This window comes from Castanea sativa, chromosome 3 (genome assembly GCF_040712315.1).
Source record: "Castanea sativa cultivar Marrone di Chiusa Pesio chromosome 3, ASM4071231v1".
Taxonomy (NCBI): Eukaryota; Viridiplantae; Streptophyta; class Magnoliopsida; order Fagales; family Fagaceae; genus Castanea; species Castanea sativa.
Genome location: NC_134015.1, coordinates 11,296,737 through 11,440,915, shown reverse-complemented (window position 1 = coordinate 11,440,915; position 144,179 = coordinate 11,296,737). Strand labels below are relative to the sequence as shown.

At 33.8% G+C, this 144,179-nt stretch overlaps 3 protein-coding genes, 1 long non-coding RNA gene and 3 pseudogenes across 4 annotated transcripts; all 7 read left to right on the top strand.

Annotated features, from left to right (window-relative positions):
• Positions 1 to 19,884: 19,884 nt before the first annotated feature.
• LOC142628510 (eukaryotic peptide chain release factor subunit 1-2-like) lies at positions 19,885 to 20,310 on the top strand. The gene has a single exon (XM_075802592.1). The coding sequence runs from the start codon at positions 19,885 to 19,887 to the stop codon at positions 20,308 to 20,310; it is 426 nt and encodes a 141-aa protein (XP_075658707.1).
• Positions 20,311 to 49,043: 28,733 nt separating this feature from the next.
• On the top strand, positions 49,044 to 70,154 carry LOC142628509 (uncharacterized; annotated as a pseudogene).
• On the top strand, positions 56,033 to 56,706 carry LOC142627523 (sugar transporter ERD6-like 5). Its single transcript, XM_075801399.1, has 3 exons — positions 56,033 to 56,138; positions 56,238 to 56,352; positions 56,453 to 56,706. Exons 1-3 carry the CDS (start codon positions 56,130 to 56,132, stop codon positions 56,581 to 56,583), a joined length of 255 nt encoding a protein of 84 aa, XP_075657514.1. The 5' UTR covers positions 56,033 to 56,129; the 3' UTR covers positions 56,584 to 56,706.
• A 2,508-nt stretch (positions 70,155 to 72,662) lies between the features above and the next one.
• LOC142628507 (F-box/LRR-repeat protein At2g42730-like) lies at positions 72,663 to 76,064 on the top strand (annotated as a pseudogene).
• A 116-nt stretch (positions 76,065 to 76,180) lies between these two features.
• Positions 76,181 to 85,601, top strand: LOC142629934 (uncharacterized). The gene is made up of 3 exons (XR_012843157.1): positions 76,181 to 76,349; positions 85,075 to 85,223; positions 85,378 to 85,601. It is a non-coding gene; the product is annotated as an uncharacterized LOC142629934 (long non-coding RNA).
• Positions 85,602 to 108,833: 23,232 nt separating this feature from the next.
• Positions 108,834 to 118,655, top strand: LOC142628506 (F-box/FBD/LRR-repeat protein At5g53840-like; annotated as a pseudogene).
• Positions 118,656 to 141,476: 22,821 nt separating this feature from the next.
• Positions 141,477 to 142,970, top strand: LOC142628505 (uncharacterized). Its single transcript, XM_075802591.1, has 2 exons — positions 141,477 to 142,387; positions 142,715 to 142,970. The coding sequence occupies exons 1-2, from the start codon at positions 141,477 to 141,479 to the stop codon at positions 142,968 to 142,970; spliced, it is 1,167 nt and encodes a 388-aa protein (XP_075658706.1).
• The last annotated feature ends 1,209 nt before the right edge of the window (positions 142,971 to 144,179 follow it).

Here is a 144,179-nt window from a genome sequence, read left to right as displayed (position 1 = left end):
TAATCTTAGTGTAAAGAATTCGACATAAGGACCCTAATAAAATCTCATTCATTTTGTAATCTAAAGAATTACTTATACAAAGCACATATTAAATATTCATTTTATCTTTTATTAATAATCTTAGTTGGAAATTTTTTTCATAATTCTTTTTAATACTCATTTTAAAGAACTTTTATCTATCTCAATATTTAAAACTTTTCAACATTGTCTTCCACACTTTACATTGGTTTAGAACTTTTAGATGGACCACCCACATTTTGAGGCCCAAATTCACCCTACTAAGCAAGTCGTAAACTCAAAATAGATAGTGTTCTAGAATCTAGATCCTCACACCTCTAATCTCACAAGCTGACATTAGAAATTGGATTTCCAAATCAAATTTGAGCAAGCTCAGCCAACGAGAGCATTAGCATCTAAGCTTAGTGGAGAAGTGCGAGATTGTCTATTTGGTATTGGTCTCTACTCTTTATACAAAACTTTACTAATTATTCCATGTGAGTCTGTGACTTGATGATAATTAGTCAGAAAACAAATGCTACCAGACTTCAATCAAGCATCTCATGTGCTTCTCTCTTTCTCAGTTTGTTTTGCATTGTCATTATTTTCTAACCAAGTTTGATGTTGTCCAGACGATGGAGCTTCAACATTGGTGGCATTGGTAGCATCCGTTGGTCTTTAACGAAGATAAAAGAAGTGGACGACCTTGTAATGGGTGCTCCGAACTAGTATTTGGTCCTAGCTACCGTTGTAAAGAACGCAGAGGGCGGTACATTCATCATAAATCATGTGTAGAACTTCCCTTTGGGTTGCACCATCCCTCACACCCAGATCATCCTCTTATTCTTTTCGGCATTTATAAATATTATAGCAACAAAGAAGAATATAGTAGATTTAGCAAATGCAACGTCTGTAGAGAAAAGAGTTTTGAATACAGTAATTGTTGTTACTGTTGCAACTTCAACATTCACATAAGATGTTCTTCTTTTCCACTCACCATCGAAACTAAATTCCATGACCACCAATTGACCCGCATTTGGTATCTGACGAAGTTCACTTGCGACTTCTGTGGCAAAGAAGGCAATCTGCCCTATTTTTGTGTCCAATGCGATTTCGTTATACATTCACGTTATTCTGCTTGCCCATGCATACTGAAAGCTTTCCGTCACAACCACCCTCTCGACCTCACTCCTTCCCTTGAAGTCCATCAATCCGACTCTCCAATTTGCCTACTCTGTGTTCGAAAAGAGGAAACACACTGGCTTTACTATTGCTCAAGATGCGATTTTTTTGCCCACCTCTATTGTGCTATGCTCCCCTTTAACAGGGAGTACATAAATTTGCAGGAACTTAAAGAGGAGAAGTCCACCGATTCAAAATCTGAAGTAGGGGTGTTTCGGTTCGGTTTCGGTCGGTTTTTATGGGTATGGCCAACCGAAACTGAATATTTCGGTTTGTGAAATTCTCAACCGAAACCGACCGAAATGGCTGGAATCCGAACGGTTTCGGTGTATTTCGGTTTCGGTCGGTTTTCAGTTTTTCAAAGAAAGGGTTATTGAGATTTTCAAAACCCTAACTTTAATCACATATAAAAAACAAATAAATAGAGCAACAGAGAGGGAGCTATTGAACAAATCAGAACGACAAAGAAAGAAAAATTTCCAACAATATTTGTTCAACAATTTACACATAGATTGAAACAAAAAATTGAACTTTACCACACCATAGCAAGAGCCTACCACCATGCTTGAGCCTACCATTGATTTTTCGTTCTCTGTATAGAGATGTGACTCAGAGAGAAGAGAAAGGCATGGCCATGGTCCATGGGACTCATAGAGAACAAAAAGAAATGAAAAAAATGGGGAGGCTGAGGTAGACGTGAGAAGGGCTGATGAAAAGAAAAGAGAAGAAGAAAATAGGGAGGATAGGGGCGGCTGGAAAAAAAGAAAAGAGAAGAAGAAATTAAGGAGGATAGGGGCGGCTGGAAAAAAAGAAAAGAGAAGAAGAAATTAAGAAGGATAGGGGCGGCTGGAAAAAAAGAAAAGAGAAGAAGAAATTAGGGGTAGGGGCGGCTGGAAAGAAATGAAAGAGAAGAAGAAAGTAGGGTTATTTATATCATGCTATAGTTCTAGGGTTTTAAAAAATTAAATAGCAAAAAATCACTCACGCCCACGCGAAGACTCGATCTCTAGAACTGCTAGCCAAAACTTAAGGAGCATACCACTAAGCCACTGAAGAGTTATGTTTTAAAGTTACGTAAATAAATATATATATATATATCGGTTCGGTTCGGTTGGTTTCGGGGTAAAAAATCCAGCACCGAAACCAAAACCGAAAATTTCGGTTTTTAAAAAATGAAACTGAAACCGAACCGCACCGAAACCAAACCGAAATTTTGGCAATGGTTCGGTCGGTTTCAATCGGTTTGTTCGGTTCCTCGGTTTTTTGCACACCCCTAATCTGAAGACCTGAAGCTCCATTAATCATTTGACCCAAAAATTTGCAAAGTCATAAAAACCACTGTTGGGGAGGACAGAACTGAAATAGCCATAGAAATCAAACACTTTAGCCACCAACATGATTTGAAGCTTACTGAAGAGATTTCGAATGACACAAAATGCAACGGGTGCGTACAATCCATTCTCTCTCCATTTTACAGTTGTACCCTGTGTAGCTTTTTTCTTCATAAATCTTGTTCTAAATTACCCAAAATAAAACCGCACCCACTTGATAGACACCCTCTCACCCTCAATTATCCACAAGCTTCTTTTTTCTGTAATGTCTGCCACCAACGGTGCAATGGCTTAAAGTACAACTGTCAGTTATGCAACTATAATTTCAATGTTCTATGTATTTTATTATCAGACACCCTTACTCATGCATGTCATGAGCATTGTCTTTACCTCTCCTTGAGAAATTATGAGCAAAATTGGTGTAGTTGTAATTCTGAAATGTTTGGAGCATTTCATTGTGCTACTTGTGAATTTGTTCTTAACTTCAAATGCGCTGCACTAACACAAACCACATGGTACAACCAACATGAACATCCCTTCACTCGTTGTTATTCTCTTGAAGATGACTCTGGTGAATATTACTATGATATCTGTGAAATAGAACGAGATTCTAAGCAATGGTTTTACTACTGTAAGGATTACGGTTTCCCTGCTCATTGCGGCTGTATTCTAGGGAACATACCAAATGTCAAGTAACATATATAACGGCCACTTGTTGGGAGATACTACACATTAATTTGACTTTCAATGTGCCCAATGTAATTTCAACATTCACAATAATTGTTTATAGAAATACCAATGTTGTTTTAATTTCTATTTGTATATTTTTCATTTGGGTTGAGCCTTTAGTTCTTTATTGTTGAATTTATTGCGTTATTATGGTTGTCTATTGGTGTAATTTTGGGGAACTTTTTTTAGAAAAAAGCTTATTAGGCTGTTTATTGGTTTGTGGCTAATTTGTGTGTAATTTGAGTTGATTGTGGGTGTGCATGTGTAATTTGAGTTGGTTGTTTTCATTGTAGATTGGAAAAGATGTTGCCACACAATACATTCACGATTGGGGGTTGGACGGCTCCTATAATGTGACTTTGTTACCTTTGGATCTTATTATTATTATTACTTTTTGGCCATAATGATATTGGTTCCTTATATATATATAAAAAACAACTAAGTTTTTCCTGGAAGAACAAAATATAAAAATGAAATACAGTGGATTTATTAAATATAGCTAATATTTTGTCTTTCAAAAATCTAAGCATTTTCCATTATTTAGATCTCATAAGTGGATATCATATTCAAGACAAGTTTCCATTTCTAATTTACTTGTGACGCTTGATCTTTGTAATTATTGTTAATAGTTTTTGGCATATCTCTTGTGTACTTCCCATGTACATGGGTTCCATACCCTTGCTTTTTAATGAAGTATTTACTTTAAAAAAAAAAAAGGGATTTGAACAGGAAAATCACATGATGTCCACAGACATTCACTGCACGGTGCTATGCCAGTTAAGGCTGTCTTATTAGATAGAAAGCTTAGCTGTAATGTTGCTTGTAAACTCAGACTTCATAACAGGAGGTCGGCCCATCAAGGCTTGACAAATTATTTTAATCCCTGGTGGAATTTGGAAGAGAGATACCAAATGGAGTGGCACGCTTTTGTTGCAAAGTCTAGAGAAGGAAGAAGACTCTTTGTTGGATGTTTTAACATCACATGCTTCAACAGGAAGGCGGCTAGATATAATATTGCATGAAAAGCAAATTTTCAAAACTCAAATATGGCACTAGATTTACAAATAATGACTCTTGATATCAGGTCCATTACTAGATGATTTGGATAGTGGCTCTCAAAAAAGATTGAGGGTTTAATTTGGGAATTAATTCTCTATAATTTCTGCACGTATTTATACCACTCCTTTCTCTAATAGCATGTTTGAGGTTAAAGTGTTCTTAGAATCTGTGTTAAAACTATGGGGCATCTCATGTTCTGTAAACTTATTTGTGAGTTTGGTATGTTAATTATTACAACATTTAGCTTGGTAGTTTGAAAGATATTATGATTTCCTGTCCTGATCCCTATAGATTGTGTCTTTCAAGTTTCAAGTGTGATGCATCTTCTAAATTAATTTTGATTATTTTTACTCTCTGTTTGATACTCAGTTAGTCACCATATAATGTACTTGTTTAGAGGTATTTTCTTCTTCTTATGCTTCTTTAGTTCTATTCTTATTGTTAATTTGTTATTTATCATTTCTTGGTATGTAATTTAATTAATTTCAAAATGGGAATGGAGCTTTAGAACGTTCTTTTTTTTCTACCTTTCTCTTTATTAGTTGTTCAATATGCTTCACTTAGTTTTAGTAATGCATCTACAAGTGTGTTTAATTTTCTCAAGACTGATCAAGTTAATGCCTCGTATTCTACACCACCTATCTTTACCAAGGCAAAAAAATGCAGCAAATGGATTATGGTCAGTAAAAATTGAAGATTATTTCCCGTAAGCTTTACTGTTTTTCCTTCTAATTATAGTTGACTAAGCAAAATTTATTGAAATTTACTTCCATTAATAAGCTTGTCCAATGCTTGCTAGAAGGTATGCAGACAGGGCAAATGCTTATTGGACTGGCTTTTTCACTAGTCACCTAGTCTTGAAGCAATATGTCCGAATTCTGAGTGGATATTATTTGGTATGACATTAGTGTCACTCTGGCTTGGTGGTTAAGTTGAATCAGAATAGATAGGGAATAGATATAGATAGGTAATATATTCTTGGTATTTGGTTACAAAAGTTATCTGCTTTATATTCCAAGAATTCTACAAGGAACACAAAGATGTGTTCTATGTAGAGAGAGGATGATGTTTTCCGGTCATCAATAGGGTGGAGTTTTCTCATCATTTATTTGGGTAATAAACATAAATGAAGGAAATTTCCTTATGTTAAAAATGTGCAGCATAGCAGCTTTAATATTTGGCTGGAAATAGATCCAATGGTGCCAACCCTGTCAACCTGAAAGATGCTTTAGGGATTGCACAACACCATGATGCCATCATTGGCAATGCTAAACAACATACAACCAATGACTACGCAAAACACATGGCTTTTGGAGCCTCTGAGGCAGGTAGCTAACTTCATTTGAATTTGACATTCTGAGTCTTGTTTTATATTCTTTGCACCATTGTTATTGTATGATACAACTCTGTAAGCTATCCTTTAAAATGCAACAAATTTTGATAGGCAGAAGCTGTTGTAAATGCTGCCTTGTCATGCTTCACTAATAAGAACTCAAGAGATCAGTATGGTTCTATGAACCTATTATTTTCTTGTGTAAACTATCCTTGTAAGCTATCCTTGCAAAGTTAGCTTCATATGGTTCGATGAACCTATATGGTCTTGTGTAAACAATGGGGAAAGTAAATGAACTTATCTTCTTTCCTGTTATTTTTTTGTTCTTGCTATTCTTCAGTGCTTAGTACCAAAAACAAAATCAAAAAAATCTGAGAGATAAATAAAAATAATAATTAGGTGGGAAGTAGGCATCCCAACTTCTCACTTTTTGTGCAATACAGCTAATCAAATCATTTGCATGATTTTTTATATTGTACAACTAAGCATTTGAAAGCCTCCAAATTGCGCATACAAATAGAACAACTTCAATTTGGGTTTCTTTTTTCTTTTCTTTTTTTTTTCGTGATTCTTAAATACCCTAAGATATTATCACTCAAATCGTGCAGAATTAATCCAAAGAAGAATTTAATGCAAGTTACACCACGTTAAAGCTCTTGCTGAAATGATGATTTCTGATTTCAGGGTTATTAAAAAACATAAATCACTAGTAGACTTCAGAACATGGACACTTTTCCTCAAATGAAAAACAATTTGATCACTAAAATGAAGTTCCACTAGCTGACTAGCCTTGTTGCAAAATTTGTAGACTAAGATGAATGTTCTCCAGCATAATGAATCCAAAAACTCACATAAAGAAATAAGGCTAAAAACAACCAAGCAATCAATCTAGCATGTATATCAAGTGAGAAAGCATGGTAGTTGCTTTAAGAATAAAACCAAGAAAAACATGGTGGCAGTTAGAAACACTACAACTTCATGCCATTATCTTCGCAGACTTAACATAGAGGCTATCCACAACCTTGCTGATATTTGTAATGGTTTCCAGTGTTGCCGAGTATATTGCATCTATCAAGCATCGGTTGACATGCTTAAATGATGAATTTCGTTTTTTGCAAGCAAAGATTGGTCGAGAGAAAGGGTGTGAAGCTGCTCTATAAAACCTTAAGAGGGGAGATTGCAGATATCTCTCAAGAAGCTGTTGAGATTAGAGAAAAGTTTTGACTTCAGATGTCAATGAGAAATCTCTTTGTTTCCATTTTAAGTAGCAAAATTTAAACATAGTCTTGAATTTTTCCCAACATTTTTTATTAGAAACAAATATTGACATGTTTTTTGAATAATTTTACAATAGTACACAAAAACCCTTCAATGGCTTTCTGGAGCTAGTATTCTCGACTTATTCCAATAGATTTACGCTCATTCTCTCATTGAAATCTTTCTATGCTAATCTTTGCAGCATGTTTCATGTGTGCAACTTATTTGATCTTTTGTGGCTGTTAGAGATATATTAGCCTATTAGTATAAGCCCAAGCCTAATTTTATTTTGTGTGCAAGCCAAGTCTCCTACTTGTACTAGAAGTTTATTAGTCTAGGGGTTTAGTCTATTATTATGGTTCATTGTAACACAGGATTTGTACTACACTCTAATATATTATTGACGTAGCCCTTTAGGATTTCCTCCGTGGATGTAGGCCGTTAGCCTAAACCACGTAATCTTTGTGTGTTTCATGTGTGCAAATATTGACATGTTTTTTGAATAATTTTACAATAGTACACAAAAACCCTTCAATGGCTTTCTGGAGCTAGTATTCTCGACTTATTCCAATAGATTTACGCTCATTCTCTCATTGAAATCTTTCTATGCTAATCTTTGCAGCATGTTTCATGTGTGCAACTTATTTGATCTTTTGTGGCTGTTAGAGATATATTAGCCTATTAGTATAAGCCCAAGCCTAATTTTATTTTGTGTGCAAGCCAAGTCTCCTACTTGTACTAGAAGTTTATTAGTCTAGGGGTTTAGTCTATTATTATGGTTCATTGTAACACAGGATTGTACTGCACTCTAATATATTATTGACGTAGCCCTTTAGGATTTCCTCCGTGGATGTAGGCCGTTAGCCTAAACCACGTAATCTTTATGTGTTATTGTGTTCTATACTTTATGCTTTCGCTTCTGCATCCATACTAGCATATTCAACATGGTGTATTAATACTAATATTTAACAGTGGCTAACATGAAGGTGGGTTAGGTAGGAGTGGCCTGATGGTACTACAACAAGTTGGTGGGGTCAATAGCATTGCATTTTATGCAACTATATTCATATTAGCTGGTAGAAAAATACTTTCTTTCCTTTTTTTGTTCCTTTTTAATTCAACCTACAATTGACAAGGAATTTGGAAGTTGAATAGAGAAATACTTTGTCTATGACAGGGTTTTCGAGTAGTGTTGAGACCATGGCAATGGTTGCGGTTCAGGTTCTTGACTCTTTTCGTGAAATTCCAACCTTCAGTTCTGCTTAATGCTTTTTAAGTAATTTCGATGATGTTGTACAGATTCCAATGACAGCATTAGGGGTAACTTTTATGGATAAATCTGGACAACAACTACTTCTATTGGTAAGAAGGATGAGAAATCTGTACAATGTAATGGAGTTGAATAAAAATAATTTTGAATCCCATTCATAGGTTTCTGCAGCAGGAACATGCTTAGGCTACTTTCTTGTGGGATTGTCATTGTTCTTGCTGGTTTTTTCTAGAGAAAATCTATTTCTCTTGAATTGTATCTTCATTGTTTTAGTTGAATATTTCTTAAAAGGATGAAGCTTCAATTATGCAGGATCTTCAAACATGGACCAAGATCACTCCAATTTTAGTGCTTGTTGGTGTACTAGTATTTCAATCATCCCAAGGACAATTTTTTCATCTTTATACTATATACCAAAGGAAAAAAAGAAAGTGGAAAAAAAGATTCTTTTTGCTTTCATCTCCTATTTTCATATTTTTGTTCATGGTCTTCCTATTACAACGAGTGTGGAAGTCCTATGAAGTTTAATGCTCATTAAATCGAAGCCCATTTACTACCATTACCTGTGGTTGTATTCAACCCGTTAGAAGCAATTCATAAATATTGAGATTTTGTCAAGTTATAAATTTCGAAAGATTTGGTGATTTGGTCAAGTTTTCAAAAAAGAAACCAACCCCAAACCCGGAAACCTGACCCAGAAATTTCAGCAACCTTTCGGGTAGGTCAAAAATCCATTCAAGTGCGTGTGTTTTATTGGGTCGGGTTGCGGGTGACTCCAAACCCGACCCGCATTTTGCTCACCCTACTCTATTACCTTGATGCTGAACCAAAGGGGTTAAGTTTTTCAATATTGTCGACTAGTACTATTTTACAAAGAACAATGTTAACTCTGGACTTTCTCTTATTAAGAGGGTATACTCGAAGCTTAAATAAAGGAATAGAAATGGCCATAAACTTTAAAAAAAGAAGAAGAAGTTCATGGTCCTTGTGTTGTACGGATTTAGTTTTGAGTTTACAGAATATATAATTTTATTGGGAAAGAATGAATTAGGTTGAATATCAATGATACAAGTGGTAATTAGGTATAATATCCGGTTAACACAATTTTCATGTGCTTTAAAGCTATTTCGGGTTTAAAGATGAATTTGGGAAAATTAAAATTGGTATAAGTTGAACTGGAGTCGAACATAGAGGCTTTGTCGTTTATATTTATTGGGGGTGTAAACCATCTCGGTAAGCAATGAATTAAATTGAGTGAATATAAGTGGTACTCAAGTAACAAGATATATAACTTGCTTTCTTTTCTATTATTTTCTTTTTGAATGTTAGTTGCATGGTTTCATACAAATTATTCTCTCTCTGAGGTTGTGGCATGGGATAATCTCTACACTTTGGTTTGAACCATAAATGAAATAGTTGTATTTTTCTAACTTTTCTGTAGTTGCCATGGGCTAATACCTTGTGTGAGTTGTCCCTATCAAAGCCTGAGTTGTTAGTTTCCACTTATGAAATTGCCACATTTTGTTCAACTAGATGTAGATATAAATTTGTGAGTTGAACAAATTTAGGATAGCTTGTAAATCATGCAAAGGTGCAATGAAATTGTTTTCCTGCTTGAGAATTATTTTTCCTTACTTGTTTGTAAACTTGTAAAATAAATTATTTCTTGTTTCTTTTTTATAGGAAAAGATGAAACCCTACTTCTTTATGATTAATTTGTTTCATTTTGCGTTTAAAAAAATTAAAATTTTATTATGCACCAAATAATCCACAAACAAGCTATGATTTTGGGGATCGGATCCCAATTGAAATCTTCAGAACTGTTGAATTCTTACAACTTCATTTTGTCTAACTGTGCCTAGGGGCTTAGCCTTCCCATTTTTGTACTTATAGAATATAGTGACGTGGTGCTCTCTTTTTACATTTATGGTGAAGTCCACACATTAAATTCATTGTAAGGTCCACCATAAATGTGATAAGAAGGAACACCATTTTGTCGTATTTTGAGAGTACCTAAATAATTTCCCCCCACTTTCGTTTTTTTCCTTAATTAAGGGGTTATGTATTCTTATACAAATAACTGATGTATGACTTGTGAAGAAAATAAGACTATAATTTGTTTTTAAAAATTATGTTTGTGTTAGCATGCAATGTATACATGCAATAACATAATTGGTTTCTTTCCCTTGATATGGTGGCAGTATGTTGGCCATCAAATTTCTCAATTGAACCCTTATATCTATATATATATATATATATATATATATATATATATATATATATATATATATATATTAATTCAATAGTTGGTGTAAGGACCAAAAACTTATAAAATCAACTTAAAAACGTTAATGCTGCTTTATTCACTTAAGAGTCCTCATACAATACATTTGGTAGAGAGGGTTCAACAACAAAAAAACTCCTCCTACACGTAGTGTCCTGACTCTTACTTATATCATTTGTTCCTTTCATCGTGGCCCTACACCTCACAATATACTTTGCTTGTCCCTCTGACATCTGTCTGTCGGCAATGGTGCAAAGCTCTAACTTCGCGTTCAGCACTGTTCAGGTCATATCCTCATTAATGCAACGGATTGAATTGGTATCCTTCAATTAATGCGGCCAGCATGGTTGTTGCCGGGCATTTAATGCAACCCTCTAAATTAGCCTGCCACCTTCGGATATTTGTAACCCTTATGTCAGCGGTGCCCAGGCCACATCATCTTCGGGCATCTCCAGGTAATTTCCCTTACTCCTTTATTTTATTTTGCTTAACGCATGTCGGCCATCCTTTCCTCGGGTCTTCGGGTTCTTGGGTCCTCGGAACCTCACAGTTGGGATTGTAGATTTGAACTCTGAATGTTTCTATTAAAAATACCAAAACGTATCTACCAATTAAGCTACCATTCATGTTAGCTATTGTACTTTAAGACATAGGGGCTTTGTTGGAAGTAAATATTTGAGAAGACATGATGAGTACTTATGCTAGTTTTTCCCTTCATTTTTTGGGACAAGCTCCTCTCCAGTTTTAATATCTCCTCTCCAGTTTTTATACGGATGACTGGCACTTGGCAAGTAAAACATCCAAGGGCTTAAAAAACCATATCTCTTTCTTCCTCCAGCATCCGTTTCCAGTTTCCACAGAAATTTTAGATTTTCTCTCCATTTGTCTTTTTTTTTTCCTCTCTCCAACATCATTACAACCACCTGATCAACAAAGGCATCAAGACCATGGCTTTCTGGAGAAGAATGGAAAAAAGGAAGATCTAATCTTGAGAAAAAAAAAATCAAGAAAATGCTTTCCTTCACATTTTTTCACTAGAGACTGTTTTATGTCGGGTTGGATTTCTTCAACTCATTTTCTTGTGTGCCTAGTGATTTCTTTGCAAAAGAGGGGCTGTACAAGACTATATATGAATTAAAAAGTTGCAGAACCCAAATTTTGATAAAACCCATCAACTGCCATTAACATGATGAGCACCCAAAACCAAATCTTTTCCGTCATGAGAATCAAAGCAACATCAAAATCCTTTAAATCCTTGAAGACTCATCATGAATGAGACTTGCCCAAACCACACTCTCATCTCCATTAGAACCAAAATCCCTTAAAACCCAGCCCATCCACAAAAACAAAAGCAAAAAGTAATGACAAATCTGAAGCGATAGGGACTGTAATTTTGTAGAGAAAAAGGGAACTGAGAGAAAGGCTCAAGCAATAGTTTTAATGATAGAGAGAGAAGGGCGAGGGATAACGAAGAGAAGAATGAGATGTGAGAGAGAGAGAGACAAATGGATAGAAAATCTGAAATTGCCGTGAAAAGAGATGTTGGAGGAAGAAAGAGATGAATTCTTTTTAGCCCTTGAATCTTTTACTTGCCAAGTGTCAGTCATCCGTATAAAAACAGGAGACAACAGGAGATATTAAAACTGGAGAGGAGCCTGTCCCTCTTTTTTTTTTTTCTCTTTTTTTTTTTTTTTGCGTCCCTTATCCATTTTCCTTCTTTTTGGAAAACTTAAATGTTAGATTGGGGTAGAGAAAAAAAAAATGAAAGGGAATTACTTTCATTATAATGATGTTGTTTCATAAAATTATAAGACCACGATTATTTATGTATTTAGAAACACTAAAAAAATAAAAGGCAAAAGGAAAAAAGAAAAAAGAATTTATAGTCTATAAAAAAATCTTACAAAATCTTCATATTCTTTTGTAAAAACCAAGTAAATAAGAAACAATATCAAGACACAGATATTTTCAAGAAAAGCTCCTCTATTTTTTTTTAAATAGGTAGAATCTACCGAATCAAATTTAGATGATTCAGTATATTTTGTTTGTTTAAATAAGTATATTGTAAAATAAATATTAAAAAAAAAGTATATTGTTTTTTATTTTGTAAGAGGGTTTTCATAATTCTAATGCCAAGCAAAGTAAAAAGATTTTCAATGTCCTTTTTGTAAAAAAGAAAAACAAAAACAAAAAGCTGTTGTACTTATTAGGGAAAACAATATGTTATAATACACTGGTTCCCATAATATATCCGTTGAAACTAGAAACACAAAAGAATCAGTTTAATTGCTTGATGATAACGATGTGTCTCAAAACGCGGTCATTTTATGTCATTTTATCACCTAACTGGAATCAAAACGACACAGTTTTACAGGTTTTCTATTCTAATTTCTAATTGTACGTACAAAGTGTAGAGAGAGATGTACATGCACACGTAATGATCGGCTTCGAGTACCGAAATTAAAGAAATGATTGTTCATTGTAGATCAAATCAGATTAGTTTTTGAAGTGATTTTGCAGGTAAATCCACGTTTCCATGTTCTTTGACTTGATTTTGGATTTTCTATAATGTAATTTTAAAACTTTTGCTCTGCTCTTCTCTTTGTAGCATTTTTCATTTGTGCGAACTTGATTTTAATAAATCTATTTCTCTTGAATTCTATCTTCATTGTTTTACTTGAATATTTCTTGAAAGGATGAAGCTTCAATTATGCAAGATCTTCAATACGGCATTTTTATATTAATAACAAATATAATTTCACTTCACTAACTCTCATGCAGAGATTAGTCAAAACAGAGACGTGAGTCATGTTTGTTATGGACATAAAGCGTTAGGTGTGGAAAATTCAGAAAGTCTTTCCATTCAAATCAAGTGTAGAGATTTAAGATTATCCATGTACCACTACTTGTTATAGAAAAGGTCAAAATGAAGATAAAAGAGAGGATGTGCTTTCTAATTTCTCACTTTTTATTGTAACCCAACTCCCTGTGCCAAATTTGGAATTGAATCTGGGGGGGGGGGGGGGGGGGGGGAAGCCAACTTGGACCATAAGTAAAGCCCATGGTACTTATGACCGTAAAGTTACAAACAATAAACAGGTTAAGCCCGGCCAAAGAATAGTGTTAAGGCCCATTTGGGTTTTCCATAGGGAGAAGCCCAAAAACTCAATTAAGGACTCCAGACTTCGTAACAATGCCACGGTCTGCTTAATGGCGTATGACTGATGACATAGGCAATATGGTTAAGGGATTGGTCACCATCCGATGAGATTTGTCCGATGAAGTAGAGGAGATAGCGCTTGCTTTTGGCAAAGGTTACCTTCACATTAAATGAATGTTATACCCATCTAATGAAGCTATATTTATGATTGAATGACAAGCCTGAACGGTGTTATTTATCCAACAACCCACTTACCTTTGTCAATTAAGCGTGTGAATTTTGGGTTCTAGAATTTGATTATTGACTCTAAGATATTAAAAACTTGATTTTTGAAGGGAATAAATAGATTAATTAACCCTAAACATGATTTAAAGTTAGAATTTTATAAAAATAACTGTGTATTTAGATTCTCGGAAATGCAAGTGTTAACTTTATTTGGTTAGTAAGTTTCAAAATAAAAAATAAAAACTTGTTTTGGTTAGTAAAATGATGTAGAAAAAAAAAATTAGAAATTAAGGGACTGTTTGGTAGACAAACTCTAACACATGTTTTCGGTTTTTAAATAACATTACAAGCATTTTCACACATTTTTTCACCCACACATATTTCCATACATGTTTTCAAACAAAAAAACACATGTTTTCAAATATATGTACCAAACATCCCTAAAGGGTCTTAGAAAAGCCTATTAGCAGGCCACATAATTAGGTCTGTTAAATGCCTATTATCACCTATTCATTCTGCAAAGATTAGTGCACCCCACATTGGGTCAAAAGCAAATTACTCAATTAGTGCGGAATTTGTGTGGTATCAACCTAAGCTTTTTTAATACTTGAAGTGAGTAAGGCTAGGTGTTTATATAGGTATCTTTCATGTACACTCCTTACATAATTTCTTTGAGGAAGAGGCAAAACAGAATCTCCCTTGTCATCAGGTCACTATCTTTCTTGACCTTTTGGTTAGAACTTGACCTGATTTTATGTGCCGTCCATTGTGGCTTAGTTACGTAGTCATGACTACTTTACAAGGTCAATCTCCATCTGACCCGAAAAAACCTTTGCACATCCAACCCCTAATCACAACGTCCCAATTGTGAGTCTTATAATCAATTAGGCTATGCCTTTCCATACAAGGTTGCTGTTCCTATATCCATATCTACTTCTCAATTGGATGGTAGTACCTTATCCAACGTGCCTGGTCCGCAGAGCCTCATCCAACAGATGAGGAATATTGGAAAAGTGGTGCCATCAATATTATTTCAATCACAACTTCTTATTGTAATAAATTGTAAAAGAAGCGGTAAGAAAATAGTATCCCAACTTTTGCTCAAATCCATTCCTCCTCTTGAAAGAAAAATGTACATTCACATGCAGCTCCATATGTCACATGCTAAAAATAAAATAAAAAACTCAAATTCTGATCCCACATGGGTGATGGGTGTACGTTAAAATAATAACAATAACCCTACTATTATCCATCAACTCAAAAAAAAAAAAAAAACCCACTATTTAACTATTGTCATTAATTTTAAGATTAAGAAGATTGACCCTTGACAGATAGTTACTCACTACTGGATCAAATCACACTTACAAAATATGGTACACAACTACAAATACAGCAACCACGATATTGTTAGGTATAATGTTCCTCTTCCTCCTTCTCAGTCTCTACTTTACTTGCCCTATAGAAAGTCTCTATGTTCATTGGCCGTTTTCTTGGTCCTTTTCCTCAATTTCTGTTTGTTTTCCAAGAAAAAAATATATATATGGAGAGAAAAAATAGAGAAGATGAGCACATTGCAAGTTCTTTGCTTGTTAGAGAAGACCATAACAATAATCATTTTAGTGGTGGCAGGTACACTGCGGCAAATAGTGGCAGTGCTGCCACAGCTGTGGTGGTTTTCGCCACCTTGATTGCTGTTTGTGGGTCCTTTGTTTTTGGAGCTGCTGCGAGTATTATTATTATTTTGATAATTTGATAGTTAGGAAAGTTTGAACTATAAGAATGTGAGAATGTCTCGATTGGAAACATATGCGCTGGTGCTTGGTTATTATTGGTGCTAATTATGTTATTATTTGTGACTATCAATAATTTGGGCCTGATTATGGGCTGGTGGTAGCATCAATCCAGGCCCAAATGATGAATAGTTTGGCCCTTGTAGAATTATTATTATTTTAAAGCCTCAAGTAAAAAGGACAAAAAATGGGAAAAAAAAAAATTCAAGTCATTTTTATTTTTTATTTTTTTTATGAACAAGTCATGTTTTGATCTTCATCTTTTCCAAATGAATTTTTTAGGATTATCTTAAGTAATGACACACAAACATAGCTACATGACATCAATTTAATCTCTAGGATTATTTGGGGTTTACTTGAACTTCCCCGCATGGATCAAGTAGGGGCTCTAAATATATGAAATACCAGTCATGAGCTAATAAGATAGTTTTTTTTTTTTTTTTTTTTTGGGATAATCTAATTAATATAGGTTTTTTTGGTATATGGTCAAAGTTCTATTCCTTGTAAACGATAGACATTATATTTCTCATAAAAATATATGTATATATATGTGTGTGTGTATATATATATATTTGAATTGGGTTCAGGGAAGTTTATGAGTCAAGTGAAAATGAAAAAGAAAATCCTAAATAAAAGTGGGCAAAATTGAACTTAACTGAACCTACACATAATTTAGCAAAATTCAGTTAACTTATTTGGATTGAATACTACATTACATTTTTTTTTTCATATTTTAAAATAATTTACATTTTTTTACATTCAATGGCATAATGACATTTTATAAGAACACATATAGAGAACCAAATCAGGGGCGGAGGCACACATAAGCTTAGGGGGGGGCATGGCCCCCCCCAAAGCTTTTGAAACCCCTATATAATACCATATAAAACAAGCTGGCCCCTGCATATGTATTAATTGGCCCCTCCAAAAAAATTCACACACCTAGTCTAATGTTAGTTTTAGTGGTTTCCCCTTTGAAATATGTTGTGGTTGTATGATCGATCAAAGGGCTAAGGAAATTATCTCTCAAAACTACATAGAATGACATACTAGCACGAGTGATAAAAATATTTGATACCATAAGTATGTCTCAATCTTATTGGTTGATGATTGGACATATCTAGAGCATGGAACTATTTGGATTAAGGAAAGTATATGGAAGTAATGAAAATAATTAGATAAGTGGGGCTGTCTAGCAAATTATGGCATATAAAATGACTAAAACGAAATAAAAGTATTAGTTACCCTTCAGTTATTAGCCTTTAGTTCAGAAAGTAACTGGAGCAATTGTCATATACTTTATTTTGTAGTGGGTCTTATGCATCATACAATGTTAATTTCTTTATGGCATTCTTTTTGAAAAATGACCATTTTTACAATTACAATATTCTACTTTCTTAAGTGGACTTCACCCAACAAAACTCACGTTTACTAAAACCAAAAAAAAAATATATATATATATATATTTATACAAAGTTGTCAAGATGCTATTTTTTTTTTTTTTAAGCAAACAAAACTGCACTATGTTTGTGCATGTTCAAATGTGAAAGTCGCTAAAAGTTTATTGTTTTGCTTAAACTATTGATTTTTTTGGTGGCATTCTTAGTCATTAAGCTTCATTTCTTTATTTCTTTTAACTCTATCTCACACATATGTACACATTAATATATGATTTATGACTAATGTACAAACATATAATTTGGCCTCCAAATTAAAAATCCTGGCTACGCCCCTGAACCAAATGATTCAGCAAAAAAAATATAGAGAACCGAATGTACCTTAAGTTCATCAGGCCTATAAAATCACTGATATGGGTATATTTAAATTAACCGCAAGAGATGTTACTACCTTTCTTGTAGATAGGATATTCGTCACCTACTGAGTCTACAATTATGGAAGACTCGGGACTCTCTTTGGCAGAGGTAGGTATTGGACACTGAATATTAGCAGACTATTGCATGAAAAAAAAACTAATGATGATTTTACTTTTGTAACATCTTTGTGTTTTCTTTCTACAAAAAAAAAAAAAAAAAAACTTGAGGGGTGTTTTCTTATTGTCAGTACAAGACCTATTAGTAACCATACCATTGGACTCTTTGTACAACTCTGTTTGACAGTTTGAATTGTATAACACAGCTTAAGATGGTAGTAGTGCTTGTTGTGCAAACAATATCCATGTATTATCATACATTAACTTTCTCTTCTTTGGTTGGATTTCAAAAGTTGAGTTTCCTTTGGATTCATGTTTGGGGAATGACATTTTAGTGTGACATTCAAGTTTGTTCATGGTCTTTTAATTTTTTAGCAAACTAGAGGCTTGACATATAATGAAGGCTTTAATTTATAGGTTGTTGAAGATAATGTCTTCTCTGTCCATGTTTATAATACTGCAATATGAATAGATACTCTAAATTCTAAAGCATACAATTTTGTTTCATAATGTTATGAATAAAATTAATTGAGGTAGTGCTCTTTGAAAGAAATGCCATTGCTGACTCCTTAAATTTTAAGATGCACTTTTTAGTGCTTTACGGCAATAAATAGCCTTGATTCATCACGTTGAAGTCAAAAGCTGTATGGTACAAACTGCATTATTGATCCCTGAAGTTTACACTATGTGCGTAATTGGTCCCTTAAGTTTGAAGCGAGCACAATTAGTCCCTTAAGTTTTAAAATTGAGTTGAATTGGTCATTTTACTAACTACTGTTAACGGTGTTACTTACGTGGCTAACGAAACAATGACTTGACATTTTTTTAATGACGTGGCATGTTTTTAATTAAAAAATTTTAAAAAAATAATTTCCACGTTAGATGAAATAAAATTAAAAAACCTTTGACCTGATTAAAAACAAAAACAAAGCTGATATTTGTCGCACGACGGAAAGAGAGAAGGGGAAGAGAGAGATGATAGCCACAAGCCTAGCCGTCGGTGGAGACCAAATCCATCCTGTCTGTATATATCTATACCTATTTATATATGAATGAATTTAAATCTCGGCGGTCACAGCTCTTGTAGTAGTCTGCGTTTTTATGGAGGATGTGGGGTTTGAATTTGATGGTGCTAGCAGGGCTTCTCATTTTGTAGCCTGTTGGCTCGTGTGCACCATTTCCGGAGCTCTTACCGGCCTTTTCGCTCTTGTTATGTAATTTTGATTTTGGAATGAAATTTACTTGATTTGGCGTGGATTTCAGCTATTTACAATTCTGGGTCTTGTTCAATTTCTAAGTGTGCATGTGGGTTTAATTGCTGAGGTACCTTGTCATAGATTCATGATAAACACAAGTCATAGCTTTAATGTTACTCCGTTTTCTCAATATATGTGTGATATTATTCTTATTTATACACTTTTGGAGCAATAACATTACTAAATTATAATTAGGAACACAGAAAATGATTTGACACCTCCTATTTATGTCTTACCCAATGTATTAAAGCATTTTGGCTGGTAAGCACTTTTGAAATTCTATTTTAGTATTACAAGTGGAGAATTGACAATTAAGTTTAATGTTAAAATAGTTTGGCATTGAAAGAATATTATATCAAGTGGGATTATATTTTATTCTCAAGTACAGGTCAGTAAGATTTTGTTTTCGGAATCCATGTGGTGTTATATGTCTATATGTAAGCATGTATAGTATTTTCAAGTAGACTCAGCTGGTGTCAATTTAACTGGAACATTGCATATGTGAGGAAAATGATTATGGGTGTTCTCCCCCCTTTTTTATTTAAATATTTGGCACTATGTTTTTGTTACCTGTTGCGTTGTATTAATTAACCTCATGATAAGTCATAAGAGTGCTATGTTTTTTTCACTCCATGTTTCATAATAATATGTAATGAGAAGATACTGTCTCATTTTGGCCAGTAGTGTGGCTGGAGATACACATTCTTTTGTATCATGTTATTAGTTCTTGTTGGAAGGTTGAAACTTCGCTTGAAACAGGTATTCTGGATAGTGTCACCTTGATAATGGTTGTTTTGTATTGATAATAATGTTTTGGAGTTGCTAGACATAACATATGATTGGTTCTGATGATACCTTTTCCAATTTACCAATTAATACATAGCCTTTGTGAGTTACATCACCTGTGTCAGTGCATGTGTGACCCTTTTTTTTTTTGGTATCTTATCTTTCACTTTTTTCTTTATTGTAGATTTTTGGAGTCCTAGCATTTTTGCTGGTCTCCTTTTTGTTCTGAAATGTGTAATTTGATTAATGCTGTCTTTGATGGTAATCAACTACTTTTTCTGTATCTACTATCACAATGGCAGATCAGGAAGCTGATAAGAATATTGAGATATGGAAGATCAAGAAATTGATCAAAGCTCTAGAAGCAGCTAGAGGCAATGGCACAAGCATAATTTCTCTAATCATGCCTCCAAGAGATCAAATATCCCGTGTTACCAAGATGTTGGGTGATGAATTTGGTACTGCCTCCAACATTAAAAGTAGGGTGAATCGCCAGTCTGTGCTTGGGGCAATTACATCTGCGCAGCAAAGACCTAAACTTTACAACAAAGTTCCTCCCAATGGGCTTGTGCTCTACACAGGAACAATTGTAACTGATGATGGGAAGGAAAAGAAGGTCACATTTGATTTTGAGCCATTTAGGCCAATGAATGTATCAACTTTGAAGACTATCTTATTGTATAAGAATGCGATGGGATTCAATTTTGGCCTTACAAAATAGTGATATAACTAGTCACGAATTGTATTTTGTATTACTTTTTGTGAATATATATTAAAAAAATTACCTAACTAAAAGAATACATGGCTTTATGCCTTCTCTTTTGTTTTTATTTATTAATTTGGTGTTTCTTGGTTGTGCGTGTGTGCATGAGAGAGAGCCTACCTACTTGTACGTTTGCAAGTCATGCTTTTTATGAAGATTTGAAACCAGCAAAACCTTTTGGAAGCTCAACGTTTTAACTAAACTCATTTATGCAATTGGGTAGTTTTCTCTTGTACTTCATGCTCAATTCTAAAGTTTTTTGAAGCTATTATTATTATTATTTTTTTTTTTTTTGGGGGAAGAATCTTATTCACATTTCCCTCAAAACAACCATAGCCCTAAGAAAACAAAAATAAGAACACTGAAACTGAAACTAACCTGCAGTTTTCAATTTCTCCTCATAATTTTTCTTGGCAACCAACCAGAGGATAAGTAAAATATTATTAAATAAATCATAAGAATTGAGGAATCAAACTGAAGGCTTTATCCATCTTGGATCTAAAATGTGCAAAATCACATAAATGTTTCAATCCAAAAGTAAAATTCAATTGTTCCCTGGATAATTTTTTGACATTATACCAAGGCACTAATTAAAGTTTGTCTATGAAGTATGATCAAAACATCCATATATTTTTCTTACTTTTCTCTCCCAATAAAAATCTACACTTAAACACTTGAATGACCCATAGACAAACATCTGAAATCACAAAGCTATCCCATCCCAAGAGCTAATTGAAGTTTCTTCTAAGCACTTTCTCTTACCATAAGATGAATAAGTGCTTTGCACATTAAAAACATGGTTTTCCTTTTTCCCCTCAGATGAAAGAGAAACAAAACAAGAATAATAAACTTACAAGACAGGATACAAAGCCACTAAGTGTTAAAATGAAAGGTAATTAAATATATATCATTTGGACCAGGCCGAGAAATGTTTTTTTTTTCATTTAACTTAAAAACTCAGATTAGTCAAAATTGGAGAGCTACAAAAATCATTTGCCCAGCTTATGAGAGCTTAAGGGAATGAACTGCAATTCCATTATGAGCAGATTTGATACATCCCCACCTTCCCAAACGAGGTTCCTGTTACAGAGAATTATCATGTTAAAATGTGAACAGTAGACACCAAGTGAAGCATAACATAAGAGAATTTTATGAATGGAAAAAACTGACTTGCAGTTTAACAGTACCATGGCTTTCTGCCTTACTAAATGTCAAAAATTAAATCCAGAAATTTATTTCCATACTTTTAATTCCACAATTTTATCACCTAAGTTATAAACATGGCCATGCTCCCAGTACAGGGAAAAAACCAATGCAACTTTTAACAAAAAATTCAAAACATGTGCTTTTTGGCATACTGCCTCCTAAAAGATGAATCCATATCTAAGTGTTCTATCCACTTCAAAATACACATTTATCTCCGCAAACACCTTCACTTCTGCACATTTAACCACAAGAAATGTCGTTCACTTTTGCCCATGTGCATTCTTATAAAATTTTGTAATTCTTCTTGATGTCTCACTTGCAGCAGCCATTGTCTCTGCTGACACTCCAAAACTATAATTTCTTGTAACTTCGATGGGTCCAACCTGGACAGGTGCACAAGGATATTAATCTACTAGAAACAACATAGGTAATTTTGTTGAAACATATAAATGTAATAATAATAACCACCTGAGATGCTGGTTGGCTTCGATGTACTCCTTCACATTGGGGTGTCGGCTGACTTTGTGATGTGACATTTATTTTCCTAACCTGAAAATGCATTATAGTTTTATTTCAATACATTAACTATAAATCTGTGATTTTTTTCATATGAGACTAACAAATATAAATATGTACTTGCAATCACTCATAGGCATTTTTTGATTATGCTGACTTGCATATGCTTCCTCTCTTGTTTGCAGTGGAGGTGCTGTCCTATTAGTAGGTTCTACTTGGCTTGAAGATGTCCTATGTTCTTGGTTTTCCAATCCATGTGCTGTTACATTTGGCTCTCTCACCTATAAATGTTAGGTCACAACTTAGTAGCGCATTATCAACAAGGGAAAAATAAAGAAAAAAAAAAATCTAACTATTACAAGCCTTACTCGTAGTTGTTTGCTAGCCTGAGTAGCAAGATTGCACCTCCTCTTGTTATGGCCTACTGTCCCACATTGGCTACATTTAACATGACCAATTCTCCTCTTCATCTTATATGGATTGTTTAGCTCACCAAGTTCCTTCTTTCTCTTCTTTTTAGGCCTTCCCCCTTGTCTTATTTTTTTAGGAGGGAGTATGGTTTCTCTGTCATTCCGTGGCCACAACTTAGGGCCACTAATAGGGTATATACATGACCCATAAGTCTGGGTTAAGGACTCCATACTATAGCAATGATGCACATAATCTTCAATTGTGTGACCCATATATCCCAATGCAGCTATAGAATGTGCACAAGGAATCCCAGTTAAATCCAATGACCCACATGAGCATGTACGCTGCTTTATGTCAACTACATACTTGTCAAGCAATTTTGATACTTCAAACTTTGATTCATTGCTATCCCCACACGAAACTGGAACCCAATCTGTACTATTAATTTTTTCAATCTCTAACTTGTTCTGGATTCTAAGACATATAGGGCCATCATACCTTGTAATTTTCTCCTTCTTCTTAATATAATAAGCCATCAGATGCAATCTAATCTCCTCCAACATAGTAATTATTGGTTTATCCCTATACTCCAATATTTGAGAATTAAAATTTTCACATCCATTGTTGGTTAGTGCATCACACCTGGGATACCTTCTAAATGCTGCTCTTGTCCAAAACCTAGGTTCCTTTCCTACCAACCATTCCCATGCCTTTATGTTTAATTTCTTGATCTTCTCCATTTCAAACTGAAACTCAGACATGTTAGTGGCCCTAGCAGCTGCCCACATGCGATCCTTTAGTAGCTTACCTTTATAATCCTTACTAAAGTTATTATATAGATGTCGAACACAAAATCGATGGTCCACACCTGGCATGATCTCATCAAACATTTGTGTTAATCCCTACAACAAAGACATAAAATACAAAATTATTTGATGTATTAGAATACAATTAATTTGGTGTGAATTTATAGCAAGGTACATCATCCAAATTTAAAGAATAAAATAAAATGAAAGTTCAATTCACCTTTTGTTGGTCAGACATGAAGGTCCACCCTTCATCCCTTAAACTTCCAATATCATCAAGCAACCTTTTCATGAACCATGTCCATGAGTCCTTTGTTTTTGCCTCAACCACGACAAATGCAATTGGGTAAATACCATTATTGCCATCCTTGCCAACTGCTGTCAAGATCTGTCCTGGATACTCACCCTTCAAATGACATCCATCAACACCAATGAAAGGCCTACAAGCAGCCAAAAAGCCTCTCTTACAAGCATCCAAACATACATATAATCTCTTAAATTTTGGTTGCAAGTGTGGTTGAGGTCTATTGGTAGAGATTAGTATCGTAGACCCAGGGTTGCTTCTCAACAATTCTTCACAGTAATCCCCCAATTGGGCATATTGTTCTGTAAAAGTTCCGTGCACTAATTCTTTAGCCCTACCTTTTGCTCTAGATGCTTGATACCTACTAATATGAACCTTAAACTTATTTACAACTCGGTCTCTGATAACGGACATCTTCACATTTGGGTCACTCCTCACATCATCCACCAGATGCTTCCCAAGCCAATTTGAAGATGCAAATCTATTCCTTAATCGCCTCCCACAATTATGTTCTAGATTCAATTTCTTCACTATCCAAGTATCTTCATCTTTCATCTTTCCACAATACAACTCAAAAGGACATCTATCTGTGCATTTTACTCTTACCCTTACTTTGTCATTTTTTTTAAACTTTATTGGAACCCCTTTGAAAATAGAGTAGAGTTTGATAGCATCCATGACGTCTTTTTTTGTGGCAAACTGCATCTCAAGTTCAAAGTGCACCTCAGAGAAGGATTCTGGTGAATGGTATTGAGGATACCTAGGCCTAGTTTCATCATCAGATGAACTAACTAGACTTGCAGATTTCTCTGACTCCCACTTATCTTCATCCCTATCAGCTCTAAATGCAACAAGTGCACTTGCACTAAGATTAACCCTACTTGCATCAACCCATGTAGGATCAACACCTCTTGCACCAATCCTACTAGGACCAACACCACTTGCACCAACCTCACTCTGACCAACACCACTGGGATCAACCCTACTGCCACCAACCCTACTAGGACTAACCCCACTTGCACTAGCCTTTCTCTTTCTCCCCTCTTTGAGTTTCACCTGCTTATCTTTTCCAAGACACAAGGTCTCATTAGGTAAGCCTTTTACTTTGGAGGCTATTTCACCACTGCTAATATATTGTGCAAACATATCATCGTCGTCACTTTCACTGCATCCAAAATGAACCTTATGAGCACTATCCTTTTCACTAACAGCTCCATCTACTTTATCTCCCTCATCAAGATTACCCCCCTCATTATCACCATCTTCCCCATCTCCCTCAATACCAATAGCATTCTCATAATCATCTAAGAACATAACGTACACTTCGACTTCATTATAACCCCTAATACACTTCACCATGTTCATTACATCAACATCATTCTCCAAAGGTTTTAAACCACCTGCAAATGGCATAGTAGGCACTCTATACATAAATACATCATTTTCACCATACCCAAAATTTTTGGCCTTATTCCATATCTCAACAAGTGACATTTCATCAGAATTATTATCTTCATATATCTTTATCTCCCCTCCTTCGTATCTATATGGATTATTCCTAATCTTCCCCCAATAGTAGAGAGTGATTGTGAAGTCAAAGTCATCCATCTCTACAACAAGAGCAAGGAATTTACCATTAAAAATAGACATAGCAAAGGGCTGGATTATTTTTAAAAAATTACTCTACAATTTGAATACAAATCAAACAATAAAATAAAGAATCATCATTTAAGCTGTAAAGTTATTTTCTATGTATGCAGGCCATTTTGTTGGATACTTTAAGGGATAAAAATTGAACCAAATTAAAAATTACCTCCTAAGTCCTAATATTCACAACTGGTAATACTTAGACAAAACCAAATTAGATTTGCCAAGTTATACAGGTATTAGTCAAACAAAACCAATAGGTAACATTTGGATAATTATACACAAAACCTGTAACATTCACAACTGGTAACATTTGGATAATTATACACAAATAACATATTTACACAATAAAACTGATTTTATCAAACAAAAAGTTTCAACATTTCAGCACAATACAGAAAAAACAACAAAGCTGCAAAACCTCACACACTTCCTCAAAGCAGTTGATTATCATACCCTATTTAGTAGTATTTAAGAAACCAAAAACCATGGAATTCTAACTAATACTATGCATGAATACAACATTTAAACAATAAACAATATGTGGTCCTCCTTGTATGATATTATTGACTTACAGACACAAATGGGTCCACCATTACTGATGTGGTACTGATATGTATATATTTATTCAAAAATAAACTTTTCCGACCTACACAACACATATAATGACATAAAATAATCTGGCACTTTATAATTTCAAAATAAAGAGGAAAAATATAAAATTGTATGCACTTGGTGATAATTTTGTTTGACTTGAAACAAACAAACACGTTAAGTTTCATATATGGCCTAAATGGGTTGCACAGCCACATTTACAAATGGCCTAAACGGGTTGCACAACCACATTTACAAACACATGAAGTTCTACATCATACCCAAATTTGTTTCTCATACCTTATAATTTCGTATTCTGAATCTAACACATATGCAAACACTGGAAAAAAAAACTTACATGGACCTAAATTGAGGTGGCTATCGCCGGCGGCTTCTAGGGCTTGTGCTGTCGCCGGCAGCAGCTACGACTTGGGCTATTGCCGGCGGTGGCTAGGTTTAGCTTCTTCCCTCTCTCCCCTTCTCTCTCATTATGGGTTTACAGCAGATAGAAAGAGATTTTTTTGGTCTTCACCGGCGGCGGCTAGGGATTTGGCCTCCACCGGCGGCTAGGCTAGGGATTTGGTCTCCACCGGCTGTCAATCCCCCTTCTTTCCCCTTCTCTCTTTCCGTCGTGTGACAAATATCAGCTTTGTTTTTGTTTTTAATCAGGTCAAAGCTTTTTTAATTTTATTTGATCATAGGTGGAAATTATTTTCTTAAAATTTTTTAATTAAAAACATGCCACGTCATTAAAAAAATGCCAAGTCATTGTTTTGTTAGCCACGTAAGTAACACCGTTAATAGCAGTTAGTAAAAGGACCAATACAACTCAGTTTTAAAACTTAAGGGACTAATTGTGCTCGCTTCAAACTTGAGGGACCAATTGCACACACAGGGTAAACTTCAGGGACCAATAATGCAATTTCGCATAAAATTTTCATAAAAAATTTCTTGCTTTAAATTCCAATATTCTTTTGTATGACCTGATTTGCAGTACTCAGTATTTGGGTCAATTATGACAATTGGGGCAATGTTAGGTGCATTATTGAGTGGAAGAATAGCAGATATCCTTGGTCGCAGAGGGGTAAGTTTTGCTAATTCCCTTTACATGTCTCTAGGTCTATGTAAAGATTTTAGGTGCATGTTCTTCAACTCATCAATTCTTCTTCTTCTTTTTAATTTTTTTTTCTTATTACTCTTTCATTTTTAGCTAAAGATATCTCTTCTATTAAAAAAATAGGTACCTGTATATATAGCAGAAATAACCCCCAAAAATCTCCGAGGAGGATTTGCTAATGTGCATCAGTTATGGCAAGACCACTAAGAAATTGTACAAGTGAGTATGTTTATGATTCATGTGCATAATTATTGATTATTGTGCAGTTCATGATTTATTTTGGGTTAGCAGTTAAATATTTTGTTGGAATTGTTGTCGGCTGGCGCACCTTGGCTCTGATAGGTATCTTCAGTTCACTTTTCCTATTGTATAAAACTGAATAGAATTGCTCTATCAACTGGATTTTAATTTATCTCATTTGCAGGAACCATTCCATGTCTTGCATAGCTTATAGGTTTATTCTTTATTCCTGAATCTCCAAGATGGCTGGTGAGTCAATTGGTTTAGAACTTATTGTTTGCTCTGTAATTGAATGTAAAGAATAATGATAAAAAATAAAAGGGTTTATCCAGCAACATTTTTTCTGTTACACTTGCAACACTCAGATTGTGAGATGGTGGTCATGTGCAATTTTTTAATAATAAAAAAATGTTACGTTATTGTTTTGTTAGACACATAAGCAAAAAAAACAAACGGAATGATCAACAGGCAACAACACTCATTTTTTAAACTTAGAAGACTAATATTTTTATGGTGGTCTCTTTCTTCTTCTTTTTCTTTTTTTCATTTATTTTATTTTTCGATTTGGACTAAGGTTTTTTTTTTAAAAAAAGAAAAAAAATGTATATGTAATGTATTTATTAACTTAAATCATACACTACACTACATTTAATATCCTAAGCAACTTATAAATTACAACCTATATGGGCCAGATCCATCATACAACTACATCGTCAATAAATGAACAATAACATGAATTACTGCTTGAAATTTTCACAATTGTTAAAAGAGCTTAAATTCAAATAAATAAAATTGTCTTGATAAAATGTCCTCATAAAACATTACAATGCATAAAAGGAAAACCAAGTGTTACTTCATCTTGATTATCTTTTTTATTAAAATTTATTATTAAAAAATAATACATTTTTCTCAGGAATTCAAAAGATAAGTTAGCAAAAATATCCATTTTTAATAAAAGTTATTTATAACATTTTTTGCATTATTAAAAAGTATATAGAATTTGGAAATTATTATTGTAATTTAAACAAAAAAAAAAAAACTCAATTTTTTTCTACCCTACAATCCAAAAGGTGGTTCATGATGATTGTAACTCTTTGTATTTTTTATACAAAAATTAAATTTTATATTGATTGTATTTGCTAGTTCATATTATACCTATAATATTTTCTAATGTAAAATATTTTAAAATATGAAGATTATATGATTGACTGAATTAATGGTGAGTTCGATTTAATGAGTTAGAGAATGCGTAAAGTTGCACTATTTATTTATATATTAATATTGTTTAAAAAAATGAACAAAAAAATATGACATAACCAACGATGTAGCTCAACTTGAGAGTAATAAAAATAAATGCTAGGTTTCAACTTTTAGATATGTATTGATTTTTTGATATGTAATTTAATTAATTTCAAAATGAGACAAGTTTTATGACATTCTTGTTTCTCTACCTTTCTCTTTTTCAGTTGTTCAATATGTTTCACTTGGTTTTAGTAATGCATTTACAAGTGTGTTTAATTTTATCTGGACGATCGACTTAATGCCTTGTATTCTATACCATCTATCTATACTAGGGGCAAAAATACAGCAAATGAATCATGGCCATTGAAAACTGATGATTATTTCCCTTAAGCTTTACTGTTTTCCCATCTACCTTTGGTTGGCTAAGCAAAATTTATTGAAATTTACTGCCATTAATAAGCAAATTTTCATAGGCAGAAGCTGCTGTAAATGCTGCCCTGTCACTCATGCTTCCCTAACAAGAAATCAAGAGATCAATATACGCTGTCTGCAATTAGAGATTTGTGATGGCTTTTCAACATACTCTGCTTTTTATACAAACAGCAGAGCATAACAAATCAAGGTGTGCTAGAGTAAATTCCAAAATTACCGCTTTGCTTAACACGTGTCTCTAACGAAACTCGCTCTCGTATGCTCAAGCTGATCCGACTTGGCATTCATTAAACAAAAACTGCACCGTTTCTTCTCAGCTGCTTGTGACGTGCCCTTCACTTGAGGGTCTTTAATTAGAACGACACCGTTGCACTATTGTGCTTTCTTTCATTAAGCAAAACGACGGCGTAGCGTAGGAACTCTTTCTTTCTTCTGTTTTAAGTTTTAACACCATGTCCTTCACTTTTTTTCTCTTTAACCCTTTATTTAATCCTTTTTCTTTTTCATCTACTTTCTTATTCTTTACTTCTTTTTTTATTTACTATATTTTGCCTCATTTACTTACATTTTGACTCATTTATCTGAAGTGCTAACTAGAATATATGTGGGGCTTTAAAAGGCTTTAGTATATTCTAAGTTCAGAGCTTATGTTGGATGAAAATGGATTCAAGTTGTAGTCTTCTAGGACTCAAAGCCCTCTTATCACCTACAAGCAGGGGAAAATAAGCAATTTCTTTTGTATGTTTTCCACTTGATCCTTAGAAGCAACAGGGAAGTGTTCGTTTATCTTTTTCTTTAATTATTAGCCAAGTTGTCATGTACTGGTAGTCCAGAATAAGATGTATTTATTTGACCAGTTAACAATTTGTACAGGTATTTAGTATGGCCCAAGCAATAGGCATGGCAGGATTACCCCACCCCTCACACACCTTCACTTTTACTTTCCAGTTTCTTGGTTTCTCTATGCTAACTAATCATGATTATTTTGGCTATGATACTTCAGGATCATTTTTCATATTCTCAGTCATTTGTGGTTTAGCTGTTGTATTCATTGCATAGCTGGTACCACAGACAAAAGGCAAGCACTGGAAGAAATACATGCATCATTTACCAATCCTCAGTGCAGAAACTCAAACCCTTAAGACATAAGAAAACTTGTTTATCTTAGTTCAACTGAAATCTAAAAACCCTATAAAACAAACTTCCACGTGTGAATATATACTGTATAAGTATGTTCAGTTGTGGGGTTACCTATTCTACCCAATAAATCACTTAACATTTCTTCATGGCAGAGAAAAATGTTATTGGAAGCATTTTGGGAGAAATCAACTTATTTAATTGGTGTGGAAGATCATCTTTCCATTCTCAATTTTTGTGAAACTTATGCACACCTTTCTCAAGGTTATTGTAAACATCCTATTATCATTTGGTTTGAACCATAAATGAAATAGTTGTATTATTCTAAATTTTCTGCAGATGCCATGGGCTAATACCTTGTGTGAGTTGTCCCTATCAAAGCATGAGTTGTTAGTTTTCACTTATTAAAATGCCACATTTTGTTCGACTAGATGTAGATATAAATTCGTGAGTTGAAAAAATTTAGGATAGCGTGTAAATCATGCACAGGTGCAATGAAACCGTTTTCTTGCTTGAGAATTATTTTTCCTTACTTGTTTGTAAACTTGTAAGATAAATTATTTCTTGTTTCTTTTTTATAGGAAAATATGAAACTCTACTTCTTTGTGGTTAATTTGTTTCATTTTGCGTTTAAAAAAATTAAAATTTTATTATGCACCAAATAATACACAAACAAGCTATGATTTTGGGAATCGGATCCCAATTGAAATCTTCAAAACTATTGAATTAATTTTGACAACTTCATTTTGTCTAACACTGCCTAGGGACTTAGCCTTTCCATTTTGGTACCCCTAAAATATAGTGATGTGGTACTCTCTTCTTACTTTTTATGATGGAGTCTACACATTAAATTCATTGTAGAATCTATCATAAATGTGAGAAGAAAGAACATTATTTTGTACCTAAATAATTTCCCCCCACTTTGGTTTTTTCCCTTTTTTTTTTTTTTTTTTTTGAGAAAGTGGTTTTTTCCTTAATTAAGGGTTATGTATTCTTATACAGATATGAGATATACGACTTGTGAAGAAAAGAAGACTGAACATTTTTTTTTTTAATTATGTTTGTGTTAGCATGCAATAGCATGCAAATTATTAACCTGGATGTACATCCAGATTGATAATTTGGATATGGATCAAGAACCACCGTTGAAATTTGACATTAACACAATTGGTTTCTTTCCCTTGATATGGTGGCAGTATGTTGACCATCAAATTTCTCAGTTGAACCCTTTTATATATATAGTTGGGATAGAGGATTTGAATTCTGGATGTTTTTATTAGAAACACCAAGAAGTGTTAATCAATTAAGTTATTCGAGTTAGCTTTTGTGCTTCAAAACAAAAGGGCTTTGTTGGGAGTAATATTTGAGAGGACATGATGAGTACTTATGCTCATTTTTCCCTTCATTTTTTTTTTTTTGGATAAAGTTTAGTTACAAAATTGGTTGTAACTTTAGACTACAGTCTTGCTCAATATCTTTTTATTAAAGATGAATTTTGAAAAATCTACCATTTGATTACATATTCTTCTTATATCCTTCATATTTGCAAAATTTCTAGAAAATTAAAAATCAATAGTTATGTCATCAATAAACTGTTTTAATTGCAACTTTTTGTAGTTTAAAGTTATGCATAAAATATAAGCTTATAGATCATATAGTAAATAATATTCGATTGACATAAAATTTAACATGTGTATTAAAAACGTAAATAATATGCAATTCAACGGTTAGATTTTCAAAATATGTTTTAATATTTATTTTATTGAGTAAGGTTATAACCTTATAGGTTACAACTAATTTTGTAGTTAAACTGTCTTTTTTTTTTGTTTTTTTTTTTGTCTTTTATCCATTTTCCTTCTTTTTGGAAAACTTAAATATTAGATTGAGAGAAAAAAAAATTGAAAGGGAATTACTTTCATTATAATAATGCTCTTTCATAAAATTATAAGACCACGATTATTTACTATAATATTTTTTATAGACCATAAATTCTTTTTTCTTTTTTTCTTTTTCTTTTTTTTTTAGTGTTTCCAAATACATGTATTTAGAAACACTAAAAAAAATGAAAAAGAGTCTATAAAAAATATTACAGTATCTTCATATTCTTTTTAAAAAACCAAGTATATAAGAAACAACATCAAGACAAAAATATTTTGAAGAAAAGCTCCTTTGTTGTTTTTTTTTTTAATATGTAGAATCTACCGAATCAAATTTAGTAAATTTTTTTTGTTTAAAGAAGTATATTGTTATTTCTTTTGTAAGGGGGTTTTCATAATTCTAATGCCAAGTAAAGTAAACGATTTTTAATCTCTAATTACACAAAAAACTTATTGGTATCTTAGTCTAATGATAAAGAGTTATCATAAAAAATGGATGTTATAAGTTAAAATACTCTAAGTTATAGGTTAAAACTCTCTTTTTTTTATAAAAAAAAAAGGAAAAAGATTTTCAATATCCTTTTTGTAAAAAATAAAAAAGAAAAAGAAAATGCCGTTGCACTTATTAGGGAAAACAATTTGTGTTATAAGGACTGGTTACCGGTTACCGGTTACCGGTTACCACTTCCCACAATATATCCGTTGACACTTGAAACTAGAAATACAAAAGAATCAGTTAAATTGCTCGATGATAAGATGGGGTCTCAAAACGTGGTCGTTTTATGTCATTTTATTACCTAACTGGAATCAAAACGACAGAGTGTTGTAGGTCTTCTATTCTAATTTCTAATTCTACGACATTCAGAGAGAGATGTACATGCACACGTAACGAACGGCTTCCAGTACCGAAATTCAAGAAACGATTGTTCATTGCAGATTAGATCAGATTAGTTTCTGAAATGATTTTGCAGGTAAATTTACGCTTCCATGTTCTTTTAATTTGATTTGGATTTTCTATAACGTAATTTTAAAACTTTTGCTGGTATTGCAATCATCCAAAGGACAGTTCTTTCTCTTTTATACTATATACCAAAGGAAAAACAGTAAGTGGAAAAAAAAAGTTTCCTTTTGCTTTTATCTCCAACTTTCATTTTTTATTTTCATGGTCTTCCTATTACAACGAGTATGGAAGTTCTATGAAGTTTAATGCTCATTAAATGGAAGCCCGTTTACTACCATTATTCAACCCGTTAGAAGCAATTCAGAAATACTATTTGCCCCTTTGAAAGAATGAATATTGCCCTCCACAGAATTGGGTATTTCTGAAACACTATCATGTTTGTAGGTTCTTGCATAAATTTGTGCATTTTTATAATTTATATCTGATTTTAGCTATCCATTACAGCTTCCAATCTATGTTCATGGTGCAATTGCCTTTAACATTTGCATACTGTCTTGAAGGTCATAATTCCATCATCATACACCAGTTAATGTTAACCGTTGGTTTGAGCCAAATCCTTAAGAGATTTAAAGATTGATAAGTTGAATTTTGTGGATCTGTTTAGTTCTGCAATTAGATGTACACAGGATCTGTTTAGTTCTGCAATCAGGTGTGCTAACCTTTTTTCTTGTGCAATTATATGACTTGGAGAAGCATACAAAAGATAAAATGGAGATAAAAATTCTAAACGTCAACATAAATGCTCAAGGTGGTTTAATTAATTGGCTTTGTTGGGTGTGGAGTTGATATGGAGATTGCAAGGTACTTTTAAAGTCATACTGTTCAACTTGCAGTTAAAAGCAAAACTCATATTGCTAAATTGCAATGAAAAGGTAAGTTTAACTGAGAAATTTTCTGGCAAAACAACTGCCACCGTAACAAGGGAAAAAATATCAAACATGTTTGACCTTACCATAACAGAAAGTTCCAAATAGGTAATGCCAAAGACACTGCCTAAGTTATTGGCATTTATACATGCAAACGCAAATATAACAAAAAGTTACCCTGGTCACAAATCACAATTCATATTTCCTACCATACTATAAAAGAACAATAACCAACTAATTCAGAGAAAAAACTATCCAACTATCCAAGTGAGAGGAACAAGTCTATACCATATATTGCAAGACAAAACAAAATTGTCAACACTCAGCAGTATTTGATGCCCCTCAATGCAGATTCTGTGGATTATTTGGTGCAAGAAGATAAATGCAAATACAAATATATATATATATATATATATATATATATATATATATATATATATACACACATATAGAGATGGGTTCAAGTTACACTTGGTGTAACTCCATTGAATTTAAACAAATCCAACGGTCAAAAAAAGACCTTCATTAATGCTAATATTTTAATTGATCTTATTTATTATCCCTTATTTAATACATTCCATACTTATCTCTAAACCCAAAAAAAAGTCTACGTCTCTCTCTCCTCCATAATCTTTTTTTTTTTTCCTGCTCTCTCTTTCTCCTCCATCACTTTTCTCCAACTCAATTCCATTGGCTTTCTCTTCATTCCAATCTCACCACCATGCCCCTTGCCTCATCAACATGAACACTCCAGATCTTGGCTCATGATCATGAAGGTTGTTTTTCAACAAGAACCCACTAAAAACAAGCATTAGTCGCTTTACTCAACTCATTAAATGGAAAATTATTCCTTAGACAACTAATTAAGAGCCATAATAACACTGCATTGATCAAACCCAAAACTATACTCGACACAGCATAATATGTATTCCAAGTTTCTTGCAGACATAAACAATCATGAATAATAAGACCAATGACAGCAAGAACATGAATTTAATCAAAACCTTGTCTTTAAAAAAAATAAAATAAAACATTGCATAAAACCTAAAAAGTAGTACATAAATTCATTATTAACAAAAAATTAATTTCAAATTGAACTACCTTTGTCAATATCGTATACCCACAAAAGTTTGAACAAAAATTAAAATCTATATATTTTAAAGTATCTGGCATATAAACTATAAAGACCCAAATTTTTTTATTTAATTATAAACCAAAATAATAGTGCAAAAAAACTATTTTGAAGAATCAAAAACATAGAATACAGCAAGCTCTCTCAAAATCAAATACCCCCAGAAGGGAAAAAAAACTTTTATTAACATAAATTTAAAAAGAATCAAAATAGAATTATATTATATATAAAAAAAAAAAGATGAAAAACAATTTCAGGGCCTGTGTGTTTATTAGAAGGCTCGATTAATTGATTAATAAACAGAAAGTATAAAAATTTATTAAAAGGAAAAAAAAAAAGCAAGAGAAAAAACCTCTTGAAGATGAACCGAAAAAGAAAGAGGTTTTTTCTTTTTCTGATCAGAACTGAATGAAGCTCGTGGGTTTTGTTTAGTTAAGCAAATTGAAACAGATACGGCTTTTGCTTAGTGCTTCAACTATTTATATTCTACTACTAATATTATCCTATACTTGATAGCCAATTCATTAATACTTAATTAATTAAAATTTTAAAAAATAAGTGACAAAGTTTCAATGTGGTTGCTCACAGTTCTTAACAGACGTGGGGAACAATATTTTTGATAAATTTTTTAATTAATAGTAATTCTCTTTAAAGCAACTAATACTTGTTTGTAGTGGGTTCTTGTTGAAAACCAACCTTCATGATCATGAGACAAGATCTGGAGTGTTTATGTTGATGAGGCAAGGAGCATGGTGGTGAGATTGGAATTAAGAGAAAGGCAATGGAATTGAGTTGGACAAAAGCAGTGGAGGAGAAAGAGAGAGCAGAGAAAAACGTGATTATGAAGGAGAGAGAGACGTAGACTTTTTTTTTTGGGTTTAGAGATAGGTATGGAATGTATTAAATAAGGAATAATAAATGAGATCAATTAGAATATTAGCATTAATGAGGGTCTTTTTTTGACCGTTGGATCTACTTAAATTTAATGATTTAAAAAATGTGTAACTCTTTAGAGTCACGGCAGATATAATTTGAACCTATCTCATATAGAGATTATTGAAAGGTTTAAAGTTGATCTTTTGATAAATTGAAATCCTTATTATTGAGGCTGCGGTTCTCCTATTGTATACACCATGTGTAATAGGGTTGCTCCCCTTTTGCACTTTCTTTCACTAATGAAATTTGTAAGGACACAAATTGCACCGAGACCTAATAATATGGAGGAAACCAGCCCAAGGAGCCCAAAACAATAAAATGTGTAGAGGGTGGGCTTCAAATCTAGGTTAATGGATGTTGGATAACGTAAATATTAGGCTAGATTGCTACACTCATACATCATGACAATGAAGTAACAAAAAATCTCTTCAGGCAAATGCCGAGGACAATTTGTATTACTGTTCAGTGTTCATTACAAGGTAAGATGGTTTCTCATCCCCCCTTCTTTTTGTCCTCCCTCCACCTTTTATATCATCCTTCTCCATCCTATCTTCTTCCACGTGTGGATCAAAGTCCTCATTTAGATACTTGTCCCATCACCCTTTCCCCTGAAGTCTTTGGCAGTAGCTGGAAGACCGAACTATGACGTTCAAGCATCACTTCCTCATTAATGCGGCAAAGTAGTAGTTGCAGAGCCTTCAATGCAGTGATAGCAGCTTTATGCTAGATATTTCGCATCCTCCCTTCTTATCTTTTACCCTCACTATCTTCATCTTTATGCTCTGGGTTTTCAAGAGTAACACCCTTGAACTGCCAGATTACCCTTTTCCACCTCGGCTACAAGTAGCCGAGAACATTTCCATCCTCGAACATCATACTTTGGTATGTCGTATCCAACCATGACTTCTTCCTCTTCCCACATTGTCTCATAGACAGGCATTCCTTATCCTCGGACCAATTAACACTTTCGGGTTGGGCTTTTAGCTTTACGAGTACCCTTGGGCCGACCCAACATAGATTACGGGCCCATGACCCTACAAAATTCATTACACTTAAAAAAAAAAAAAAAAATATATATATATATATATATATATATATATATATATATATATATATATATATATATAACAAGTTTATTGCTACATTTACGGGAACAAAATACGGCATTGTTATATTAACAACAAATATAATTTCACTAACTCTCAATGATTAGTCAAAATAGAGACGTGAGTCATGTTTTGTTATGGACATGAAGCACTAGGTGTGGAAATTTCAGAAAATTTAAAAATAAGAATACAAAATTCCTGTCAAAGGGGTTCAAATCAAGTGTAGAGATTTAGGATTACCCAGCACCACGCTTATATCTTGGCCTTAAAATCGTGTTTTGAAAACACAATTTCAGTGTAAATACATTTACACTAAAATTGTGTTTCAAAAATACAATTTTGTGCAAAATTTAAATTTTTATACTTAAAATCATGTTTCAAAACACAATTTTCAATAAAAGACTATTCTTGAGAATAGTTTCTTCCTAACGTTATTTTAAAAAAAAATGAGTGTTATGTCCACAACATTTTCACAACAAATTATAGATGATTAGTTGTTATTGGTTCGAATTTAAGCCTACTACTGAGATTACTTTTTGCCCAACAATAACAACTAGTAACAACTTGTCACTTAAAATTTGTTATGAAAATGTTATAGACATAGCATTTCTATTTTAAAAATTATACATAATAATATTATTTTTCTAAGAAACCCCACTTTCAAGTCATATAGGCTTTAATTATAACTTGGTTAGGCCTAAAACCCAACAAAGTTGGATTATCCACGGACTTCTTAAAACAAGCGGGCCTAAGATGTGGGATAGCATGGTTTACAAAGTTGACTCATTTGGGCCATATCCAAGTAATAAAATACGGCTCTCCATTGGCAATAATAAAAATTTACATTTTAGCCACAGGTGTTTTCGCTCTCGACACCCCTAGTAGCCGTGACTTCAAGAAAAAAAAAAAAAAGAAAAAAAAAAAGGGGAAATGTTAGTATGGATTCTAGACAGTGATATATATAAAAAAAAAATTAAAAAAAAGAAAAAGAAAAAGAAAAGAAAAAAGAGAAAAATAGCTATATAAATCTAAGCAAGTAAGTATAAATTCCCTATCTACTTACTTGTTCTCATGTTCTTTCTTTGATTCACTTTCTTTTGTGTTGGAGAAGGTTTTTATGTTTTGGTACAATGACATAATAATCCTATATATCTTAGGTGTGTTTGAAATCAAAATTGAATTATTATTGTTGTGACTATTTATGGTTTTTTATGCAAATCTAGTTAAATATATGTACGTTTTTCTTTTACCTTTGGTAAACAGTAGGTTGATTTGAACACGTTTAGGAAAAGAAAGGGTCAAAGAAGGTGGGGGAGGGGGGGGGGGGGGAATGTTAGTATGAAGTGTACATATAAATAATAATAGTAAAAAGACAAAAGAAAAGAGAAAGATAGGTATATAAATTTAAGCAAGCATTATAAATGCTTGCCTGTGCTTGTTTCTAATGCTTTTTGTTTGTTTCACTTTCTTTTGTGTTGGAGAAGATTTTTCTTTTTTGGCATAAGGACATAATAATTCTATATGTAGTAGAAGTTATAGATGAGCTATGCATGAACTTAGTTTTAATAAAACTAGAATTAAGGCTAACTTGGAAACTTCCCTAGGTATGTTTTCAAGCCAAAATTAGATTCTTCTTGCTACAAGTATCGATAATATGTTTTTGTAAAATATATTATTGCTAAATGATATTGATGCTTTTGTGTGCGCTGATTTTTCCAAATTTTAAATAATAAAACAAGTAGACTATCTTCTCAAAAAAAAAAAAAAATGAGTTCAATTCTTGATGCATTTAATGTAACTTTGATAAAAATTACATCACTCAACCTGTTACGTTTTATAAATCATTATTTTCTTGAATTCACGTTATAATAAAATCCTTGTTATAAGTTAATCACAAGCAAAGATTTCACAACAATTAATTGCTAGTTATTGTTATATTTAGTAAATTTAAGAACACAAAAATGAAAAAACTATTGAACGTGGGAATGAAGGGAGGTGGGGCATCCTCTTTTTTAAGGTTCATAAGGTGGGCCCAATTCTTCTTAAGCCCAATAGAGAAAAAGAAACGCGGTTTTAAATCTGAGTTGTCAAACGAAAATGTGTCAAGGCACAAGCCCATGCTGCTTGGAAGCCCAAGGTTATAAATCAAGTTGGGCCCAAAAACTTGTTCTTCATAAGCCTCATATGCAATGTTTCGCTCTTGTTAAAAGCAACGCAACTCTCTCCAAATTGATGTTTAGTGATAACTGTTGGTTTGAGACAAATTCTTATTAAGGATATTTAGGGTAAAAGTTTTGAGAGATGCACTTCCTCAAGTCTAGTGAAAAAAATTTAGGACCCCTCTAATTCAAGAGAGAGAAAGATTGTTAGAACTTTTCACTTGTATCTACCACTTAGAACCCTTCTTTGTACCATGGGAACATTATTTCTTCAAATATAAACGCATAATCCAACTATTTAATGTCTTTGATTAACTTCTTAGTCTTTCCATTGTGGGTTCTTCTCTCCCATTTTTTAGAAATTAGTTGTGTTGATCAAGAATCCTTGTTTAGGATTCTATCAAGTGTTTTTAACTCCCACATTTATAATTAGTATATTTATAGATTTTATTATAATTAGTTTTTGACTCCCACAATTATATATATATAGAGAGAGAGAGAGTTTAATTTATGTAATATGTTTGCTAAATTTTAGTGGATACTTTTTTAATCAAGGTTATTAAGTTTTAGGCTAAAATGCAAAACGCACTCTCTAAGTTTTCCTATAATCCATGGCTGAAGCTTCAGATTTGAGAGAGAGAGAGAGAGAGAGAGAGAGAGAGAGAGAGAGAGAGAGAGAGAGGGAGTGAGATTGAATTTTGTTGAATGAAAATTGAAAAAAATATAGAGAGAAAGAAATCTAGTTTAAATATTATGAATAGATCGGCCAAAATGGGCAAATGCCCTTTTCGTGCAAAAAAATCAGCCTTTTTCCCTCTTTATCAAACTAATTAAGGAAATACTCCTCTTTTGTAACTTGATAATGGCACAATCGAGTTTTGTGAAGAACTCGATCCTTGCATAATTGAGTTAGCCTCAATTTTGTGCCATGCTGGCCAGTCAGCGTGACATTTTCTTTTTTTAATCCTTGAATAACTTGATTTTAAGATAATCGAGTTATATAACCGACCATACAGATATCGAATTATGCTCGTGTTATACCTGTTTCAGACTGTTTTGTTGTCAGGTGTAGCTTGTCAAAGTTTTAATATAACTCAATAATGGTAATGTCGAGTTATAAAGCAAACTTGCACTCCCCAAAATCGAGTTATTCGCGTATAATACCTTCATTTCTCCTCTCATTCAGAGTGTCTTGCTTTACGTCTGAACTGAATTCTACTCTGCTCCACAAATCCACAGTTGCTTCCGGACTCAACTGAAATTTGTATCATCTTAGGTAAAAAACTCACACCAAAATTTTATGGCAATGGCATTTTCATTTAATATTGTACTGAATTTTTATTTTTATTTTGGTTGAATGAGTCTAAAATGAGTACATTGGTGTGATTTTGGTTGTTTGTTGTAGTAAATTTTAATCACAAGAGAATGAAATCTTTACCATAGCAACATTTTGTATTGCACATAATCATCATTGGTCGCTATCATATAAGGGCATGTACATAATCATCATTGGTCAGACATTAAGAACAACATTTTGTATTGCACATAACGTGTAGACGTTAACAACAACGTCTAATATTTATGATCAAATGTGAGTGTTAGTATTTCATTTTTAACATGTAATAGTACACAAATTTATGAATGTCTTTGTCATGTACCATCTTATGCAGTATTACATTATTTACCGACAGTTGATACACACTATTAACTTGATTGTTTGATGTTATTGTATTCAACGTCAATGTCTGGTTTTGGCAACCTTTCATCTATAAGCCTTATGATGTATTCACTGCTATGGGTCGTTATTGGGTATTGGAAGATGAGTTCAACTATCTAATCAATCTGAATTTGTGAAATAGTGTAAGGGTTCACAATACCATGAGACAGGAGTGGACTTGTTTACTTAGTGAACAGGAGATGTTTTATGATGAGTTGGTTGGTTATAAGTTGTCAGTGCCTCGCAGATGCTAAGAGACACGATCGACGAACTTCGTAAAGCATTGAACCGCATAAGAGAAGAAAATAATCAAATGAAAATACGTCTTAATCGATATCGGACCCAAGTCGAGATTCGAGAGTCAGTGGAGTATAAGTTGTACGAGCACGCACAATACATGCAATCACTTCTTGCTGATCCCATTTATCAGTCAGACGTGGAGATATCAAATGAAGAGTAATCATGTCGTGGTGTAATTGGACTTTTTTGGAGAACTTTTTTCCTTAACTATGTTTTAGATGTATGTGTGTCATTGTTGTTGCATTTGTACTATGTAAACCTTATTATTGATTGTAAGGAGCATGCACGCTATTCGTAATCTAGATTATTTCCACATAATGCATAAAAGTTAAATATTCCCACACATGATGTTTTTCAATAAGCACCTACGACATTACACAGAAAACTTAAAATAACTTACACGATACCACCAATATGCATGCATTGCATATTGAACACCAACGCTACTAACATTATTAACTTAACCCTAGACATAACACACACACCACATAGACATTCATTTTGACAGGTAATCCTCGTAGTTGAGGACATTGTTACATTCCACCGGAGTGAGTTGCTTGTTGATTGAGGCGGCTACACCTACGGCATAACACAGAAAGCTTAAATATTCTTACACGATGCCACCAATATGCATGCATTACATATCGAACACTAATGCTACTAACATTATTAACTTAACCCGTAGACATAAGAAACACACCATATAGGCATTCATTTTGACAGGTAGTCCTCGTAGTTGAGGACATTGTTACATTCCGCCAGAGTGAGTTGCCTGTTGGTTGCGGTGGCTAGCTCTTCTGAAAGTTGTAGCATGTGATACCTGCACTTACGAAGTATCATAAGATTGTTCTCTTTTTTTTATTTTAGTCACTGTACGCTCATATTGGTGCATGTTTTGCCATAGCAGTGTGAGCGAGATACGGTCGACAAGAGGCGCTCCGAGTCACACGGGATCATCATGCAGAGCGTTGGACTCGTTCACACGGAACTCCCACTCCCGCTGTAGTCCGGCATAGTATTCCCTCTAGTCGAAATCTCTCTCCCTCCTATAGTTATTTGGAAAACGAGGTAGCATCCAATTGCGCGCTGACATTGAAAAATGTGACTTCAGATCAGTATGTGTAGATGTTTTGCAAGGGTAGATGTAAATGGGACTTTATATAGGAGTTTTGCAAGGGAAAGTATTCACGTGGATGTGACTATATGTAAGGGTAAGTATTCACGTGAATAAAGATGACTATATGTAAGGACAGTGTATTTTGTAACGGCGAGCTGTTGAGCAGCACATGCAGAACTGCGAACATGACTTGGCTGAACAGTGGCGTTTGTTGGTGCATGTGGTTCACTAAGGCAACTGTTTAATATGGCTACAGCTTGTGCTACAGCAGCGGGCTGGTGATATGTACTACAAAAGAGGTTGCGTATTTATTCACGTGAATAAATACGCAATCCAAGCAACTAAAAAGTGCAAGCCTAAAAATCCTTCTTTCATGGGTATCTCGTGGCACCATTATATGGTGAGCCTTTAGACATAATGTGATCATGATGTTCTCTTAAATATGGCCTTGAAACATATATGCTTTAATGCATTCATTCAGACAGGTAATCCTCTTAGTTGAGGACATTGTTACGTTCTGCCAGAGTGAGTTGCATGTTGACTACGGCGGCTGCACCTACGACATAACACAGAAAACTTAAATATTCTTACATGATGCCACCAATATGCATGCATTCATATTGAACACTAACGTTACTAACATTATTAACTTAACCCGTACATAAACTTTTTAGGGATGCTATGCATCCTTGAAAATGGTGCATTGCAAATGAATGCATATCTGTGTATTGACGTGCATGTAGGTGATATGACTGGACAAGGTTCAACAGTGCGAAGCTGTTGAGCAGCACATGCAGCACTGCGAACATCAGTGTAGCAATGGTGGATAGCTCACCCCCAAAATTGATGCATACACTTTTCAGGGATGCTCTGCCTCCTCGAAAATGGTGCATTGCAATGGGTTGCACATTTGTGTATTCACGTGAGTGTGGATGGGTACTTGTGGTCAGGGTTCAACAGTGCCAAGCTGTTGAGCAGTACATGTAGAACTGCGAATATCAATGTAGTAATGGTGGACAACTCACCCCCAAAATTAGCACAGTCCATATAGAAGGAAATGAATTCATCAAACAAAAAAGCTAAAATGACCAGCACTATACTGGTCCTGGACATTAACAATAATATTGGATTCACTGTGAAATTGAAGCATGGAAAGGCAACAGCCACTTTCAGATGAAACAGATTAAAACTAGTGTTTGCACCCTCTGCAAGCATATTATTATCAATGCTACTAAAAAATTTTGCTTATGATTTAACATATTAGTCTTGAATGAGTCTGATGATTGTTTCCCTATTTGGTGTTAAAACAATGAATAGAACAAGAAACAGATAAGGATAAAGCATAGGCAATCACACCTAGGTTCCCTAAGCTGTTAGATTTAGGAATGAGAAGGGAATCACATCCATAAAGCTTAAACTAATCTCTTGAAGTAGTCTCTCAGTCTCAAAATACCAACTTATTATAGGGAGAAATTCCTTGGAAGTGGCTCTAATATGCTAGCTAGAACCTCATGGATATCATGAGATCTTAAAAATTAGAATCAGAATGAAAAATAAATTTTTTATTTGGAATTTTTTTAGATGTTAAAAAATATGACATGAAAAATATACATTTGTTAAAAGTTAGGAACTTCATAGCGGGTTTCAGTTAGTTCAATCGGTAAAGTTTTTTGTTATCGTATAAAAGATTTGGAGTTTCGAACCTCACCTACACAAAAAACCAATTGGTGTCTTGGCCTAATGATAAAAGACAATTATCATGAAATGAACATATAGGTTAAAATATTATCCTAACTATCAAAGTTAGGAGCTTCAAAAGTGTATAGCTCATAAAGCACGAAATATGCATGAACATGTCTGATGCAGCATGAGGGAGCAAGAGTAAGAAAAATAAAATAGAACAACACTAGGATTCATTGATAATATTTCTTCCGTGTATAAAATTCAGTTTACATTAAGAGGGGATTTTAAATAAAGCAAAAAATGTTACATTTCACCGTATAAACTCGTATAGTCTACAGACTCACTGGGCTGATAGTGAGCAAAAGAAATTTTCATCTTGAAAGGCCAAACAAACTTCTGTGAGCCCATATGGGACACATCACGGAATCACCAGGCTTAAGGGCTTATACATCTATTTCAAAACTCCATAAAGGCCCGTTACAAGTACAAGCGCCAGTGAGAAATAAGAACCACCCTTTGGGTCTCTGTCACTATTCCCATTGCAAAATTATCACTAGTTAGCTCTTTCTTAATACCAAAATTATAGTTATATGAGAAAATCTAGTACCATAATTTATTTCACAACTTTTTTACTACAATTGTAATGTGAAAGAGTGAGTAGTGGAGAAAAATGATAGGTCTATGTGTAAGTGATAGGTAACCATTCACAGTCTGCCACATCAAAATTGTAGTAAAAAGTTATGAAATAGTGTATGGTCCTAAAACTACTCTAGTTTTATAAACCTAGATTGAAGCTTGAGTTGGTATAAGTTTTGGGTTATGTAGTCACAAGTTCAACCATTAGGCTATTGATCGAAGATCGAACAACAGGTTCAATTAAAATTTAAATAAAAAAGTTCAAAAATTGATAAATGAATGTTGAAGAGAATATATATATATAATATTCACGATAAAAATTACAAGCATGTAATGACACAATTTAAAGTGATATTAATTACAAAATGATATAATTAGATATATAGAGTTAATATTCAAACAAATAAACTAAAGGATAAGTCATAAAAAGAGCATTGAATTTAACATATGAAGAAACTTTATAATAAAAAAATACAATTATTAAATGAAAATTAGATACATATTAAGTGAGTTGTACAATAAAAATAAATAAACAAAAGCTTAGGCAAATTTAAAGAATCTGTTTGAACAGAGTACAAAGAATCTACAATGTTTAACTGGATTTGACTTGATCATGTGTTTAACTGATCTAATCAAAGACTCAAATGGATCAAAGAATCATGTCACCGATTCATGGGTCCAACTAACCAGTTTGGTTAAATAACTATGGCAAATTAATATAGATTGTAGAAAATGTAAGGAAATGATGCGGATCACACTTATAGCATGGTGCAAGTGCAGAGCATTTGTAATCTGATATACGCAATTATTACATTTTTTTCATTTGCTCTCTGATCTTAACACATGTAATTTATTCATACCCTCAAAAAGATGATGATTTATTTCACAATTGCATTGTTTGGTTCAGGTTTGTAGGACTTGTAGCCCTTAAGAGAGACAAAACTATTCCTAAGGTTATGAGTATTCATGAGATGATGCAAACATCTATAAATGGAAGACATCTCAAACATTTAGATCATTGTAATTGCCACAAAATTTCCTCCTATGTGATCACCACCTCAGGGTTACATTGAATCAACAAAAATAGGTAATGGTGACATAGAGATTATTCAAAAAAAAAAATAGTGACTTAGTTTAGTAAAACTCATAACAGCTCGAACAAGATCTCATCATGATAAACAAACACAAAAATATTATAACAACAAAGAATAAAATGCGGCACTAACTGCAACTCAAATCAATTGATAATATTTCTTCCCTGTATAACATTCAGTTTACATTAAGAGGGGATTTTAAACAAAGCAAAAATGTTACATATCACCGTATAAACTCGTATAGTCCATAGACTCACTAGGCCGATAGTGAGCAAAAGAAATTTTCATCTTGAAAGGAACTTCTATGAGCCCATATGGGACACTTCACAGAATCACCCGGCTAAAGGGCTTCTACATCTATTTCAAAACTCCATAAAGGCCCGTTACAAGTACAAGCGCCAGTGAGAAATAAGAACCACCCTTTGGGTCTCTTTCACTATTCCCATTGCAAAATTATCACTAGTTAGCTCTTCCTTAGTACCAAAATTATAGTTATATTAGAAAATCTAGTACCATAATTTATTTCACAACTTGATTATTAAATTTACTACTTTTAAGTAAGTTTCAAAGAATGAACTTTGCCAACAGACACACGGACAAAAGTCATCTTTCACTATCATCATCCAAACATCTCTACCACCAGGCTAAAATTCATGAACCTAGAAACACAGAGATCACAGGAAACTATAAATGAGCACGACCCATATAAACAGAAAACTGTAAATGAATCAGGAAGACATAGGTAGACATTGATTGGAGTTGGAGTTGTTTTCTCTCTACACGTGCACACACACACAAGATTGAAAGCCCAAAATACCCACACAAAAAAAAATAAATTGCTTCGTATGTGTGAAAAAGAGATTTCCAGAAGACTTTTTTCTAAACCAACAAGATGCATGCAAGGCGAATCTAGATTAGTAGTGATACACAAAACAAGAGAAAGAGAACCTGTAATCAACGGCAGCAGTAAGGGTTCGACGGAAGCACCAGGGAGAGTGAGAGGGTGAGGGAGAGTGTAGAGGGAGAGTGACGGCCGAGCAAGACTGATGGAGAGTGAGACTAGTAGTGCGCAAAGAGCGAGGGAGACTGGGAGAGTGTAGAGGGAAAGTGATGGCAGAGCGAGGGAGAGTGTACAGGAGAGAATGAACAGGTTGTGAGACGTTAGGGATTCAAATGGTTAAGGAAAACTCAATTTTAAGGTTACCGAGTTATGGATGTATACACGAACATTTTTTATTTGGGAAAAGCCACGTCTGCTCTGCTAGCGTAGCATAAACCTCATACAAAACTCGACTATATGAGCATCGAGTTTTTCAATAAAACTCGACTTTCATATTATCGAGTTTCAAAACAGGGGCATATCTCTAATTAGTTTGAGAAGGAAGGCAAAAGGCTGAATTTTTTGCGCGAAAAGGGCATTTGCCCATTTTGGCCTGAATAGACCAAAGCAAGCCCATTTTAAGGGGAGTTAATGGATAAGTTTAACAGAAGAATAACAGAGGCCTTAATTGAACACTTTTGAAACTTAGAAGACTAAATTGAACGAAAGTAAAGTTAGAGGACTAAATTAATTTTAGTGAAATTTAGAGAGTGGGTTTTGTATTCCATCCCAATTCAAAAACATACCATGTCTTTTCTATCACCAAAATACACTTTCTCTCTTCTAAACCACTTATTTATATTATTGCACCCAACAACTTAACAAAAGATGCAACTTGTAGAGTAAGTGTCTAAATTTGATAAAGATAGGTTGAAAAGTGAGCTACAAGGAGGATATGTATCATTGCGTAATATAAAAGACTAAGAATTGATAGCCACTCCTCTTGAGCTAGAAAATGTCTGAATAGACAACTAAAAATTGTAGTATATATAGCACCATGGTTTTCAAACCCAAACCATTTATAGAATTAGAACAAGGAGAAGTTTAAGGTTTTTGTGGTCAGATCAATGTCGAACTATAATGATGTCATAATTAATTTTGTAACTAATAATAATAAAAATAAAAATAAAGGTATATTGAATTTATAAATATTAGCAAAATTTACTAAAAATATCTATAAAAAATTAAAACAAAATTTCAAATAAAATTTCATGATATTATAAGGTTAGTAGAAAATAGTACAACTTAAAATAAGCATGAAAAAAAATCATATAACAATTCTTCCATAAAGGGGACTAGACTGAGTAGTTGAATCGGTTCAACTAGAAACCAGACACAAAACCGGATAAAAAACAGAGAAAATTGTCAGTTCAATCAGTAAAAACCGAAATAAGACCCATTTTTTGTTCTTTGATCATTCTGGTTTTTAAAACCATGAATCCTTCAAGTAGAAATCATTTTAATTAAATAAAAAATCACTTTGAAATATTTAAGCAAATTCCAATGCAAAGGCATTATTCTTAAATCACAAGTAAATTTATCAAATAAATCAAACTTAATAATATTTAATAAATTGGGAAAGAGAGGTAATAAAATAAATTGAAAAATTATAAATCATGTAAATCTAAAATAAATATAATAATACTTCATAGTTGTTCCAAGGAACCTAAGTGGTACTTGGTCATAATACAAGCCTTGGTTCTTTAATAAAACATGAGGTCTCAAGTCCCAGGTTCTAAAATAAATGCAACTCTTTGACCCTGTTGAAATGACTCAAAGTTCGGACGGTTTTTCGGGTCAAACCCTGGTTTAAGAGTTTCTCTCACATGTAAAAAATCGATTCCATGACTAGTTCACGGTTAACCCAATCGAACCGATTGGTGCGGTCCAGGTCTGACAACTCTTTTTTTTTTTTGTTTGAGAAAAGATCAATGCTACTTATATTTAGAAATTGAAAAATTAGAAGTAAGGGAATTTAAAACACCTAGAGGAACAAACTCCATCCAAACTAAGAAAGGAGAAGAAAGTCTAGCTCCTCTCATTAAGGCATGAGTAACTACATTGCCTTACCTCCTAGTATGAGAGAAGGAATAGTTCACAAGCGAACCGGCAATAGAGTAAATAATAACAACATTCAGAGTAAGAGCCTTGTAAACAATTTTAGAGTCTCCTTCAAATATAGAGTGGGTAATACCAATTTCTATCACAAATTGTATTTGTATTGCATCACTTAAATTCAGTTGTAATCCAAATTAAATAACTATACTTTTATATTGAATTAAAAAATTGATTTAATGTAAAAAATTACGCTAGTTTCTAACATGTGAAAAATTGATTTCACGACGGTTAGCCCAGTCGTATCGGATCAAACAACTATTAATTTTTTAACTATAGTTTCCATGTTATTAGTAAAATAATTTTTTAATTTACATTAATTAATATATATTTTTAATAATTTACATTATTAAAATATTTTATTAACTTACATTAATTATTAGTATTTATAATTTAGTAGTTATGAAAAAGTGATTTCAATCTTGAAAAGTGCCACTTATTAAACTGACAATTCGTACCTACATTGCCGCCATTTCTTGTTCAAAGGAGGAGATTTGTTGATTGGGTGAATCAAGTACTGAATTTACATAAGGGTCCACATTTGAATGAATTCAACCTTCACTTTGCTGTTTATGGTGATCATTTTAAAAGTGATATTGATAGTTGGATCAGCTTTGCATTTCAAAAGAGAGTTCAAAGGCTTCATTGGATTTTCACATGTAACTGGGCTTTAAACACTCTTACGCCTCCAATGCTTCGTAATTACAGACTTGATTCATTAACTGAACTTCGTCTCTGCTCTGTTGAGCTCACTGGAGAAGCTCTCGAATACATTTTATCTGCTTGCCCACTTCTTGAATCCTTATATGTATTTATGTCACATGTGATGAATTTCAAAATTTCTGGCCCATCACTCAAGCTAAAGCACTTATAGATATTTTCTTGCGTCTTGGAAAATCTTGATATGTATATAGAAAATCTTGTGACATTTTAATACATTGGAGCAATGCAAAATATTTCATTTAACTACGCACCCCAGCTCATTAAGGCATCTTTTGCTGGGCCTCATGCCTGCTATATCATCAAGAGTCTTTTTCAGCCTCCAAGCTATATCTTTCAGCTACAAACACTTGTATTGGACATAGGTACTGAGGTCAGTATGTAAATCCAATTTTTTGCTCCCCCACCCCCTCTCTTTATCTTTTGAAAGAAAGACAATAGAAACAAAAGACGAAAGCTTATCAATTTTTTGTTGTGATTTAACACGGTTTCCCAAATTTTGCAAGTTAAGGCATCTCAAGCAATTGGAATTGGTACTGAATTACCGTGTGTTCTGCCTCCTCCTTTGCACATCCCTACTACGTGCGGCGCCTTCATTAAATAAATTTACAATTATGGTAAATATTCTTACTTCAAAGCTATAGTTGTGGATTATAGAATATTGTTTCTTTTTGGGTGAATTTGACTTTACCACCCACCCTAAACTATTACTGATTTTGCAATGTTACCCTAAAATATTGATGTGTGCAATTCACACCCCATTTAAAGAAATTGTAGCAATGTACCCCAAAATGTGAAAAATGAATAAATTAACCTTAACACAAATAATGAGATGGTAGTTTGGTACACTTGGCATGTCAACAAAAAATAAGAAATTTTTTATTTTCTTAGTTTCTAATTAAATCTATTGTATATTTTCTTATTTTTTTAACATAAATGTCTAATATGGCATATGCCACATGTACTAAACCGCCTTGTCACCAAATGTATCAAGCATGGCCTTTGTATATTTTTTCCTGATTTAAGGGGTACTTCAGACAGTTCTTTGAAATTGGGTGTTAATTAAAAAATTGACTATCTAGGGGAGATTGAAAAAGGGGTGTTTGTTTTGGAAGGTAAAGTGTCTGTTTCCTTCATTACTATGCATTTTACATATTTGTTTTATGCTTAGTATAAAGCTTTCCTTTCCCACCAGTTATTTAGAGGTTGGTAGTTGGTCAAGTGCAGTGTACTATTCTTTTTCATGGTCTGAGTTTTTTTTTTTTTTTAATCTAATATCTTCTTTTACATTTTTTATGTCACTAAACAACATAACTGTTAGGATATGTGCCCTTTAAATCCTATTGTATGACATTATGTATGACATTATGTATGATTAATAAAGTTGTTTTATTATTATCTAAAATAATAGTAACATGAATATTTGGACATTATCATATAGTTCATGAGATGCATAGTATGTGATTTAGTCACAGGAGATATAAATCACAAGTTCTTTGTAAATTCAGAATTTTAGTTCGTAGTCGATGATGAAATTGGGCATTTCATCTGCGAAGACTATAACATATCAACTAAGATGTTTTGTCTTGATCATGAAAGTAGAGACTTCTAGTTGATATGTTTTAAATGTTAAGACATATTGAATTGGACCACTGTGAAATTTATTATTCTACTAACGATTGTCAAATGAATAATAAATCTCACGACTTCTATTTAAATGAACTCTCAATTCTAAGAGAATAATGAACCTGATCATGAAGTGTAGGTTGCTTTGATATATCAGGAGTGGGATCTAAAGTCACGATCAAAATCTCATTATGTTGGGCAGTTACATTTCATGTTGAAGAAACATATATTCTCAAGATGAAATTCATAATCTCTTAACGGATATATAAAATATTCCCTTGAGATAAGTTTAATGAATTTGGTTATTCAAAGTGTTAGACCTAACTACTTTAGTAAGAAGTTATTAAAGTATATATTTATGAAATTGGATTTCATAAATATATGATGAATAACTTAAAGGATTAAACCGAGTACTCAAGGATTAAGATGTAGTAATCTTCCAAGTGGCAATTAACATTTATGACTTTGTATTACTACGAATATTTAATAAAGGGGTTGAATGTATAATAAAGTCTTGGGATATAATTTATTAATAAGGCCTAGAGTATAATTATATTTATATAGTGTTATTAAATATAATTAATGGTAATTTTGGGCTTCTCAAGAGTTGATAGAAAGGCCCAAAACCCATTGGAGCTAGTGCCTTATTTGTCCCTTTTGGTCCTACTCCAAGCCATATATTAAAGCCCAATTGGAATGGTTCAAAAGGCTAACCCAATTAAATAATTAGTTATATATAAGGAGAGAAACATACAGAATTTTGTAATGTATGAAATTGGTGTGTATGTGAGTGTAAGCCACTCTCTTATTCTCCCTTGAACACATACGTATAAACTGATTGAGAGACTACACTTCTTGGGCATAAGTGAAATTGGAGTGAAGATTAAAAGTGTTCTCAAGTACTTCTAATATTTAGTTTTGAATTTCACCACACCAAGGTACGCTCTCTTATTCTTAAATTCTGAAATTTACATTGTACATGTTATCAATTGCGAATGAAGTAAATCCGTTAATTTTTCGTTGCGTATGTTTTGTATGCGATACAAACTATATTTTTCCTACAATTGGTATCAAAGCCAGGTCTTCAATTTTGAATTTATATAACATTTTTTGTAAATTTTGGAATCAAAGATAGTAATTTCATGATGTTAGAAGATTCTACAATCAATTTTCTGCATGGTTATTGAAACTATTGTTTGACAAAACTGATATTGATGTTATGATGTTGTTTAAGTTTGATATTAAGTATGTTAGATTGAACTTTAAGACTATAGCATCAATGAAATCAGTTTTGATCTCAATCTCATTCTGATGTGATCAAGAAACTATGTTTTGTTCAAGTGAAACGTCAAAAACAGTTACCAGAAAAATTTGAAAAAATTTCAGTTTCACATTTTTCGACCGATCAAGAGTTGGTCGAGTCATCCAAAAATTTCGAAATGAATTTGTTGAACATTTCAATTGATCGAGAAATACCTTCGACCGATCGAATGAACTGTTTTTTGAAATTGCACTAAGTGTTGAAACATAGATGAAGTGCAAGGCTATGTGTGATGAGATTACACATGTTTTCCAAATTAAAAACATTTCTTTTAAAATATCTAGTGAGAGAGAAATACAAGAGTTGAATCTCACGACCTTCATTATCAGTTCATAGTAGTGTAGGTAAGCACCTCGTCTTGGCATATATGCTTCACGATACCAAAGGAGGGTGTTTACTTCATAGTACTATAAGATTGAACTTACCTGTTTAAAGTAGTGTGAACAAGCACCTCGTCTTGGCATATATGCCTCGCGATCCCAAAGGAGGGTGTTTTGTTTCATGGTACTATAAGTTTAAATACTATAAGGGCGATGAAATGTGGCTATATATGATTCTAGATAATGGTGTACACTAGACTAAGTGTAATGTTAACCTCCCAAAGGAGCTATGTCATTATTTACTTAGAGGCTTAAGTTGATACGGCATATTATTAGTGTTTGATAAAAGCTATCATGATAGCATTAATAATGAGAATAGTTCTAAATCAATCATGATGTTTATAATATACTTGCTACCAAGGAATTATAAACATGAGATTGTATTGTCGTTGCATATTTTATATTATGGTTTTATTAAGGTTCCATTCTATATATTTATATGCTAAATTGATAATGTTCGGTTTACTTATTATTTTCATGTCTGTTATTTTTAGATTTAAATCATGGCATCTTTTAACTCACTTGTTGCTATTCTTAATCAAAACAAACTGACTGGATTCAACTATGTTCATTGGAAGAGAAACTTGGACATTGTTCTCATTGCTGAAGAGCACAAATTCGTGCTTTATGAACCTTGTCGTAACTTCCCATCATTAGATGCTCCTCTTGAGGAAAAATAGCAATATGATCATTAGCAAAAATCTAATAAGATGACCAAATGCTATATCCTAGCATCTATCTCAAATGTTCTACAGAATCAAATGTAGGATGTAGAACTAGCTTCGAACATAGTGCTAAGTCTGAAGGAAATGTTTGGTGAGTAAGGCCGTTCTGCTAGGCAAGAAACTATGAGACAAATTTATAATACCAAAATGGCTGAAGGTATTTCAGTAAGGGAGCATTGTCTTAGGATGATCTCTCATCCGAATACACTAGAGGTTTTAGGTGCTGATATTAATGGAGAATCCTAAGTGGATATGATACTTTAATTACTACCAGAATTATTCAAGGAATTCAGACTTAATTATAACATAAACAAAAAGATTTATACATTGTCTGAATTAATGAATGAATTGGTGGCGGCAGAAGACATTCTTGGTACATCCACTATTGATGTTAATATGGTTAAAGCTTCTTCTTCTCAACTTAAGTCGAAAGGCAAGGGTAAAAATAAAAAAAAGAAGGACTTCACCAAGTAAGATGGTAAACAAATTGCCTTAAGAGTTGCCAACAAGGGAAAGAAAAAGGACTACGCCAAAGGAAAGTGTTTCCATTGTGGCGAAAAAGGTCATTGGAAGAGGAATTGTCCAAAATTCAGAGCTGCCAAGAATAAGGGTATGAAAAGTTCATTCCTTCTTAAAACATGTTTGGTACAAAATCTCATAGATTCCTAGTGTGTGGATTCAGGTTGTACTAATCATATCTGCAATTCTTTGTAGGGGTTCCAGGAGACTAGAAAACTGAATGATGGAGAAATGTTTCTTACTTTGGCTGATGGGAGCAGAATTCTAGTTGTAGCTGTTGGAGTGTTTAATTTGTGTTTTGGTTCTAGAGTTTTAATATTAAAAGATTGTTTGTATGTACTTAATGCTTGTAGGAATTTAATTTTTGCAACTTATTTGGGTAGACATGGATATTATGTTATCTTGAAAGACAATATTGTAATAAAGAAGAATAAAGTGTTTATCTGTTCTAGCTATATTGTTAATGGTCTTTATATTCTAACTCTTGATAAGCATGCATTATACAATTCTGAATTAGATAATAATTCTCATGTAAAATCATTAAAAAGAAATTTTCCTTCTACTAATGAAGCATATCTTCGGCACTTGCGTTCGGGTCATATTAATTCAAACAGAATTCAAAGACTGATTAAAGATGGACTTTTAGAGCCATTGGACTTTGATGGATTTCCAGTTTGTGAGTCTTGTTTGGAGGGAAAAATGATCAAAAAACCTTTTAATGCAAAAGATAGAAGAGCCCAAGAGTTGCTTGAATTAGTTCATATGGATGTATGTGGTCCTATATCAACCCAAGTAAAAGGAAGTTATGAGTACTTCATCACTTTTAAGGATGATTACTCAAGATATAGTTATGTGTACCTAATGAGATGGAAGTCTGAAACCTTTGAAAAGTTCAAAGAGTTTAGGGTTGAAGTTGAGAATCAATTGGGTAAACGCATAAAGACTATTCAATCTGATCGAGGTGGCGAATACCTTCTTGGGGATTTCAAGGATTACTTAACTCAAAATGAGATTGTATCCAAATTGACTACACCTGGAACTCCTCAACAAAATGGTGTAGCAGAGAGAAGGAACATGACTCTTTTAAAAATGGTTAGGTCCATGATGAGTTATTCAATTTTACCAATTTCCTCTTGGGGATATGGATATGCACTAATAACTACAATTCATATTTTAAATTTAGTTTCATCAAAATCAGTTCCCAACAAGAAATGCTACTTATAGTTAACAAGAAATGGAAGTTGAATAGAGGAATACTTTGTCAATGACAAGGTTTTCGGGTAGTATTGGGACCATAGCAATGGTCATTGTTCAGGTTCTTGACTCTCTTTGCAAAATTCCAACATTTGCTTTTGCTTAATGCTTTTTAAGTGATTTACATGCTTTTGTATAGATTCCAATGACGGCATTATGGGTAATTTTGATGGATAAATCTGGACGGCGGCCACTTCTATTGGTAAGAAGGTTAAGAAATCTCTACTATGTAATGGAGTTGAATGAAAATAATTTTGAATCCCACTATATTCACAAGTTTCTGCCGCAGGAACATGCTTAGGTTGCTTACTTGTGGGATTGCCATTCTTCTTGCAGGTGTTTTCTACAAAAAAACCTTTTTTTCTTGAAAACTAGTTTCATCGGTTTTGTTGAATATTTCTTACTAGAATAAAGATTCAATTATGCAGGATCTTCAAACATGGACCAAGACAACACCAATTTTAACACTTGTTGGTGTATTGGTATTGCAATTATCCCAAGGACAGTTTTTTTTTTCTTATAAAACATCCGAAGAAAGAACAGCATGTGAAAAATGTTATTTTGCTTTTATCTCCAACTTTCTTCATTTTATCCATGGTCTTTCAGTACTTCTGAGTGTGGAAATCCTATTAAGTTTAAAAGCTCATAAAATTAATGTTGTTTAATACCATTACCATTGGTTGTACTTAACAAATTAGTAGCAATCTGGAAATAGTTTTTGTTGCTTTGAAAGCATGAGCATTTCAGAAGGTCTTACGTAAAGTTGTGGATTTTTATGATCTGATTTTGGTTATCTATTACAGCTCTCAATCTATATTCATGGTGCAATTGGCTTGAGGGTCACAATTCCAACATTGTACACTAGTTGATGTTAACTTTTGGTTTGAGCCAAATTCTTAGTGGTTTAAAGATTGGTTAAGTTGAATTTATCTGTTTGGTTCTGCAATCAGGTGTACACAGGATCTTTTTCACTAGGCATTGGAGGACTTCCTTGGGTTATAATGTCAGAGGTAGATTTTCCTTGTCATACTTGAAACACCATCTTTTATGATCAAAATAATTGCCATGAAGGCCTATGGTTGGCTGAAATAGAGTTGATTCTGTCTCAGATATTTCCCATAAACATGAAGCGCTCAGCTGGAAGCCTTGTTACATTGGTTAGCTGGTTAGGTTCTTGGATTGTATCATATGCTTTTAACTTTCTAATGGATTGGAGCTCAGCAGGTAATGCCACGCTAGTCTTATCTCTCAATATTGTTGTAATATTGGATGCAAACTGCAATATGAGCACTTTAGCTTTTAATTTATGTTTACCTTTTGTCAGGAACATTCTTCACATTCTCAAGCATATGTGGCTTAACTATTTTGTTCGTGGCAAAGTTGGTACCAGAGACCAAGGGGAGAACACTTAAAGAAATTCAAGCATCATTGAATCCATTTTCAGCAAAAAAATGAATTTTGCATGCCTCTACGACAACACCAATCCGTGTTTGAATAAGCAAAATAATTTCTAAAACATCAACTCCATAAAATTGTGGCACTGAGTGCTAGACTAATTGGTGACTGGTTGTCACAATAAGCAAGGTTTTTTCCAGAAGTCAAGATATCTTTGCAGCTTAGGGGGCTGTTTGGTAGTGTATTTTGAATAATAGTTTCAGTGTTTAAATAATATTACACGTATTTCTACATATTTTCAAAAAATACAAACAACGTTACTAAAACAACATTACCAAACGTGCCCTAGGGACACAATATATTCACAATAGGTGGTAAATTGATAATAGTTGGTAAATAAATGATGTCTTTGATGGTCCAGATTAGAACCACTAACAAATTGTCATCTATATTTTAATATGGTTACACATATAATTAATAAAATATAATACAATATATGATGCTTCTTTTGGGTGTTGAATATATGACATAATTAGGATTGATCTATCATCATCAAATTACTATCTTATCATTGTGCATCTCAACGGGCACATCTTGATGTTTTCAAAGAATATATCTAAGGAACAAAAAGTTAGAGTTTCATGCGTGCATGTATAACCTAGATGGAGATGCATAAAGAAATATAATAATGAATGAGAAATAAATTGATTGTATGGACATGTTTACAAAAAAATAAAGAGGAAATATTAGTATGAAATCTAGATATGATAAAGAAAATATAAGAATAATAACAATAATAATAATAATAATAATAATAATAATAATAATAATAATAATAATAATAATAATAATAATAATATAGGATAAGAGAAAATGAGAAAGATAAGTATAAACATCTAAACAAGTAAGCATCAAATTCCTTGCCCAATTTCTTCTCATGTTCTTTCTTTTCTATAGGATAAGAGAAAATGAGAAAGATAAGTATAAACATCTAAACAAGTAAGCATCAAATTCCTTGCCCAATTTCTTCTCATGTTCTTTCTTTTCTATTGGAGAATGTTTTTATGTGCCAAAGGCATAATAAGCCTATATATAGAAGAAGTCATGGATGACCTTCACATGAACATATATTTGACAAAATTGATATTGACACTAACTTGGAAGCTTTCCTAGGTGTTTTTGAAGTCAATATTGGATTATTCTTATAGTAAGTAATGATGGTTGTTTTTGCAAATTTATTTATATGCATGTGTGTTTTTCTATTACATTACATAAATAATATGCTGATTCGATTGCTTAAATTTTGTTGTATAGATGTTAAATATAGTAAAAATATGGCTTATTTAGTACTTGAATTAATATTTTATTTTTGTGAGATATATATTATTGCTAAATGGGTTTAGTTCATGCTACATATGACTTTACTTTTATATAAATTACATCAATTACTTACTTTTTTTTAACTACTATTTTCTTGAATTCACATTCTTATTAATGCATCTATTATAGATTAATCACATGCAAGAATTCACAGCAATCAGTTGTGATCTACTGTTAAATCTATATGGTTATTTGTTTAATATATTTAATAATTCAAAAAACTATAAGATCTTTTTATAAATTAATGAGTTTCTAATACCTAATTGCTTCGATATTCAGAAAGAATGATAGATCATAATAATATTTGGTAAACCTCATAATTTGGAAAGGAATTTATTCCAATTGTGAGTTAAGCATAATTTTTTTTTTAATATTCCAAAAGTAACAATCCTTTTGTAATGTAAAGAATAACTTATACACAGTGCATATTAAATATTCATTTTATCTTTTATTAATAATCTCAGTTGAAAATTTTTTTCATAATTTTTTTAATACTTATTTTAAAGAACTTTTATCTATCTCAATATTTAAAACTTTCAACATTGTCTTCCACACTTTACATTGGTTCTAAGGAATGATTTGTTATAATTTTGTGTTGTCTGTTCTTTAGTTTTCCCCTGTGCTCTATTGTATTACAATTTCATGTTGGAATGTCAGTTATTCCAAGTTTTCCCATAAAAAAAAAAAAAAAAAAAAAAAAAGCCTTTTAGATGGACCACCCACACTCTCAAGCCCAACTTTTAGATGGACCACCCAAGTTTCCTCACACCTCTAATCTCACAAGATGACATTAAATATTGACAATTTGACAATCCCTGCCTTCAATTTTTACTCGTGATTCTTCAACAACTTTATTCACAAGACCCAAATCAAACACTTCATGTGCGTGAGTGAGTGCTTATTTCACTCACGCCTTCAAAACTCCAACCAATTCCAAGCCCAAACACTTTAGCTCCGAATGTACCCAAATGTCTCCTGTCTTTATTAAAATCCCAGAATCCTCACCTCTAATCTCATAAGCTGACATTAAATTGGATTTCCAAATCAAATTTGAGCAAGCCCAGCCAGCGAGAGCATTAGCGTCTAAGCTTAGTGGAGATAATTAGTAATTAGTAATTGTTCCATGTGACTTGATGATAATTAGTAATTAGTCAGAAAACAAATGCTACCAGACTTCAATCAAGCATCTCATGTGCATCTCTCTCTCTTTCTCAGTTTGTTTTGCACTATCATTATTTTCAAACCAAATTTGATGTTTTCTAGAAGATGGAGCTTCAACATTGGCGGCATTGGCAGCACCTGTTGGTCTTTAATGAAGACGAGAGAAGTGGAGATCTTTGTTTTGGGTGTGCGGAACCAGTATTTGGTCCTAGCTACAATTGTAAAGAATGTAGAGAAGGGTGGTACGTTCATCATAAATCATGTGCTGAACTACCCCTTGGGTTGCACCATCCCTCACACCCAAATCATCCTCTTATTCTCTTCGACCCATATACATATCGTGATAACAACAGAGAAGAATATGACAAATTTAGCAATTGCAACGTCTGCGGAGAAAAGAATCATGAATACAAATATTGTTGTTACCGTTGCAACTTCAACATTCACATCAGATGTTCTTCTTTACCACTCACCATCCAAACTGCAGTCCATGACCACCAATTGACCCGCATTTGGAAGTTGATGAAGTTCACATGTGACTTCTGTGGCAAAGAAGGCAATCTGCCCTATTTTTGTGTTCAATGCGATTTCGCTATACATTCACGTTGTGCTGCTTGCCCACGTAGACTGAAAGTTTTCCGTCACAACCACCCTCTCCACCTCACCCCTTCTCTTGAAGTCCATCAATCCCACTCTCCAATTTGTCGACTCTGTGTTCGAAAAGTGGATACACTCTGGCTTTACTATTGCTCAAGATGCGATTTTGCTACCCACCTCTATTGTGCTATGCTCTCCTGGAATTGGGAGCACATAAATTTGCAGGAACTTGAAGAGGAGCAGTCCACCGAGTCAAAAGTTGAAGATCCAGAATTCTTTGACTCAGAAATTTGCAAAGTCATAAAAACTACTGTGGGAGAAGATGGAACTGAAACAGTCACAGAAATCAAACACTTCGGCCACCAACATGATTTGAAGCTTACTAATGAGATTCCAAAAAACAAAAAATGCAACGGGTGCGTACAATACATTCTCCCTCCATTTTACAGTTGTACCCGGTGTAACTTCTTTCTTCATAAATCTTGTTCTAAATTACCCAAAATAAAACAACACCCACTTCATTATCACCCTCTCACCCTCAATTATCAGCAAGCTTCTTTTTACTGTACTGCCTGTGGCCAGAGTTGCAATGGCTTAAAATACAACTGTCAGATATGCAAACGTAATTACAGTGTTCAATGTATTTTGTTATCAGACACCCTTACTCATGCTTGTCATGAGCATCGTCTTTACCTTTCCAAAACAAAATTTAAACAAAAGTGTAGCAGTTGTAATTCTGAAAGGCAAAATGTATTCTACTGTTCCACTTGTGAATTTGTTCTAGACTTTAACTGTGCTACACTACCACAAACCACATGGTACAACCAACATGAACATACCTTCACTCTCCGTTATAATCCCGAAGATGACTCCGGTGAATATTATTGTGAAATCTGTGAAGAAGAACGAGATCCCAAGCAATGGTTCTACTACTGTGCAGAGTGCAGCTTCCCTGCTCATCGAGACTGTATTCTTGGGAAAAATCCAAAGGTCAAGCAACACATATAATGGCCACCAGTTGGGAGGTGCTACACAGTAATTTGACTTTCACCCACACACAATGTAATTTCACCATTCGCAATAACTGTTTATAGAAAGACCACTGTTGTTATAATTTTTATGTATATTTTTTATTTAGGTTGAGCCTTTAATTCTTTATTTTAGAATCTATTGTATTATTATGGTTGTCTATTGGTGTAGTTTTGGGGAACTTTGTTTTTTAGATGAAGCTTATTAGGCTGTTTATTGGTTTTGTGGCTAATTTGAGTTGGTTGGGGGTTGAGACATTGATTGGCTGCTGATGATGTGACCATTTGGGTCTATGGGTGGTGTTTGGGCTATATCCTACCTATTTAACAAAAAATCTTAGTAACCTCAAGACTCAAGTTGCATCGATTACATGATATGCAAGCAGGTGAAGCTCAAAATTTTAAAAATTCAGTTTTTTTTTTTTGGGTGAATTTGCATATTATTTGTTACAACCATAGTTATTTGGTATATCTAAATTACAAATTCTCTTAAGATATACGAAATTTCTTTGAAGTAATAGTTAATATAAATGTGAAGTTGGACTTTTCTTCTAGCGTCTATTATTTTACTTAAATAATACCAAAGTGCTAAAAATATCAACTTTACTGCATTCTAAGTACAGAAAAATCATCTTAAATGAAGGGGAAAGTTGTGGTCATCAAAATAGCCCCTGAAATAAGAAAACAATTTTCAAAGTTACTTGTGAATTGGACAACTGTTTATGTGATATGATTTACTATTTCATTCATTCATTTTCTCTATATGATTTAAATTCTACTAAAGTATATTTAAATGGGCACAAAAAGGCCATTCCAAAAGGGATGTTTTGGAGGCGTTCTCTTAATATCACTGACATTCTCCACCTTGAAGCTTAAAACTTGCTCGCTGTTCTTGTTCACCTACCAGATCATCATGGGAGAAAACCTCCTGGGGGGGAGGGGAGGTGAGTGTTTATAGCTAAATCCAAAACCTATGCAATTTATATATTTTATTTCAGATTTACAATTATAATTTTGGATCCCATGCGAGTGGAATGATTAACGAAATAAACTTTGGCATGCTTGGAAAACCTGCAATCTAACAATAATTTGTTTTTATGGTAGACTGGAAAAGATATTGCCACACAATACGTTCAAGGTGGGGCTTTGGGATGGCTCCTATAAGGTGACCATGTTACCTTTGGATCTTACTACTACTTTTTGCCCATAATGATACTGTTTCCTATAGATGCATATTGATAAAAACAGAAAATTCTTGCAACAGCCAAGTAGACAACCAAAACGAGGCAAGTAATTGTCTATGGGTGCTTGAAACATTTTTTAGTGAATAGTATTAGTGTGTTAATTCATTGAGCGATATGTATATGGTCTAGAATTGTTATATTGAAAATGGGTGGCAAATAAGAATGAAGCTTATGAGTTTATGCAGCTCATTCATGACAGTTCTGTATTTGAGAGAAAAAGAGGAATCCCAAGAACAAGTGTAAGGCATCTTGGTAACGAAAATGGACCAATGCACTGGGTGAACTTCTGAAGTTATGTTTAGAGATTAGATGTGAACATGGTTAGGCTTACTAGTCAAGAATTTTATGTTTAATTGGTGGCAAAAGAACACTAAGAGCGTTAACCAAGTTTGGCCTGGAAGAAGAAAATATAGAAATGAAATACAGAGGATTTGTTAAATACAGCTAAGGTTTTGTCTTTCATAACTCTAAGCATTTTCCATTTCTTAGATCCTATAAGTGGATATCAGCTTTAGTACAGGTTTCCATTTCTGATTTACTTGAGATGCTTGATCTTTGTAATTATCGTTAATAGTTGTTGGTATATCTCTTGTATACTTCTGATGTACAAGGGTTGCACACCACTGTTTTTTGATGAATTATTTCTGGACATTCACCGCCTCTAGTGCTTTTTGCTTTTATGATTTGTTTTCATTCTATTTTAACCTATCCATAGGGTCTCCTGCCAGTTGAAGGGAGTCGTACATTTATCGAACATATCAAAGTAAAATAAAACTGTTTCTAAAGTACTTGACCTTTTTACTATTACAAGGATAGTGTTTTGGTACATGGGAATGAGGTATTTGAGAATGGGAAGTGATGATGACAGTGACAGTACTGGAACTAGTAATGTTAACAGTGGAGTCTAGAAAATCTTGGGGAAAGTTAAAATTTCTGCAAAGTTTCACTTTTATCTGGAAAATATTGCATAATGCTATACCAGTTAAGGCAGTCTAATTAGATAGAAAGCTTAGCTGTGATGCTGATTGTAACCTTTGTCAAAGAGAAACTAAAATAATGGACATCCTATTTGTGTTCTACACCTTTTCCAGAGCTATCTGGTTTGTGTCAGATTTATCCATAAAGAGAGCAAAGTTTCAGCCTAATTCACTAAAATGAACTTTTAAAAAAGCTCGTCCAACAGATTTGATATAGAAACCTTTAACTTCATTTCCCAAACTCTACTTACCACTCTCTAGGCCATATGGCTTCACAGAAATCAAGTGCTAATGCCTATAATGCTCTCCTTATGTCTAAGGCTTTGGTTTGCATGTATCAACAAGCTTATGCAGATAATCAATAGGAACAAGTTAACAGAAGAAACTCAATCTTCATAAGAAAAGGTAGGCCCATCAAGGATTGACAAATTATTTCAATCCTAGATGGAATTTGGAAGAGAGATACCAAATGGAGTGGCATGCTTTTTTTGCAAAGTCTAGAAAAGGAAGAAGACTCTTTGTTGGATATTTTAACATCTCATGCTTCAATAGTAAGGTGGCCAGATATAATGCAGCATGAAAAGCAAATTTTCAAAACTCAAATATAGAACTAGATTTACAAATAATGACTCTTGATATCAGGTCCATTACTAGATAATTTGGATAATGGCTCTCAAAAAAGATTGAGGGTTTAAGTTGGGAATTAAGTTTCTATAATTTCTCCATGTATTTATACCACTCCTTTCTCCACTAGCAAATTTGAGGTGAAAGTGTTCTTAGAATCTATGTTAAAACCATGTTGTATCTCATGTTCTCTAAACTTATTTTTGAGTTGGGTATTTTAATTATTAAAACATTTAGCTTGATACTTCGAAAGATATTATGATTTCCTGTCCTGATCCCTGTAGATTGGGTCTTTCAAGTGTGGTACATCTTCTCTGTTTGATACTCTCAGTTAGCCACTATATAATGTACTTGTTTAGAGGTATTCGTTTCTTCTTTTTCTTCTTTAGTTCTATTCTTTTTGATAAATTGTTATGTAATTTAATTAATTTCAAAATGGGAATGGAGTGTTATAACATTCTTGTTTTTCTATCGTTCTCTTTATCATTTGTTCAATATGTTTCACTTAGTCTTAGTAATGCATTTACGAGTGTGTTTAATTTTCTCAGGACGATTGACTTAATGCCTTGTATTCTTTTTTTTTTTTTATATAAGTAATGAAAAATATATGTATAAGAGAAAAACACAACCTCGTAGATAGGAAATGTACTAAAGAGGCAAAAACATCAGGAAACCAAATTACAATGATCAAGCAAAACAGGAAGGGAAAGACAAGAAAAAGATGGTAAAACTAAACACCATTCGAGGAGAGTAAAAAAGAAAAAAAGACTTAAACTCAAGAATGGACTGCTCGCGACCCTCAAAACTTCTAGAATTCCGTTCCCGCTAGATAAACCACATCAAACAGTGCGGCACCATCCTCCAAATCACTATATTGTGATGACGCCTGAAATTGCAAGCCCAACAATCCAACAGATCCACTACCTTTTGCGGCATCACCCAACAAATACCAAACAAGCAAAAGACCATACTCCACATCTTATAAGCTATAGGACAGTGAAGGAGGAGATGATCTACAGATTTCCCACACCTTTTGCACATATAACACCACTCAAGAACAACAAAGTGCCTTTTCCGAAGATTATCAATAGTAAGAATCTTGCCTAGAGCAGCAGTCCAAGAGAAAAAAGCAACTCGGGGGGAACATTCGATTGCCATATTATTTTCCCAGGGAAGGGAGTGGCAGTGGGGGGGGGGGGGGGGAAAGGGAGTGATAATACCCACTCACCTCGAAACCCCGCCTGTTGGCTAGCATCCAACAAAGCTTGTCAAAACCTACACCCCGCACCTTTGTGGAATAGATCAAAGCCATACACAAATCCAATGAGTGTGACTCTTGATCATTCACTAAACGATGAAAATGTAGGTTCCAAAAAATTCTCCCATTTGCATAGCACATAACCTCAGAGACCGAAGCATCCCTTGTCCTACTAATATTGTATAAATCTGGAAACGCCTCCTTAAGAAGACTATCCCCACACCACACATCAATCCAAAACTTCACACGAGTACCATCACCCACATCATACTGAAGGAACTTGGAAAAATTTAGCCAACCACTTCTAACGAACTTCCACATACAAATGCCATAAGCCCCTGACACAGATTTTGTACACCAACCACCCCAGTCATTCCCATACTTCGCCCCAATGACCCTTCTCCAAAGGGCATCATTCTCTCCACCATCTATCTGTATCACGACAAAATATGCAACAAATGAATCATGGCCACTGAAAACAGATGATTATTTCCTGTAAGCATTATTATTTTTCCTTCTACCTTTAGTTGACCAAGCAAAATTTATTGAAATTTACTGCCATTAATAATCAAGGCCCGTGCTTGTCCAATGCTTGCTAGAAGGTATGCAGACAGGGCAAATGCTTATTGGACTGGCTTTTTCACTAGTCGCCCAGCTAGCCTTGAAGCAATATGTTCAAACTCTGCCTTGGTGGTTATGTTGAATTGGAATAGATAGGGAATAGCTATTTCCTCCATTCCTCTACATTCTCTCTCTCTCTCTCTCTCTCTCTCTCTCTCTCTCTCTCTCTCTCTCTCTCTCTCTCTCTCTCTCTCTCTCTCTCTCACCAAGGACCCAATTTATGTTTTCTGATTCTGTTGCCAACATGTATCATGTTCAAACATGATCCTATACAAGAAAAACCAAAAATACATGCAAAATAATTTTCATAGGAGGATTTATCTTTAAATAATATGAAGAAAAAAATAAAGATAAAATGCATTGAATGAGATCCTAAGAAATAGGTTTGTTAATCATTTCAAATTATACTCATCATTTACGGAAAAAAAAATACATCATATTATTTACATTAAAAAAATAATGCATATTAATTTCAAAGTTCTTTACAAGATGTGAACTGCTAAGGTATTGCAATAATAAGTAACATTGATACAACAATAGGTTGATATTACATTTTGTGTGTACTTTATGAAAGGAATGTCAAATCACAAGCAAAATCATTTTGGTGTGCAAAATGTGAAACAAAAATAAATCTTTCTATCCCAAAATTAGAGGTACTCACATTAACTACATACTCTCCAAATATTTATATACTACTATATATATACAATTGCAAACTACTTCAGATACACGATTCAAATTGAAGTTTTTGATGCAACTAACAAAACAAATTTTGTGATATTTGATCGAGATGCCGAGAAAATCCTAAATGAATCTACAAGAGATCTTGCTGAAAAATAAACTGAGGTATTACTTATTTAAATTATTGTAAAAATATTGATATTAGAGAACGAATCCCATGTGGTTTGAAAAAAAAATTAGGAAAAAAATGGATTTCTCTACTTCATTTGAATGAATTCAATCTAAAGGATGGTTTTGAAAATTATATAGTTACTAAGATTTTTGATGCACCTTCAAATGATAAAAAGGTATGGAAGAAAAAAAAAATACACAATTCAATATGCTATATTAATTCTTTTTGCTACACTATTCCAAAATTAACAAATATATATATATATATATATATATATATATATATATATATATATATATATATTTACAAAAAACTGTAACATCATTGAAATTTAATATAAAAGCAAATACCATGAAAAATCTTAACGACAAAGTTCAAACTTTGTAAGATCCAATTAAGAGTCTCTCGATGCAAATTCATTAGTGATTAACACAAATGTTGCAACAAAAGGAAAAAAATGATGAAAGTCCAAAAATTGAACAAATATGGAGGAACTAAACTTCAAACGTTGAAGATGGAAAAACTGATAATGACAACAAGCATCACCATAACGCAATAACAAAGATTGAAGAAACAAAAAAAAAAAGATTTCGTAATGATGTTTTTTATTACATCATATAATAAAAATTAGTAATATAGAATTAATTAATATGCTTTTATCAACTTTTATTATGCAATATTAGTCCAAGTTGTTTTAATTATTGCTCATTACTTGAACAAAATAATTATAATAGATATATGTGTGCAATTTATAATTATTATTTTTTATGATGAACTCATTATTAACAAAGTTTTATAATAAATATGCTATAATATATGTATCATATTTTTCAAAAACAAATTTACATAAAACATTATAACAGTATCCGTGCATCGCATGGAAAACTTACTAGTTTATTATAATACTTAGATTATTTAACCCATGCATATTGGCTGGATTACATGTAGAAAGTGCTACAGCGATTTAACTTATTTTTCATGGGGCAACTACCAACTAGATGGCATATTGCCTAGTGTTAGATTCATATTTTGGGTGATGATACCATTGGTTTTTATACTTTTTGTTAGTATTGATTGTTTATATTCTCTCTTTGACTTCTTGTCTTTGAACAACCATGTGATGTTAACCTTTTCCTTGTGCAGTTCAAAGACTTAGGCTAGCCTACGAAAGAGAAAGTGGAGGTAAAAAATTCTAAACGTAGACATAAATGCCTCGAGGAGGTTGAATTAATTGGCTTTGTTGGGTGTGGAGTTGATCTGCTGATGGCGGCATACATATTGAGTCATAATGTGTCACTTGAAAAGATAATTATCGATCCCCACCATCCATATAGATGGACGCCTAAGAATTCTGACAAGCAAGTCTAGAAGTCGTGCCAGGCAGCACCTTGAAACAAGATTACCTCTAGGAACACGATTAGCGGTACTATAAAATTATCAACTTCTGATGGTAAGGTGGGGGTGGAGCTTCTGAAATATGCTTGGATTTTTGACATCTTCAAACGGTGAGGAGACAATGAGAAAACCTCATATTAATTTTGAATTTGAGATGTATGTGTAATTTAATATGTTGTTAAGCATTATAATATAAGCATTATGTTGAATCCAAACTGACCCTTAGTTCTCGGAAACCCGAGCAGAACCTGTTAGGTTGGGTTGCCTGCAATTTGTTATTGAGGTCCTCGTGTGTGTGTTTTAAATTTATGAAGGGACTTGCTTTCTTTTCTTTTTGAATGTTAGTTGCATGGTTTCTTACAAACTATTCTCTTTCTCTGAAAAAAGGTTGTGGCATGGGATAATCTCTACTCTTAATTTGAACTCGTAAATGGAATAGTTGTATTATTATTTCTAATTTTCTGTAGTATCCATGAATAATATTTTGTGTCCCTATCAAAGCATGACTCTCATGTTAGTTTCCACTTATTAAAACGCCACATTTTGTTCCACTAGATGTAGAGATATAGTTGCGTGTTGAAAAAATTTAGTCTAAGGTGTAATTAATGCAAAGGCGCAATGAAACCATAATCTTACTTGAGAATTGTGTTTTCTTGCTCGTTTGTAAAATTGTGAGATAAATTGATTTCTTGTTTCTCTTTGTACCGGAAAAAATATGAAACTCTACTTTTTTATGGTTTATTTGTTTCATTTTGCCTTTATTTTATTTTTGAATGCACCAAAAAATCTAGAAACAAGTTATGATTTTGGGGATCCCCATTGAGGACTTCAGAACCTGCTGAGTTTTGACAACTTTATTTTATCTTATAGTGCCTAGGGTAGACTTAGCCATCCCACTTTGATGGCTTTTCCCTTAATTAGCAGGTTATATATTCTTACGTAGGTTAACAAGATATATAAATTGTGAAGAAGATAGGCCCATGAACAATTTTTTTTAATTTAATGTTTGTGTTAGCGTGTAATGTATACATGCAATAAGGTCCAGTTGATGATTTGGATATGGGTCAAGCACTATCAGCACTCTGACCTTATGGTAAGGTTGACCTGTTTGGTTTTCTTTCCCTTGATATGGTGGCAGTAACTAGTAGGTTGGCCAGAAAATTTCTCTGTTGAACCTATCTCTTCATAACAATATGAGATTTTCTTTTAACTGACAGTAGAAGATGCTTTTGCTGTACTAAAGAACTGTCCATTTGGAAGGAATGGTGGAAAACTGTTTTTGGTTTTAACTGCCATCCATCTTGCGTAAATCTGGATTATTGTGGAATGCAGGAATTGAAATGGGAATGTTTTATCCCACTTGCACAGAATGTGGTATGTTGGGGTTAGGCCTTTGCAGCTCATATACATTGCTCATGTAGTCAATAAAACCCATATGGAAGTTTCAATTTGAAATCCTCATAAATTTATTATGATGGCTTCTTGTTGTCAGAAAACCTCAACAATCTTAATCATTTTCTTTTTATGTTACTTTTTATGCTTGAAAAGAAAATGTATGATGCACCCCAAGTGTTTTTGAATTGAAGTGTATACCATTTTGGATTTGCACCTAAGAGGGATGTGTTAAGACAGGCTTGCAGTTTAGTGTGCAAGGAAATCGGGTACTTTGGTTTCAAAACATTCCACTCCCCCAATGGGCCCCCGAGCCCACATGGGGGCCCAATTTTTGTAGGCAAGAAGTGGGCATAAGGCAGTATTGTTGATGCTCTAGCTGGACTTCTTTATTCTGTCTGTGTTGCTTTTGATGTGGTTAGCTTTTTGTTATGTGCTACAGTGATTTCTTTCACTTCTTTAAAATGGGACAACTAGATGGTCTATTCCCTATTACAAATCACTTTTTCATATTAGGTTCATATTTTAAAGTGAGAGCACTGTTGCCTTTTTTGCTTATTATGAGTACTGACGGCTTATATTCTCTCTTTAACTTCCAGTCTTTGAATAACCATGGGGTGCTAACCTTTTTTCTTGTGCAGTTCTTTGACTTGGACAAGCGTATGAAAGATAAAATGGAGATAAAAAAGTCTAAATGTAAACATAAATGCCTCAAGGTGGTTAAATTAACTGGCTTTGTTGGGTGTGGAGTTGATCTGGAGATTGCAAGGTACATATTGAGTCATACTTTGTCACTTGAAAAGATAATTATCAATCCCCGCCATCGATTTATAGTGACAATTGAGGATGCTGATGAGCTTCTAAAGGCAAGAAGTCGTGCTAGGCAACACCTTGAACATAGATTACCTCCGGGAACACAATTAGTGGTACTCTAAATATGATCAATTTCTGATGGTGAGGCTGGTATGGTGCTTCTGAAGTGCGCTTCGTTTTTTGGTAGTAGCAATGGATTTTGATTCGTATCACGTGTATTCTTCTGAAGAGCGCTTCAGTATTTTTTTATATTATTTGGTTTTTATTTATTGTTATAATTTGAGCTTCTTTCTTGTTTCTTCTACTTTTATTTTTATTTTTGTTTTTTCCACAATTGGGCAGAGAACAATTTTTGTGTTAAAAAATATTATTTGCCCTGATGGATGTTGAAACCCTTTTTCTTCCCCAAGGTCCCCAAACATTGTTGAACATTATTCTAGCCGTACCTCCCCAATCCCAACAATCATCTTTCTGTTCAAGATTTTTAAATTTGGAATTCTTCTCCCTCTAGTTTGTTCCCTTTATTATAGTAAGACTTATCCCAACCCGTTCTTATATCTATCCCTTTAACTTCTATTTTTATCCCTTTAACTTTTATTTTGGCCATATGTTATGTCAGCAATTTCCATCAAAAAAGTAACACTAGGGAGTAAATTGACATTGCACTGCAAGGTTAGGGACCAAACTGGCACAATTAAAAGATTAGAAATCAAATTAAAATATGGTGTAAAGGATAAGAACGAAACGCATAACATACCTTAGAAAATATAAAAACTATAAAAAAAAAAGTTTTTTTTAATAATATTTTCCAATAAAGAGTTTCTAAAAATGTTTTTTAAACTAATACTCTTAAGGTATTTGTTAACTTTTTTCAATCTATATATGATCAATCTGTATATGAGTAGTTGCAGGCTGTAATTTACCTTTCACAAATCCCTAAGAAATATTTTGATTTTATACCTTTCAGGATGCGGTACTCTTATTCTATACACCATGTGTAACAGGGTTATTTCCCTTTTGCACTTTCTTTCATGAATGAAATCCATTACTTATTAAAAAAAAAACAAGTTTATTACTACATTGAAGAGAACAAAATGCGGCATTTGAAATTAACAACAAACATAATTTAACTAACTCTCATGCAATGGTTAGTCAAAACTGAGATATGAGTCAAGTTTTGTTATGGACATGAAACGTTAGATGTGGAAACTTTAGAACATTTAGAAGTAAGAGTACAAAATTTTCACATCAAGTGTAGAAATTTAAGATCATACATGTACCACTACCTGTAATAGAAAAGGTCAAAATAAAAATAAAAGAAAGAAAGTACTTTCTAATTTCTCATCCTTTATTGTTACCTAACCCACTATGCCAAATTTGGAAGAGAACTTGTTCCTCTAGTAGAAAGGAGGCTTGTTGAAGAATCAACCACTAAACTACTCCACTGTTTTTGTTACAATAAGAAGCTAAAAATTATTTATTCTCAAAAGGTTTTGATATTTTTCAAACAAAAAGATGTATGAGTTTTTGTTTTTGTTTTGCCTTTTTGAAAATTTTGAGTTATGAAAACCTAAGATGGAAAATTTGAACTTTAAACATCTTCTCAGAAACATCAAAAAATGCCAGTTAGCATATACAAATAAAATAAAAAAATTAATATAATTAATATTTTTATAGCTTTTATTGTAATTAGTCTTCTCTCAAACACACACACACAATAAAATCTATAAATTTATTTCCCTAAATTTTGAGATTACATGTTTGTTTATGAAATTATGCCACATTTTTTATTTGTGGAATAATTTATCAATAAAATAAATAAAGTTTTGTTATATATATAGTTTAAAACATGTAATACATTTGAAAATTACTTAAATCTTAGCAGATACTTTTTTAATCAAGGTTATAAAATTTTAGGTTAAAATGCAAAACACCCTTTCCTTGGCCGAAGCTTTAGATTTGAGAGGGAGAGAGAGAGAGATTAGAGAGAGGGAGATTGAATTTTGTTGAATGAAAATTGAAAAAAAAAAAAAAAGACATAGAAAGAAATCCAGTTTAAATATTATGAATGGACCGAAACAACCTCATTTTAAGAGGAGTTGACAAATAAGTTTAACGGAAGAATAACAGAGGCCTTAATCTAACATTTTTGAAACGTAGAAGATTGAATTGAACGAAAGAAAAATTAGAGGACTAAAATGAATTTTAGTGAAATTTAGAGGGTGGGTTTTGCATTCCATCCCAATTCAAAAACATACCCATGTCTTCTCTATCACCAAAATGCACTTTCTCTCTTCTAAACCACTTATTTAGAATATTACACCCAAACATTTAACAAAAGATGCAACTTGTAGAATGAGTGGTTGTCTAAATTTAATAAAGATAGGTTTTCTCCTTGAAAAGTAGCTGCAAGGAGGATATGTATCATTGCGTAATATGAAAGACAAAGAATTGATAGCTACTCCTCTTGAACTAGAAAACATCCAAGTAGATAACTAAAAATTGTAGTATATATAGCATCATGGTTTTCAAAACAAATCGTTTAAAAAACCAGAAAAATGAGAGGTTCAAGGTTTTTATGGTCAAATCAAGATTAAACCATAATGATGTTATAATTAATTTTGTAATTAATTAAAATACAAATAATTGTATATGAAATTTATAAATATTAGCAAATTTGACTAAAAATATCTTTATAAAAATTAAAATAGAATTTCAAATAAAACATCATAATATTGTTAATAGAAAATAGTTCAACATAAATAAGCATAAAAAGAAATCATATAATAATCCTTCCTTGGTATTGATAAATTGCCAGATGAAATACTTGCTTCCATTTTGTCTCTCTTACCTATAGAAGAAGTAATAAGAACTAGTGTCCTTGCCCGCAGATGGCATTACTTGTGGACTTTCGCTACTCATTTAGAGTTAGATGATGTGAGCACAGTGAATCTTTTAAAAGCTCAACCTCTCAGTCCCACTCTCTTTGATTTGTCTCAATTCATACCTACATACCACTGTTTCTTGTTCATGGGGAGAGATTTGTTGATTGGGTAAATCAAGTTCTGAATTTACATTAGGGTACACTTTAGATGAATTTCGCCTTCACTTTTCTATGAATGGTGATCATTTTAAAAGTGATATTGATAGTTGGATCAGCTTTGCATTTCAAAAGGGAGTTAAAAGGCTTCATTTGATTTTCACATGTAACTGGGCTTTAAAAAACTGGTCATACACTCTTACGCCGCCAATGCTTCGTAATTACAGACCTTATTTGTTAACTGAACTTCGTCTATGCTTTGTCAAGGTGACTGGAGAAGCTCTTGAATACATTTTATTTGCTTGCCCATTTCTAGAATCCTTATATATATATATATATATATCAATGGCACATGTGATGAATTGCAAAATTTCAAGCCCATCACTCAAGCTAAAGCACTTGGAGATATTCTCTTGTGTCTTGGAAAGCTTTTATATTAATGCAGAAAATCTTGTGTCATTTAAATATCTAGGAGCAGTGAGAAAAGATTTCATTCAAGTACGCACCCCAGCCTTTCTCAAGGCCTCATGCCTGCTATATCATCAAGAGTATTTTCCAGCCTCCAAGCTATATCTTTCAGCTAGAGACACTTGTATTGGACATAGGTACCGAGGTTAGTATATAAATCCAATTTTTTGCTCCCCCCACCCCTCTCTTTATTTTTTGAAAGAAAGAACATAGAAACAAAAGAAGAAAGCTTATCAATTTTTGTGGTGATTTAAATTTTCCATCACTTAACACAATTCCCCAAATTGTCCAAGTTAAGGTGAAGTAATTGGAATTTGTACTGAATTTCCTGCCTGTTTTGCCTCCTCCTTTGCACATCCCTACTATGCGCAGCACCTTCATTAAATAGATTTACAATTAAGGTGAATATTCTTATTTCAAAGCTTCAATTTTGGATTGGATGTCGTTTCTTTTTTGGTGAATTTTACTTTACCACCCACCCAAAAGTATTACTGATTTTGCAATGTTACCTTAAAATTTTGATGTGTGCAATTCACACCCCATTTTAAGAAATTGTAGCAATGTACCCCTAAATGTGAAAAATGCATAAATTACCCATAACAAAAATAATGAGATGGCAGTTTAGTACACTTGCCATGTCAACTAAAAATAAGAAATTGCTTATTTTCTTAGTTTTCTAATTAAATCTATTGTATTTTTTTCTTATTTTTTAACATAAATGTCTGATATGGCATATGCCACATGTACTAAACTGCCATGTCACCAAATGCATTAGGTGTAGCTTTTGTATTTTTTTTCCCCTGATTTATGGAGTGCGTGATACAGTTCTTTGAAATTGGGTGTTAATTGAAAATTTGATTATTTGGGGGGTTGCAAAAGGGGTGTTAGTTTTTCCTTTACTTGCACAAAATGTGGTTTGATGGGTCTAGACCATTTTGTTTAATTAGATGTAGATATAATTTTGTGAGTTGAAAAAATTTAGGCCAACGTGTATTCATGCAAAGGCACAATAAAACCATTTTCTTGCTTGAGAATTGTTTTTCCTTACTTGTTTGGGGATCCCCCTCAGTTTTGACAACTTCATTTTGTCTAACTGTATCTAAGGACTTAGCCTTCTCACTTCGGTATTCTTAGAATATAGAGATGTTGTGCCCTTTCTTCTCATATATTTATGGTGGAGTTCACGAATTAAATTCATTATAAAATCTACCATGATTGTGAGAGGAAATGACACAATTTCACAGTACTATATCCTAATAATTTTCCCCACTTTGATTCTTTCCTTAATGAAGGGGTTATTTTTCTTTTTATACAAATAATAAGATATATGACTTGTGAAGAAGATAAGACTATGATCAAATTTTTTTTTTTTTTTTTAATGTTTATGTTAGCATGTAATGTATACATGCAATAACATCCATGTTGATAATTTGGAAATGGATTAAGTACCATCATTGCGATATGACATTAACATATTTGGTTTTTTTCCCTTGATATGGTGGTGGTATGTCGACCAACAAATTTATTAGTTGAACCCTACTCTATATATATATATATATATATATATATAATTCGATAGTTAGGTAGAAGATTTGAACTCTGAATGTCTCTATTAGAAATACCAAGAAGTGTCAACTAATTAAGTTACAAGTCATGTTAGCTTTTGTAATTCAAAACACAAGAACTTTGTTGGGAGTAATATTCGAGAAGACAAGATGAATAGTACTTATGCTCATTTTTCCCTCTCTTTTGTGTGTGTGTGTGTGTGTGTTATCCATTTTCTTTCTTTTTGGAAAACTTAAATATTAGATTGGGGAGGAAAAAAAAAGAAAGAGGATTACTTTCATTATAGTTGGGCCAGCTTGGGGGTAAAAAAAAAAAAACCCTTTTAGTTAACAGGGTTCAGGGATAAAGAAATTTGTTCCAGACCCAACCCGTCTAAAAAAAAAAAAAAAGACAGGCAAAAAGGAAAAAGAAAAAGGAATCTTTAGTCTATAAGAAATCTTAAAATATCTCCATATTCTTTTTCTAATAACCAAGTATATAAGAAACAACATCAAGACAAAGATATTTGAAAAATGGCTCCTTTATTTTTGTTTTTATTTCTTTTAAATAGGTAAAATGTATTGAATTTAAAAATAAAATAAAAAAATGAAAGAGGATTACTTTCATTATAATGATGCTCTTTCATAAAATGCTGACTGGACATTTTTTATTATTATTTTAATGCCACATCAGCTTCAAGTATGCCAATTGTGTACATCATTTGCCACGTGGACATTTTCAGTTAGTAAGTTAACGGTAGGGATCAACTTGATTATAAATTGAAAATAATAGAGATAAAATTGATTGTAACAAAAATGTAGAGACCAAATTGACTGTGCCCCAAAATGTAAGGACCAAAAAAAAAGAAAAAAAGAAGAAATAGAATTACTTTCATTATAATGATGCTCTTTCATAAAATTATAAGACCACGATTATTTATGTATTTAGTAACACTAAAAAAGAGAAAGGAAAAAAGAAAAAAAAAAAGAATTTATAGTCTATAAAAAATTCTTACAATATCTTTATATTCTTTTATAAAAACCAAGTAAATAAGAAACAACAAAAAGACGAAAGATATTTTGAAGAAGAGCTACTTTGTTTTTGTTTCCTTTTTCTTTTTTAAATAGGTAGAATCTACTGAATAGAAAATTGAGTATATTATGTTTTTTTTTGTTTGTTTAAAGAAGAATATTGTTTGGGCCTCAAAACGCGGTCGTTTTATGTCAATAGTTTATTACTTGACTGGAATAAAAACGACACTGTTTTGCGGGTTCTACAACGTGTAGAGTTGAGTCGAGAGAGAGAGAGAGAGAGAGAGAGAGATGGGGAAAATGAGATGTACGCGTAACGATCAGGTTCGAGTACCGAAATTCAAGAAACGATTGGTCGTTGCAGATCAGATCAGATTAGTTTCTGAAGTGATTTTGCAGGTAAATGAAAATCTGCGCTTCCATTCCATGTTCTCTTAATTTGATTTGGATTTTCTATACTTTTGCTCTGCTGCTGTGTTAGTATTATTTGATTTGGAATAATATATATATATATATATATACAGGTTTCATGCTTCAAATTAATTAATATAGTTGCTTTCAACACCACTACCACCGGAGATGGTCGATGGTGGTGGCGGCGTGAGCTTGTTTTTGGTTTAGGGCTGAGCTCTCAGCTCTCAGTTCTCAGTGGAAGTGAAACTAGGATACGGGTCGGGTCGGGTCGGGTAGGGTCGACCACATTTGAACCAACCCCGATTTCTCCCTTTAGAGTTTAGACCCGCCCGTTCACTTGAATATTGTTTTATTTAAGCCCATTCTCTCTAGCGTACTGCAAGCCCAGGCCCATACAACAATGAAATATAATGGTCACAAAAAAACGTGGGCCTGTAATAATCGGGTCCGTTTGAGAGAACTTATAATATATAAGAAGTTCAAAACTGAATTTTGCCTCTCTTTCTCTTCTTTCTTGCACACTCTCACTCTCTCTCACAGTCACAACAGATTTCACGGTAGAGTAGAGTAGAGTAAGTAGAGAAAATCTAAGTACACAGAGAATTTGATGACAGATTTCACACTTTTGCTGAATTGGCAGTCTGTAATTGGTGTGTTCGCCAGTAAGATGACAATGGTGTTGCCACCGATTATATTCTCCCAACTTAACAAGATGTGAAAAAAATAAAAGTTGCAAATTTTTTTTTTTTTGGTGAAAAAAATAAGAATGGGTAGTGGCCCTAGTGGGGGGTTGCAAAATTTGTTGTGCATATAGCATTGCACATTCTTTCTCACAAACCAATCATCATAAAAAGACTACCTTTCCTACTCTCTCTCTCTCTCTCTCTCATATTTCCAAGAAAGATACTTTCCTTTTTCACTACACTTTGCCCCTTTCCCAAGAAAGTGAAATATCCATGGCTTCCTTACAAAAGATGTTATGGGAAAGGGTTGAGATCCAGAACCAAGCGGGTGGACCAGGGGCTAGAGTGGGTCACACATGCAATGTTATTGGTAATTTCCTTTATATTTTTGGGGGCTGTGACGCTAATAGGAACCTCACCAACAGTGTATTCATCTTTGATACTGGTAGGTCTTTTCATAATCTTTCGTCAAAATTTCCGTTCTTGTTTGACATTGCTTGTTTAACATCTATGTTTAATTTCTGTTACCCTTCTTTCTATATTCAATTATGACATTGTTGTGTATCTTGCAAACTTCTATTTTACTTTGCTTTCTTATCAAATTTGTGGAATATTCATGGTTTCACATTGATTAATCTTTGTTTGGATGCTTCTTCTTCTTCTTCTTCTTCTTCTTCTTTTTGTATACCCATTTTATCAAACTTCTATTTTTCTTTGTTTTCTTGTAAAATTTGTGGAATATGCATGGTTTGACATTGATTAATCTATGTGTTTAAGGGTTTCTTTTCGTTAAACTTTTAAGAGAGATTTATTTCCCCCCCCCCCCCCCTCTTTTACTATGGAAAATATGAAACCCTATTCTGGTTTATTTCTTATTTGCAATTTGCATTTATCTTTGTGCACCACATATTTTACAACCAAGCCATTATCCTGACAATTTTATTTAGTTTTACAATACTTGGGGTAGAACTTTTTTTCCCACTTTGGTAGTTTTTCCCTGAACTGGTGTTTTATTCTCATATAGTATGATATGAAATGATTTGTGAACAAGATAGGCCTATTAACTTTCTGTTAGGTTTGTGCTATAATGTATACAGTATACATGCAATAACATCTGGATTGATAATTTGGATTTGGGTCATATTATTGTTGCACACTGATTGATTTGTGAACTCTTGGATTAGCTGGCCCCTCTCTAACCCATGAACCAACCCAGAGTCCTAGACATGTTGAGTAATTTAATTGAATCCAAACTGACCCATAGTTCTTAGAAACCCATCCAGGACCTGTCTTGTCTTTTTGAATGTTAGTCGCATAAAACCATATGAACTATTCTCTCTCTTTCTCTAAAAAAAGTTGTGGGATGGGGATAATCTCCATTTACACTTGGTTTCAACCTCTAAATGAAACTGTTATATTCATATGTCTAAACTTTATGGAGTTGTCATGGCTAACACCTTTTGTCCATATCAAGATATGACTCACATGTCTGTTTCCCCTTATTAAATTGCCACCTTTGTTCCGGTAGATGTAAGAATGAACTTGTGAATTGAAAACATTTAGGCTAGCGTGTAATTAATGCATAGGCACAATAAAAATTTAATCTTGCCTGAGAATTGTGTTTCCTTGTTTGTAAACTTGTATGATAAATTAATTTCTTGTTTCTCTCTCTTTTTTTTTTTTTTTTTTTTTTTTTTTTTTTTTTTAATGGGAAAGATGAAACCTTGCTCCTTTGTGAGGTTTTTATTTATTTATTTATTTTGCACTGCATAATCCAAAAAAAGCTACTATGTTGGGGATATTGAAGGCTTCAAAACCTGCTGAGTGTTGATGATTTTATTTTGTCTTACAGTGCCTAGGGTAGACTTATTTTTCCCACTTTGATGGTTTTACTGTGAATTAGTTGGTTATGTATTTTTATGTAGAATGACAGGATATATGACTTGTGAAGAAAGTAGGCCTATGATCTCCTTATGTTGTTTGTCTTAGTTTGTATATGTGCAATAACATTTGGGTTGATATTGATAATTTGGATTTGGGTCAAGTATTATCAATCTGACATTATGGTAAGGTTGAACATATTCATAGCAATATGAGTTTTGCTCTACCTGCTAGCTGACGCTGCTTTTGCTGTACTCCAGAGCTTTTCATTAGTAAAGAATAGTGGAAAGCTTTTTTTAGGTTTAACTACTGGTTAAAGCAGTTAATTTCTTTACTTACATCCATCTTGCCTAGAATCCGGATTATTGTGGGGATGTGGTATCCCACTTGCACAAAATATGGTATGATAGGATTAGTCCTTTTCAGCTCATTAAATGGCTCATTTAGTTGCTAAAACCCCTTATGGAAGTTTCAATTTGAAATCCTTACAAATTTATTATGATACTTAAATTATTTAACCCATGCATATTGGTTAGATTAGTGATACAGCGATTTAAATTATTTTTCATGGGACACCTAGGTGGCATATTGCCTAGTGTTAGATTCATATTTTGGGTGATGATACCATTGCTTGTCATATTTTTTGTTAGTATTGATTGTTTATATTCTCTCTTTGACTTCTTGACTTTGAACAACCATGTGATGTTAACCCTTTCCTTGTGCTGTTCAAAGACTTAGGCAAGCCTAGGAAAGAGAAAATGGAGTATACTTTTTTTTTTTTTAAGGGTTTCTTTTTGTTAAATTTTTATGCCATTGTTGTGTCTGTTTCATTTTTTTTTCTTTTGTATACCTATTAAATTTTATTTATCTCTGCAAACTTCTATTTTACTTTGTTTTCTTGTAAAATTTGTGGAATGTGTATGGTTTTACATTGATTAATCTTTGTTGGGATGCTCTTCTTTTATTCTTTTTGGGGTAAATTTTTGTTAAATTTTTATGCCATTGTTGTGTATCTTGGCATTATTGTTCTTTTTTCTCCATTTCTCTAATCTCATTTCTTCTTCTCCTTTTCACAGTAACTTTTTCGGATATTGTTAGTAGAACTCCGTAAATTTCTCTGTCCTTCCTTACTAGCTAAAGTCAAATCCTTCCTCATCTTTTGAAACCCTTAAACTTTACGTACTTATTCTATCAAATAGGCATAAAAACAACTTACCAAACTAAAGCCAATTTTGTGTTGTAAAACTTTTTTCTATAAATGTAAACCCTATATCCACAAGCATATGTAGGCAAATTCTCCAGCTTCTCTTGCGTTGCTGTTAAAGAAGTTAATTAGACTACTTGCATCTAGCTTTCCTAAATTTTGGATCGTGGTTTGTAGAATTTAGAAAAGAGTGGAAATGTGGTATAGTGTCCCTAGAAATAAAGATTTCAGTTTATCTATAGATATCTCTCTCCCCTGAAAGTAGGCCACATCCTTTTCCTATGAATGCACCACATCAAACTTAGAGGAGCTTCCTTCCATACTTCAATGCCATCTTGTTTACTGAACTTTTCCTTCCAACATGAGGACACAATAAAACCATAATTTTTCATAAAAATTGTGTTCCTAACTTTTTCTTTTGAACTTTTAAGAGAGATAGATTCTCCTATAGAAAAGATGAAACCCTATTCTGTCTTATTTCTTGTTTGCAATTTGCAATTTGCATTTATCTTCTTTTTTTTTTTTTTTTTTGGATAGGTAATAAACATGTATATTCAAAAAATTGCTAAATGCAAAGAAGCACTAGCAAAACAACTGTACAAAAAAAGAAAGAAAAGCGCAAACATAAAAGAGGAAAAACACTAAGAACAAAGTAGAAGAGAGCTAAGAAATAAAGGAAGAGAATCACTAGATGTGAGTCCCCAAAAGAGAGCGAGCATTTGGTCATCGGATCTATCCAAATCGTCAAATGTTCGCCGATTGCGCTCCTTCCAAATACACCACATCAAACACAATGGAACTAAATTCCAAATGTGCGATGAATACTTCTCTAACCAATTCCATCAGCCAAAAAAAAGATCTGACACCGTACCAGAGGGGACCCATGAAATCCCAAAGGTTCTATAGACAAAGCACCACATTTGATAAGCCTTTCCACAATGTAACAACAAGTGATCCACTGTCTCCCCACAACGACACATAATACACCAATCAACAAAGTTAAAGCCCTTAAGCCTCAAGTTATCTCCTGTGAGAATCCTATCCTAAGCCGTTGTCCAAACAAAGAAAGAGACATGTCGGGGTGCCTTAACCTTCCAAATACCTTTCCATAGAAAAACAATTGGAAAAGAACCATGTAACTTGTGATAATATGAGTGGATAGTAAAATCCCCGTTCTTTGTCAACTTCCATCTCATATGATCACCATTAGTCGCAAGAGGTAAGTTGGAATCCAAGAAACGGAAGAAATGATCCACCACTTTTGCCTCCCAATCATTAGGACCCTGAATGAAACGAACATCCCAAGTTCTCCTATTTCCCGCTCCTTGGCACAACAAAGATGATTCTACGGAAGTTTCTTTGTTTGCAGCAAAAGTGTACAAGATCGGAAAAGCCAAAAGGAGAGGAAGATCTCCACACCACCTGTCTGTCCAGAATTTCATTCTATCCCCCACCCAACCTTAAAGTGGACATTTTTGCAAAATACTTCTCATCCCATCCGAATACTTCTCCACAGACCACACCCATGAACACCCCTTCCCAACTTAGAGGTCCATCCCCCCCATTCTTCCCCAAATTTCAAAGCTACCACCCTCCTCCAAAGCCTATTCTCCTCGATCCCAAAATGCCAAAGCCACTTTCCAAGTAAGGCTTTATTGAAAGTGGTCAACTTCCTAACACCCAAACCGCCATTAGCAATAGGCATATACACCTTATCCCAACCCAACAAATGTGTCTTAGTGTCACCTCACAAGACGTCCCTTCGCAGCTTCTTAATTTTGTTCGCCACATGTGTAGGAATCGTGAAAAGAGATAAGAAATAAGTAGGGAGGCTAGAAAGCGTGCTTTTAAGCAATGTCAGTCTTTCACCTTTTGACAAATACAACTTCTTCCACCCTGCTAACTTTCTTTCAATTTTTTCTTAAATAGGGTTCCAAATAGAGGAGGATTTATGGGACGCCCCTAATGGCATACCAAGATAGGTCATTGGTAGGGCCCCAACCCTACAACCCAATAACTCTGCCAAAGTATGCACATTATTTACCTCTCCTATAGGAACTATTTTGCTCTTAACTACGTTAACCTCCAAACTGATCACAGCCTAAAAACAGAGTAGCAACAATCGAATATGTAGGATTTGCTCCAAAGTTGCCTCACAAAACAAAATGGTATCATCCACAAAGAGCAAATGTGAAACACATTCCCCTCTGCCCCTTCTACCATCTGCCTTAAAGCCACCAAGTAATTCTGCCCCCTCCATTCTCTTTACCATCCTACTAAACACCTTCATCATAATTAAAAATAACATGGGAGACAACGGATCCCCTTGTCTCAAACCTTTAGAGCTGCCAAAGAAATTAGTTGGAGACCTATTGACTAACACTAAAAACTGCACTGTAGAGATACAAGTTCGAATCCAGTTGCAGCATTTCTCCCCAAAACCCATTTTCTTCATCAACTTCAGAAGAGCCTCCCAATTCACATTGTCATATGCTTTCTCAATATCTAACTTACAGATCACCCCAGGAATCTTACTCTTTGTCCGGTTGTCCACACACTCATTGACAATGAGAATTGAATCAAGGATTTGTCTACATCCCACAAAACTATTTTGAGATTTAGATATTAGTTGATCGAACACCACTTTCAATCGATTTGCCAAGACCTTGGCCAAGATCTTATACATGCTCCCCACCAAACTAATAGGTCTGAAATCTTGAATGTTAGAGGCATCATTCTTCTTAGGAATCAAAACTAAAAAGGTAGCATTTAGAGATTTCTCAAACTTATAGTGCTGATAGAACTCTTCAAAGACTGCTTAGACATCACTTTCTACAACTCTCCAGCACTGATGAAAAAAGGCCATAGAGAAGCCATCTAGACCTGGAGCTTTATCCCCTTCCATATCTCTAACCACTAATATTATCTCGTCCTTCTCAAACCTCCTCTCCATCCAGCCCCTCTCCAACTCCCCTATTTGATCAAACTCTAGACCTTCCACAAGCAAACTATTATCCTGGGGATCTCCTTTAAGGGGGCATCAAACCCTACTGAATGCTGATAATTTTATTTAGTCTTACAATACTTGGGATAGAACTTTTCTTCCAACTTTGGTAGATTTTCCCTGAAATTGGTGTTGTATTCTCATATAGTATGCTTCTTTTTTTCTTTTTTTGAAGGGTTTCTTTTCGTTAAATTGTTATGCCATTGCTATGTTTCTTGTTTCAATTATTGTTATTTTTGTACACCCATTTTATTTTATTAATCTTTGCTGGATTTCCTTGAACTTCTTATAGGATTTGTTTTTTGTTAGATTGTTATGGGTCTTGTTTTTAATTGATTTCTCTTGACATGAGCGGCAGAGTAGCTACCCAAACTTGTAATTATATTTCAATAAGCCCTAGATAAAATTCTGGTTAGTGTAAGTGTATTCATGGATCATATACAAAAAAATTCTGGATAGTGTTAAGAGTATCTTAAAAAAAAAGTTGCATAAGCCTGACAACTCTACTGTCTACGCATTTTTTCGCAATAGGAACTGAACTCAGAATTTTCCTCTCCTGCACAATTGCATTATATAATTGGGAAATCACTTTCCCTAACACCTCCTTCAATATATTTGCTAAAATTTTAGCCAATATCCTGTGCACACATCCTACAAACTTATAGGTCTGAAATCGTTGAGATATGAGGCCCCTCCTTTCTTTGGAATAAGAGACGCAAAAGTCTCATTCAAGCTCTTTTCTGAATACACCACACTCATGAAAAGGCTGCAAAGTGGCTATACCTCCACTCTAACCACCACCCAACAGTGATTGAAGAAAGCAATCGTAAAACCATCAAGAGCTTTATCCCCACATGATGCCTGAACTGCTTCCTCCTCTGTAAACTGCCTTTCTAGCCAGATGGCATCACAACTGTCCCAAGTCTTTAAGGAAATGCCTTCCACTTAGGAGTCAAAATTTTTGTTTCTGCATAAAGTCCCTTATACAAATTTACAACACCCTCCGGGATTGCATCTTGAGTAACCTAGTTGCTCTCCATATTTGTTATATTTGCAATAAAAGTACGGCAATGATGAGAATCAGGAAACCGGGGGAAAAGCTTGTTTTTTTATCACTTTCTTATAGCCACAAAGCTCTTGATTTTTTTTCTCCAAGAGATCTCCTCCAATACATTGTTTTTTCCAAGGTTGCCTTCACCTCCACCATTTTTTATCGATCTTCCTCAGACAAATATCCACTGTTCCTTTTCTCCTCCATCAACCTAAGATCATTTAGTAGGTTTATCTTCCTAATCCCCACATTTCCAAATACTTTATTGTTCCATAACTTCAAATCTTGTTTCAGAGTTTGCAATTTGCTAGTTAGAACAAAACTAGGAGTAACCTGGAAACTATAACTCTGCCACCAGCCTATAATCTGTCCACAAAATCATCCTCTTGAAGCCGCAAGTTCTTGAATTTGAAATGAGATTTATTTTCTGTTACACTTCTTTTTATTAAATTATGCCATTGTTGAGTATCTTGTTTCAATTTTTCTTTGTTTTCGTGTTAAATTTGTGGAATTATCATGGTTTGACATTGATTAATATATATATATATATATATATATATATATATATATATATATTGGGTATACTTATTTTATTTTAGTAGTCTTTTCTGGAATGGCCTTGAATATTTTTTTGTTAGATTGTTATCGGTGTTATTTTTCATTGATTTCTCTTGGCACCAGTGGCAGAGTGGCTCCCCAAACTTTTAATTATATTTCAATGAGCCCTAGATAAAATGTGACTTGACCCCTCAAAAAATTTTAAAAGTTTAAATTCTGGTTAGCTTAGATAATACTCAAACAATTAAGCCTTTATCCTCCCTGAATATTTTAGTTGTTATTGATCATCTGTCTCTGATTTTGTGATTTATAATTTCAATTACAATCAGATAATCGTACATGGAGCCAACACATAATTAGAGGCAGATGACCCTCTCCGTGGGCCTTCCACAGTTGCACCACTGTTGGTGATGAACTATTTGTGTTTGGGGTATAGATTCAAACAGCCATCTCAACGATATGCATATTTTCAACACTTGTAAGTTGTTTATTTTAATCATTTGCCACTTTGCACAGACAATTGATATGCTCATTAAGTTAGTGCTAATAGAACTTTTACTGAAATCTATATATTTTATCTATTAATTGTGAATTCCACTGCATACTTGCTAACATGTTTAACATATTTATAGCTTCTCGTGGATGGAGATCTCCGCGTGTCATCAGTAATATACCTGAGCGACAAAGATGGCACAGTGCAACTCTTTATTGTCGAAGTCTGTACATATTTGGTGGCAGTAGGAGATCTATTGATAAAAAAGATGAGACATACTATAGAATGTCTACATGTTCTATACAGGATATTTTTTAACATAACTGGTTACCGATCAAAAAATAAAAGTAGACACTGATCTTTTATTTATTTATTTTTAATCTCTACTTGTAGTCCATTTCGTATGGAACCGTATTGGTACATTTGGCAGTCTACCATCTCCTCGTAACAGCCATGTCTGTTCATATCAACTAGACAATATGATTGTGGTCGGTGGTAAAGATGGGCATGATTCTTTTTGTTCCAATGTCTATATGATGCAAAGTTATATAATTTTCTTTGTAGCCAAATTTAATTGCAATTGTGATTTTCTCAAAAATATTTCATCATATAAAACTTTTGCGGCATAGCTTGGGGCTATCAATTATGCGTTTTTTAGGAGATGACATTTGCTGCAAGAGTAAATTCAAGAATTGACTGACATGCTTATATGATGATTTTTTTTTTATTTTTTTTTTTATATTATTTTTATAGGCAAAAATTTGTTGAAAGAAAGAGTGTGAAGTTGCTCTATAGCACCATAGGGGGCAAGACACTGATATCTCTTAAGAAGCTGCTGAGATTAGAGTACATTTTGGATTTTAGACATCAACTAGTCACGGACATGCACGTTGTACGTGATAATTTTTTTTTTTTTTTTTTTTATGATAGTGTTATTATATTGAATATTTTTCAATGTATTAGTACTTAAGTTGCATTATATATGTATGACCAATATATTGTAGGATTCATGATGATAGGAGGTTTTAGTGTTGGAATTAGATACGGAAAGTTCCGGCAATGATGCCTTAAGTTGTAAATACCGGAATTCTAAATTACACCATACCATTAGAGTCTAGATTTTTACTACTTAATATAAGGTCATAGATGAGCCTAAATATAGATTTATATCTTGCATATATACTTGCAAATTATTTTATTACAGAATGCTATTAAAAGCAGTCATCGGAGTACAAAGGAATACAACTATAATTTATTCATTTCAATTTGGCAGGCTCTTAACTATAGCCCTTACTTAGTTGCCTTACTTGGCCTTGTAGTTACTCCAGAGCTGATCAACCGTCTTTCCAACCTAGTAAGATTTAATTCACTTCAAAATAGATAGATAGGATTTTATAAATTTCAAGTTAGAGTCATGCTAAAAACTTTAAAGGACTCTAATTAAGTCCTTACAAGTCTTTTTAAATAAATAACAATAATAATAATGATAATAATAATAATAGATCTATTCTTATTGCTCCACAATTGATTTTCCAATTCCTATAATTGCAGTTAACACCTTCTCTTTGAATGAGATCAATGGACAAAAAACCCAAAGCAATACCAATTTTGTCTTTCTGTAATTCAAAATGTATTATGTATATAACCATGTTTTGAAGCTTGGCCTTTGGTAGCAATTGTTTCACAGAATGGACCTCACAAGAAGACTAAATTACTGAACTTAATGAGATATATAAGGATACATTCAGGAAATAATTAATTAACCATGTTCTAAGGCATCAATATGGTTGCTAAAAAATGTGCTAGACACTGATCTCAATGTTGATTTCTTTTCCCTTAGCTCATGGTGCTTAAATAGTAGTCACATGACATAAGAGGCATAGATTTTAAAAAAGTCTACAGTTAATTACAACTTCTCAATTTGAGAAAAATATCACGCGTACAATAGTTTAGGACGTGCCCATCAGAAACAAATGTCACAAAAGATCCAAAGAATTTTCCAAACAGCTCAATAAATAATTTGGAATACATCTCAAGGCTAAAAATGACTAAGACAGATAGTTTACTGCTCAAGGCACCGTTCGAGGGACTTTGCTAGAGACATATAGCTACATAGGACTGATAGAACATTTGATAGAAGTGGAGTCAAACAACAAAGTAATCCAATTACCATGGGTATCAATCTACACTAACACAGAACACTTGATAGAAGTGGAGACAAACAACAAAGTCAAAAATCTAATCCCACAATCACAAAGGAAAGCTGCTAGAGTATTCAAAACTCCAATTGAATTACGTTCGGTATCAATCTACAATGACACAGATATTTGATAAAATTTTTTAAAATTGGAAGACATACACAGATTTCTCATCACACTATCAAAAAGGATATCTGTTACAATATTGAAAACTCTAATCAAATGACCTTGGGTTCACATTTCTCATCCCACAACCCCAAAGCAAAGCTTCTACAATATTCAAAACTCCAATCGAATTACCTCGGTACCAATCTATAATGACACAAATATTTTGCATTGTAATAAATACACAGAAAATTGTTTCAACTGCAACAATATTGCCTTATTTTGCATAAACCACACGAACTGATCTGAGTCGTATCACAACACTTAAGAGGCAATAGGCAGTGTATCACAACACTTAAGAGGCAATAGGCAGTAACAAAATGTAAGAAGGGAATAAAAAATATCAAGCAATCAAGCAAAAAAGAATAGAGCAGAAAACAGACTGGGATTTAGAGATATTTGGGATTTTGATAAATAATATTTTAAAATTGTAGGATAAATTTAGGAAAGAGAATAGGAATGACATTGATGTTGACGTGGCTCAATGTGAGCATATCACAACACTTAAGAGGCAGTAGGCAGTAACAAAATGTAAGAAGGGAATAAAAAAACATCAAGCAATCGAGCAAAAAGAATAGAGAAGAAAACAGACTGGGATTTAGAGATATTTGGGATTTTGATAAAAACTATTTTAAAATTGTAGGATAAATTTAGGAAAGAGGATAGGAATGAGATGGCTGTTAACGTGGCTCAATGTGAGTATAGCAATATTAAATGCTACGTTTTAAATTTTAGTAATATATAAAATATAGATGAGAAAATAACTCTTTGTTTCCATTTTAACTAGCAAAATTACATCCTCCAACACAGTCTTGAATTTTTCCCAAAAATTTTGCTTAAAAACAAGTACTGACATGTTTTTGAATCATTTTACAGGAGTACACAGAAACCCTTCAACGGCTTTGTAAATAAGAAAAATAATTTTCAAAACGTTGACACCATAGAATTGTGGCACTGAGTGTTAGAGACTAATTGGTGACTGTTTGTCACATGAAGCAAGGTTCTTAACCGCATCCAAGAATTATTTAGCAATAATTGGGTGATTTAAACTAATTTTGGTTTTTATATGGTCTTTCTTTTGAGAAATAACTTCCTACACTCATTTACATCTACTATTTAAAACAAAAACATGAAAAAAAAAATGTTCAGATTTAAAAAATGAGAGTGGATATGAAAAAATGGAAATAAAAATGTGGATGTGACAGTATCGTTGCCTTAATGCATCACTGTGTGTTTGTAGTTCTTGTCTTATGAGTTATGAATTGTATTTTTTGTGTGTTTGAATCAACATTAAGGCAGTAGGTATTCATAGGAGACAGGTTATGGCTTTGGGTTAGTAGTTTTGTGGTGGTTTCAGGTCATATGTATAGATGTGGATTTTGGACTTTGGACCATCTGTGTGGCGGTTTTTTTGAACGATTTTAATTGCCTTTAAGTAATTGTTTGGATTTGAAGGGATTGGGTGTTGGTTGGACCTAGTGTGGCTTTGGGTCTTAGACATTTTGAAGCAAAAGTGTTCATTCTATAGTATCACTCATGACTAATGAAGAAGATCTTCCAACTATCTACAGAAAACATTTTGAGAGATGGACTTCTCAAGTCTACTGTAAAATAGTTAAGCAAATTTGTATTAAAACACAAATTGTTGATACACTTTATAGTAGAAAATTGATATATTTATTTGAAAAGTAAGGGTTTTTTTTTTTGAAGATATCATAATTTATTAGCAAAGATTGAACATATCATTTTATATATATTCATGTACACATGTAGAGCAATGGATTGGGACACATGAAAGATAACTTTAGAATAATCGCTTTTCAATGAGAAAATATATTTTCTTAAATTCACTTGACTTCTTAATGTAATTATTTATTTTCTTAAAAATCAAGAAATAATTAAAAAAAAATCTCTTCATTGAAGGGAAACATTAATCCAATAAGATATAGAAAGAGGAATTAACGAATGAGAGAAGGAAAAGCACATGATTAAGTTTATTTAGTATGTTGGAATTTCTTATTTTACCTTTTCCTTTTCTTTTACTCCAATGCCTTTGAATTTTCACATAATGGTATAAACATGTGGCAGAAATGGGGATGTGGTGGCAGTGGCAAAAGCATTAACAGTGATGATGGTGGTAGTGGTGTTGACAATGGTAGTATGAAGAATAGTTAGCGGGGAAACTATATTGTCAAAATTAGGGTCTCAAAGTAATAACAATTATATAAATAAATTTAGAACATTCATATAAAATTAAGAAAGTTTGGGAGGTACCGATATACTTGTTGCAAAATTAAATCTGAAACATAAATGTAAAGTTTGACAATTTAAAATGTTTGGATCCCTAAGCATATATGTAATTTTTGTCCAAGAGTGTATTCACGGCAGGTTGGTTAATAGCATGACAATTGTAATGTTGGTAGAATTTATAAATGATCGATGCATTCCTTCACAGAGATTGAGCTTCAAATTTGGTTTCTTCAAAATCTAAATCATAAAACAACTCAAAATTTTTGAATTACCTTTCTCGTCAACATAAACAAAGGAAATCAATATAAGAAATTTCTAAATTACAATTTTGAGTATCTTCTACCTTAAAAGTCATAATCCAAATATAACAGATGAGATAGAATAGTGTGTGTATATAATCTAGATAGAGATGTGTAAAGAAATCTCATTAATTAATGAATTAGAGAATACAACATTAGTATGGACAAGTTTAGGAAAAGAAAGGGGGGCAGGGGAAAGAAAGAGGAAAAGTTAGCATAAAGTCTAAACATGGGAAAAAAGAAGAAGATAAAATTAAAGAGAAAGAAAGAACTATAAGCAAGCAAGAATCAATAACTTGCCTAGATGTTTGCTTATGTTTTTTCTTTGTTTCACTTTCTCGTGTTGGAAAAGGTATTTTTGGCACAATGGCATAATGATCATATGCATAGTAAAAGTTATAAATTAATTACACATGAACTTAGCTAAACGAAAATGAAATTGAGGCTAGCTTGGAAGTTTCCCTAGGTGTGTTTTGAAAAAAGAGAAAGAAAGGTATATAAATCTAATCTAGTAAGCATAAATGCCTTAGGTATATAAATCTAAATAAGCAAGGATCAATACTTGTCTATATGTTTGCTTCTTATCTCCACATGAACTTAGTTTTATTAACATTATCTTTGAACTCCACATGAACTTAGTTTTAACAACATTGAAATTGAGGCTAACTTGAAAGCTTCCCTAGGTGTTTTTTGAAACCAAATAAAAGAGAAAGAAATGTATATTAATCCAATCAAGCAAACATAAATTCCTTAGGTATATAAATCTATGCAAGCAAGAATCAATGACATCTTTACGTGTATCCTTCTTACTTTCTTTGTTTGTTTTACATTCTTTTGTGTTGGAGAAGGTACTATTGGTACAATGGCATAATGGTCCTATATATAGTAAAAGCTATAGATGAACTTTACATGAACTTAGATTTGACAAAGTTGAAGTTGAGGCTAATTTGGAAGCTTCCCTAGGTGTGTTTTGAAGCCAAAGTCAAATTCTTCTTTATGTAAGTACAAATGGTTGCTCTTGCAAATTTGTTTATATGGATGTGTGTTCTTTATTGCTTTTTATAAATAGTATGCTGATTTGCTTGCTTAAAAATTTTCATATAGATGTTAAATGTAGTAAAATTTTGGGCGTATGTAGTTGTTAATTTGTACTTGAATTAAACAGTATATTTTTGTGAGATATATTCCTGAATCCACATTCTTATTAAATATCTATCATAGGTTTATCACATGCAAAATTTCACAACACTTAGTTGTCAATGCCATCTATGGTTAAATCTATAAGCTTATTTGTTTAATACATTTATAAGAATACAAATAACTATAAGAGCTCTTTATAGATTAGTGAGTTTTAAATGTCTAATTAATTTTATATTTGAATAGAATGTTAGATCACGATACACCAATTTGACAAACCCTGACTTTTATTTTTAAATTGACCACATACACCAAATATTGGCCAACAAGCATAAGAGAAATGCAAAGCAAAAATCACCACATATAAGCCCAGTAATATCAATTAGGTCAATGTAAAAAATGTATCAAAAGACTAACAAAGAGCTGATAGACAATATTGGAAATCTCAACCTCAAACATTGATACGCAAATATTACTAAGCAAAACAACAACAAACACCAAGCGACCATTTAATTAGAATTAAAAAAAAAAAATCTAAAGAGAGCAAATCAAAGAGAGGTTGTAGAAATCTCTGAAAACAACAAACACCACACGATGATCAAGAGAGTAGATGTAGGAAAATCAGATGTAACAAACAAAAGTTCACCTCCCTTTGCTTCAAGAAAACACATACCTCAATGGAAATAAGATATAATCTGCCTTTAAGCTCCTGGTTTCATAAATATCCAAATCCAGCGTCGGGGCTTGTTGTAGTCGCTCGATCGGCTGCCATCTGTGAATGATAACAAACCAAGGTGGGTACGTTTAACAAAATGCTGTTTTCTGGAGTTGTTTTGATTCTGTCATGAAAGGTAGTTTAGGTTTTGAACCTGATAAATGCATATATAAGGATAGTAACCGGTGGGTTTGTTTAATTTGAATAAAAGTCTGTGAACTGAGGAAGGTGGGAGTTGAGATAGTGATACGCTTGTGGTTCCCTTCTTTCAGACTCTGATGTAGTAGTGGCTAGTGGAGTTGAGAGAGAGTGGGTATTTTGGAGCAGTAAGTTTACGTTGTTATCCCTATTATTAATGCAATTTTAACATTTTCAAATGAGGGTAATTTTGTCCAATCAAATATAAGTAATCATTTTCTTTTAGTAAGAATATTGGAGTGTACGTTGGTTCGTATGTTTTTTATGCATAGTTTGTTATTGGCGGCAAAAAAGTTGGTATGTTTTAAGAATTTTAAATAACCCTTTTAAAAATTTTTTGTCTTTCATTGGAAATAATATTAAATTAAAGGATATATTATTTTAGAATTTGTGTGACGATATTTTAGTACACCAAGTGTTGAACCCAAATGGGAGAATCTTATTATTAGTAGTATTAGTTATAGGCCGGTGCCTTGCACGGATTCTGTTTATTTATTTATTTGAAAATATATGAATGAAAACCATTTCATTATGGGGAAATTTTTTCATCCATTCATGCTCATTTGAAAAGTACTTAGCCAATATATTTGTCAAATTCAATTTATATTTTCAATTATATTTAATTGACTTTAATAAGTGAAAATGAAATAATATCACAAAAAGGTATATGATATATTTTGTTAAATTTATATATGAAATATATTCCTATAAAAAAAATTATGAAATATATTTACACAAAATAAAACTCATTGAACATTTGAGATATAAATATAGGCATAACTCATATAACAGATGGGAAGTTAATATATTATTTTTTTAATTTTTTTTATATTAGATCTCATATCATAGCTTGAAAATTTGAACCTTTTTTTTTTTTTTTTTTTTTTTCTCATGTCAGTAATATAACCATTGGAATGTTGCCACATGATATACTTCATTATTACTTGTTTCATTATATAAAGTATGAAAAAAATAGTGTAAATTACTTTAATTATATTTAGAAAAAAAAATTGTGTGGTGTTTTAATTCCCCCTCCAATTATGAATTGAACAATATTGCGTTTGTTCTTCTTTCACTGCAAGTGAACTGTGTATTTTCTTTTTTAAATGACTATTCATTGAATGTGGTAATGACTGTTCATTTTTCTCAGTTTTAGGGTGTAGAATTCATTTGATCTCTCACACACAAATGCTAAAAAAACTCATTAATCTCCTACTAGTAAAAAAATTTATACTCAAATTTTATTTAGAGATATCAAATATATAATTTTACTAAAATTTTGAAACATAATTTTTAACATTTGGTTGCTTCACTCAATAAATAGTGTTTATTTTATTTGTATAGTCATTGAGTAATATGATAGATTCGTTTTAATTTGTAATTTTGAATCTAAAAAAAAAAGATTTTAAATGAAAAAAGTTACCAAAAGTTAAATAAATATTTTATTAATATTAAAAATATAAGAATAGATCCCACTTAAAGTAGTCGCCTTAGGACCTATAGTACATTTAGCCGGACCTGAATACATATTAAAAACATAAAAAACATGTAATCTAGCAATAAGATTTTCAAAATTTTAATTTTATTAAGCAATATAATATCGCTTAAAGTTATACTAGGTGTTAATAAACTAGAATATAATGGACCAACTGATAATCTATGCTTATTAGAGGTACTAGATATTATTAGCAACCACATTTTTTTTTAGAAGGATATTAGCAACCACTTGACATGATTAAGTCACACTAAATATAACATTCAAGTTTGGAATCTTTAATTTTTACAAACGATTGAGTAGAATTTATGCAAACATAAAGAAGTGATTAACTTACACAAGATATATCATTCAAGTTTGGAATAATCAATTTTTTAAAATGATTGAGTAGAATCAAAGCAAGGACAAAGAAGTTCATTTCTTTAAAGTATTTTTTTCTTTATATTGTTTCTTTTTTTTGTGATTATTAGTAAAGAATATATGAAGAGATGGTAAGAATTTTTATAGACCACAATTTCTTATTCTTTTTTCAATCTTCTTTCCTTTTTCTTTTCTATGTCAATATAATGTTTATGTTTTTCAAAAACAAAGAAAATGGAAAGAGGAAACAAACACACAAAAGGAAAACAAGCTTGAAAATTACTCCTAACAAAGCCATTACACTTTTGAAGCAAATCATTAAATGTACTAAATGTTCAAGTTAAATTTAATTACAGTTACTAATCTACTTCTCTATAAGAAACTAGTTAAAATAATTATTAAATATCTTTAAAAACTTTTATACGTTAATTAATATAAAAGATAACAAAAGAAATTCAATTAGTTAAGTCATATGAAAAAAGCTAGGGACAATATATTTACGACAACTTCTAAGTGGTAAACTATTAATGTTAGATAAAAAAGTAATGTTATTGATGGGCTTAGATTAGAACCATTAACAAATTGCCACCTAAGATTTAAAATAGTTACACATTAATTAATAGTATAATATAATACAATATATGATTTTTGTTTTTGTTTTTCTTTTCTGGTGTGAAATATATGACATAGTTAGGATTGATCTATCATCACCCAATTACAATCTTATCGCCAAGAGCTGTACAGCTCAATTGGCACCTATTAATGTTTTCAACGAAAATATTCAAGGTTTAAATCCCCCTTTCCATCACCCAATTACTATCTCTTATCACTAGTTTTTTATTAAGTGGCCATTATTGTGCCAGTGAACCCTAGGAATAAAGCTAGAGCTTAATGCGTGTATAACCTATATAGAAGTCTCATAAATAAATGAGAAAATAAATTGATTGTTTGGACATGTTTTTAGGAAAAAGGAGAGGAAATGTTAATACGAAATTAAGATATGGATAAAAAGAGATTATAATAAAAATAAAAATAATAAAAAGGATAAGAGAAAAGAGAAAGATAAGTATATAAATCTAAGCAAGTAAACATCATATTCCTTGGCCAATTGCTTCTTATATTCTTTCTTTTGAGTTGGAGAATGTTTTTATGTGCCAAAGGCATTATAAGCATATATATAGAAGAATGATGGCTAACTTTTATTTGACAAAAGTGAAATTGAGGCTAACTTTTGGATTGTTGTTATTGTAAGTAATGATGGCTACTTTTGCAAATTTGTCTATATGCATGTGTGTTTTTCTATTACTTTACATAAATAATATGTTGATTTTTTTGCCTAAATTTTGTTGTATAGATGTTAAATGCAATAAAATTTTGGACTTATATAGTAGTTGAATTAAAATTATATTTTTGTGAGATATATATTATTGCTAAATGGGTTTGGTTTATGCTATATTTGATGTAGTTTTCATAAAAATTAGTAAATTACATCACTTTGTACATTTTATAAATTACTATTTTCTTGAATTCACATTTTTATTAAATGTCTATTATAGGTTAAACACATGCGAAAATTCGTAACAATCAGTTGCTATCTACTATTAAATCTATAAGGTTATTTGTTTAATATATTTAATAATACAATAAACTACAAGATCTCTTTTTAATTAATGAGATTTTAATGTCTAAATGCTTCAATATTTAGAAAGAATGGTAGATCATCACAATATTTGGTATACATGATAGTTCAGAAAGAAATTTATCCCAATTGTAAGTTTAGAAAAAAAATTATTGAATATTCTAAGAGTAACGATTCCTCCTCTCATATAAATGCAAATTTTAAATACAAATTTAATTAGTGAGACCTACTAATATGTGGAAGGAAAGAACATTATTCTTGGTGTATTAAATAATTACTCGGGTTTTAAAAAACTATTATTACAGGAAAATAGTTTTTAAGTAGTATAAATTTTGGAAATTTTACCTATTTTAACTTTTTAAATTTTAATGAATGATAAGAACGATAGAAACAAAAGAAAGTGATACAAAATATACTCTTCTAGTCATAGGAATTGGAGATCAATTAAAGACATGGTTAAAACTTTTATTGTGTAAGTGTAATGTCTTATTGTTTATTCCTAGCTTTTTAGGCATTTTTTATTTATCTATAATTTCTATCATATTCAGGTTGAAAAATGAGACTACTAAAATAAGAGGTTTTTACATTCAGATATTTGAGATGGAGACCCCAATCAAATCCTAATCCTCTTGCAAAAAATAGCTAATACATAGTGCCTATCAAATATTCATTTTATCTTCTATTAATAGTCTTAGTAAAAAATTCTCAATATTTTTAACCTTTCAACAACGTATTCTGCATTTCAAATTGCAAAAATGAAAATAAGTAAATAAATAAACAAAATAAAATAAAATTTAGAGAAACTAAATCACTTTCTATATTTAATATTTGTGTTGGTAAAGGTATATAAATTTAAGCAAGCAAGAATCAATGACTTGTCTACGCTTCTTATGTTCTTTCTTTGTTTTACTTTCTTTTGTGTTGGAGAAGGTAATTTTAATACAACGGCATAATGATCCTATATATGGTAGAAGTTATAAATGAATTTCACATGAACTTACTTTTAACAGAATTGAAATATAGGTTAATTTGGAAGCTTCCTTAGGTTAGGTGTGTTTTAAACCCAAAATTGGATTCTTCTTTATGTAAGTATAGATGGTTACTTTTGCGAATTTGTTTATATGGATGTGCGTGTGTGTGTGTTTTTAATAATTGCCTTCCATAAATAGAATTTTGATTTGCTTGCTTAAAATGTGTCATATAGATTTTCAATGCAGTAAACTTTGGGCTTAGTTAGTTGTTAATTTGTTCTTGAATTAACAATATATTTTTGTTGAGATATATTCTTAAATCCACATTCTTATTAAATATCTATAGTTGGTTTATCACATGCAAAATTTTTCACCAGTCATTTGCCAATACCATCTATTGTTAAATCTATAAGGTCAAATATTTGACATGAGGACCCTAATCAAATCTCATTCAATTTGTAATTTAAAGAATAACTTATACATAGTGACTATCAAAAATTCATTTTATCTTCTATGCCTTAGTTGAAAATTCATAATATTTTCAAATACTCATTTAAAAAAATCTTATCTATCTCAATATTTATAACTTTTCAAAAGTTCTTCCACATTTTACTTTGGAAAAAAAAAACCAAAAAACATTACTTTAGGGAAACTAAATCAGTAGCTCTATTCCCTTAAAAAAAAAAAATTAGTAGCTCTATCTAATATTTATTAACGGACAAAATACACCACCACCCAATTTGACAATCCCAGCCTTTTTAATCTTTACTCGTGATTCTTCAACATCTTTATTCACAAGGCCCAAATCAAACACTTCATGCGTGTGAGTGCCTATTTCACTCAGGCCTACGAAACTCTAGCCAATTCCAAGCCCAAACACTTCAGCTTCGAATGTACCCAAATGTCTCCTATCTTTCTTAAAATCTCAAAATCCTCACCTCTAATCTCACAAGCTGACATTAAAAATTGGATTTCCAAATCAAATTTGAGCAAGCCCTGCCAGCGAGAGCATTAGCGTCTAAGCTTAGTGGAGAAGTGCGAGATTGTCTATTTGGTATTGGTCTTTACTCTTTATACAAAACTTTACTAATTGTTCCATGTGACTTGATGATAACTAGTCAGAAAACAAATGCTACCAGACTTCAATCAAGCATCTCATGTGCTTCTCTCTCCTTCTCAGTTTGTTTTGCACTGTTATTATTTTCTAACCAAATTTGATGTTGTCCAGAAGATGAAGCTTCAACATTGGCGGGATTGGTAGCATCCGTTGGTCTTTAATGAATATAAGAGAAGTGGAGATCTTTGTTATGGGTGTTTGAAACCAATATTTGGTCCCAGCTACAACTTTAACGAATGCAAAGATTACCTCCATCATAAATCATGTGCTAAACTACCTATTGGGTTGCACCATCCCTCACACCCAAATCATCCTCTTATTCTCTTCGACATAAAAGCATATCGTGATAACAAAATAGAAGAATATGTCAAATTTGGCAAATGTGACATCTGCGGAGAACAAAGTTATGCATACAATTATTGTTGTTTCCGATGCAACTTCAACATTCACATCAAATGTTCTTCTTTATCACTCACCATCCAAACTGAATTCCATGACCACCAATTGACCCGCATTTGGCATTTGACGAAGTTCACTTGCGACTTCTGTGGCAAAGAAGGAAATCTTCCCTATTTTTTTGTCCAATGTGATTTTCTTATACATTCACGTTGTGCTGCTTGCCCATGCAAACTGAAAGTTTATCGTCACAACCACCCTCTCCACCTCATCCCTTCTCTTGAAGTCCATCAATCCGACTCTCCAATTTGTCGACTCTGTGTTTGAAAAGTGGATACACTCTGCCTTTACTATTGCTTAAGATGTGATTTTGCTGCCCACCTCTATTGTGCTATGGTCCCCTGGAACCGGGAGTACATAAATTTGCAGGAACTTAAAGAGGAGCAGTCCACCGAGTCAAAAATTGAAGATCCAGAGCTCCATCAATCCTTTGACTCAGAAATTTGCAAAGTCATAAAAATCACTGTGGGGGAGGACAAAATTGAAATTGCCACAGAAATCAAACACTTAAGTCACGAGCATAATTTGAAGCTTACTGATGAGATTCAAAATAACACAAATCGCAACGGGTGCGTACAATCCATTCTCTCTCCATTTTACAGTTGTACCCCATGTAGCTTCTTTCTTTACAAATCTTGTTCTAAATTACCCAAAGTAAAACAACACCCATTTGATCCACACCCTCTCACCCTCAGTTATCAGCAAGCTTCTTTTTTCTGTAATGTATGTGAGCGGTGGTGCAATGGCTTAAAGTACAACTGTCAGTTTTGCCACTACAATTTCAATGTTCAATGTATATTATTATCAGACACCCTTACTCATGCATGTCATGAGCATTGTCTTTACCTCTCCCTGACAAACTATGCACAAAAGTGTAGTAGTTGTAATTCTGAAATGTATGCAGTATTTCATTGTGCCACTTGTGAATTTGTTCTTGACTTCAAATGTGCTACACTACCACAAACCACATGGTACAACCAACATGAACATCCCTTCACTCTCCGTTATACTCCTGAAGATGATTCTAGTGAATATTACTATGAAATTTGTGAAGAAGAACGAGATCCCAAGCAATGGTTCTACAACTGTGCAGATTGCAACTTTCCTGCTCATCACGACTGTATTCTTGGGGAAAACCCAAATGTTAAGTAACACATATAATGCCACCAGTTGGGAGGTGCTACACAGTAATTTGACTTTTACCCACACACAATTTTCTTTCATTGAAGAAATAAAGACCAATGACAATGTAAAAAGTGATCTATCAATGTGCCCAATGTAATTTCAACATTCACAATAATTGTTTATAGAAAGACCAATGTTGTTTTAATTTTTATATGTTTATTTTTATTTGGGTTGAGCCTTTAGTTCTTTATTATTGAATTTATTGTGTTATTATGGCTGTCTATTGGTGTAGTTTTGGAAAAATTCCTTTTTTTAGATAAAGCTTTTTAGGCTGGCCATTGGTTTGTGGCTAATCTGTGTAATTTGAATTGGTTGTGGGTGTGCATGTCTAAAATCTGCAATCTAAAAATAATTTGTTTTCATGGGAGATAGGAAAAGATATTGCCAGACAATACGTTCATGGTTGGGGGATAAATCTTAGTATTATTATTTTTATTTTCCCATAATGACATTTTTCATCTAGTTTCTTGCTGGAGTATGAAAGACGATAGATGCATATTGATAAGAACTGAAAATTCCTGTAACAACCAAGCTGACAACCATAAGAGTAGAAAATTCCTGTCACAACCAAGCATACAATCAAAATGAGACAAGTTATTGTCTATGGGTGCTTGAAACATTTATAGTGAATAGTATCAGTGTGATAATTCATTGTGCGATATGTTATATGGTCTAGAGTTGTTTGGTTTAGGGCTGAGCTCTCTCTCAGTGGAAGTGAAACTAGGATACGGGTGGGGTCAGGTCGGGTAGGGTATGGCCGACCACATTTGAACCAACCCTGATTTCTCCCTTTAGAGTTCACTTGAATATTGTATTATTTAAGCCCATTCTCACTAGCGTACTGCAAGCCCAAGCCCATGCAACAATGAAATATAATGGTAACAAAAAACGTGGGCCTGTAATAATCGGGTCCGTTTGAGAACTTATAATAAGAAGTTCAAAACTGAATTTTGCCTCTCTTTCTCTTCTTTCTTGCACACTCTCACTCTCTCTCACACAGTCACAACAGATTTCATAGTAGACTAGAGTAGAGTAGAGAAAATCTAAGTACATAGAGAATTTGATAACAGATTTCACACTTTTGCTGATTTGGCAGTCTGTAATTGGTGTGTGCGCTAGTAAGATGACAATGGTGTTGCCATCGATTATATTCTCCCAACTTAACAAGATGTGAAAAAAATAAAAGTTGCAATTTTTTTTTTGGTTAAAAAAATAAGAATGGGTAGTGGCCCTAGTGGGGGTTGCTAAATTTGTTGCGCATATAGCATTCACATTCTTTCTCACAAACCAATCATCATAAAAAGACTACCTTTCCTACTTTCCCTTTTCACTACACTTTGCTCCTTCCCAAGAAAGTGAAAAATCCATGGCTTCCTTACAAAAGATGTTATGGGAAAGGGTTGGGATCCAAAACCAAGCAGGTGGACCAGGGGCTAGAGTGGGTCATACATGCAATGTTGTTGGTAATTTCCTTTATGTTTTTGGGGGCTATGACGCTTATAGGAACTTCACCAACAGTGTATTCATCTTTGATACTAGTAGGTTTTTTTGTAATCTTTCTTCACAATTCCCATTCTTGTTTGACACTGCTTGTTTAACATCTATGTTTAATTTCTGTTACCCTTCTTTCTATATTCAATTATGACATTGTTGTATATCTTGCAAAATTCTATTTCACTTTGCTTTCTTATCAAATTTGTGGAATATTCATGGTTTCACATTGATTAATCTTTGTTTGGATGCTTCTTCTTGTTTTTTTTTTTTTGTTTTTTTTTTTTTTGTATACCCGTTTTATCAAACTTCTATTTTTCTTTGTTTTCTTGTAAAATTTGTGGAATATGCATGGTTTGACATTGATTAATCTATGTTGGGATGCTTTTTTTTTTTTGGTATCTATTTAATTTTTTTAATCTCTGCAAACTTCTATTTTTCTTTGTTTTCTTGTAAAATTTGTGGAATATGCATGGTTTTAACCCAAAAAAGATGAACTAATGGATTGAATTAATTTAGGCTAGCATGTAATTAGTGCGAGAATAAAATAAAACCATAATTTTGCATGAAAATTGTGCTCCTAACTTTTTCTTTTGAACTTTTAAGAGAGATTGATTTCCCCCCCTTTTACTATAGAAAATGTGAAACCCTATTCTAGTTTATTTCTTATTTGCAATTTGCATTTATCTTTGTGCACCACATATTTTACAACCAAGCTATTATCCTGACAATTTTATTTAGTTTTACAATACTTGGGGTAGAACTTTTTTTCCCACTTTGGTAGTTTTTCCCTGAACTGGTGTTTTATTCTCATATAGTATGATATGAAATGATTTGTGAACAAGGCCTATTAACTTTCTGTTAGGTTTGTGCTATGATGTATACAGTCTATGAAGCATGGGTGCGTTTCGGGATTCGGGTGCGGGTGCGGGAGCGGGTGCGGGACTCGGCAATTTTTGAAAAAGTAGGGTGCGGGTGCGGCAATTAAAAAATTATTAAAAATATTTTTATTTATATTTTTAATATATTGCTAAACATAATTTTTTCACATTATATAAATATATACCAAATTTAAGAACAATAGGATATGGAAGTGGAAGATTGCTCAAATTTAAGATTGACCAAATTTAAGATTGCAAGTTGAAGAAACACTTCCCGCCAATCCAAGTCCAACAACATGCTCCAGAGACATTCAACAGCACCTATTCTCTCTACTACACCTTTTTTTTTTTTGAATTTCGGCCGGTACCGGCATATTTCGGCCGGTATCAGCCGATTTCGTCCGATATCGGCATATTTCGGCCGGTATCGGTTTGCACCCGATACGGACCGATTCGGGCCGAATCGGCGCCGTATCGGCGCGAATCGGCTCCAATCGCGCCGAAAAAATGACTTTTTTAATACTCGACGTGGCACGGACGCGCAGGCAGCGGCGTCGCCTGCGCGTCCCCGCATCGGGCCGCGTTGGACGTGGGTGCAGTGGCCCAAACGCCACACCCATGCTTCCCAGTATACAGTATACATGCAATAACATCTGGATTGATAATTTGGATTTGGGTCATATTATTGTTGCACACTGATTGATTTGTGAACTCTTGGATTAGCTATCCCTTCTCTAACCCATGAACCAACCTAGAGTCCCAGACATGTTGAGTAATTTAATTGAATCCAAGCTAACCCATAGTTCTTAGAAACCCATCCAGGACCTGTCTTGTCTTTTTGAATGTTAGTCGCATGAAACCATAAGAACTATTCTCTCTCTCTCTCTCTCTCTCTCTAAAAAGTTGTGGGATGGGGATAATCTCCATCTACACTTGGTTTCAACCTCTAAATGAAACTGTTATATTCAAATATCTAAACTTTATGGAGTTGTCATGGCTAACATCTTTTGTCCATATCAAGATATGACTCACACGTCTGTTTCCCCTTATTAAATTGCCACATTTGTTCTGGTAGATGTAAGAATGAACTTGTGAATTGAAAACATTTAGGCTAGAGTGTAATTAATGCATAGGCACAATAAAAATTTAATCTTGCCTGAGAATTGTGTTTCCTTGTTTGTAAACTTGTAAGATAAATTAATTTCTTGTTTCTCCTTTTTTTTTAATGGGAAAGATGAAACCTTTCTCCATTGTGAGGCTTTTATTTATTTACTTATTTTGCACTGCATAATCCAAAAAAAGCTACTATGTTGGGGATATTGAAGGCTTCAAAACCTGCTGAGTGTTGATGATTTTATTTTGTCTTACAGTGCCTAGGGTAGACTTCTTTTTCCCACTTTGATGGTTTTACTGTGAATTAGCTGGTTGTGTACTTTTATGTAGAATGACTGGATATATGACTTGTGAAGAAAGTAGGCCTATGATCTCCTTATTTTGTTTGTCTTAGTTTGTATATGTGCAATAACATCTGGGTTGATATTGATAATTCTGATTTGGGTCAAGTATTATCAATCTGACATTATGGTAAGGTTGAACATACTCATGACAATATGAGTTTTGCTTCTACCTGCTAGCTGATGCTGCTTTTGCTGTACTCCAGAGCTTTCCATTAGGAAAGAATAGTGGAATGCCTTTTTTAGGTTTAACTACTGGTTAAAGTAGTTAATTTCTTTACTTACATCCATCTTGCCCAAAATCCGGATTATTGTGGTAATGTGGTATCCCACTTGCACAGAGTATGGTATGATAGGATTAGTCCTTTGCAGCTCATTTAGTCGCTAAAACCCCTTAAGGAAGTTTCAATTTAGAATCCTTACAAATTCATTATGATACTTAGATCATTTAACCCATGCATATTGGTTGGATTAGTGATACAGCGATTTAGCTTATTTTTCATAGGACACCTAGATGGCATATTGCCTAGTGTTAGATTCATATTTTTGGTGATTATACCATTGCTTGTCATACTTTTTGTTAGTATTGATTGTTTATATTCTCTCTTTGACTTCTTGTCTTTGAACAACCATGTGATGTTAACCCTTTCCTTGTGCAGTTCAAAGACTTAGGCAAGCCTAGGAAAGAGAAAATGGAGTATTTTTTTAAAGGGTTTCTTTTCGTTAAATTTTTATGCCATTGTTGTGTATCTTGTTTTTTTGTTTTTTTTGTTTTTTTTTTTGTATACCTATTTAATTTTATTAATCTCTTTACTCTGTTTTCTTGTAAAATTTGTGGAATATGCATGGTTTTACATTGGTTAATCTTTGTTGGGATGCTCTTCTTTTTTTCTTTTTGGGGTAAATTTTCGTTAAATTTTTATGCCACTGTTGTGTATCTAGGCATTATTGTTCTTTTTTCTCCATTTCTCTTATCTCATTCTTCTTCTCCTTCTCTTGGTAACTTTTTCGGATATTGTTAATAGTACTCTGTAAATTTCTTTCTGTCCTTCTTCTTTAGTAGCCAAAGTCAAATCCTTCCTCATCTTTTGAAACCCTTAAACTTTACGTACTTACTCTATCAAATAGGCATAAAAAAAACTTACCAAACTAAAGCCAATTTTGTGTCGTAAAACTTTATTCTATAAATTTAAACCCTATATCCACAAGCATATGTAGGCAAATTCTCCAACCTCTCTTGCGTTGCTGTTAAAGAAGTTAATTAGATTACTTGCATCTAGCTTTCCTAAATTCTGGATTGTGGTTTGTAGAAATTAGAAAAGAGTGGAAATGTGGTATAGTGTCCCTAGAAATAGAGATTTCAGTTTATCTATAGATATCTCTCTCCCCTGAAAATAGGCCACATCCTTTTCCTATGAATGCACCACATCAAATTAAGAGGAGCTTCCTTCCATACGTCAATGCCATCTCGTTTACTGAACTTTTCCTTCCAACATGCTCAATAACTCTGCCCTATCTTTGGGATCACCCAATTTAACCCCAAATAAATGAACTTATGAATTGAATTGATGTAGGCTAGTGTGTAATTAGTACAAGGACACAATAAAACCATTATTTTTCATGAAAATTGTGTTCCTAACTTTTTTTTTCAACTTTTAAGAGAGTTTGATTCCCCCCCCTCCCCCCCCCCCCCCCTCGTTTATTATAGAAAAGATAAAGCCCTATTCTGTCTTATTTCTTATTTGCAATTATCTTTGTGCACCACATATTCCACAAGCAAACTATTATCCTGGGGATCTCCTTTAAGGGGGCATCAAACCCTACTGAATGCTGATAATTTTGTTTAGTCTTACAATACTCGGGGTAGAACTTTTCCTCCCACTTTGGTAGTTTTTCCCTAAAACTGGTGTTGTATTCTCATATAGTATGCTTTTTTTTTTTTTTTTTTTTTTTTTTTTTTTTTTCTATTTTTGAAGGGTTTCTTTTCGTTAAATTGTTATGCCAATCCTATGTATCTTGTTTCAATTATTGTTATTTTTGTACACCCATTTTATTTTATTAATCTTTGCTAGATTTCCTTGAACTTCTTATAGGATTTGTTTTTCTTAGATTGTTATGGGTCTTGTTTTTAATTGATTGCTCTTGACACCAGCAGCAGAGTAGCAACCCAAACTTGTAATTATATTTCAATAAGCCCTAGATAAAATTCTGGTTAGTGTAAGTGTATTCATGGAGCATATACAAAAAAATTCTGGTTAGTGTAAGTGTATTCTTGGATCATATACAAAAAAATTCAGGTTAGTGTTAAGTGTATCTTAAAAAAAAAGTTAATTAAAATTCCAGGGCTGTCTGACAACTCTGCGGTCTACGCATTTTTTCGCAATAAGAATTGAACCCAGAATTTGCCTCTCTTGCACAATTGCATTATATAAATGGGAAATTACTTTGCCTAACACCTCCTTCAATATATTTTCTAAAATTTTAGCCAATATCCTATACACACATCCTACAAGCTTATAGGTCTGAAAACGTTGAGATCCGAGGCCCCTCCCTTCTTAGGAGTAAGAGACACAAAAGTCACATTCAAGCACTTTTTTGAATACACCACAGTCATGAAAAGGCTGCAAATTGGCTAATACCTCCACTCTAACCACCACCCAACAGTGGTTGAAGAAAGCAATTGTAAAACCATGAAGACCCAAAGCTTTATCCCGACACGATGCCTGAACCACTTCCTCCTCATTTGCATCTTGAGTAACCTAGTTGCTCTCCATATTTGTTATATTTGCAATAAAAGTACAGCAATGATGAGAATCAGGAACCGGGGGAAAAACTTGTTTTTTTATCACCTTCTTTTAGCCACAAAGCTCTTGATTTTTTTTTTTCTCCAAGAGATCTCCTCCAATACATTGTTTTTTCCAAGGTTGCCTTCACCTCCACCATTTTTTATCTATCTTCCTCAGACAAATATCCATTGTTCCTTTTCTCCTCCATCAACCTAAGATCATTTAGTAGGTTTTTCTTCCTAATCCCCATATTTCCAAATACTTTATTGTTCCATGACTTCAAATCTTGTTTCAGAGTTTGCAATTTGCTAGTTAGAACAAAACTATGAGTAACCTGGAAACTATAACTCTGCCACCAGCCTCTAACCTTGTCCGCAAAACCATCCTTTCAAAGCCACGAGTTCTCGAATTCAAAATGAGATTTATTTTCTGTTACACTTCTTTTTATTAAATTATGCCATTGTTGTGTATCTTGTTTCAATTTTTCTTTGCTTTCTTGTTAAATTTGTAAAATTATCAAGGTTTGACATTGATTAATCTTTTTTTTTTTTTTGTGCATACTTATTTTATTTAATTTAGTAGTCTTTTCTGGGATGGCCTTGAATATCTTTTTGTTAGATTTTTATTGGTGTTATTTTTCATTGATTTCTCTCAGCCCTAGATAAAATGTTACTTGACCCCTCAAAAAATTTTAATTGTTTAAATTCTGGTTAGTTTAATTGTATTCTTAGATAATACGCAAACAATCAAGACTTTATCATCTCTAAATATTTTAATTGTTATTGATCATCTGTCTCTGATTTTGTGATTTATAATTGATTCAATTACAATCAGATAATCGTACATGGAGCCAACCCGTAATTAGAGGCAGACAACCCTCTCCGCGGGCCTTCCACAGCTGCACCACTGTTGGCGATGAACTATTTGTGTTTGGGGCTATAGATGCGAACAACCATCTAAACGATATTCATTTTTTCAACACTGTTGTTTCTTTTAATCTTTAGCCACTTTGCACAGACAATTGATATACTCACTAAGTGAGTGCTAATAGAAGTTTGACTGAAATCTATATATTTTATCTATTAATTGTGAATTCCACTGCATACTTGCTAACATGTTTAACATATTTATAGCTTCTCATAGATGGAGATCTCCACGTGTCATCGGTAATATACCTGAGCGACGAAGATGGCACAGTGCAACTTTTTATCGTCAAAGTCTGTACATATTTGGTGGCAGTGGGAGATCTAGTGATAATAATGATGAGACATACTATAGAAATGTCTACATGTTCCATACAGGTTATTTTTTAACATAACTGGTTACTGATCAAAAAATAAAAGTAGGCACTGATCTTTTTTTCTTTTTTTCTTTACATGTAGCTCATTTTGTATGGAACGGTATTGCTACATTTGGCAGTCTACCATCTCCTTGTAACAGCCATGTCTGTTCATATCAACTAGACAAGATGATTGTGGTTGGTGGTAAAGATGGGCATGATTCTTTTTGTTCTGATGTCTGTGTGATGGAAGGTTATATAATTTTCTTTGTTGCCAAATTTAATTGCAATTGTGATTTTCTAAAAAAAATTTCATCATGTAAAGCTTGTGCTGCATAGCTTGGGCCTATCAATTATGCGTTTTTTAGGAGCTTATTAATAAATTGAATTCTTGGGTTTGTTTCATCAGGTTTAACTTGGAGAGAGCGGCGAACTTCAGGACATTTGTTTCCCCCTCGAGCTGGTCATGCAGCTGTTAACTTTGGTGCCAATGGAATAAAGTTGTATATATTTGGGGATATACGAATCAAATCCTATATAACGATGTCCATGTACTTGATATTGGTAAGTAAGAAATAAGCTGACAATATTAGTTATGTTAACATATATAATCAGTATGTTAGTGTATTTTTGATAATCCCAAAATTTTTTGCAACTGGTGCAGTTACCGGTGTATGGACAAATGCTCATTGTGTTATTGCACTTTTGACATTGATATGGCCTTTGATGTTTCAGTTAAGTAAAAGAGCCCGGTACGGGTTTTTGTACTTTTTTATTTTTTATTTATTTTTATACAAGATAGAATTTTTACTCTATATATATATATATATATATATATGTAAAGTTCACTTCTGAAACCTTGAACCAGCTCTTACTCTTCACACTCCACAAGTATTTATATGTGTAAAGTGACCATCGTACCAATAGTGCACGGTGATGTGTTATTATACTTTTAATACAAATAAGTTATACCACTTTTTGTGTTCTATTTAATGTTCTACTAATTATGGTTGTGAATGTCTTTTTTTCATTTCTTTTCTTTTTTATTTAACTTCAATTTTTTTTTTTATAATGAAAATGAAAAGATTACATGATAAGTTGTAATTAGTAGAATGTAAGCTATAATAATTCTAATATTTATAATAATAAGGTTAATGATAATTATTTTTATTAAATTAGAAGTCTAAACGGCGTAATCTCTCTCCTCATTCTGCCCAGGTATTCTCTCTCTGTCTCTCTCTTTTTCTGTTTCCAACCTTCATCATCAGTACGTATATTGTTGTTGTTTTGATACATCTTCTAGCTCGTGCATAATAAATCCAATGAGTTAGATTAAAAAGGTTATCACACTTATAATATCTGATTCTCATAGATAAAAGAGGAAAAAGTTTTTTTTTTTTTTTTAATTTCAGATTGTTTCAATTTTTATTTGAATTTGTGCTCAAAATATTGGTTTTTGCCTATTTGCACAGTAGAGTGTAATAATTTGAAGCTAAAGTGAAAAGAAAATTCCAACACCATGGCAGGGTTCTCAAGTAAGAGAAGGAAAAAGGGCAGCCTGATTCGAAGTTTCCTCTGCTCAAGGTGACACTTTCAAACTTTGTTTCTAATTTCTATGCATTTAATCTAATACTATTGCTAATTTAAAATATTTTCTTCAAAGGTTGCACAATTTTTATTATTATGTGCTTGTTGCTAACATGTGTCAAATTGTCTTTTCTTCAAAATTTTTCTAGTGTCACAAGACTCAAAATGACCTGGAGGATTGGATTGGTAAATTGCCAGATGAAATACTTGTTTCCATTATGTCTCTCTTCCCTATGAAACAAGTAATTAGAACTAGTGTCCTCGCCTGTAGATGGCGGTATTTGTGGACTTTCATTACTCATTTAGAGTTTGATGATCTCAGCGTAGAATATCTATTGTTTTCTCCACCTCGATCGCCCTCTCCCACTCCCTTTGATATGTATACACCCTTAGAACCTACGTACCCACCATTTCTTGTTTAAAGGAGGAGATTTGTTGATTGGGTCAATCAAGTATTGAATTTACATAAGGGTTCGCATGTAGATGAATTCAGCCTTGAGTTTTCGGTGTATGGTGATTATTTTAAAAGTGATATTGATAGCTGGATAAACTTCGCTTTTCAAAAGGGAGTTAAAAGGCTTCATTTGATATTCACATGTACATGTGCTTCCACAAACAGGTCATACACTCTCACGCCTCCAATGCTTTGTAATTACATACTCAATTCGTTAGTACAACTTTGTCTGTGCTCTGTGGAGGTGACTGGAGAAGTTCTCTAATGCTTTTTGCCTGCTTGCCCTTCTTGAATTCTTATCTGTATCAGAGTCACATGTGATGAATTTTAAAATTTTCGGACCATCACTCAAGCTAATGCAATTAGAGATAACTTACGGCATGTTGACAGGTCTTGATATTTATGCTGTAAATTTTGTGTCACTTAAATATGTGGGAAAACATGAATGCATTTCTTTGAAGCACACACCCCCGCTTGTTAATGCACATTTTGGTGGGACTTATGCCAGCTATATCAAGAGCTTTTTCCAGTTTCAAAGCCATTTGTCTCTGCTAGAGACATTTGTGTTGGACTTAAAGTTTCAGGTCAGTATGTAAAAATCCACTTTTTTCTGCTCCAAAGTACAAGCAAAATAAGATGCTTATCCATTTTGTTGTGATTGAATTTTTCAGAAGTTAACTTGCTTTCCCAAATTGCCCAAATCAAGGAATCTCAAGCAATTGGAATTGGTACTGAATCACCGTGTGTTCTGCCTCCTCCTTTGCACATCACTACTGCATGCATCTCCCTACTGCATGCATCTCCTTCATGAAATAGATTGAAAATTAAGGTGAATATTCTTACTTCTGACAGCTTTAATTGTGGATTTATGATATTGTTTATTTTTGGGTAAATTGCACTCTTACCACCCTAGATTATTATTGATTTTGCAATCTTCCCCTAAGATATTGATTTGTGCATTTCACACCCCAATTTAAAGAAAAAAAAGATTAGCAATTCACCCCTAAAGGAAGAATATGCCTAAATTACCCTCAGCTCAAATAGTGGGATGGCAATTTAGTACACTTGGCATGTCAACTGAAAATAAGAAATTTTATTTTCTTAGATTTCTAATTAAACTATTAGTTTTTTTTTTTTTTTTTTTTAATGCAAATGTCTGATGTGCCATATGCCACATGTACTAAGCTGCCATGTCACCAGTTGTGTCAGGCATAGCTTTTGTATTTTTTTTCCCTTGATTTATGGGGAATGTCGATACAATTCTTTGAAATCGGGTGATAATTGAAAATTTGATTATCTGGGGGAGATTGCAATGGGGGTGTGAGGAAGTATGGCTCTTTAGGGGGCAGTTGGGGGATGAACCTTTGGACATTTATATTTAGAGGGGTTGGGAAAAGTTTTCAAGATTTATTGCTTTTGAAGTGGGAGATGGTACTAGATTTAGTTTTTGGAGTGATTTATGATGTGTTGAATACAAGAGGAGAACCCTAAACAATATTAACATCTATGAGTTAAAATATCTAAAACTGCATTTATCTTTTGCTCCTCATAATCCCAAGCGAGCTATTATCCTGGGGATCTCCCTGAATTAGCTGTTTTTGTATTGTTGTATGTTATAATATGACGTGTGAACAAGGTAGGCCTATGAACTTTCTGTTAGGTTTGTGTTATCATGTATAATCAAATATAGTATACATGTAATAACTACCTGGATTGATAATTTGGATGTGGGACGTATTATTGTGCACTCTGAGTCTCTGACTCATGAACAATTGGATTTGCTGCCCCTCTCTAACCAAAAACCAAACCAGACAATATGTTCAAGTAATTTAATTGAATCCAAAATGACCCTTAGTTCTTAGAAACCCGAGCAAAACCTATTTCGTTGGGTTGCCTGCAATGGGTTATTGAGGCCCTCATGTGCGTGTTTTAAATTTATAAAGGGACTTGCTTTCTTTTCTTTTTGAATGTTAGTTGTATGGTTTCTTACAAACTATTCTCTCTTCAAAATCGGGTATAAAACCTTCATACACCTTACAAGAGTTACCGGCTTTTGTAAGGGGTAAGTTGTGTGATATTATGCCTTTGTCTCCATTCTCTATGCGTGTGTGTTGTTCTGTTTACTTTCCTTCTCAAAAAAAGAAACGTGGGTAGTCCCACATCGTCTAAGAGTGAGTTCAAAATCGGGTATAAAGCCTTCATACACCTTACAAGAGTTACCGGCTTTTGTAAGGGGTAAGTTATGAGATATTATGCCTTTGTCCTCATTCCCTATGTGTGTGTTGTTCTGTTTACTTTCCTTCTCAAAAAAAAAACTATTCTCTTTCTCTAAAAAAGGTTGTGGCATGGGATAATCTTTGCACTTAATTTGAACCCCTAAATGGAATAGTTGTATTATTATTTCTAAATATTTCTGTAGTTGCCATGGCTAATACCATGTGTCCCTATCAAAGCATGACTCTCACGTTAGTTTCCACTTATTAAAACGCCGCATTTTGTTCCACTAGATGTAGGAATATATTAGTGTGTTGAAAAAATTTAGGCTAAGGTGTAATTAATGCAAAGGCGCAATGAAACCATAATCTTGCTTGAGAATTGTGTTTCCTTGATTGTTTGTAAAATTGTGAGATAAATTGATTTCTTAATTCTCTTTGTATCGAAAAAAGATGAAATTCTACTTTTGTATGGTTTATTTGTTTCATTTTGCCTTTAATGCACCAAATAATCTAGAAACAAGTTATGATTTTGGCGATCCCCATTGAGGACTTCAGAACCTGTTGAGTTTTGACAAATTTATTTTATCTTATAGTGCCTACGGTAGACTTAGCCTTCCCACTTTGATGGCTCTTCCCTTAATTAGTAGGTTATATATTCTTACATAGGTTAACAAGATATGTAAATTGTGAAGAAGATAGGCCAGTGAACAATCTTTTTTTTTTTTTTTTTAAATGTTTGTGTTAGCGTGTAATGTATACATGCAATAACGTCCAGTTGATGATTTGGATATGGGTCAAGCACTATTGTTGCACTCTGACCTTATGGTAAGGTTGAACATATTTGGATTTCTTTCCCTTGATATGGTGGCAGTAACCAGCAGTTTGGCCAGAAAATTTCTCTGGTTAACTTATCTCTTCATAACAATATGAGATTTGCTTTTAACTAACAATAGAAGATGCTTTTGCTGTACAAAAGAACTGTCCGTTTGAAATGGGAATGTTTTATCCCACTTGCACAGAATGTGTTACGTTGGGGTTAGGCCTTTGCAGCTCATATAAATTGCTTATGATGGCTTCAATTTGAAATCCATAAGGAAGTTTCAATTTGAAATCCTTATAAATTTATTATGATGCCTTCTTGTTGTCAGAAAACCTCAACAATCTTAATCATTTTCTTTTTATGTTACTTGTTATGCTTAAAAAGAAAATGTATGATGCACCCCAAGTGTTTTTGAATTGAAGCGTATACCATTTTTATGTTACCTTTGGTTTCAGAACATACCACTCCCCCAATGGGTCCCCGAGCCCATATGGCGGCCCAATTTTTGTAGGCAAGAAGTGGGCATAACTAGGAATGGCAACGGGTCGGGTTCGGGCCGGGTTTTTGCATACCCAGATTAGACCCGCGGGCCAAGACCCGGAACCCGGACCCGGCCCGATTATTAATCGGGTTTTTTTCCTGGGGCCCATACCCGCCCCGCCGGGCCCCACGGGCCCCGTTTATCTTCTTGGGCCCAAATCTAGCCCAACAAAATTTTTTTTCCCTAGATTCAAGTCTATTCAATCCATTTAACATGGCCCAAATGCCAAAATTTGGCATTTAGGCCACATTATAGGGCAACCAAATCAAACCATATTATAAGTTAATCATAAATCAATAAATCACAACTAAGATTTTAAATCAATAAATCACAACTAAGATTTTAAATCAACAAATCGCTTAAAAAGCTACAAAATAATTGTTGATGCTCTAGCCCTAGGCATAAGGCAGCATTGTTGATGCTCTAGCTGGACTTGTTTATTCTGCCTGTATTGTTTATTCTCTCTCTCTCTCTCTCTCTCTCTCTCTCTCTCTCTCTCTCTCTCTCTCTCTCTCTCTCTCTCTCTCTCTCTCTCTCTCTCTCTCTCTCTCTCTCTCTCTCTGTGGACCCAATTTCAGTTTTGTACGTATCAAATCCTTGTTATAGGTTAATCACAAGCAAAGATTTCACAACAATTAATTGCTAGTTATTGTTATATTTATAAGGTTATTTATTTAGTATATTTAAGAACACAAAAATGAAAAAACTGTTGAACGTGGGAATGAAGGGAGATGGGGGGCATCCTCTGTTTTTGAGGTTCATGAGGTGGCCCCGATTCTTCTTAAGCCCAGTAGAGAAAAGGAGATGCAGTTTAAATCTAAGTTGTCTAACGAAAAAGGGTCAAGGTACAAAGCCCATGCTGCTTGGAAGCCCAAGGTTATAACTCAAGTTGGGCCCAAAAAACTTGTGCTTCATAAGCCTTATATTCAACGTTTCGCTCTAGTTGTTCTAGTTAAAAGCAACGCAACTCTCCCCAAATTGATGTCAAGAGATAACTGTTGGTTTGAGCCAAATTCTTTGTAAGGATATTTAGGGTAAAAGTTTTGAGAGATGGACTTCCTCAAGTCTAATGAAAAAAATTAGGACCTCCCTAATTCAAGAGAGAGAAAGATAATTAGAATATTTTACTTGTATCTATCACTTATAACCCCTCTTTGTACCACGGAAACATCATTTCTTCAAATATAAACTCATGATCCAGCTATTTTCAATCTTTGATTAACTTCTTAGTCTTTCCATTGTGGATTCTTCTCTTCCATTTTTTTGAAATTAGCTGTGTTGATCAAGAATTCTTGTTTAGGACTTCGATCAAGTGTTTTTGACTCTCACAATTATAATTAATATATTTATAGATTTTATTGTAATTATTCTTCTCTCAAATATATATATATATATATATATATATATATATATATATATATATATATATATATAGTTTAACTCATGTATTATGTTTGAAAATTATTTAAATATTAGCGGATACTTTTTCAATCAAGGTTATTAAATTTTAGGCAAAAATGCAAAACATATTCTCTAAGTTTCCCCATAATTTATGACCAAAGCTTCAGATGAGAGAGAGAGAGAGAGAGAGAGAGATTGAATTTTTTGAATGAAAATTGAAAAAAAGAAATCCAATTTAAATATTATGAATACACCAAAACAATCCCATTTTAAGGGGAGTTAACGGATAAGTTTAACGGAAGAACAACAGAGGCCTTAATTGAATACTTTTGAAGCTTAGAAAACTTAATTGAACGAAAGTAAAGTTATAGGACTGAAATGAATTTTAGTGAAATTTAGAGAGTGGGTTTTGTATTCCAACCCAATTCAAAAGCCTTCCATCCCAATTCAAAAACATACCAATGTAATTTCTATCACCAAAATACAATTTCTCTCTTCTAAACCACCTATTTCTAATATTGCACCCAACAACTTAACAAAAGATGCAACTTATAGAGTGAGTAATTGTCTAAATTTGATAAAGATAGGTTTTCTTGTTGAAAATTGAGCTACAAGGAGGATATGTATCATTGCGTAATATAAAAGACTAAGAATTGATAGCTACTCCTCTTAATCTAGAAAATGTCCGAGTAGATATCTAAAAATTGTAGTATATATAGCATCATGGTTTTCAAACCCAAACCATTTAAAGAATCAGGAAAGAGTCAAAAAAAAAAAAAAAAAAGAATCAAGAAAGAGAGAAGTTTAAGGTTCTAATGGTCAGGTTAAGGTCGAACCATAATGATGTCATAATTGATTTTGTAATTAATAAAAAAAAGGTATATTAAATTTATAAATATTAGCAAAATTGACAAAAAATATTTTTGAATAAATTTTCATGATATTATAACGTTAGTAGAAAATAGTACAACATAAATAAGTATAAACAAAAAATTGTTTAACAATCCTTTCATAGTTTTAAAAATTGGACTGGATTGACCAGTAGAATCGGTTCAACTAGGAACCAAACACAAAACCGGACAAAAAAGAAGAAGAGAAAATTGTTAGTTCAACCTATAAAAGCCAAAAATTAGACCCATTTTTAGTTCTTTGACCATTCTGGTTTTTAAAACTATGAATCCTTCAAGTAGAAATCATTTTACTTAAATAAAAATTCACTTTGAAATATTTAAGCAAATTCCAATGCAAAGGCGTTATTGTTAAATCACAAGTAAATTTATCGAAGAAATCAAACTTAATAATATTTAATAAATTGAGAGAGAGAGAGAGAGAGAGAGAGAGAGAGAGAGGTAATAAAAAAAAATTGAAGAAATTATAAATCACGTAAATCTAAAATAAATATAATAATACTTCATAGTTGTTCCAAGGAACCTAAGTGGTGTGTGCTGGTTATAAACTTATAATACAAGCCTTGGTTCTTTAATAAGACATGAGGTCTCAAGTCTCAGGTTCTAAAATAAATGCAACTCTTTGACCTAGTTGAAATGGCTCACAATGTGGACGGTTTTTCGGGTCAAACCGGCTGGTGTGGTCTAGTCTGATAACTTGTTCTTATTTTTTTTCAATTTTTTTTTTTTTTTTTGGTTGAGAAAGGATCAACTTTGCTTATATTAAGAAATTGCAAAATTAGAAAATAAGGGAATTTAAAACACTTAGAGGAACAAACTCCATATAAACTAAGAAAAGAGAAGATAGAAAGTCTAGCTGTCTTCGTTAAGGCATAAGTTACTACGTTGCCCTACCTCCTAATATGAGTGAAGGAATAGTTCACAAGCGAACTAGCAATAGAGTGGGTCATACCAACATTTAGTAGTCATATGGAAGGGAAAAAGAAAAGAAAAAGACTTCTACTTGTTGAAACTTGAAAGTGACCAAACTACCTATTTCACTATTTTTTATTTTATTTTATATCATTATTTACACCATTTTTACTATTTATGATATTTTTCATATCATTTTATCTTTAAATGATGCTAGAGATATTACAAATTTTACTACTTATGTCTTACAAATTGGCATGTCACCAATCACAAAAAATAATTTCAAACATTTATTCATTATATTTTTTAAGTAACACTAATCATATTTTTACTCCATCAGTTTGTAAATTTTTTAGTAGCTATGAATTGGTTGTTTTTGTTTATTTATTTTAATAATATGAAATATATTCATATTTGCCTACAATTGTTTATTTATTTTGTTATTATTGTTGATTAATGTTTTTTAGATAAATTTCACTTTTAAGATTGTCTTTTAATTTTGCCCCTTCTAGACTAAAATCCTAACTCCGCCACTGGTGGGTATTACCAATTTCTATCACAAATTGTATTTGTATAGCATCACTATAATTCAGTTGTAATCCAAATTAAACAATTATACTTTTATATTGGAACAAAAAATTAATTTCATTTAGAAAATAATGGCCGGTTCTAACATGTAAAAAATTGATTTCACGATAGTTAACCCAATGGGACTGGGTCAAACAATTATATAATTGTCTCATGGTTTATATTAATTGCTAAGATTGTTAATTCATTCTAATTAAAGTTTCAAGTCACCAAAATAACTGTAGTTTCCATGATACTAGTAATATAATTTCTTAATTTACATTAATTAATATATATTTTTAATAATTGACATTATTAAAATATTTTATTAACTTACATTAATTATTAGTATTTTTTATTTAGTAGTTGGGGAAAAGTGATTTCAACCTTGAAAAGTGCCACTTATTAATCTGACAAGTACAATTTTAATATAATTTTAATCACGGAAAAAGAAAAATGAAAAAAAAAAAAAGTAAAAAAATTCAAAACCGAATCCAAATTGTAAAAGGAAGACCGACATGTTAAAAGCCTAGTCTAATCTAATAATCTTTGATCTTTCAACCTTCACTTTGCTGTTTATGGTGATCATTTTAAAAGTGATATTAATAGTTGGATCAGCTTTGCATTTCAAAAGAGAATCCAAACTGACCCATAATTCTTAGAAACCCATCCAAGACCTGTCTTGTCTTTTTGAATGTTTGTTGTATAAAACCATATGTGCTATTTTCTCTCTTTCTCTCTAAAAGAAGTTGTGGGATGGGGATAATCTCTATTTACACTTGGTTTCAACCTCTAAATGAAGTTGTTATATTCTTATGTCAAAATTTTATGAAGTTGTCATGGCTAACACCTTTTGTCCATATCAAGATATGACTCACATATTAATTTTCCCTTATTAAATTGCCACATATGTTCTGGTAGATGTAACAAAGAACTTGTGAATTGAAAACATTTAGGCTAGCGTGTAATTAATGCAAAGGCACAATAAAACTTTAATCTTGCCTGAGAATTGTGGTTATGTATTTTTTTGTAGAATGACAGGATATATGACTTGTGAAGAAAGTAGGCCTGTGATCTCTTTATTTTGTTTATCTTAGTTTGTATATGTGCAATAACATCTGGGTTGATATTGATATTTTGGATTTGGGTCAAGTTTTATCAATAAACTGCTAGCTGAAGCTGCTTTTGCTGTACTATAGAGCTTTCCATAAGGGGAAAGCTTTTTTTAGGTTTAACTACTAGTTAAAGCAGCTAATCTCTTTACTTACATCCATCTTGCCTAGAATCTAGATTATTGTGGGAATGTGGTATCCCACTTGCACAGAATGTTGTATGATGGGATTAGGCCTTTGTAGCTCATTTAGTCGCTAAAATCCCTTATGTTAGTTTCAATTTGAAATCCTTACAAATTTATTATGACACTTAGATTATAAAACCCATGCATATTGGTTGGATTACATGTTGAAAGTGCTACAGTGATTTAACTTATTTTTCATGGGACAACTAGATGGCATATTGCCTAGTATTTTTCATGTTTTGGGTGATGATACCATTACTTTTTATACTTTTTGTTAGTATTGATTATTTATATTCTCTCTGACTTTTTGTCTTTGAACAACTATGTGACGTTTACCTTTTCCTCGTGCAGTTTGATGACTTAGGCAAGCCTACGAAAGTAAAAATGGAGTTAAAAAAGTCTAAACATCGACATAAATGCCTCAAGTTGGTAAATGGCTTTGTTGGGTGTGGAGTTGATATGGAGATTGCATCTTACATACTGAGTCATACTGTGTCATTGAAAAGATAATTCTCGATTCCCGCCATCCATATAGATGGACACCAAAGAATTTTGACAAGCATCTAGAGGCAAGAAGTCATGCTTGGCAGCACCTAGAAACAAGATTACCTCTAGGAACACAATTAGTGGTACAATAAAAATTATCAACTTCTGATGGTAAGGAGGGGGTGGAGCTTCTGAAATGTGCTTGGGTTTTTGACATCTTCAAAGATTGAAGAGAGAATGAGAACACCACATATGATTTTAAATTTGAGATGAATTTTGATTTGTAGCATGTGTATTATGAAGTTATAAAGTTCAATAGTTATGAATAGCGTTAATTGAGGTAGTGTTCTACAAAAGAATTGCAGTTATCAACTATATACTTAATATTCGAGATCATGCACTTTTTAGTGCTTTAATGCATTATATAGCCTTGATTCATCACTTTGAAAGTAAGACAGTAGCAATTGCAGTTACAAACTTATATGAATGTGTTGTTGAACGTAACACGATGAAATACAAGTATGCTCCTTATGTCACACTGAAGTCAAAAGCTGTATGGTCCAATTCGAACGAATGGAGATTCTTGTTAACCAATATTCAAAAATTCATGAACATTTTCTTTCTTTAAATTCAAATATTCTTTTGCATGTTCTGATCTGCAGTATTAGTAAAGTCTAGCCTTGAATTAGATGTCTAATTCTAATAGGTTTCGATATTTTAACAATTCAAATAATTGGGCTTTGAGGCCAAAATTATTTAAGTGGAGAGGCAATGGCCTCTTGGAGGGATTTAAAGTGAATATGATAAATTGACACCTTTTGCATCAAAGACAAGGTTTAGCTACAAAATTAGTTGTAACCTTAGGCTACAAACTTACTTAATATCTTTTTATTATAGGTAAATTTTGAAAAATCTATCATTAGATTACATCTTCTTCTAATATTCTCCATGCTTGTAAAATTTCAAGAAAATTAAATATCAATATTTATGTCATCAATAAATTTTTTAAATTGCAAGTTTTTGTAATTTAAAATTATGCACATAATATAAGTTTATAGATCATATAGTAAATAATATCCAATTGACACAAAATTTAACATGTGTATTAAAAACATAAAGAACATGCAATTCAACGGTTAGATTTTGTAAATATATTATAATATTTATTTTATTGAGTGAGTTTATAGCCTTAAATTACAACCAATTTTGTAACTACATTGCACTAATTTTTATGGTTATTAAATGAGTTTATTAGGGATTTTGTTGTTAGAACAAGGAGGACTAGCCGTGTTTTTTTGGATTTGGCAAGGAGGACTAGCCTTGTTTTTTTGGATTTGGCGAGGAGGACTACCTTGATGCTGAACCAAAGGGGTTAAGTTTTTCAATATTGTCAACTAGTACTATTTTACAAAGAACAAGGTTAACTCTGGACCTTCTCTTATTAAGATAGTTTACTCGAAGCTTAAATAAAGGAAAAGGAATCAGGTTACAAGATGTATGACTGCTTTCTTTTCTATTCTTTTCTTTTTAACTATTAGTTGCTTGAAATCATACAAATTATTCTCTCTCTAAGGTTGTGGCATGGAATAATCCCAATGGTTTGAACCATAAATGGAATAGTTAGTTGTATTCTTACTTCTACATTTTCTGTAGTTGCCATGGCTTATACCCTGAGTGAGTTGTCTCCCTATCAAAGCTTGAGGTTGTTATTAAAATGCCACATTTTGTTCCACTAGATGTATCAATAAGTTTGTGAGTTGAAAAAATTTAGGCCAGCATGCAATTAATGCAGAGGCATAATAAAACTGAATTCTTGCTTGAGAACTATTTTTCCTGACTTGTTTGTGAACTTGGAAGATAAATTGATTTCTTGTTTCTTTTTGTACCGGAAAAGATGAAACTCTACTTTTGTTTGTGAACTTAAAAAGAAAAAGTTTAATTGCTTGATGATGGGTCTCAAAACGCGGTCGTTTTTTTTGTCAACCATGAGCAATTAATCTCAACCCTTGAGAAAGGCTCCAATCAACCTGCAGAGATTCTGCTCCAACAAAATAAAAGTCATATAGACAAGAGAAGTGCCTGTAGACAATAGGATCTTCTTCGTATAGTTGAGGCTAAAAAATAAACACAGCACGTGGATCTTCAAGAGCAAAGAAATCTATGGACTATAGTACACTGTACACTGTGTTGAACATTCTTTGCCTTGGGGATTGGAGTTGAAAAAGGGCCTCAATTGAGTCAAAAGGTTTCCGAAATCCTTTTCTCTTTAACCCTTTAAACCTTTTTCTTTTTCATTCAATATTATGTTTTCCTCCTATTTTCTTAATCATGACCGAAACTCTCTTCCATCTTTTATTATTTTATGATTTTTCCTTTTTTCTTTTTTATAACCATCCAAGTGATATTTGCATTAATTTCATTTTGTGTACGCAATTCCAAATGGTTTTATATATAGATATCTCCAAGTCTTAAACCTAAATTAGCCTTTACATTCTTTCTTAATTTTATAAATAGTATGAAAGTTTGGAAAAAAACATTGTAGTTTAGTGACATAACATATTCTCATTTCAACATTGTCTTGAATTTCGCCCAACAACTTTCCTTGCACATTGATACCATAATGTTTATGAGGGCAAATCATAATCAGCAAGTAGAGTATTATTAACCAACACAGAGCAACTTTTCTCTCAACAAAAAAAAAAAAAACACAAAGCAACTTTTGACTTCCATTGTCAATAGTTAAGTTCATTCCAAAGCTATTACTTTTAAGACAGTTGTAAAATTAAAAACTCATAATCACTTAAAAGAAAATCATTATCCGAAAATGAAAATCTAAAATCTAAGAATATCACAAATAATCATCATTGTGTAGCAAATTGCTAATTTTGTAATATAACTTGGTTACTTTCTATTGAACTTGTAAACTGGAAATAGTTTTATAAATTTTTCATAAATGATCATTTATTCCAAAAATTTGATTTTGATTTTAAAAGGGAGATAACTCCAAGGGATAACACAATTGGTTAAGAACCATGCCTTATGAAGCATCTCAAAGTCTAAAGTGATAAAGTAAAGTAAATTTAATCACCGAATCAATATTTTTTATATGTTCATGCGGCAAGTTAATCCATTTGTGAGCATTTGAAGTTTCATGTAATAATGTAATAAGTTGTAATAGGATTCTTTGAAAGCCATCTCATGAGTTCGGGTGTAGCAACAAATGGTAGACACTAGATAGGCAGTCTCTATTTCGAATTTGGAGTACAGCAATTCAGTGAGTGCTGAAGTTAAATGTATAATACTGATGTTGACTAAAGCTCTTGGCATTCAATGGGTTGTCCAATTAGCCAGATCAGAGATACAAAATAAAATGATCATAGGGATATTCTCAAACTTAAACCATCATTGGAAATAACTCCCAAGAGTGTGTAGATGCTTTGGCTAAAATTGTGGTGCATGTGGGTTGGCTTTTGTTAACTTTAATGGAAGAGCGATTTCCCACGACGTGAGGAGAGCTCCTTTAATTGAGGTTTTCTTTTTCTTCTTTGTGGGAATCTTCGTTGATTAAGTTACAAGTCATGTTAAATAGTGTTGAAAAAAACAAAATTTTGCAAATTTATGTCATATTCTTAGTAGTCCACTTTATATTCTACGGATAGCACCATATCATGTATTTGATTTTATGACATTTTTTTTTTCATTTTCAAAAGAATGTCTTTTTTTGTTTTTTGTATTCATTTAAGGACTTTTCTTGTTAATCTATGTAAAGCCTTGACTAATGATTGTATCCCTTTATTTGTCAGTAACTATTAAGAGAGAGAAAAAGGGTAAACCTTCGAGTTCTTATCAATATTAACATATAAATAAATTCTTAACATGTCATCTTTTAGTGGGATGGAAATCCAAAGCTCCAATTATGTATGTAGCCAAATCCTCTTTTTTTTTAAAGAGAAAGTCGCATGATTATTAAACTAAAGTTAGTTTTTTTTAATAGATATATTAACGTTAGAAATATGTTTAAGTGATTAAACTTACCATTTCTTAATTGTTTAAACTTTTGGGACAATCGGTAATTTAACATGGTATCAAAGTAGGAGATCCTGAGTTTGATCCCTGGTTTTACTCTATCTCCCATTTAAAATGTTAAATTCTCACTTGTTGGGCTCCCACTTTTTACCATTTCCTAATAGGTTAAGCAAGCTTTTGGGACAATTGGTAATTTAACAATTAAAATTAGTATTTTCTTTCACAAATATTTTTATTTCTTTTAATTTTAAAACTTTTTTTCAATAATTAAGATTAAATTTTTATTTTCTTTTAACTCTCAGTCATCTATATCAAATAAAGAGGACAAGGACAAAGATAGCATCTTAATAAATATCAACAAAAGTGTCTCGTGACGAACCACAGGTGGGTTCCCCTCAACACTTCTTCTCTACTCTCTGTCTCTCTCTATTCCTTCCTTCCTTCCTTCCTCTGTTTGTGACACACAAATTGAAGTCTCCCTTTTAATTCATACATGCATGCCATTTCTTTGCCATACAAAGAGAATTACGATATGGGCAGAGAAAGCATTGAAGGAGAGCTATCAACTGCCCTAGTTGCCAAAGATGAACACCATCAAGTATATGGCAGTGGTACTAGTAGTGGTGACCGTGTTTGTGCCAACACTACTGGTTGTGATGATGATGGTGAGAGTAAGAGTGGATCTTCCTCAGCCACAGGTGTGGTTGTGCTTAGCACTTTGGTTGCTTTCATGTTTGTGTCATCGTACTTCAGTTTAGCGTAGAGTGGTCCACACGCTCTCTAGTCCACATGGTCCATGGTCTACAAAGATTTTGATGTGTTTATGATGAGTACCAAATTCTATGATATCTAACTAGATACATTTGAAATGGAGAGAAACTATTGTAACACAAATCATTGGAATTATTAATGCTTGAAGAATTATTAATTTCTGTATCTTCACTTCAGTTTGAAGTGTCACAATGTTTTCTATGCTACTAGAGCTAGCCTATACTAGGCCATGATGGATCATATATTAGTTGAATCACCAAATTTTTGTAGGGATTTTACACACAAATGCATCTAAATGATTGGGGTGTAGATTTGACAGGCTTAGTCTTTTGTAACATTGGAGAGAATAACAGAATAAGACAATAATGGGATGGGTATCTCTATTGGGATGCCTAGACGTTTGATATGCTGACTACTGAACTGAAAATGATGTATAATTGATTTTGTAGCTGAGATACTCATCACTTGCTCAGACTGGAATCACAGACGACCTGGGTCTTGCAGTGGCAGAGGTGGGTGTAAAACTTTATAGTACTCCATTGTTAGAGCTTTCTTAATGAAGTGAAGTGAATCAAATTGCTTTATGCAATGTCCACTTTGTTGCATTGTTTGGTTATTTCTCATTTGCTTGCCTTACACATTTTTGTATACGAGATTCTAAACATCTTTTGGTTATACTGCAGTACTCACTTTTTGGTTCAATATTGACAATTGGAGCAATGATAGGTGCAATAGTGAGTGGCAAAATAGCAGATTGCATAGGCAGAAGAGGTGTAAGTACTTCACCCTAGAATTATCACTAGTTGTTTTGTTAAGGTTCAAACTCCACAGATCACCAGTTTTTCAATTTGTTGGTCGTTTTGCAAGGCAGACAATGGGCTTTTTAGAGATATTCTGCCTGGCAGGGTGGCTTGCCATAGCGTTCTCAAAGGTTTTGAATCCTATCTCTTTGTTTTTTGCAGCTCCAAACATTCATGTTGATGTTACATACTTAATAACCTCTAACATTACCTGAAAAGATGCTCATATTAGGAAATTATAAATAATTGTGGCCCATCATAATTACTCACTTTGTAGTAGCTCTTACAAAAAAGTGAATTTAGATGATCATAAGTGATCAGAAACAACTGTCACAAAATTGTTTTAAGAATCAATCTGTAGTGAGTAAATATATTATCATAGCTTCACTTCCTAATGTCAAATGTTTGGTGCTTGTTGAAAGGTTACTTGGCTACTGTTGGTTTGAACCAAATTCTTAGTGTTTAAAGGTTGGTTAAGTTAAATTTATCTGCTTGGTTCAGCAATCAGGTGTACACAGGATCTTTCTCATTAGGCATGGGAGGAATTCCTTGGGTTATAATGTCAGAGGTAGATTGACCTTATCATACTTGAAACACCATCTTTTATTGTCAAATAGTGGCCATGAAGGCCTATGGTTGACTGAATGGAGTAGTTTCCGTCTCAGATATTTCCCATAAAGATGAAGGGCTCGGCAGGTAGCCTTGTGAGTTGTGACATTGGTTAGCTAATTAGGTTTTTGGATTATATCATATGCTTTTACCTTTCTAATGGATTGGAGCCAGCAGGTACCAAACCAGTCTTATCTCTTCATTGAGTTGTTATATTGGGTACAAACTGCAATATTATCTCTTTAGTTTTAAATTTATGTTTACTTTTTATCAAGAACATTCTTCATATTCTCAAGTATGTGGCTTAACTGTTCTGTTCGTAGCAAAGTTGGCACCTGAGACCAAGGGGCGAACACTAGATGAAATTCAAGCATCATTGAATCCATTTTCAGCAAAAGAATGAATATCCTATTCCCGTATGATGGTACCTATCCGTATTTGAATAAGCAAAATAATTTTCAAAACACTGACACCATAAAATTGTGGCATTGAGTGTTAGAGACTAATTGGTGGTGATTGTTTGTCACGTGAAGCAAGGTTCTTAACTGAAGGGGATAAAAATAGGAGACGGATCTTTCCTCCGGACTTGAAGGGACGGAGAGGAAGAAGACGGATTGACACTGTAGGAAATGCGAATAGGACGGTGTAGGTCATTGAATATCCGTCATATATGGATTGGTTATAAATTCTTGGTTGTATGTTACCCGATATGTTTGAGTCGACTTTTGCTTTATCTTCACGCAAGCGTATACACTTGAAATTCTTGCGTTACACGTTTGTCCATAATAAGAAGATTCCTATATGGAAAAGAGTTCAAGAAGGAAATTGTATCTTAAAAGGAAAGGCAATTCTATGCCAATATAAATACCCCAGAAACCCTAAACATCAAGGGGCGCACAATTGACTCAACTCTGGCATTCTAGGGTTGTAAAGAAATTCTAACTTGACCTTCGGAGGGTTTTTGGCCGGCACCACACTGGTGCTCTTTTTGAGGTCTTTTTTTTTTCTCTTTGCAGGTGTTGTCTCGAAGTGGAGAGTGCTTGCGGCTTACTGGTGATTTTTTCGACCTCATCAGTTGGCGCCGTCTATGGGAAGTCGAGAGCGTAGAGAAGACTATTTAGCCTTTGCTCTATTCCTAAGACAAAAAGTTGCATGGTACTCACCAGATCAATGGCAACAACCAACAATCAAGGCGAAGAATCGCATGCCACAGAACTAGAGAGGCAAGTCCAAATGCTTGCGGCGGCGGTTGAGCGCCTCACTAAGCAGAATCATGATTTAGAAGAGCAACTACGACAAAGGAATGCACACCAAAGTACACCAGAGGAAGACCAGGAAGGCGCTAGTCTGGAGGGGAGGAACACGGTAGGGCCTGAGGGTAGCAATGCCCCGACTAGACCAGAGCGGCAGGGGACAAACCCGCCGTCTGTCTCAGACACCTTACCGCCTCACATCGCAACTGAGATGCAGCAGATGAGGGAACGTATGGACGTGATGATGAGCGCCCTGAGGGGAGGAATATCCAACCACCTGGACGACCTAGTCCATAGAACAGATTCACCCTTCACAATGCTCGTGACTTCATGCCCCTTTCCTCCAAAGTTTCGCATGCCACACATCGAGAACTATGACGGGTCCAAAGACCCTTTGGATCACTTGGAATCTTTCAAGACCTTGATGCACCTTTAGGGCGTGCCAGACGAAATCATGTGCAGGGCTTTCCTCACCACGTTGAAAGGACCTGCAAGGGACTGGTACAGTAGGCTGGCACCTAACTCCATCAGCACTTTTAAGGAATTAGGCGCACAGTTTGTATCACACTTTATCGGGAGTCACCGGCATAAGAAATCTACAGCGTGTCTGTTGAACATCAAGCAGCGGGAAGGCGAGACCTTAAGATCATACATCGACCGATTCAACCGGGAATCCCTCGAGATAGACGAGGCTGATGACAAGATACTTGTGGCAGCGTTCACGAACGGGCTATGGAAGGGTAAGTTCCTGTTTTCTTTGTACAAGAATGACCCAAAGACTATGTCCGATGTATTTTACAGGGCAACAAAGTATATGAATGCCGAGGACGCCTTGCTGGCACGAGAAGACAAACCCAGAAAGAGGGAAAGGCAGGAAGATACGCAACCAGACAAGGGGCGAAAAATGGTAAGAATCAGAGAACAACGGGAGGATCGACGACCTAAGCCGCCTACGGGAAGGTTTACGAACTTCACCCCACTCATAGCCCCTATTGACCAGGTGTTGATGCAGATTAAAGATGAAGGGACTTTGACGTTCCCTGGCAAGCTGAAGGGAGATCCAAATAAAAGGCCAAGAGACAGGTATTGCCACTTTCATGGCGATCATGGTCACGATACGGCAGACTGTTATGACTTAAAGCATCAAATTGAAGCCCTCATTAGGCAGGGTAGGTTGCAGAGGTTCGTCAGGAAGGAGAGAACGGATCAAAACCAGGAACAAAATCCCCAACGGGAAAATGAACGTCCCAGACCACCGGTAGCAGACATATGGATGATAATGGGAGGCACTATTTCATCAGGGTCGTCCAAAAAGGCCAGAAAGACCTATTTATGGATGGTGCAAAGCGTCCAGTCGACAGGTTCCTTACTAGAAGGAACATGACGGGACAGCTTCAGCATCGGGTTTTCGGAAGAAGAGGCACGGCGCCTTCATCACCCACATGACGATGCGCTCGTGGTCAGCATACAGGCAAGGGACTACAACATCCACCGAGTTTTGGTGGACAACGGAAGCTCAGTAGATATCCTTTATTACCCCACGTTCCAGCAAATGGGGATTGTGAGAGAACGACTGACCCCAATAAGTGCGCCTCTTGTTGGCTTCGGGGGAACAAGGGTCTATCCTTTAGGTGCCGTCATGTTGGCGGTGACGGTGGAAGATTACCCACAACAAATACTTAAGGACGTTTCTTTCCTTATGGTTGATTACTCCTCGGCATACAATGCCATTCTTGGATGGCCCACACTCAATGCCTGGAAGGCTGTCACCTCTATCTACCAGTTGATGATCAAGTTTCCCACCGAATACAGAGTTGAAGAACTGCAGGAAAATCAGGTGGCTGCGCGGGAATGTTACGTTGCCATGATGGAAATGGATGACCACCGACAGACAATGAACATCGAGGAATAGAGAACAGTAGCAGAACCGGTGGAAGAGTTGGAGGAAGTACGATTGGACGATTCTAGGCCCGACCAAACCACCAGAATCGGCACCCTAGTCGACCAAACGGTCCGGTAAGCACTCGCGTTATTCGTCAAAGAAAACCAAGATGTTTTTGCATGGAGCCACGAAGACATGCCAGGTATAGATCCAACAATCATAGTTCACAAATTGAACGTGTCACCCTCTTTCTCTCCAGTTTGACAGAAAAAGCGCGTGTTCACCCCCGAACGGGATCGAGCCATAGCAAAAGAAGTACAGAAGCTAAAGGAAGCAGACTTCATACGGGAGGTATACTACCTTGATTGGCTGGCAAATGTAGTAATGATCAAGAAATCAAGCGAAAAGTGGAGAATGTGTGTAGACTTCACGGATCTGAATAGAGCATGCCCTAAAGATAGTTACCCGCTCCCACGCATTGACACCTTGGTAGACTCCACCGCAACACATGAACTTCTAAGTTTCATGGACGCCTTCTCTGGGTACAATCAAATTAAATTGGATGAGGCTGATCAAGAAAAAACTTCATTTGTCACAAGCCAGGGGCTTTTTTGCTACAGGGTAATGACGTTCGGACTCAAGAATGCAGGAGCCACGTATCAGAGATTGATGAATAAAATGTTTGCGCACCAAATTGGCAGAAACGTGCAGGTTTACGTAGCCGATATGTTGGTAAAAAGCGCAAAGGTGTCTGATCATCTGAGGGACCTCCAGGAGACTTCCAACACTCTTCGGACGTACAAAATGAAGCTGAATCCAAGCAAATGGGCGTTCGGAGTCACCGCGGGAAAATTCTTAGGATTCATGGTGTCCTAGAGGGGCATTGAAGTCAACCCAGAGAAAGTAAAGGCGATTATGGAAGTATCTCCTCCGAGGACGGTAAGGGAAGTGCAAAGCTTGACCGGAAAGATAGCAGCTTTAAACAGGTTCGTATCTAGAGCGACGAACAAATGTCTCCCCTTCTTCAAAACACTAAGGAGATCTTTCGAATGGACGGACGAATGCCAAAGGGCATTTGAAGAGTTGAAGGCATATCTCTCTGCCCCGCCATTGCTTAGCCCATCTACGCCGGGGGAGGAATTGTTCCTGTACCTTGCCGTCTCATTAGCAACGGTTAGTGCAGCTCTCATTAGAGAAGAAGGGAAGATACAAAAGCCCGTGTACTTTATCAGCCAGGCACTAAGAGGAGCAGAAGAAAGATACCCGCGGATGGAAAAACTTGCTTTCGCTCTTGTGACTGCAGCTCGAAAGCTCAAGCCCTATTTTCAAGCACATACCATAAATGTCCTGACGGATCAGCCCTTGCAGAGAGCAATGAGCAATCCCAAAACAGTTGGACGGATGGCTCTATGGGCAATCGAGCTGAGTGAGTACGATATCCAATACCAGCCACGAACGGCTGTGAAAGGACAGATACTGGCAGACTTCATTGCAGAATTCACTACCGCTGAGGAGCAGGGGGCAGAAGAGACGCCCACATGGAGAATTCACACAGACGGATCTTCCAATAAACATGCTGGGGGTGTCGGGGTCGTACTTCACACCCCAGAAGGAGATAAGATTGAATGCATGATCCATCTGGACTTCACCACTACTAACAACGAAGCGGAGTACGAGGCTTTGGTTGTGGGACTGGAGCTCGCAATAGCGGCTGGGGCTAGGAAGGCGGTCGTCTGCTCCGATTCTCAAATCGTAGCCAGTCAAGTTAATGGGAGCTATGATTGTAGGAATGAATGGATAAGAAGGTACCTCGGGGAGGTGAAGGATCGAACGAATGACCTCCAATTCATGATAGTTCAGATCCCAAGAGAAGAGAACCAAGAGGCGGATCGACTCGCAAAGGCTGCTTCGGCCGAACCTATGATCGCCCCAGAACAGGTATTGTCGTTCGTCTAACTTTCATTACCATTAGATGACGTCAGAATGTAGGAAGTAAGCGCTGAGAACGATTGGACGGTTCCAATTATAGCGTACCTCAAAGACGGCAAGTTGCCAGATAGCAAAGAAGACGCAAGGAAGTTGAAGGTTAAAGCTGCCCGATTCATCCTGATTAAAAATGTCCTGTACAAAAGAGGATTCTCCCGACCATATCTAAGATGCCTCGGCCGTGAGGAAGCAGACTACGTGATGAGGGAGATCTATGAAGGAATTTGTGGGAACCATTCTGGATCAAGGTCCCTAGTGCACAAGCTACTTCGAACGGGATACTACTGGCCAACAATGCAAAAGGATGCCCATACGTACGTTAGAGCTTGCGACAAGTGTCAATGATTTGGCAATCTCATTAGGCAACCAACGGAAGAACTCACCTCTATGACGGCTCCATGGCTGTTCGCACAATGGGGGTTGGACATCATGGGTCCATTCCCTACAGCGGTAAGGCAGCTAAAGTTCTTGGTGGTTGGTATTGACTACTTCACCAAATGGGTGGAAGCAAAAGCTTTGGCTACTATCACGGAGAAAAAAATTCGTAGCTTTGTGTGGAGAAGTATTATTTGCAGATATGGGATTCCAAGGGTGCTCGTTTCAGACAACGGGAAGCAATTCGACAACGACGCATTCCGGGACTTTTGTTCTCAGTTGGGAATAAAAAATCACTAATTATCGCCCGCCCACCCACAGGCCAACAGACAGGTTGAAGTCACGAACCGGTCCTTGTTAAAAATTATCAAGACCCGGCTCGAGGGGGCAAAAGGCATCTGGCCGGACGAACTACCAAGTGTTTTATGGGCGTACAAGACAACGACGAGAACACCAACAGGAGAGACACCGTTTCGATTGGCGTATGGTATTGAAACCCTCATACCGACAGAGGTGGGATTAGCGAGCTACCGTGTGGAAAGCTACGATGAGAGCAAGAATAATGAAGCATTGCGTCCAGAACTTGACCTTGTAGATGAGGTCAGGGCAGCAGTAGCACAAAGACTGGTGTGATACTAAGACATGATGGCAAAACACTACAACTCCAAGGTCAGGTACCGGGACTTCCAAGTGGGAGATCTGGTATTGCGAAAAGTACTTGGCGCTACAAAGGATGCCTCCCAGGGAAAACTGGGTCCTAACTGGGAAGGCCCGTACAAAATTATCTCATGGCATAGGAAAGGAACATACTACTTGGAGACGTTAGATGGAAGGAAACTAAGCCATCCGTGGAACACAGAGTACCTGAAGAAGTACTACCAGTAGTGCAGTAGGCATAAGACAATATCTACCCCCTTGTTTCCAGATTCATTTTTAAATAGTTGTAGTTTTTTACTTATTAGCGCCTAAGTTTTCTTTTCCATAAACAATATGGTCTATCGATCTGACATAATGAGAAGAATTTTTATTTAGAATATATGAAATGTATGGTGCTCAAGATCTACGAAGTTCACAAAGTGGACGGATCATCCCAAAGGATGAAGACCTACGAAGTCCACAAGGTGGACGGATCATCCCAAAGGATGAAAACCTACGAAGTCCACAAAGTGGACGGATCATCCCAAAGGATGTGGACGGATCATCCCAAAGGATGAAGACCTACGAAGTCCACAAAGTGGACGGATCATCCCAAGGGATGGAGACCTACAAAGTTCATAAAGTGGACGAATCGCCCAAAATGGATAAAAATCTACTGAGTCCACATAGTGGACGGACATTAACCAAGTCCACAAAAAGGACAGATTGTCCAAAATGGATAAAAATCTACTGAGTCCACATAGTGGATGGACATTAACCAAGTCCACAAAAAGGACGGGTTGTCGAAAATGGATAAAAATCTACTAAGTCCAAATAGTGGACGGACATTAACCAAACCCGCACACTGGACGAAGTTATCCAAGATGGATGAAAATCTAGTCCAAATAAAGGGCGGACATCTATAAAGTCCACATAGTGGGCAGCATTATCTAAAATGGGTAAACATCTCGTCCACATAGTGGACGGATCCCTGTTTTTTCTGCATAAGAGACGGATATCTATCATAGACCCCGTTGTGGACGGATCTCACAATGGATTAAAATTATCAAACAATGGACGAACCCCTGCGACGTGATTAAAAATACTCGACAGATAAAAAGCAAGCAGATAAGTAAATAAGATTCAATAAGATTAAATGTGCACAATTACAAAACGACGGTTCAACAAAATAAATTACAATGGTTAAAGTTTTGACCTCAAAAAAAAAAGAAAAAAGAAAAGATTGCTACTAATGCTTCGGGGAAGAGTTTTCAATCTTTTGACCGTCGTTTGGTTGACTTGGAGGAAGAGTTTGACCTTCGTCGGCTGGAGCAGCGACGGCAAACACATCATCTGTGCTTTCTGAACGGACGGATTGCGCGAGTGTTTGCCCTTGAGCATCAATGGAGACATGGGACACGTCCAGATCGGGATACGACGACTTCACCTGACGGATGGCGTCGTCAAATCCGTCAGCAAAGGAGCTCCCAAGCTTAGCCAAAAGGAGGTCGGAGTCACGATACTCTTGGACGGCTACTTCTTTTACATTGTGGAGTTGAGTCTTAGTCTCCGTCAGTTCTTTCTCCTTGTCCTTCAAAATTTGACGCAAATGCTCATTCTCCGTCTCCAGCTCACCTCTAACCTGCTCCGAGCACTTAAGCTTCCTATCCATGTTGATCTTCCAGGTCTTTAAGTCGTGAAGCTCATCCTCCATCGTCTTATTCTTCTTCTTGAGACGGTCCATGGTTGTCTCGTGATTTAGGCAACGGCCCATTAACCCTTTCATCATCAGCATGGACTGAAAGCAAAATACAACACTATGTGAATGACGGATGAGAATGAACATAACAAAGCTAGAGGACGGATTCAAAAGTACCTGTGCAATATTGAAGAGGCCTGTCTCTCCCATCGCCTCCGTCGCATGGTTGCCGAGGTCCTCATAGTCGTCAACCGTCAGGATGGACGAGAGTTTTTTCAGGGCATAACTTGAGTCTTCCCGAAAGAGAATGGGTGGTTTCTCCCCGGTGGGAATTGGACCCTTCATCAAGCCTTTACCCTTTCCATGCCTGACGGGTGCTTTCTCGGCCTCCAATGCCACAACGGGCTCTGGGGTGGTCTTCTGCTTCTTAGGAGGACGGTCCACTTTCTCTTGTTGATTCCGTTTTGACGGAAGAGATGGAACCGTCCCCTTAGCTTGACCAACCTCTTGTTTTTTTTTTTCGCTGCTTGTTGTTTGATGAAGGCTCTTCTCTTGGCAGCGTCCATCTCTGCAAATCAAAGACGGATGTGAAGAGAGGCAAAAGTAAAAATAATAACGCTAAAAGAAGACGGAGAGAATTACAACTAACTTACGTTTTCTAACTCTGCTATCGTAACGACGAGCGGCAGATGAAGGTTTAGGACCATCACAGTACCAATGGAGAGTGTCGAGAGTGACGAGTTATGCCCACGTCCTCTCTTGAAGCTTCGTCTTATTGAAAATTCTCTCCAGGAAACTCCACTGCTCTAAGGTAACTTGTGGACGGTCCCGCGCTGCAAAAAAAGGCGATTAGACTTTAAAAAAATAAAATAACTTTCAAAGTTCAATTAGACAGAAGCTAAAGCAATGGCGTACCCGACGGAGGCATTATGCCCCAAGTAGTGTTGACGAGCATATACGTGCCATCCCCTGGACAACACATCCATTTGTCCCCTTCCAAAAAGAAATATCTACTCTTCCAGTCCCTATTGGAGTCCGGTGTATCACTAACGAGCCTCAACAACGGGCTCCTTGCTACAAAACTGTACATTCCTTTTGATTTGACGATCTCCGTCGGACGGTAACAGTGGAAGAATTCTTCCACCGTCAACCTTCGAGAACCGTCAGACATTGCCCCGTATAAAACTTCTACGCCTATGAATACTCTCCAGGCATTTGGGGAGATCTGAGTGACGGATAGGCAAAGGTATTGAAGCAGCTGACGGTGGAGAGAACTCAAAGGGAATCTGAGCCCTGCCTTTAGGGCTTGCTCATAGATCCCAACACCGTCGACCCCCCTGTAGTAACATTTTTCGGACTTGTGGGGGAGACGTAGACGGATGTTATCGAGTATTTGATACTTGGTCCTAAGTGTGTTGAGGTGGGATTCAGTGATTGAGGACCTAAAATCGTTTACCGTCCAGAGGGGTAGCATGACGAACTCTCTAAGACCGTCCGGGCCAATCACAGATTGAACGGGGGGATCCACACCATCTAAGCCACTACTTGACGACTCTGAACTCTCTGTCTCCAGACCTTCATCTAGGGAAGAAGCGGTACTAGACGGATTCCTTTCTTCACTTGAAGTGTTAGGATCTCTTGGACCTGACGGGAATCTCTCATCGTAGCCCGCCCCGTCGCGAACAAACGATTGATTACTTGACGCACTAGACATTACCTACATTTATGACGGTATAACCTAAGACACTGACGGAACTAAAGAAAGTGCATATATATAAACAATAAAATAAAGAGAAAAGACGGGAGAAGGGTTTAGAGTACATACCGGATCGAGATCGAGCAAATACGGAGTGATGGATAGACTAGCTGAACGACAAGAATGCACGGTAGAAATGACGGTGGCGCTCTGCTTGCAAATTTTTTGATAGGAAAAGAAAATGAAGGGAGAAAAGGCAGACTTTTATAAAGCGAAGGGCACGGAATATGAAGGGATGCCTTGTTTTAGGGGAACAGCCAATCAATAAGGACCACATGTCCTTCGCTAGAAACACAGGCCACGTGTCCTTCGTCATGGTACACTAGGACCGTCCTATCTCAATAGATTGCCATATGAATCTTTCCATGAATCCGTCTGGTTTCAAAGACGGATCCAAGGAATGAAGGGGGCAACTGAAGGGGATAAAAATAGGAGACGAATCTTTCCTCCGGACTTGAAGGGACGGAGAGGAAGAAGACGGATTGACACCGTAGGAAATGCGAATAGGACGGTGTAGGTCATTGAATATCCGTCATATATGGATTGGTTATAAATTCTTGGTTGTATGTCACCCGATATGTTTGAGTCAACTTTTGCTTTATCTCCACGCAAGCGTGTACACTTGAAATTCTTGTGTTACACGTTTGTCCATAATAATAAGATTCCTATATGGAAAAGAGGTCAGGAAGGAAGTTGTATCTTAAAAGGAAAGGCAATTCTACGCCAATATAAATACCCCAGAAACCCTAAACATCAAGGGACGCACAATTGACTCAACTCTGGCATTCTAGGGTTGTAAAGAAATTCTAACTTGACATTCGGAGGGTTTTTGACCGGCACCACGCCGGTGCTCTCTTTGAGGTCTTTTTGTTTTCTCTTTGTAGGTGTTGTCTCGAAGTGGAGAGTGCTTGCGGCTTACTGGTGATTTTTTCGACCTCATCATTAACCATCATAAAATAATTTGGCATTTATTTTCTTTAACTATTATGGGATTGATAACCATAGCTTGAATATTTATCTTTAACCTCTCTCAAAAAAAAAAAAAAAAAATTATCTTTAACCCATTAATCCTCCTTTTTTTTAAAAATTTATTTTCTTAGTCTTTAGTGCTTTTTTTTTTTTTTTTTTTTTTCTCCCATCTTTTTCTATTTTCCTTCTATTGTCTTAACCTTGACTGAAACTCTCTTTCGTCCTTTTCTTTATAGTTTTTCCTTTTTAGGTTTAACCTAAATCGTTCTCTTATTGTTGGCATTAGCTTCAAATTAAAACACGTTGTTTTAGATCTAGTGAGGATGGTCTGATTGAGTTTAGGAAGTAATTGGGTGATTTAAACTAATTTTGGTTTTATTATGGTTTTTTTTTTTTCAGGAATATCTTCTTACAATCATTTACATCTACTATTTAAAAAAAAAAAAGAAAAAGAAGAGAATAAAATGTTCACATTTTAAAACTAGAAAATATGAAAAAGTGGAAATAAAAAACTGGGTGTGATAGTGTCATTGCTTTTATGCATCACTTTGTTTGTAGTTCTTGTCTTATGAGTTATAAATTGGGTTTTTGTGTGTGTGTGTGTGTGTTTTTTTTTTTTTACAAGATAGAATTTTTACCTTAGCCTAATCTAAGTGTATATGTGTGTGAAGCTTCCTCTTAGAAACTTAAACTCTACCCTCCCCATATTCCACAAGCATTTATACTTGTGGAGTAGCCATCGTATCAAGGATATGCGATGATGTTGTTTTTGTGTGTTTGAATCGACATAAAAGCAGTCTGTTATTCATAGGAGACAAATTATGGCTTTGGTTTATTAGCTTTGTGGTGAGTTTAGGTCATATGTATGGATTTGGATTTTGGACTTCGGACCATGTGCGTGGTGGTTTTTTTATTTATTTATTTTTTAACGACTTTAATGGCCTTTAAATAAATGTTTGGATTATAAGGGGTTGGGTGTTGGTTGGCCAACTATGGCTTTAGGTCTAAAGACATTTTGAAGCAAAAGTGTTCATTCTTGACTTCTTAGTGTAAACATGTAGAGCAATGGATTGGGACATATGAAAGATAACTTTAGGATAATCGCCTTTTCAATAAGAAAATATATTTCTTTCTCAAAAAGAAAATATATTTTCTAAAATTCACTTGACTTCTTTGTGTAATTTATTATTTTCTTAAAAATCAAGAAATAATCACAAAAAAATAATCTCTTCATTGAAGGGAAACATTAATCCAATAAGATATACAAAGAGAAATGTAAGGAATGAGAGAAGGAAAAGCATATGATTAAGTTTATTTAGCAAGTTTGTATATTACTTTATCTTTTCTCTCTTTTCTCCAATGCCTCTGAATTTTCACATAATAGTGTCAACAAGTGGTTCTTTTTCTTTACTCCAATGCCTCTGAATTTTCACATAATGGCGTTAACAGGCGGTGGAAATGGGGATGGTGATGGCAGTGGCAAAAGCATTAACAGTGATGATGGTGGCAGTAGTGGTGACAACAACATTTCTAAATATATATATATATATATATATATTTAGAAGAACAGTATCAATAATTAGTGCGCGGTGAAACTAGAATGTCAAAATTTTGGGGCTCAAAGTAATAACAAATATATAAATAAATTTAGAAGATTCATATAAAATTAAGAAAGTTTGTGAGATATCAATATACTTGTTGCAAAATTAAATCTAAAACGTAAATGTAAAGTTTGACAATTTAAAATTTTTGGATCCGCAAGCATATATGTATTTTTGGTCCAAGAGTGTGGTCATGGCGGATTGGTTAATACGTAATAGTATGACAATTATAATGTTGGTAGAATTTATAAATGATGCATTCCTTCATAGAGATTGAACTTCGAATTTGGTTTCTTCAAAATCTAAATCATAAAACAACTCAAAATTTTTGAATTACCTTTATTGTTAACATAAACAAAGGAAATCAATATTAAAAAATTTTAAATTACAATTTTGAGTATCTTCTACCTTAAAAGTCATAATCCAAACATAACAGATGAGATAAAATAATGTGTATATAACCTAGATAGAGATGTGTAAAGAAATCTCATTAATTAATCAATTAGAGAATAAAACGTTAGTATGGACAAGTTTAGAATAAGAAAGGAGGGCGGGGGGAAGAAAGATGAAAAGTTAGCATAAATTCTAAACATGGGGGAAAAAGGATAAGATTAAAGAGAAAGAAGGGTGTGTGTGTGTGTGTGTGTGTGTATTAATAGGTGAAACTTAGAGAAAATCCAATTAGATTTCAAATTAGAATTCAATTAAAGTCTAATTTTGTGTCACGTGTCCCATCTAATTTAAAATTTTAAACTTATGTGCTAAGTGAGTTAATTCAGTATAAAAATTTTATTTCAATTAGAGTTTAATTTTACTTTATGTGTCTCATCTAATCTAAGTTTTTTTTTTTTTTTTTTTTTTTTTTTTTTCATTTTTATGTCAAATAAGTTAATTTAGTGTAGAAAACAAGGAATCCAATATAAATAAACCATAAAAAAACCTAATCATATATCTAACTCTATATAATCCAATATAAATAAACCATAAAAAACCTAATCATATATCTAACTATATATATAAAATTAGAGGAAGAGAGAGTTTGAATGATTTTATATTTATGAGTTTTTTTTTTTTTTTTTTGTTATAACTAAAAACAATTCAAATTTATAAGTCGTTTATGTTATCATGATTATAAATTGTCCATTACTAATTAGGTAATATGCGCGCGCGCGCACACAAACATGTTTTTTAAAACAAAAGTTTAGAGAAAATTCAATTAGAATCAAAATTGGATTTTGCTTTTGTTAAATTTTCATACAAAATAAATTGTTTATATTTTTGCTATTATTTTTTCTCTAAACTAATGAGCATATTTTTTATATTGCTTCTATTTAGATGTTTGGTATATGAAGACATTGAATGTAACAAACTGTAATTGAGCTGAACGATCTTATGCACCTATCCCCAGTCAATTTAGCAGGTACTATTTGACCAATTTATTATTTTAATTTGTGTTGTATTTAGTAGAATTTTACAGACAATAATTGAGAATTGATATTGTATATATAGTATCTAATAGTGATTTTCAAAATTATATATGTAATAGCAATGTAATGAGAAATTTGACGTAACCAATATCATGAAAATTGCAAAAAAAAGCTATTTTAGTATTTCCAAATGTCCCGATCAAACTATGTCCTATATGTTTAATAACCCAAACTAATATCAATAACACCACTACAATTTATCATATTTGTGCGTAAACCTGAGTTACATATGGGTATAAATCTAATAAAAAAACCCTTAGGTATATAAATTTAAGCAAGCAAGAATCAATGACTTGTCTACATGTTTGCTTCTTATGTTTTTTCTTTGTTTCACTTTCTTTTGTGTTGGAGAAGGTATTTTTGATACAATGGCATAACGATCATATGTATAGTAGAAGTTATAAATTAACTACATATGAACTTAGCTTAACAAAGTTGAAATTAAGGTTAGCTTGGAAGGTTCTCTAGGTGTGTTTTAAAGGCAAATAAAAGAGAAAGAAAGGTATATAAATCTAATCTAGTAAGCATAGATGCCTTAGGTATATAAATCTATGCAAGCAAGAATCAATGACATCTTCATTGATTATTTTCAATGAAGGGAGACATTAATCTAATAAGTTATAGAAAGAGAAAATGTAATGAATGAGAGAAAGAAAAGCATATGATCAAGTTTAGTTTGCAAGTTGGAGTATCTTACTTGATCTTTTCTGTTTCTTTTACTCTAATATCTCTAAATTTTCATTTAATGGTGTTAACAAGTGGTGGAAATGGGGATGGTGGTGGCAGTGGTAAAAGTATTGACAATGATGATGGTGGTAGTGGTGGTGTCGTGGTGATAATGGCAATATGAAAAGTAGTAAGTGGTGAAAATAGAACGTGAAAATTAAGGGTTCAAAGTAGTATCAACTATATAAATAATTTTAGAAGATTCCTATAAAATTAAGAAAATTTGGGAGGCACTAATATACTTGTTGCAAAATTAAATCCAAAACATAAATGTAAAGTTTGACAATTTAAAATGTTTGGATCCCCAAGAATATATGTATTTTTTGTCCAAGAGTGTAATTATGGTGGATTGACTGAGAGTATGACAATTGTGATGTTGGTAGAATTTATAAATAGTGCATTCTTTCATAGAGATTGAACTTCGACTTTGGATTCTTCATAATTTAAATAATAAAACAATGTAGAATTTTTTTAATTACCTTTCTCGTTAACCTAAACAATAGAAATCAATATTAGAAATTTTAAATTACAATTTTGCATATATTTTACCTAAAAAAGTTTTAATCCAAATATCACAAATGAAATAGAATTATATGTGTATATAATCTAGATAGAGATGTCTAAATAAATTTCATTAATGAATGAATTCGAGAATAAATCGATAGTATGGACACATTTAGGAAAAGAATGGTGGAAAAAAGAAAAAGGTAAAGTTAGAATAAAGTCTAACCATGGGGGAAAAAAGATAAAATAAAAGAGAAAGAAAGGTATATAAATCTAATAAAGCAACATAAATGCCTTAGATATAAAATCTAAGCAAGCAAGAATCAATGACTTGTCTACTTGTTTGCTTCTTATGTTTTTTCTTTGTTTCACTTTCTTTCGTGTTGGAGAAGATATTTTTGGCACAATGACATTATGATTGTAGAACAAGAAGTTATGAATGAACTCCACATAAACTTAGCTTAACAAGATTGAAATTGAGGCTAACTTGGAAGCTTCCATAGGTGTGTTTTGTAGCAAAATTAAAGAGAGAGAAAGGTATATAAATCCATTCAAGTAAGCATAAATGCCCTAGGTATATAAATCTAAACCAGCAAGAACCAATACTTGTCTATGTGTTTGCTTCTTATGTTCTTCCTTTGTTTCACTTTCTTTTTTGTTAGGGAAGGTATTTTTGGCATAGTGGCATAATGATCCTATATATAGAAGAAGTAATAGATGAACTTCACATAACTTAGCTCTAAAAAAAAATTGAAATTTAGGCTAATTTGGAAGCTTCCCTAGGTGTGTTTTGAAGCCTAAATTGAATTCTTCTTTATGTAAGTATAGATAGTTGCTTTTGCAAATTTGTATATATAGATGTATTTTTTTTTTTAATAGTATGTTGATTTGCTTGCTTAAAATTTGTCATATATATAGATGTTAAATGTAGTAAACTTTTAAACTTATTTAGTTGTTAATTTTTACTTGAATTAACAATATATTTCTGTGAGATATATTATTGAATCACAATCTTATTAAATATCTATCATAGGTTTATCATATGCAAAATTTCACAACATTTAGTTGTCAATGCCTTCTACTATTAAATCTAAGTTTTTTTTTTGTTAGTCACAAGAAATGAGAGATCAATTATAGTTGAAACTTTTGTGGAAGCATAATGTCTTTCTCGTTTTTTCTTAGCTTAATTATTATTATTATTTTTATTGTTGTTGTTGTTGTTGTTATTATATTCCTATCATTTTACATGGAGAGTGGAGGCATTCAAATTAAGAGGTTCTTACATTCAGATATTTGAAACGACAACCTAATAAAATATAACTCATTTTATAATGTAAGTAACAACTTATACATAGTGCCTGTCAAATATTCAAATTTGCTTCTATTAACAGCCTTAGTTGAAAATTTATACTTTTTGAAAAAATAAAAGTTGAAAATTTATAAGCCCACCCACATTCTCAGGCCCAAATTCACCCTTCTAATTCTAAACGAGTTGTAAACTCAAAATAGAGATAGTTTTCTAGATCCTTCCAAACAAGTCCAAACTCATCATCATCCAGCTCCTAATGTACCCAAATGGCTCCCATCTTTCCTAAAAACACATAATCCCCACCTCTAATCTCACAAGCTGACATTAAAAATTGGATTTCCAAATCAAATTTGAGCAGGCCAGCCAACAAGAGCATTAGCGTCTAAGCTTAGTGGAGAATTGTCTATTTGTTATTGGTCTATACTCTTTATACAAAACTTTACGAATTGTTCCATGTAAGATGATAATTAGTCAGAAAACAAATGCTACCAGACTTCAATCAAGCATCTCATGTGCATCTCTCCCTTTCTCAATTTGTTTTGCACGGTGATTATTTTCTAACCAAATTTGATGTTATCCAGACGATGGAGCTTCAACATTGGCGGCATTGGCAGCATCCGTTGGTCTTTAATGAAGACGAGAGAACTGGACGTCTTTGTTTTGGGTGCAAGGAACCAGTATTTGGTCCTAGCTATAGTTGTAAAGAATGTAGAGGGTACGTTCATCATAAATCATGTGCGGAACTACCCATTGAGTTGCACCATCCCTCACACCCAAATCATCCTCTTATTCTCTTTGGCATATATACATATCGTGGCAATGAAGAAGAATATGATAGTTTTAGCAAATGCGACGTCTGTGGAGAAAAGAGTTTTGAATACAGTTATTGTTGTTACCGTTGCAACTTCAACATTCACATCAGATGCTCTTCTTTATCACTCACCATCCAAACTGAATTCCATGACCACCAATTGATTCGTAGCATTTGGAAGCTGATAAAGTTCACTTGCGACTTCTGTGGCAAAGAAGGAAATCTACCCTATTGTTGTGTCCAATGCGATTTTGCTCTACATTCACGTTGTGCTGCTTGCCCACGCAGACTGAAAGTTTATCGTCACAACCACCCTCTCCACCTCACATCTTCTCTTGAAGTCCATCAATCTGACTCTCCAATTTGTCTACTCTGTGTTCGAAAAGTGGATACACTCTGGCTTTACTATTGCTCAAGATGTGATTTTGTTGCCCACCTCTATTGTGCTATGCTCCCCTCGAACCGAGAGTACATAAATTTGCAAGAACAGAAAGAGGAGCAGTCCACCGAGTCAAAAACTGAGGATCCAGAGCTCCATCAATCATTTGACTCAGAAATTTGCAAAGTCATAAAAACCACTGTGGGGGAGGACGGAACTGAAATAGCCGCAGAAATCAAACACTTCAGTCACGAGCATGATTTGAAGCTTACTGATGAGATTCCGAATAACACAAAATGCAACGGGTGCGTACAATACATTCTCCCTCCATTTTACAGTTGTACCAAGTGTAGCTTTTTTCTTCATAAATCTTGTTCTAAATTACCCAAAATAAAAAAGCAACCACTTGAGGTACACCCTCTCACCCTCAGTTATCAGCAAGCTTCTTTTTTCTGTAGTGTCTGCTGCCAGTGGTGCAATGGCTTAAAATACAACTGTCAGTTATGCAACTATAATTTCAATGTTCAATGTTTTTTATTATCAGACACCCTTACTCATGCATGTCATGAGCATCGTCTTTACCTCTCCATGAAAAACTCTCTACAAAAGTGTAGTTGTTGTAATTCTAAAAGGTATGGAGTATTTCGTTGTGCCACTTGTGAATTTGTTCTTGACTTCAAATGTGCTACACTACCACAAACCACATGGTACAACCAACATGAACATCCCTTCACTCTCTGTTATACTCCTGAAGATGACTCCGGTGAATATTACTGTGATATCTGTGAAGAAGAACGAGATCCTAAGAAATGGTTCTACTATTGTGCGGAGTGCAACTTTCCTGCTCATTGCGACTGTATTCTTGGGGAAAATCCAAATGTCAAGTAACACATATAATGGCCACTAGTTGGGAGGTGCTAGACAGTAATTTGACTTTCACCCACACAAAATTTACTTTCACTGAAGAAATAAAGACCAATGACAATGTAAAAAGTGATCTATCAATGTGCCCAGTGTAATTTCAACATTCACAATAATTGTTTATAGAAAGACCAACATTGTTTTTATTTTTATATGTTTATTTTCATTTGGGTTGAGCCTTTCGTTCTTTATTATTGATTCTATTTGATATTATGGCTATCTATTGGTGTAGTTCAGGAAAAAATCGTTTTTTATATGAAGCTTATTAGGCTAGCCATTGGTTTGTGGCTAATCTTTGTGTAATTTGAATTGGTTCTGGGTGTGCATGTGTAAAACCTGCACTCTAACAATAATTTGTTTTCATGGGAGATAGGAAAAGATGTTGCCAGACAATACGTTCATGGTTAGGGGTTAGATCTTAGTATTATTATTATTATTAGTAGTAGTATTATTATTATTATTATTATTATTATTATTATTATTATTATTATTTTGTTTCATCTAGTTTCTTGCCGGAGTATGAAAGACGGTAGATGCATATTGATAAGAACTGAAAATTCTTGTAACAACCAAGTAGACAACCATAAGAGTAGAAATTTCCTATCAAAATCAAGCATACAACCAAAATGAGACAAGTTATTGTCTATGGGTGCTTGAAACATTTTTAGTGAATAGTATTAGTGTGATAATTCATTGCGCAATATGTTATATGGTCTAGACTTGTTTAGTTGAAAATGGGTGGCACATAAGAATAAAGCTTATGATTTTATGCAGCTCATTCATGACAGTTTTGCATTTGAGAGAAAAAGAGGAATCACAAGAACAAATGTAAGGGTGTCTTGGTAATGAAAATGTACCAATGCACTAGGTGAACTTCTAAAGGTGTGTTTGGAGACTTGATGTGAAAATGGTTGGAATTTTATGTTTAATTGGTGGCAGTTGCGAGGAGCCTTACATTTATAAAACAAAATAATTTTGTTTCTGAGGTACTTGACCTTTTTACTATCACAAGGATAGTGTTCCAGCATGTGGGAATGAGGTATTTGAAAATGGGAAGTGATGATGACAGTAACGGTGCTAGAACTAATAATGTTAACAATGAAGTCTAGAACTAATACTGGATGATCCAGTTTGTGATCACTGTCACGTAGCACTAAAAACTCCTTTGCATGCCCT

Excerpts from the sequence above, each read along its gene's own strand:
- LOC142627523 (XM_075801399.1), top strand. Across the intron at positions 56,353-56,452 it reads AATGGATTGGAGCTCAGCAG|GAACATTCTTCACATTCTCA; the intron begins GTAATGCCACGC and ends ACCTTTTGTCAG.
- LOC142628505 (XM_075802591.1), top strand. The coding sequence starts at position 141,477 with ATGGAGCTTCAACATTGGCGGCATTGGCAGCATCCGTTGGTCTTTAAT. Across the intron at positions 142,388-142,714 it reads AATAACACAAAATGCAACGG|GTATGGAGTATTTCGTTGTG; the intron begins GTGCGTACAATA and ends TAATTCTAAAAG.
- LOC142628510 (XM_075802592.1), top strand. The coding sequence starts at position 19,885 with ATGGCAGATCAGGAAGCTGATAAGAATATTGAGATATGGAAGATCAAG.